At 47.2% G+C, this 125,448-nt stretch overlaps 3 protein-coding genes and 1 pseudogene across 3 annotated transcripts; all 4 read left to right on the forward strand.

Moving 5' to 3' along the window:
• Positions 1 to 5,296: 5,296 nt before the first annotated feature.
• Positions 5,297 to 6,724, forward strand: LOC136526575 (uncharacterized). Its single transcript, XM_066519203.1, has one exon. The coding sequence runs from the start codon at positions 5,297 to 5,299 to the stop codon at positions 6,722 to 6,724; it is 1,428 nt and encodes a 475-aa protein (XP_066375300.1).
• A 63,312-nt stretch (positions 6,725 to 70,036) lies between these two features.
• LOC136529302 (exocyst complex component EXO70E2-like) lies at positions 70,037 to 71,796 on the forward strand. The gene has a single exon (XM_066522387.1). The coding sequence runs from the start codon at positions 70,168 to 70,170 to the stop codon at positions 71,689 to 71,691; it is 1,524 nt and encodes a 507-aa protein (XP_066378484.1). The 5' UTR covers positions 70,037 to 70,167; the 3' UTR covers positions 71,692 to 71,796.
• A 1,904-nt stretch (positions 71,797 to 73,700) lies between these two features.
• Positions 73,701 to 114,356, forward strand: LOC136526576 (exocyst complex component EXO70E2-like; annotated as a pseudogene).
• A 3,509-nt stretch (positions 114,357 to 117,865) lies between these two features.
• Positions 117,866 to 119,209, forward strand: LOC136526577 (exocyst complex component EXO70A3-like). The gene has a single exon (XM_066519204.1). It carries the CDS (start codon positions 117,866 to 117,868, stop codon positions 119,207 to 119,209), a length of 1,344 nt encoding a protein of 447 aa, XP_066375301.1.
• The last annotated feature ends 6,239 nt before the right edge of the window (positions 119,210 to 125,448 follow it).

The following is a 125,448-nucleotide window of genomic DNA, read 5'->3' on the forward strand; positions in this document are numbered from 1 at the left end:
TTTACGAGATTATAGTAACTCCTTACTAAGTGGTTTAATATAACGTTATGGTAAATATCCCCATGTGTTATAGTAACCCAACTATCGTAAATATGTATTGACATTATAGTAAATTAGTATATAAAATTATAGTAAATAGAGGTGGCTACAGAATAACTTATTTTATAGCCGGCTACTGAATAGCCTCTCCCTATATATATATATATATATATATATATATATATATATATATATATATATATATATATATATATATATATATCAGAAATCTGATTTTTTAAGTATTCAGATTTGAATACGGTCGGATATTAAATGTTCGGATTCAGATACGGATGCCAAGAGCTCGGTTGTTGCTTGGCTATGTGTTGTGTGTGAAAATCGATCCGTCCCCTTAGCGGGGTGATGCGAGTTCTCTCTTGGATTGTAGTGGTTGTCGTATGCTTATGTCAGGATCTGCGTCCGAGGGCTGATGGCGGCGCCCACAACACTGTAAGACAAAAGTCAGTGCCTACAACACTGTTCAGGCTCTGTTATGCCTGGAAGGGCTTAAAGCGCCCGACCCGTCGTATCCTGACGGTACCTTCCTGCAGGCGTGGAGGGTATGGTCCTCGGTACTACGTTTGACTCGAATGTCCTGTCTTACCCTGTGCTCGTCATTATGAAGGAGCAGGGTGCAGTCGTCGGGCGAGGCGGAGCCAGCCCCAGAACGTCGGGCGAGGTGGAGCCTGCCCCGGGACGTCGGGCGAGGTAGAGCCAGCCCTTAGCCATCGGGCGGGGCAGAGCCAGCCCTCAGCCATCGGGCGAGGCGGAGCCTGCCCCGAGACATCGAGCGGGGCAAAGCTAGCCCTCAGCCGTTGGATGAGGCTGAGCCAGCCCTCAAACGTCGGGCGAGGCGGAGCCAGCCCTCAGACGCCGGGCGAGGCGAAGCTAGCCCTCAGCCATCGGGTGAGTTTATGTAGGTGAGGTTGGCTTCTGCTCGCTGATTACTTACATGTCCTTGATGTTGGGTGCTTGGTCACCATGCAGGTAGGAAGTTGGGATAGTATGCTGCTGCTAAGATGGATGGGTGGATTTGATTGAAGTTAAGACTTAAGTAGATTGGGCAATATGGCTGCTGTGAAGGCGCAACGAAGGTGTGGTTGATTTCCCTGGTGGGTTGTTGTGATGGAGGCTGAGGGTTTTCTCTGCTTTTTATCCTCTCCTGAGTTTCCTTCGCATCTGGGCAATCTCTGGTGATGTGTCCATTGTTTTCTCCATGAAAGAAACAATACTGCCTCTGCTGTCTTGGTTCTTGGTTTTTGTTCTAGTTCTTCCTTTGATTGTATTTCTTGCCTTCATACTGCTTATGTGATGGCTTGTTTTGTTCTGCCTCCGACATTTGCTGCCGCTGCTGGCTGCTTCCTTGCTGTCCTATGTTAAAAACTTGTTGACTAGAGGTCTGCTGAGGCTACAATTGGCCTTGGCTTCTGTTGCCCTTCTGAACATTCCTGACACTTGTTTGGTACCGCTTGTTCTGATTTTGCTCTTCCAGCCTTTTTCAGAGGACATTGTCTGACGTGCAGTACTTCTCAAACTCTGTATACAGTTCTTGTATAGTGCTTGGCTTTTCCCGAGATAGATGAGTCGCGAAGGCTTCGATGTGGAGGCCCTTGATTGCGGCCTCAATTGCCACATCCTCTGGGACATTTGGTGCCTTCGCTTTAAGCTGCACAAATCTCTGAAAATAATCCCTTAGCGCTTCACCTTGATTCTATCTGCACTGAAATAAATCCATTGATGTCAGAGATTTGATGGTGAACCCTTTGAAGTTAACGATGATCTTATCTTAGAGGTCTTCCCATGAATATACTAAGCTTGGCCTTAGCATTGAGTGTCATGCCAATGCGTCTCCTTCGGCTGCGATGACAAATGACTTGACCAAGACAGTGCCATTCCCTCCTGCAGAGGCTACGGCTGCCTCAAAACTCATGATGAACTGGTGGGGGTCTGATCTTTCGTTGAATTTGGGTAGGGTAATGAGCTTGTAAGATGGTGGCCAAGGTGAGGTTTGGATTCCCTCGGAGAGTGGGGATCTTGAATCTATAGTTCTATGAGATGGCGATGAGTTGAACGGTGTGCCGAAGGTTGGCTGGGTGGCCGTACCTGACGAAGGGTTAGGCTGGCTTTGATCTGCTAACTGGAGCTAGTTGGAAATGTTAGACTGGGGCTGGCTTGGTTGCATACTCTGAATCTCCGCCTGCAGGACGACCAACTGTTGCCTAATCTCCACTGCCTGCAATGATGTCTATGCTGCCCTCTGATTTGCGGCGAAGGTTGCTACCAGCCAATCTCTTTCTTGTTGTCTACTCTGCAGTTGGGCTTGCAATTGTTGGAGTACCTGCTCTGGGGTGGGATCTGAGCTTGTTGATCTTCGGCTGCCAGAGCCTGATCTTCGACCGCGGGTTCTTCCACAACTTGGTCTTCTGGGGCACTGGCGTAAGCGCTACGGGTATTACGCCTGGGTCACCCCCTTGTCGAAGGCTCCGCAGGTGTTCTGGTGGGGGCTGCTCTTTTTCTCGGCATCGTGGGTTTTGCTTGGCCAACACGCGGTGGGCGCCAATGTTGGAAAGTAGCGTTATCCAGCAGGTGATACGGAGAGAGCCTTCGCTCGGCCAGATGCCTCGGGAGAAGGTTAAGAGAGTGATAGGTGGGTCCTGGCACAATTAGGGTTCTATAAATGCACTCACCAACCTCTCAAACAAGCTTATGCTCTCCCTTTTTATAGGGTGCTATTCACCACTTTTCCTTTTTATATCTTTGTCCTACAACTGCTATGGTACATTCCTTGAATATCCTCTTGTTAGTGCAGGTGGCCCGGTGCAAACTAGACCTTCCCTTTTTTGCACCGCCTTGTCTCCTTGGGGCTGAATTGCCGGCACAAAGAAAAGCCCATTCCTGGCCCGAGGTCGCCACCACGCCATGAACCCTCCTGCTGTGGTGGAGCCAACTTCCACCACCGCCCATGGCACTGCGGCCTCCGCCTTTGCCAAGCGACCTTCGCTTGTGGTACCGCGGCCTCCGCCTTCACCAGGCGACCTTCGCTCGCCTTCGCCGGGCTCCTCAGGCCTTCGCCTCATGCTGTAATTAGGGTGGAGGCCTTCTCATAACTTTCTGGCACATCACACAAAAAACCGGTTCGCTTGTTAATCTCCGTTGTCTCCAGACTCTATGGCCTCCGCGGCCCGTGGTTATTCCCCAACAATATTATTTTATATATCATAGTGTGCTTAAAATTAAATTACCAAAACTAATATGACATATTGTTTCAATTAAATATATAACCTTATTTAAAATAACAACTTATCAAATTGATTATCATGTAGTACTATTTATATAATTGATGTTAGTTATTGCTATGTGGTTTGTCGATTAACATTTTTCCATGCTTCATAAGCTATTGAAATAAATATTTATTCTGATGTATATATGTTTTGGTATACAAGGTGGAACATAGCATTATGGTTATTTAATTTTATAGTTGCAGAAGTTTCTAATTTAGAAATATATATGTCTCGTACTTTTTGTATATAGATTTATTTTGAAAAAATAGCATATATTAGTATTCACATATACATTTGAGAGATATTTTTGTTTATTTTTATATTGATCGAGGTAGATACAAATATAAGGGTAATACTTTATCTTATATTTCTTAACGACATAATATGGATTATCTACGGAAGCGCACGGTTCCCTTTCCAATTCGAATCGCTTCAATTCAATTCCGTGCACAAGCTAAGGTCGTCGATCAACAGCACGGCGGCTAGCTTCACTCATTACATTTTCCTGCCACCCTCCTCCATGTTTGGTCGGTGGTGCCAATGTCAAGCGTCTGCCCCGCCACAGTCATAAAGATGCCTCCGATTGGTTCGACGACGTCCTGGTCCCGCGCCGGCCAAGCAAGCTTTTGCACTCAGAGTCAGGTAAACATGCACGAAAAGAGTGTACATACGTACGTGATTCCTAAAAAAAAGAAAGAAGAAGAAGAAGAAGAAGAAGAACCTCAAGTGGGGACGGCGCTTTTCACACCGCCCGGTCTGTGCTCAAACCGCCCACGCACCTGGACAGCTAGCTTATGCATGGACAGCCGTGCAATTTCGGTAGATGTTGCTCTTTCGGTTTCCTAGAGGCGACTCGTCCAGTAGACCACCACCAAATAAGACACAGTTGGACGTTTACGTATGGATACGTGACGTGATTCAGGGGTAGGAAGTGGACAGTCCCTGCCTAATTTTTCCAACTTCAAAACAGTGTTTTTAATAATAATTGTGGCTATAGTATTTAGTGGAGAGATCTGATCAACTGCTATAGTAGGTCTACTATTTAGTACAATGGTGTTGTAGCGGTAACCTCTGGCCTAAGGTGCTATATATAGCTCTGTAGCCCGCTATTTAAAACATTGAGTCAAAGCAAGCAAGGAATAATCCATTCCCTACGAATAAGATAATACCATAGTTTCCACGATCCTTGGTACAAACCTGGCAGTCCAACTTTATCTTGTTAGGGGGTGTTTGGTTCCATGGACTAAATTTTAGTCCATATCACATTGGACGTTCGGATGCTATTTAGGAGAACTAAATATGAGTTAATTATAAAACTAATTACATAGATGGAGACTAATTTACAAGACGAATTTATTAAGCCTAATTAATCCACCATTAGCATATATTTACTGTAGCACCACATTGTCAAATCATGGACTAATTAGGCTTAAAAAAATCCGTCTCGCAAATTAGCCACAATCTGTGCAATTAGTTATTTTTTTTATCTATATTTAATACTTCATGCATGTGTCTAAATATCCGATGTGACAGGGACTAAAATTTTCCTGTAGTAACCAAACATGGCCTTAGTGGATCGGTGTCGGTGGATCCTGTGCTGTCCTGCTGCTACTACTACGGGTTGATCAAAGTGTACGTTTTGAGTGAAGCGATTCCTTTCTTCCAAACGATGAGACAGAATACGATTCCTTTTGAATGTGATCCCTACAAATATTTCCTCCAATCCAAAGGGGGCCTGCCTGCATGCCAATAGGTGTTTCATTGCTAGCTATCTGCAGATCGCAAGTTGCTAGCTAGCTAGGTGTAGCTAACTTAGAACCATGGACGCCATGGGGAGGGATGGAGGCCGTGGGCCTTGGAGCTACCGCCGCTGGCAGACCGTTAGTAGCTCATCATCAGGTACCATAGTCTCGGCTGGCTACACTACATCTAGCGGCTCACCACAGTCGTCCTCTGTCTCTATGGAGGCAACGGCCATGCACTTTGACTGCTTGCAGCTAAAAATCCTCAGTGACCAGGAAGTGTCCTGGGGAAGAGAATTGGCCAAGGAGGATCAGATGAAGCGCATTATCAAAAGCCTGGCCCAGGAGTTCTTCCCTGCATCGTCGTCGGCGGCGGCGGCGAATTGCAGCGTCCTGGAGAGGTGGACCAGGTGGTGGTTCACCGAGCTGGGCATCGGCTGGGTCCTCCACGTCGCCGATGGTACATCTCAAGGGATACTCCAGCATGCTTTCGATGATGCACGGTGCTGGAGCAGGGCTCTCGCCGAAATCATGGAAACCGTCCGTTCCACGGACTCCGTCATCGGCCTGCCCTGTATCTGTGAGGAAGAACAACAGCCCATGGCGGCTGAGAATTCTTCTTCTTTTCCAGATCAGTTTCAGTTCGCGCGGTTTGTCCAAGAAACCCTGTTCAAAATGCTCACTTTTGTTGATGTCATAGTTGCTCTGGATCCTAATACTATCACCTGTGACATTTTTATTGCCAATGGGGTGCTGGCATTGTTCCAGAAAATCAGTGACCTGGTGCGTGTGCGTGCTGCTCTATCTTATGCCTTATCCCAGATTGATGCGTTATTCCTTTGGACGCCCTCTGTAGAAGTTAGAAGGATACGGGGTGAGATACTCAACTTCTTGCGATCAAAGGATGTCAAGGCGCTAGAGGGCATATGGAGCACATTGGAGGAGATTTGGACCCGTATCTTGGAGCTGATAGATGACTCATCGTCGGCGTCTGCTCAAACTTCACAAGGATCATCGGACATCCACAAGCTCACCTGGTCGGTAATGGACCATATCACCTTCCTGCTGGATAATTACTCCATAGTGGCTCCGATAGTATTGGAAGCAGCTAGGCTTGGTAAGTATGTGCCTCGGAATGGAGACCTACCTCCTTTTGACAGCATGATCATGGAGATGATGTCTTGCCTAGAAAAAATGCTTGTCAACATGTCGGAATCATTTCCAGATCTAAGCCGTAGGCTCCTATTCTTGCTCAACAATTCATATTTCATATTGGAGAGGCTCCAGGATGCTCCTCATCTTCACATGCAATTCCCTGTTAGAGACCTAACCAGTAAAGTCGATGGCTACATGGACAAATATCTACAAGTATCTTGGGCACCGGTGTTATCATGCTTGTTCAATACTACACCTCTTTTCTTATTCGGAAAATACTACCCGTCGCTGGCACTGCATACGTTTGAGTCTGAGTTTCAGAAGACATACACCACTCAAAAGCTGTGCAAGGTCCCAGATCCTAAGCTAAGGAAAATGCTTCGCAAAGATATCACCGAGAAAATCATTCCAAGCTATACCAAATACATAGAGGATAACAAAGTTAAGACCGTACAGTTCGGTCCCCAATACTTGGAAGAGATGCTGCAAGAGCTGTTCGAAGGATGATGAACAGAGTGCAACCAACACAAAAGACAAGTCCCCACAGGAATCCTTTTTATTGTGTGTTGGTTCCATATGAAGGCCTCGTTCGACTTACCCCGTATTCAGCTTGTTCGACTTGTTTTTCAGCCGGAACAATATTTTTCTCTCACAACAATTTAGCCAGAACAGTGTTTTTCAACTAGTTTCAGCAAGGAAGCATTATCAACTTCTCTTTGATATAGTGATATATTTTTATCTCATTTTTAGAATAAATATGGAACAACACAAAGCTGTATGTACCTTCTACCTTGTAGGCTTTGTACTAGCATCATTGATATTTATATGCTCTTCTTCAATCAAAGCCTCTTGAATTGTCATTTCTGCAGCACATGAATTCGTGTGCATTAACTGAAAACATTGTTTCTGTCATTCTGAAGCTATATTGGAACAATTGAGATATTCTACAAGTACAATATAACTAAAGTATCAGAACAACTAAAATACATTATCACAACAACCCCAAGGTAACGTTGAACCTAACTGCCCCTTTTTCTATCTGATATCCGACGGCTACCCATCCTCCGCTTCACCTCCCGGGGGTGAGTGTACGTGCGTGGTGAGCATCTGCGTCTGTGCTTGTGTAATTCAAAAAAAAAATCAAAACAAATGAGATGCACTACTATTCAGTAATAGAAAAACAATTGAGATACATTACCAAAAAAATAAGATTGTTGTCTAAACTATTGAAATACACTGTCATATTATTAAAATTGACATTTATTACTGGAACATTTAAAATATTGTTATTGGCAAAAGTCTAATAATAAACAAATATATCAGTTTACTAAGAATGAAAATATAAGAAATAAAAAGAATATGTACAATATTTGATCCAGCTAGAAGAAGAAACAAAGAAAAATGCAAAGAAAACATATAAAAAGAAAACGAAAGAAGAGGAAAGAAAAAAGAAAATCTAGGCCAACATTTTATGCTCTCTGAATGATTTCATTCACTTTTAGCTGGTGGGCAATACTTATTGTAGCAGGCCACTGAAAAAGGACGAAAAGAAAAACTAAAGAAAAGAAAATAACATGGTCCACGGATCAGTTTATATATCCATCATCCTACATGCGGTGTGTGGAGCAAAGTTTATTCTTTGCTTTGGTGAGAATCTCTATATAGGATTCCTGTACCAAAAGCGGGCAAACCGTCGTACCACGTCGCCCGCTAAGCCGAGAGCCGTTGGATCAGGCGAGAAAGCGATCTGGTCCGTCCGATTGTGGATCGGCAGGTCTCGTACCCGCTTTATCATCAACCCGAGCAAACGCGAACCATCGCGGGCCGATACTTTGCGCGCTCCCACACCTCCCTCCTCCCCGCGCGGGCGGGGTGCGGGCGCGGCGTTCCCCGCGAGGGTGGCGGCCCAAACGCCCCCGGCGACCCTGGCTTGGGCAGGGGTGCAGGCGCGGCTGCCCCAGCGACCCCGGCGCGAGCGGGGGTGCGGGCGTGGCGGCTCCGGCCACCTCAGAGCAGGCGAGGGGTGCGGGCACGACAGTTGCGGCCACCCCGGCGCGGACGTGCGGCTCAGGCGTGCCAGCCCCGCCGGGCCCCCTCCCACGGCGACCCCGGCGCAGCGTCCCTAGGCGGCGCTACAGGCAGCAAAAGGTGCGAGCGGCGGGTCGGGCGGACGTCGGAGGTAGGCTAGCAGCGCGACGCTGCGAGCTGGACGCACCACTTTGAATGCTCCTTGATGTGGATTTACGGCAGGTTTGCTCTGGCCTCGTTCGACTTACCCCATATTCGGCTTGTTCGACTTCTTTTTTCAGCTGGAACAGTGTTTTTCTCTCACAATAATTCAGCCAGAACAGTGTTTTTAGCCAGTTTCAACCAAAATTCTGCCAGCCGAACGGGCCGATTCGTCCTCTCCAGAAGTTGAACAGTACAAGATAATGAGAACTTGCACATTTGTACAAATCCATGCAGAAACTTGTGAAAATCCTAGGAAAATTATTGTAGATCCAAATAATGTGAAATTAATTTTGTTAGATTCATAACTTTATCCTCTAACCGTGGAAAATATGTTTGCATATGTTACTCTAGCCAAAAATTTCTTTATTTATTATAATGTGCAGAATTTGATAAATGCAAAAAAACAATCCCTAGGACTCTACAAATTGGAACACCAATTTTATTGGATCTGTTGTGATGTGGCCTTACCTGGAGAAATGCATATGCACAACCATCTCTGCATTATAATGATTTATATGCTTTAGTTGCCTTATGTTGCGAAAAATATTAATTTTTTGTAGACATTAAATAGTGTCTTTGCATTATGTCCTGTTGAATAGTTTGACAAAGGACCACCTGTCCTGTACCTATGACTATCATGGGTCCTCACAATTTTTGATAGACTCATACTTTATCAGAGTGGTTTGGTTTAGTAAGTATAGAACCTAGGTAACAGGATTAACTTCTAGCTTAGATCTTGGAAGCTTGCTTTTCCTGTCAGCTGACACTAGCTTGTATTTTATTGAACTATAGATTGCATCTAAAAATTGATTGCTTCTTGGTGTGATCATACGTGAATGATTATTTTTGCCTATGCGATCTTGGGCTTAAGGCATAATAAATCAGAACAAAGAACTTGTATTATGTGTCCTTTGTCAGTTCTATTCTATATGCGGTGAGTGGCTCGGGGCGTGGGAGTACGAGGACCTGGGGTTCACCGGCCTCGGCCTCTACTTCGACTACAACGCGATGAAGCTATGAAATGGATTTCTAGGATTAGTGGAGGCTTTGTGGTGAACCTATGCTGATTGGACTATAAAATTTGAGGCTTGCCCTTAGCTTACAAGTTATAGATCATGTGGTGCTGGTTATGCATTATCCTCACTGTTTTGGTCTATCGTTTTGACTAGCCTCCCTAGCTCTTAGAATTCCTGTTATCCAGATGCTGCAAGGCCTTAATCTCGTTTCTATAAAAGCCGAGTAATGTTGTTCTTGAAGACAGAGTGAAAGAGCTGAAGCTAGATAGCTGCATTAGAACAGATTGGAAATATCATTCATGTCACATATTTCTCCCATTTTAATCTGTTTTTTTATCTGTGCTTTACACTTACATATTTATGTGTTTTGCTAATTGATATATGTGCATGATTCATTTTGAAAAAAATCCATAGGACCTGTCTACCCTCTTCCAAGTTTATGGTGTCTTCTTTTTTCAACATAGAGTTTGGATATAGTTACTAACATGTGACATCTGGTTCCTTCAAGCACTAATGCTTTCTTAGTGGTTCAACAAAAAAAGTACCTTCTTCTTTAACTTGGTTATCATGGATCATAAACATTGAATTAAGTAGTCCTATTATTTTTAAAGTTAAATTTTACTCCAATCTAAAAAGAAAGGTTCTGTTAATTTACCATTCACCTCATAAAAGTTTAAGCTTCTTAATTCCAAGACTAGATGGCTTGTGTTTACATACCAAAATCAGAGAACTAATTTTTCACATTTTTACCACTACTCTTGAACAATATGCTGAATAAACGCAAACTCATGATGTGATATGGAATCATGGTAGCGACTGTTTTAATTGTGTCAAATGTTGTATGGTTTACTGCTTGGGACTGCATTTCAACCATGCCTTTTGTGACTAGACTAGATAAAAAAATGCTCTTCCTTAACCTTTCGTTGCTAACAGGCAACACAATCAGTTGTGGGTCGCAACAACCACATCAACTGGCTATTAGATTTGTTTAATGACATTTCTATTCTTTCTATGGTACTTATCCAGATCATGCTCAGGGTGTCTTCCTCCACGGAACAACGCCACCTCAGATTGCATGGATCCTCAAGAGTGGGGAAAGAAATCATTTCCATTTTTCTCTGAATTCCAATAGGGGGTCACAAACCTCCTGTAAAAAACTCTGAAGCTTCCTTGCTTCGATCTTTCTTGTGTGCGTGCATGAGAGGTTCTTTCTTTCTTTTGTGCCATGGTCGTTGGCTAATTGATTTCCATTCTACGTAGGTTAGCTGGAACAGGACATGAGCAAAATGTGTTGACTATTGATGTTTTGTGGATTTCAGCTCTGATTCTATTTTAGTTTTTTTTGCACGTGAATTTCATCCCCATATCCTAATTTAGGCATTTGATATTTCTTTTGTTTGATGGATTTTCCATGCCCTACTTGCTTGTAGCAGGCAACTGCTGATGATTGGTTTGATTATGATAAATCGGTTTTGTGCTTCATGCCGCCATGACTCCATCCAGGAGCAGCGTTGGAGTCCACAAAGGGGGGGCTAATGATGCAGAGCATAGGCAAGCAACTCACCTTCAGCTCACTACCTATGCCAAAGAGATTGTAACAAGTGTTAAGTGGTGTCCGTGATTTCTAAAGGTTGACATCTGATCTCTTTACTAAAATTGAATTTTTGTCCAATCCGTATCAGCATCTCTAGAGGAGTACTGTCAAGTATCCACAGCATATGTTGTAAAGTCTCTTTGCTACCTTTCCTGCTTTTTATATTTCTCAAAGACCATAAACTCACTTTGGAGTTCAGAAAAAGATACAATATATTTAAGTACAGCCACATTTTATACGTCGATCCTACTTATTTTTCTTCATGTAGTAATTTTTAAAGATTCATCCGACCATGATTTAATGTGATTTTAATTATCTGCAGGAATGTCCATCTCTTTATCTCCTTTGAAATGCCTCTATTTTTTTAATATCATTATGATTGGAATATCCTACATTAATGCGTATGCAGTCCTTTCTACTCCACGTTGACATTGCGAGGTAGCCTAATACTGGCAGCGGCGTTGCCAGTTTCTAGTGAAGATTAGCATCATGCAAGGGCCGTCGCTGGACCTTATTAGAAAGGACGAGGACAGATCACAGAAGCCCGTTTGTTTTGGCCCTAAGATGGCTGCTTAGGCCCAGCCTTAAACTTATCTAGGCTTCAACGTCGGGTTGTGGATGGGTTAACACTACTATACTACAGAAACCATTTTTAGAGGCAATATCACTTTTTAATAAAAAAAACATAGAGACATATCCCTTTTTTGACATTTTTGTACAAACACCTCTATCAAAACCTTCCACTTAAAATAATTTCTGAGCCAACCGCCTCTAGATAAGCTTTTCATCTGCCTCTAGAAACAGAGGCATTTTTAGAGGCGGTTGAAATTCCATATGTCTCTAGAAATGTATTTCTAGGGATGGATTGCCAATAGGTCTATAGTAAAATTTATAATTTTTCAAAATCAAATTTGGATGAGGGACAAACTTTATATATAAAACTTGTAACATTCGAAGAGATTTACAACTTTATAGTTGGCGAATTTTCTGTTCAAAAACATTTAATTAAGGCTTGAAAAAAATGTTTTAAGTTTTCATATTTGAATTCAATATTTTATAATTTTTCAAATACAGTCAGATGGAGAAATGACCTAAACCAAAGTTGAAGTACTCGAAAGGATTTGTAACTTTGTAGTTGATTGTTTTTCATTTAAAACTAATTTAGTACCAAGGATTTTCTTTAAGTTTTCAGATTTTGAAATTCCTTTTTTTATTTTTTTAAAGTACCTCAGACGGAGAAACGACTTAAACCAGAGTTGTAGTACTCGAAAAGGTATGTAACTCTTATAGTTTAAGACCTTTTTATTTAAAATCATTTAAGGCCCAAAAATTTTGTTTTGAAATTACTGCATTTGAATATATTGTTACATATATACACATTATATGTGTATTTAGTTTGAATAATTGAAAACACACTCGTGTGCAAACAGGCCCTAAACTTCCTCGAATTACTTGATAACTATGTTGTCTCTACCACTAAACTGACATCCTCCACCAGACGCAGCAATGGTCGCTGTCTGGTAGCCCCACCCGCCCAACGCCGCTGCCACTAGGCCGACGAGCTCCCTGACGATCTTAGAGCCTGATGGCACCAAGTAAGCCCTCAAACCCCCGAAACCTAACCCCGTATCTCGATTCCCAATTCAATTTCTAGTTTACCAATGGATAAGTCAAGCCACTTGTCACCTAAAGAGGAGTAAAACTCACAAGTATTTGTTTTAATGTCACATCTATTTGACAGTCTCTTATAGAGACTTGCCCTCATTCAAAGTTGTAGTGTTTGACGAGATCTAAACTTTATATTGTATAGTTTGACAAAAAAAATCTTATTTAAGATCGTTTAGAGTGTCAAATAGACAATATAAAGCTTATAGAGTTGAATACAAAAGAATAGCATCCCTCTTGTAGGCAACAAGTGATGTGACGAAGGGTAAATTTTATGGACCACCTCTAGAGATGATTTCTAAGCCGGTTTCTTGGCTGTCTCTAGAAACCACTGATTTCTAGAGACATTTGGTTTGAGGCGGTTAATTGGTCCATGCATCTCCAAAAATCTATATTTACTTGTCTCTAGAAAACCTTGTTAGTAGTGATCGTACGCCATTTTTTTGCAAATAGCTTCTATATATACGTGTGTGAAAATCACTTGTAGTTGTATTTTGTTTTAATAGCACGCGTACTCTTCTTATCGTAAATAACACTATTTGACGACCAGGAGGTGCATGCATGTGATTTGCACTAGTAGACGAGGAAAGATGTGGCAAAACCACCCAAATTATGCTGGCCCACATGTACCCGTCATTGTCCTAAAGACCTCTGACTGTTGTACACGAAAGCCAGATAATCCGGTAGTCTATGGGGTGTCCTCGGGAAACCCCGAATCATCCACATTTGACAACTCATACAGGATCAATAGAGTTACCACAACATTACAACATTTGGTACAAAAATATCATACATCGAAGTAGAGTGCGAAAGATTTACAACATTAGGTTACAAACATGTTCAAGTACTTTTTAAGTAAAAACTTAATTCTAAGAGATGAGTAGAACTACAAAAGCAACTTAGGTAAAGCACCTAAGGTAGAAGAGACATCCAGATCATGTCGAGCCCACCGACATGAACTCGATTAGCAACACAAGTCAGAACCTGCAACAGGGGTTAACAAACCCTGAGTACTTGAGGGTACTCAACAAGTCTTATCCGACTAAAATAAAGACTCCAAGGGCATGTAGGTTTAAGGTAGTTTAGCAAGAATCAAAATATTTTGCGGAAACACTTATTACACATGGATCCTTACTTTCAACTTTTAGGTTCAAACCTAAGTCATTATTAGGATCCAAATTTGCACCTGATCTAAATCATTCACTTCATTAAGCATCGCATCCCATTTTCATAAGTACAATCCTTCGATTGATTAGCTACGATGTATGGTAAGAGAGTCGAGTCTCCATAACCGAGGAGCAACGATGATTCGAAACGATTAAAACCTAGCTGGGGATTCCCAACCACACGACATATGCAGGTCTCGGACCAACATATATCAACCTTCACTCGGATCCTCCAAAACGTGAACCGGTCCACACTACCCGAGAGCATAATACTTCGCCGCCCTGCTCCGTCCCGGACGATATTCTTGCAGGGTGGGTACACGCTACTCCTGCCATCTCCCACACCTAGTGTGCGGTTGTCTTTTCACATAATGGAATAGCCGAGGTATCTGGTTTGCCGGAGTATGTGGTCGATAATGCAAAGTCTCGACCACACGATGACCTACAATGAACAGTCCTTAATTGACACAGACGGGACAAGCACGACCAGGCAACCATGTCGGCTTAACCACCAAAGGCATAACCCATGTCCCTTCCAATCTCCAATTTAATCCATATTCATGTTGAATCCTAAGGACGTCTCCTAAGTAAAGAACCATTGTGAATAATGAACTCATCACTGGACTCTTATCAACTAAGCATGGCTAAGCATTACTAGCCTATTACTACAAAAGGGTGACAAGGAAAGTGTTGAAATATCAAGGTAATCATGCAGCAACGGGTTTCAATTCAACCCCTATAACTTAATGCACATATTATAGGACTCAAATGATAAAAGCATTTGTAAACGACAAGGAAGGGCTGTATGCTCCGGGCTTGCCTGTGTTAGCAGAGGAGTTAGGTTCTTCTGATGAACCACAAATGTCGAACCCAACTTCCACTGATGGTTGTTCTTCCACTGGGATTTGATCAACGACCACTTCCTCTCCTTATGTCACTACACGTAGATAATGATGCATGCTCAATATAAAAGCAGTGCTTGAGATGATGCATGACAATGCATTGGTGACAACATAACAAGCTTAATTAACTTGAGTACAACTTTCCTTCATGATACTATTCAAATTGATTAGCAAAAAGTAGTTTTAGTTATTATTATCATTATCACTAAGTTGATTATGATCATAACAAGAAAGTGATTAAGTTGCCAAGGAACATCAAAGGGGTTAGTGTTCCAAGGTCCACAATCAATCCCAAAATCACATCAAAGTTAATTAAGGGTTTATATAAATCATTTTGATATTTATTAATTAAGAAAGGCATTTTATCACATTTAAATTTAGTAATAATTTATTTTCATCAAAATAGTACCAAACTTTTTGTGAATGTTGGTCTAAGCATAATTAACATACCCAAAAAAGTTTCATGATTAAAAGATTATTATTTTAGCCTATTAAAATCATACAAGGTGCATTTCTTAATTAAAAGATGTATTTTTAAGCATAGCAAAAATATAGATTTTACACAATTAATTTCACATTTTTATCACCTCTAATTAATTAATTATGAATTAAATAAGAAACTGCACATTTTAATTATTTCAGGAAATTACCAAAACAAGAAAAAAGAAAAAAGGGGCCTCGGGCCCAAAGCGGCCCGACTCGGCCCAGTGGCCGGAGCAGCGCCCAGGCACGGCCAGGTAGTTTTGAAAAAAGGACCCTTCAGTTTTGATAAAATAACCCTCAGTACATATTTACTATTCATTTGAGTCACAGATTTACATTGGGAGCCCTAGAGAAACTTCTATTCTTCTTTCTCCTCTTCCCCTGATGAACACGGAGCAGAGCAGACGGGGACTTCACCGGCCGGCGACCGATTCGGCCCGGCGGTTGACCGGCGACGGCGGCTTCAGTACGCGGGGAAGGGGCGGCCCCAGCCGCATGCATAGGCGGCGGCTTGGCCAGGCATGAGCCGGCTAGAGGCCCGGCCACGCGCGGTCGCGGCAAGGCGGCCGGTAGCGGCGCGGCTATGGTGGCACGACGGCGGAGCGGTCACTATAGCACGGTAGAGATTCAACCAAGAGCTCAGGAAGCACCAGGGGCTCACCACGACGTCGAGACGTTAACTGGTTGAAGCGGAACTCGAGCGGAGGGGGCTGCCTACGTTGAGGTCGATGGCGACGGCGCTGACGAGCTGCCCCGGCGAAACCCCGGAGCGTGAGCAGCTCCGGCGACGAGAGACAGCGTGAGAGGGCTCAGAAGATGCACAAGGATGAGGCGACGCTGCGAGAACGAGGAATTGGATGAAGGGCGAGAGAGCGTGACGAATTTTGCCGTTGAAGGGAAACGGCCGGCGATGGAGCAGAGGAAGAAAAGGGAGAGACAGCGCCGGCGCTGGGGCTTTTAAACGGCGAGAGTGAGGATGGAGAGGTGACTAGCGCCTTCGCGGGCTCGGGCACGCGGCCAGCTACGCGCTCCTGCACGCGCGCGAAGCACCGAGAACGGCTTCGGTGGCCGCCGATGAACAGAGAAAGAGGGAGGGGAAAAGGAGACGGCACTGGTTACTGTAGCGCTGAGAGCCTCTCTTCCTCTCTCTATTTCTCACAATTTTATACATAAACATGTTGATCTCCCATAAGCAAAGTCGCTCAACTAACTGTGATCTCCATCTTTATTTAAAGGACCAACAGCAAAAGATCAAAAGTTGAGAGATTTTTAATTTCAAAAACACATAACCTAAACTGAAATTTCTGTTTCAGTGCTTTTGAAAAACAGTTTCAATTAAGCTTCTTTAGGTAATTAATTAATGTTTAAGCACAGATGAAGCACTTCAACCAATAACACAGTTTCAAAGTACAAACTTCATGCTTTGAAATGGTACCAAGGTTGTACAAATTTTATATGTGAAAATTGTTTATATAAATTTCCAAACATTGAACTTGTTTACTGTTTCCAAAGAGTAAAAAATGTAAGTGCTAAAAACATTGCTGAATTCAAATTTGGAACTCAAGTTTGAACATAATTAACTTAATTTCATAACCAAACTTTGATACTATGTGAAAGAGCACACTTTGTACTTGAAAGTTTATATTAGCAAAATTTTAATTGTTTAAGGAATTCTCATTCCATAAAATCACAAAGAACCCTAATCAAAGTTATTGTTATCAATTCATGCAAAACATTTGTAACACATATTCAACATATAAGGGCTATAAATGACACATGGAATGCATTTATGCCATGATGCTTGATGATTATGCATGATGATGATTATAATTAGGATTTTATGAAATTTGCCCTCTGCAGATCGCTAGAGTAGTTGCTGCGGAGGCCGGGAGAAACAGGGGTTGCCCAATCCCAATCCCCTTTCTTGTCTGCGCACATGAGCATGGCGGTGGCAGGCAGGAATGGCGGCCGCGGTTCTTATTGGAGCTACCACCAGGAGACTGGATCCATCATTAGCAGCTCGTCAGGTACCTTAGTCTCTACTGCCTACACATCCAACGTCTCAATGGAGCCGACCATGCACTTTCTCTCCTTGGGGATCCACGGGGACATCAACGGCAACAGTTTCGGGGACTGGGAAGAAGCAGAGGAGGAAGAAGTAGATCAGGAGGAAGAAACGGAGGAGGATAGCATTAGAAGCCTGGTGCAGGAATTCTACCATGCGCCGTCAGCGAATCACAGCATCAAAGTCGGCGACATGAGTGATGAGTGTAGTGGAGAGATGGCTCAAGGAGCTGGGCGTCGGCTGGGTTCTCAGCCTCGATGACGGTGCATCTGCTGCAGTGGAGGAAGAGGAACTCGATCGCGATGCACGGAGCTGGATCCGGGCTCTCGACGAGATCGCGAAAACCATCTGTTCCACGAGGCCGCTCTTTCGGGATGGTGCCTTTGTGAGGGAGAAGGAGAGCATGTGGGTGGGCGGATCGATACCATTTGGCACTGTTTATGCAGGAAACCATGTTGAAGATCCTCGCTTTTGTTGACTTCATAGTTGCTCTGGACCCTAATGCTGCTGCTGTAACTTGTGGGATGCGAGCACCATACCTCAAGATCAGTATCCTTGTGCCTGTACGCGATGCCCTGTCCGAGGCCTCAACAAAGATCTCTTTGGCATCGCTTCCGCCGCCATCCGCACAAGTTGGAAGGAAAGAGGACGAGATGGCCAGCTTCTTATCAGCGGAGCAGAACAAGGCAACTGAGGCCATACAGGGCACACTGGAGGATACTTGGGCTCGTATCATGGAATCGGTAGAGGACTCCGCGTGCAGTGCAGACTCTAAATGGATCACTCGACATCCATGATGTCACTCGGTCTGTGACATTTCACATTAGGTGCTTCTGGCTTAATTACCGCTCACTGTACCCAATTGTACTAGAAGCAACAAGATCTGGCAGCCTTGGTAGTATGTCATCACCAAGATAGGAGACACTATTGATCCTATTGACAGGCTGGTAATTCAGATGATCTCCTGTGTGGAAGAAACAATGTTTTCCTAAACGTTAAACGGTAAACAGTCGGTCACCTACCGTTTAGCCATTATTCGAACTAAACAGTCCATTAAACGGGTTAAACAGACAATTAAACTGAGTAAACGGATGATTAAACGAAAATGGAGCACCACATTGTAGCATTTTACATAGTGTTTAAACGGACTAAACAGCCATCTAGACGAACAGTGGGAAGAAAAGGTTGCCAAAAGATCGCAGTCTTTCCCTGACAAGGGCCTCAGGGAACTATCCTTATCAACAACTTATGCTACGTATCGGAACGAGTCCATGGTGCATATGTCAGCGCAGTCCTCACTTGCAAAATTGAGGACTACATACAGACTTAAGGCCTGTTTAGTTCCCAAAATTTTTCACCCTAAAGTGTCACATCGAATCTTACGACACATGCATGGAGTACTAAATGTAGACGAAAAAAAAAACTAATTACACAGTTGGGTGAGAAATCGTGAGACGAAACTTTCGAACCTAATTAGTCAATAATTATGACACTAACTGACAAATACAAATGAATATGCTACAGTAGCCAAAACCAAAAAATTTCGTCATCTAAACGCGGCGTTATCTACAAGAATCTTGGGCACCCGTGTTGTCATGCTTCACTCAACCTCGTTGCTTTGGGAAAAACTACACTCCGCTGCCTAAGTTCGAGTCTGCATTTTAGAGAAACTACAATACCCAAAAGCTCTGGAAGGTCCCAGATCCTAAGATGAGACGGACACTGCGCAAAGCTATCACCGAGAAAATCATTGCGGCCTTAGACGACAACAATGTTTCCACACCAAAATTCACTCCCGAGCACCTGAAAGAGATGTTGAAAGAGCTATTCGAAGGGTGAACGCCACACAATACAAGTTGTCAATGCAGATACATTTAGTCATGTTTCCTTCTTTGTTGTTTTTTGTGTGAAATGTTAACATTGTTGCTTCAAATCACATGGCTTGTGAAGCTGTGAGTGTCTGAGTAAAGCAGAACAAAAGTAGAAGATTGTAAAACTTCATTTCGCTATTTGTATTTTATTTATCGTTTTTCTAATAAAATATATGGTATGGCAAAGAGCTGCATGTACATTTTGGCGTGTAGGTTTATACTAGCACCAGTGATATTTTTATTGACTTTTTTCTCTCTTAGGTTATCATTATTTCTCCAAATGAATCCATGCGCGGTAACTAAAAAGAAAAAATCACTGCTGAAGTGATGAGTCCTGTCATTTGACACTATGCTAGATCAGTTGCGTTACATGTTGTCCGCGAGAGAAGTAAATCAACTATGCTACAGGTTGAGGGGTCAAATAGAATTAATAAAAAAGTAGAGATTACTTTTGTAAAAAAAAACATTTCAGAGTCTTGTCGCAAGGTAAATCCATTTTTGACCGCATTCGATCATTGTTTTCCCACTTGAACCAGAGCCATTGTAGAATCAGTGCCCTTGCAAATCTCTCCAAATCAACAATCCCAATACCCCCTTTATCTTTCGACGAGCGGTGGTAGTCCATCTCACCAAGCAACGTCCTCTAGAAATCTTCTCAGGGACCTCACCTTCCCAACATAGCTCCTCAGCTATTTGGTCATGGTCGGTACAACACGACCTAATAGATGCTCATATTAGAAGAGACACAAATACAACTTGAAACCTAGTTGTGAGGATTACTCTTCGCAACCTACACATATGCGCCTCACTAAAACTTTGGTCCCAAAAACTCTATGGAAAAAAGGCATGGAGAAAAGAGCATGTGTACGGCTCTAGCCTATAGATGTGCTAACTCCCGAAGCTTCTAGCTCCAAGTGCCTTGATGTTTATTTTCCTGGTGGCGTCTTCATCTTTGGGCTTCGGCTCCTTCTTAGGAACAAAAACTTGCTTCATTCGTGCCTTTCCCTTCTCTTGGTTGTTAGAGCAAGAGACTGCCATAGCCGGTCTGCTTTGCTCTATCCTATTGGAGATCGATTAGCCATCGTTCAATTGGCTAAACATTGTGTCAGAGCTATGGGCCAGGGGTACGTGCACCGCCCGTATATATGACTACTACCAAGGTATTGGCCCACCAGCCGTCAAGGAGGAGGCCCGCAAGGGCTGACGCGAAACTAAAGAAGGCGTATCTGGACGATAACAAGGATCAATATGTTGTAACAAACTAGGAAACAATCTATTAGCCCGATTGTCCTCTTTGTAACCCTACCTCTCCTGCCTATATAAAGGTGGGTAGGGACCTCGGGCTCGGGATCCAATCTTCCACCTATTCCATCTACCTCGTAGCTAGGAGCAACAGCCCCTGTAACTGAGCATACGAATATAAGAGCAGCCGCACCACTGGAGTAGTGATCAGCGCGGACCGCGCCTTGAACTAGTATAAATCCTTGTGTCTCGTGTGCTACCATCTAATTCCGTCTACACGATCACATTGCTGGATATTCCGAAGCAAAACAATCCGACAGTTGGTGCGCCAGGTAGGGGCCTTTCACGTTCAGATTTGTTTTTGTGTTTCAGATGAGAATTATCTTTTACTTCGTCGACGAACCGGAGAGGATGCGGCCAGGCACGAGGATCGTCTTCGGCAAGCTCGACTTCATCGCCGACTGGTTTGGGGACCTACGCCTGCGGGAGCCCAAGCCAACCAAACGGGAGTAGGAGCAGTTGCTCCAGATCCGAGCTTTCACCGTCTGGAGGAGGCTGTCGACGGAGGACCGCTCGCCATCGCTTGTCAACTAACCCGCCAAGGTCAGCTTCTCGCCGAACTCGGCTAAGAGCCTAGGCCCGACGCCACCCTCTTCCTTGCAAGATCGGGGATCCAGTCCTGACAACGGATACGGCACCCGATCTAGTTCATTCCCGACACTCGGGGGCATCTACGCATGCGGCGATGACTCACCCCACCCAACTTCTTCAGGCTATCACGCCGCCTCTCGGATCTCCTACGGAAGACCCGAAAAACCCGTGCCACACTGACCAGGAGCACAACGACGATGACTTCGACTTGAACCTAGTCGGAGTCACCATCCGTAATATCAGCCAGGGCAGTACCATCCTGGAGCAATCAGACCACTCTGATGAGAACGATCGGCCTCATGACATTGTAACTGACGAACTCATTAACATGGCAACTTCACGCCTCTCTCTCTATGACCGCTACTGGCCACGTGGAGTTAACCATATGGATGTCGATGATGATGGCATCATCTCACATACACATAGTTGCTACCTCAGCGCAAATGGTCACGAGGGGAACGGGTACATTACCCTTGAGCGTTCTCCTCGTGATTATTTTGAGTTTGATTATGAAGTGCCTTACGAGACCAGCCAGTAGGCCCGGGATCGTCTGCTTAATCACAACGACATGTCAGCAGATGAAAATTGAAAACCCCGACATCAGCTTCAACAGCAGAATGCAGCTCGGGGCCATCAGGCCCACAATGACATTCTGTAAGCAGCTCCGGTGTTTTCTAATGCTGAGCAAAACTTGGTTGAGGCCATGAGGGAAGCAGTGATGATGCTGCAACCATCCACAGAAGAAGGCCGATAGGCTTTCCAAAGGATTCAAGAGCTGATAGCGGCCTTTGCCGACCGCATACTAGCACCTAGTGATGCGTCTGCTACCCGCAGCCGCGCACCCCAAAACTCGGGGGCTCGACCACCGTGCTGATCTAACAGATCCCCACGTCACAACCCCGGACGTCACCAAGGTCCCACCCTACAACCGAGAGGCAATGGTGGTGGATAGGGAGGTGATGGGCGAGGAGGTGGCAGCAGAGGGCACTCCGTCAGTGGAGTGAGTCACGAAGACGATGGGGCAAACGATGATTTAGGAAGCAACTATTGCTCCGACGGCGCGGGCGATACCCACCACGATGGGAGAAACCCCAGGAATCGACCTGAGCCGGTGCCACACGTCGTGGAAGGTGATCCCTGTGATTTGGTAGAACCCCTTGCATTTGGATACCGAATCCAGTTGGCCCCAACGCCCTGCAGGTTTCGTGCTCCAAACATCAAAAAATACGACAGCGAGATAGACCCAAAGATTTGGCTAGTAAACTACCAACTCACCATGAAAGCGGCATCTGCACCGAACATGTTTTTCATGATTCAATATCTTCCGATCTACCTCACCGATTCCGCCTAAAACTGGCTAAACAACCTTCGGGAAGGCACGATCAAGCGATGGGCAGACCTCGAGAAGGCATTCTATAATCACTTTGAGGGGGCTTACACTAAGCTAGGAACCTTGTGGGACCTCCTGGGATGCAAACACAAGACCGGCGAGAGCCTCTGTGATTACATAAAGCGCTTCACTCAACGCAAGAATAAACTCGAGGACATCCCCGATGCAACCATCGTCACTGCCTTCACTGCTGGGGTCGACAGCGAACCCCATATTCAGGACATTGGGCAAAGGAAGAACATCAGTCTCTAAGACATGTTCGCCTTAGCCCATGAGCACGCGAACGGCTATGATTGCTTTAATGCCAGTAATGACAAATATAAATCGTGACTCACCCACAACGCGGATCGATCCTCACCGACAAAGAAGGATCATAAGCGTAGAGGCTAGCTCGTGGCCAATGCCGAGAAAATAGGAAGGCAGCAAATCCAAATAGAGTCATGGGAGCTGTGCAAAATTCGATGAGATCATGAATCAGATGTTCCAAAACCATGGCTTCTCGATGAACCACCTGGCCAGGGACTGCCACACTTACAAACATGAGATCATTGATGCTGGCAAGGACAAGACGAAGGCGGCCACCCAAAGAAGGGAAAAGACGGTGCCAATGAGGATGACAAAGATAGCTACCCCGACATCAAGGGCATCATGATCATCTTCGGAGGCCCACAGGTCTATGAGGACCGCCATCGTGAAAAGGTAACCTGACGCCTCATCTTTGCCATCGCACCTACAGTCTATTTATCTAAGATGGTCGGAGCGCCCGATCACCTTCAATAGGGATGAGCACCCTGATCATGTCATTGAGGCCGGTCGATTCCCTCTAGTGGTCAGTGCAGTCGTTGGAGGTGTAAAAATGACCAAAGTCCTTATGGACGGAGGGAGTGTCATAAACATCCTTTACAAGGGTGCGTTCGAAAATCTAAACATCGAGACGGGCAAACTATGTCGATCACATTCTCCGTTCCATGGGATCGTCCCTGGACGATGGGTCATGCCCCTCAGCACGATCACTCTGTTAGTCATGTTTGGTGACTAGGTACACTACTGCAAGGAGACACTCTCCTTTGAAGTTGTAGACTTCAAGGGTCCTTACCATGCCATCCTTGGGAGACCCTGCTACGCAAAATTCATGGCAATCCCTAGTTACGCCTACCTCAAGCTCAAAATGCCAGGCCCCCATGGTGTTATCACCATCGCGAGCAGTTTTCAAGATGCATACGAGTGCGAGAAGCTGGCTGTAGAATAGGCCCAACGTGATCTGATCCTGGATGAGCCAAAACATGTTGACAAGGACAAACAGGAAACTAGCTCGGGAATGCCCCAATAGTCGCCTCGATCCCTAGAGCATTGGCTCATGTCAGAAACCCCGATTAGCGTCTTGTCGCCCGTTTCTGTGGTTTTCGCTTCGCCGGCTACATCGATGCCTCCAGAGTGTTAGAGATATGGGCTAGGGGTACTTGCACCGCACGTATATCTAAGCATCACCAAGCTATCGGCCCAGCAACCATCATGGGGAAGGCCTGCAAGGGCTGATGCGGTCGACCAACATGGAGATCAAGGCAAACGGAGATGGGCGTATATGAATGATAGCTAGGATCAATCTGTTGTAACAAACTAGGAAACAATCTGTTAGCCCGATCGCCCTCTTTATAACCATACCTCTCCTGCCTATATAAAGGAGGGTAGGGACCTCAGGCTCGGGATCCAATCTTTCACCTGTTCCATCTACCCGTAGCTAGGAGCAACAACCCATGTAATTGAGCATACGAATACAAGAGCCGCCGCACCATTGGAGTAGGGATTAGTATGCACCACGCCCCAAACCAGTATAAATCTCCGTGTCTCGTGTGCTACCATCCAATTCTATCTATGCGATCACGTTGCTGGATATTGCTAGAGAAAACAATCTAACAGTTGGCGTGCCATGCAGGTAGGGGCCTTTCGCGTTCAGATTCCTCTTTGTGTTTTGGATGTCTATTCTGTACAGTTGAGTAAGGGTGTGATCAAGTGGCGACCGAAGAAGGATGGCCACGACGCTGCCACCTCTGCGCCATTGAGAGCTCCACGGCGTGGTAACCCCAAGACTCATGCGCCTACCTAGACATCATCATTGCCCGATTAGCTCTGCCTCATCGGACTCGGGAACGCGATCGCTACAAGACCGCTCCAGTTAGCATGTCACGTAAGTTGCTACGCCAGGTCTATTTTTTCTCAATTCTATCAGGAGTACCTCCTCGACAGCACACGCATGATCTAGTGGGAATCACACCTCCCGGATGACGCACTACCATCATCTTCGCTGGACGCTGCCTTGCCTAGATTCTTTGACAGGCTCAAGAGCGCCGCAATGGCACGCGCCTGGGAACTCTTCTCGATGCCCGTGATCAACCCTAACAGGGTCGAGACACCCCGGATAACAAAGAGAAATCATGGAACCAACTAGTTGAGTGTCAAGCTGTAACACCCTAAAATTTGCATGTTTTTAAAATAGCTTAAAATGATTTAATTATGCATTTTGTGAGCATGCACATTTAGAAAAATTAATAACTTTGTTAAAATTAAAAACAACTATAAGGTCTAGCTACATGTTTGTGCATACATGCTGCTGCATATTATTTTGTATTCAGTGGGTTGATTAAAAACTCAAAAGTGAATTCAAAACTCATTTGAAAATTTGCTTTGGAAATTTAGAAAAGAAAAAGAAAAAAATGAAAAGCTCTCTCATGTCCCTCTCTCTTTCGGCCTGGTAGCAAAGCCAGCCCGGCCTGCTCCTCTCTCCTTTCCCGCCAGCCTACACGCACCGTAGCTCAGCCGGCCCATCTCCCTCACCTCTCTCTCCCTCTTCCCTTAGGCATGTTGGCCCAGCCCGCTGCTCCTCCCCATCCCTCTCTCTTTCCCTGTGGCCCAGCAAATAGGCCCGCCCGCTCCCATTTTTCCCTCTCTCCTTCCCCACTTGGGCCTAGAACACCACCGGCCCAGCAGCGTCGCTCGTGTCGCTCCTCTCTCTTCCTTGCTCTGTCTCTCTGTCGAGTCAGTCCCGTGCCTTGAGTCACTGATAGGTGGGTCCTGCTTGTCAGCGTCCTCGCCGTCTTCTTCCTCCCGTGGCCGAGCGGGACTCTGCCCAGGATGGAGTCCGCTGTCGCGCCCTGTTCCTCGCTTGTTTGGCATGACCCGGACGCCTTCGCCCCCTTAAATAGTGGCCTCGCACCGTGCCGCCTCCCTATCCCGCCCTAGCGTTAGCCGCCGCCTCCAATCGAACTCACAACCGCCGCAACCCTAAGTGTTGCCATCGTAACTGAGTTTGTTCCACCGTCCCGAGCCGCGCATCGCCTCTGTCCGCTCCATGCCGCTACAAACTACCTTGGTGAGTTCGCCTTCTCCTCCTCTTTGATACAGAGCTTTCGGTTTGCTTTCCTATGGGCCGTGGGCCTTGATTCGTGTGTGCCGGCAAGGTTCTCATCGCTGCCAATGGAGCACCGCCATGCTCGGAACTATATCCAGCTAGCAACCTCTCTCTCTCCTATTGGATCTAATCCCCACTGTCCAATCTCAATCCAACGATCCAGATCACGCGATACCCGCAATCTCCTGTTGGCTTATTTGCTAAAGAGACCCTCTATTTTCTACAAATCAACCCACAGTCCATGGTGTACTCCCAGAATATGTTTTCCTATTCTGAAAGCGTAGCACCTTCTAGTAGATTCAAAATACGTTTTCATGTTTTAAAAACGTAATCTAGTTCGGGTTATTTACAAAATTGCCACCAACACAGTTTTCATCATATCTTCTCTGTTTTAACTCCATTTTGACCCATTCAAGTTGTGTTAGATTCATAACGACGTAATCTATGTGTTAGTAACAATATTTACCATGTCATTAGCTCTGAAATTTCATGGTTTAAATCCTAATTTGAATGATGATTATGCAACTGGATTTATAAATAAAATATGATTAATTTTACTTTTGTTCTCTAATTCAAATATAAATTTGACTTAATTCCATTTAGATATTTCTCTGAAGTATCTTATACTTGTTTTATATAATTATTAAAATAAATGAAGCCTATAGTTTTCTATTCATCTATTAAATAGTCTTTCGGTAGTTGTATCTTGTGCACCGTAGTTCTAGTTAGTGTGCTTCTCGCGTCTATATGTTCATGGCAACGTGTAGAACATCTTTAAAACCTTTTCACTCGCTATTTCATATGTCTGGTGTACTGTTCTAATTTAGTTCTATTGTTTGCTTCATGTATGATTGCATGGATGCTTGTGTGGTGCGTTATGATCTTGTCTAGTCGGTGAGCTATACGTGGTGAATCGAGAAGCAATTCATTGAGGGTTTGACTTGAAGAAGGATCTAGATTTAAGGCAAGTATAGCATGGGATCATCCTTGTTTCCTATCAACTTTAATACATTTAATTCATATTGCATGTGTCACCTTGATAGGGATTCCCTAGAATTGAACTTATACCTTGTCTGCTATGGGATATGCATTAGGTAGCTTTGCTAGTGCTCAACTGGAACCATGATCTTGTAACTTGACTAATGGTGTATGCAATAAACACTAAAAGATGCTTTTTAGCAACATGGAATCAGGGGGCTACAGCATTGGGTTCTTTTTATGGTGCTCTAGATTCCTCTTCCTAAGGACTTATCTGTAAGCGAACATCCAGGACTTACAGTACAACTGTGAGAGCTACATGGCTCTGGCTTTAGCTTAGTATGAGGATCTTTACTAGCTTGTTAGTGGTTACCTTTATAGTGCGAGAGGGGCTTCGACAGGTATGATCTCGGCCTGCCAAGAGGGTGCACTTTGGTTTCTTGGTATTTTGTTAGTCACTCCTTGGAGGCGGTTCATGCTTATTGATGGGGAAACCTTAGCGGCCCTAACTTGTTAGACGAACCTTTGAAAGGCTTCATAGTGAACCTTGCCGATCTTCCTTAGTAGTGGGTCAAGAGGTTGGCCACCTCGGGTGAAAGGGTAAATCACGACTCACAGTGAAAGTGTAGAACCTCTACATAGTGTAAAACTGGTATATCAGCCGTGCTCACGGTCACGAGCGACCTTGGACCCTTATGGAATAGATGATGGACATTGATGATACTGATGATAAAGATGCTCACTAATGATTACTATTTATGCTATTCATTATTCATGTTTACATGATCATGTGTTTATGTGGGCTTGTGAATAAACTTGTTGCCACCCAATTGCTAAAAGATGACTCATTAAAAGCTAATTGCAGTTAAACCAGTGTCAGCCTTTTGAGCCTCATGAACCCCATGTTATATTTGTTGAGTGCGACATGTACTTACGCTTGCTTTATTTTTCAAATATTTGGATAAAAATCCTGAATGGGTACCAGATTGCTAGAGTTTAGAGGAATTAGGCTTGTGACCAACCAATCAGTTGTCCCTGTGGAATTGTAGTCTTCACTCGAAGATCGGAGTTGTCTTTTTACTGTTTGTTGTCTAAGGTTATATCCCTTATACTAAGTACGTTATATATTGAGCATTGTCTTTTGATATTACCCCTTATTTGTAGCTATATGTGAGATTTGACTTCCTAGGCTCACATATGGCGCGTATCTAGTTTTGTTCTTAAAACCAGGTGCTACACAAGAGAAGCGAAAAGACGAGTTAGCGGGTAAATCATGGCTATGCCATGAACCTTCCGTGTTAGAACCACGGATACCCGGTAGCTCACCTTACCAAAGATTGTAAGATGCACGGCGCGACGGCCGCTACAGCGACTCTCTCATGGAGCACCCCTCGAGGGGACAATCGGCGACATAAGGGACACTCAATACAAACCCTCACACAGGTGATGATCATTCATGCCCATACTAGGACCTGGTCAGATTCGGGACATACACCTGCTTTTTAGGAGGCCGTTCTTGTGTTGGAGCTAAGCAGATCTTTGGGTTCAGTCCGTCAAGATCATATGGCTTGCAGTGTGTTTATCACATCACCATATTTTTTATGTCAATACACTTTTTAGCACGCCTAGTGGAACACAATCGTTTGATTAGAAGTTAGCCAAATCAATCACATCTATATTTATAGGAGCAACAACTTTTGATCTTCTTGAGCTTATCACTTGGAGTGTCAACATGTTGCCACACACCGCAACCGGCCCCATGCAGATGACACGTACAGCAGGATTGGCTTGCAAGCTTCGTGCGGTGGTAAATCCTATACTCCACCGCTCAAAGAACTATTTGGCTGAGCGCACACAGAGATATTCACTTAGCTTGGCTAGACCACCGTAATCCTATACATTGATTTGGATCGGAGAAGATGGAAAGGGATTATATTGGTCATATATATCAAATTAGATATGGAGTGCTTAGGCATGTGTTGGAGAAACTCCTAGATGGAATTTTTCATTGGGCAAGCAGTATAAAAAGTGATATTTATGGAAGCTTACCAATAGAGATAGGCTATCTAAAAGTGGAATCGTCTCGGGTCCAAAGTCTTGCTCGCTAAGCCAATGTAGCCTCAAAGAGCCGATTTCCATGTTGCAATCAGATTAGATATAAAAAAGCCGATAAATTTCTTGGCAAATGACTTCAAGTTGCTTCATCACCTTGGCCTCCTTCAACTTCAACTGTTGTTTGTTCTATGTCATTCATCCATAGCCAATTGATTTTTCTCTACTTGGAAATATCTTTATTGAATGACCTATTGGCTATTCTTTTCTAGGCATCAAGGACTTCATATTGTTACCATTCAATGTAAAGATAAGGATCCAGGAGCAAGGCCATAGATTAGATTAATGATTATTGTAATTTTGGTACATGGAATCGGCTGTTCAGGAGAAGAATCGGCTATTGGCTTAGTTTCAGAAGAAACTAGCAAGGGATTCAGATTTCAGAAGTAGTCTTGGCCCAAGCAAGCACGGTGACCACACGAGTATATCATCACCGAAACAAACCTCAAAGAACAAGCTAGAGGGTATCACTGTGCAACAGGCACTGGAAGACAAAAAGCCATCCTAGGCCACATTAAAAAGCATCGGCTGAGTAGAAATCATGTTAGTCGATACAGTGGAGTAATTAGATTTTTCTTAAAAGCCCGAAGAGGGATATCGGCTTGGAGAATATCGGCAGCAGAAGTCCACAACAGACATCTAGGCAGCCGATACTTCTACAAAGGTGGTCTAAAGAGATGCCAGCTAATATCAGCGCATCGGCTATTTACAGTTTGGCGTACGCACAACCAATGTGCACTACTACACAAACTTTAATGGAGGCGGGCGTTTTTTATTTTCCGCGGTGGGCAAAGCCGTCCGCCGCGGCCTAGAGGCCACGGTAAATCGTGGCTTAACCGCGGCGGGCGGCTTTGCCCGCCGCGGTAAATATACTTTTACCACGGCGGTCACGTTGAACCGCCCGCCGTGGTAAATTATTTTACCGTGGCGGACACGTTACACCGCCCGCCGCGGTTATGTTCGTTAGCCGTGGCGGGCATTATTATTTGCCCGCCTCGGTAAATTATTTCCTGAATTAAAAAAAATACAGCAGGCATATAATTAAATTCAAATTCAAATTCAAATCACATCCAGATTTCACAGATTAAACTTAAAAAGTATGCAGGCATTACACATGAGATAATATACATATATATACATTCACTTAGTCGTTCTTGTCATCGTTAATTCATTACATTTACATATTAAAGTAGTTATACATGCCCTAAGGAGTAATCTTGCGGACGCATCATCGTGGGCCATTTCCTCAGCCTCTCGTACTCCGGTAAAATCGCTAGCTGGCTGTTCTCATTGAAGAATGTGCTCCCTTCAAGCACGCATTTGTCTAAGACAAACTTACATATGTCCGCCTTTGTCTGCTTGAAGGAGTGTTGGGTGCTCTGCACGTCTCTCCACCAGTTCAATCCATTCTTGAGCACCCTCCAACTGCTGTTGTACTACTTGCACTCCCTCAGGTACTCACAGACGTAGAAGCCACAGGTTTGTGATCCTACCGGTTGTTTGGCACACTGCATGATCGATACACAAGCATTAGAATACAGGCATTAGAACGCTTATGAACAGAAAGCACAATTAAACCTTTCAAATACTTACCGGAAAGTTAAGTCTGATTTTGATGCGGTTCTTATGCTTAGCCTTAAAATTCTCTGTTCTTCGATCATAGCATTCAGGATCCTTCACGTACTCCTTATAAGCGCTATACAAAATGTACTAGTATTAGGCAGGGCATTAGAACGCATATGAGAAGATAGTTCAGTCACTTACACTCTGAGGCAATCTTCAAAGGCCTTGTACCCTTTTAAGTTTGGCATTCTCAACGAATCAAATACGCAGGCCCTGCCATCCTGAGGGTAGATGATAAATGCAACCCAGTGACCCTCGAGGCCTTGGCTGCGCTATTGAAACAAAATACAGGTTACGATGAGAAATAATAATACTAGCTAGCTACCCACTTATCTCTATAGGCATGTCTTCGACTTACCCAAAGTGGTAGGCAGCTACGATACACCCATTTCTCCTGATCTTCTTCATTGCTCCAAGTATGTACCTTGAAATGTTCAACTTCTCATTGTCCATCAGTTTCTTCCTGTGCGCCTCTCTCTGTCGCTTGGTCAAGTCTTTCATGGTTGGATGATTGTCATCTAGGTGGTAACCAATGATGACTCTTTGAGCAATATGCATTGGAGATAGATAGATAACATCAAGTTTTAGTTCCTTGGATATATAGGCCATCAACCTGCAAGGACAAGCCATCGTGGCATATATAAGTAGTCTTGACCGATTCAAAGGCAGGTGATATGTGAAACTCGCAATTCATCACTTACATAGAGAACAAGGTGACTTGGGCGATGTCAAGGTCTTGTTCCCGTAGTAGTCTGTACATGTCGTGGAAGTCCATGGGGAGTTCTACATCGTTGCCGGGCAAGTGGAAGTACTCCGCCACAACCTTGACTAGAAAAACATGTAGGCCAGCTTTTGCCGCTTCCATGTACCAGAGATGAAACCTCCTTGTCTCCCACCTTTCCTCGTCGACGAGCTGGGCCTTGGTTATCATGAACTTCCCATGCTCGTAATGGCCGGGGCAGTCATCCGATTCAGGAAATAGATGGAAAGGTGATCTCGGCCTGGGATAGAAATGTTAGTACCATATTATGGCAAAGAAAAGTTATTAGCAAATTATGCTCGCCGCTACCATACCTTTCGAACTCAAGTGAGTATGTGAGATGCCCTTGGTCGCCTTTAGTCTTCGCCGGCGGTGGAGGACAGTGGCTTGTGCTCGCAATGGTAGCAGGCGGTGTCTTTGCCCCCGGTTCCTCCGTGCCTCCCGGTCCTTTGCTTGTGCCCTTAGACGGACTATCGGGAGGTGGAGGTGGACTTGTTGTTGGAGGAGGAGAACGAGGGTGAGGGCTTGTGCCTCGGGGTGACTTCCTTCCCTTGTCATCCCCGCCATTGCCTTCTTTATCGCCGTCGCCGTGATCCGGATCATCGGGGGGAACAAGATCTGGCAACGGATGGTTGTGATGCTGGTGTCGCCATCGGCGTAGAAGTCGGCGTCGAGAGAATGATCTCTATGTCGTCCTTGTTCCACAGGACTTCAGAACCAATGGCAGCTCCAAGGATCGTTACCCCTTGTGCAGTTGGATATTCCATTTCAAATTCTTCGTATTGGGTCGCATACCATGTAAGTATCACGGCAACATAGTTGACAGGGATCTAGTCTTGGTTGAAATCTTTGATATCTTCTTTGGGGTGCATGTAACCCTCACCCATGGTCAGCTTTTTTGCCCTGCCAAACGGGATGTTGAGGTGGACGCGCATGGGTTGCCGGATGTCGTCGACGGAGTGCCTTGGGTGATCCTCGATCATCGGCAGTGGCTGCCCTTGTGTCTGCCCTTGTGGAACTTGAGGCATGGCCGCGCCAGCCTAGCGAAGTATCTATGACCTCATCGACACCATATCTGGGTCATTGCTCGTGAAGGCTTCTTTTATGGACCGACTGATCATTTCGGCCACGCCTTGATCATAGCCCTTCTGAAAGATGCCCTCCTTGTACCTCTACCTTGACCGGTATGTGGCAGCATCGGATTGCCATGACTCCATTGAGTTCCAGCTCATCTTCGACGACATGCCACGGACGCGGCCACGGTGCTCAGGGGTTCCCAGCGCTAGGGTCAGCAAGTCCTGGCCCCTGCGAACCTCAAAGCTGTCCTTGGATTTAGTGGCCTTGATGAGAGCCCTCTCGACGTCCTCGAACTTGGGCTCATTGAACTTGCTCGCGCCCTCCTTGAGCTTCTTCAGCTTGCAGGCATAAATGAAGTCCTTAGCCCTCAAGTCTACACCGTCATATGGATCGGGAAGCCCGGCGGCAGCTCTAGCCCTTTCTTCCTCCCGCCACTAGGGCCTCTTACCAGCAAACCCAGTCATGCCCAAGTGGTGGGGGTGCAGGTTCTTCTTCGCGAGTGCGCTGAACTTGGCACTCTTTGCCTTTGCTTCTTCTGTTGTTCTTTGTTTGCAGAACTCTTCCTAGTGATGTTCCTTCACCATAGTGTATTTGACATAGGGTGACTTGCCTAGCTTCAGGTAGTACCTGGTCAGCATGGACTTGAAGTTTCTAAAGGCTCTTCCTGCCACATGCATGACCCACTCCCTGCACTTGTCCAGATCGGCGTCCTCGGGATAATGGAAGCTCCTCGTCACCTCACCCCAGATATGTGTCTTGTAGTCGACCGGGACATTGTTCCACTCCTCCCAAGTGATCTCCACCTTGTCCTTGACTATACATGCCACCTGGTTACTGAACTTGGCAAGGACTGTGGGTGGCAACAACGGGTTTCCCTCTGGTCCCACCTCATGGATCACATGGACTTCGCCGTGGATTTCCCTCTAGTGCCTCCCGTGTTCCTCCCTTCTCAGCTTTGTCCTCTGACCACTAGACTTGCCTGAAGTGGTTGGAGATGGAGCGGGGGGTTCTTTGTCACTGACTTGTTCCTCCTCGAAATTCAATTCTCGAGGCACCACCGGCATCTGTTCAGGGTTTGGAGACCGCGCACTTTCAACTTCGTCGTCCCTCGGTTGGTAGGTCGGATCATCTTCGTCCTCTATACGACGTTTCTTTGTTGGCCTCGGGGTCACGGACACTTGGCTCTCGAGGCTAGTTGATGATGATGCACTAGGGGTAGGGTCGCGCCATTCGCTTATCGGTTCCTCCGCCATTGGAAAGCTATAATGAATACATATTTCAGTTGTATAGACACAGTTATAGAGTAGTAAAGTAGAGTAGTACTAGAGTAGTAAAGTAGTAGTAGTTGGCTCAGATTTGCCCCATTGTCATCACATCGCTTTTAAACTGGTTGCTTGTATCTGGTATACAAGCCATCCTAGTTTAGCGGGGGCACTCGATCATCATCGCCGCTGCCTCAGCATAAAAGGGTTCACATCATTGCATATGCCACTGCCTCAGCAATAAGTTTAAAAGTTCATCATTGCATATGCCAAAAAAGGAACCAGCCCCATTAAACAAAAACCAGTCACAAATCAAAAACAGGAGCAGCAGTAGTAGAATAGTAGTATAGGAGGGAGTAGAGGAGTAGAGGAGGAGGGAGTAGTAGTAGGCAGTAGTAGTAGTAGTAGTATACTAGTAGTAGTATACTACTAGAAAGTAGTAGGCAGTAGTAGTAGTATACTAGTAGTAGTACAGGAGGGAGTAGAGGTAGGCAGTAGTAGTAGTATACTAGTAGTAAAGGAGGGAGTGACCAATTCATCTCAAAATTCTCACAAATTATATCAAATTTGGCAAAATTGCAGCAGAGTGACCAATTCATCTCAAAATTCTCACAAATTTAGCTCAGAATTAGTTTAAAGGCAAGGTGCATCATAGGTAGTGGCATATGCTCAGAATTTTGTCATAAATTTCTTTGGCATCATAGGCAGCAAAAAGAATTGAATTCAAATGCTACGGTTCACCAAAAGCATCATAGATCAGTAGTATAGCAGTTCAAAATTCACCAAGTGTAGTATAGCAGTTCAGTTGAATTCAGAGTAGCAGCAACAGTAGTAAGACAACAGTGGTAGAGAGAAATAGGTAATACAAGTACCATTTTGCATCAATTAGTAGAGTAGCAGTAAGGGGATAAGTAGTAGCTAGCCATCTCAAAAAACTTTCACAAATCAAAAAATTTGCATCAAGCTATAGAGTGTAGGCAGTAGACAGTAGAGTGTAGGTAGTAGAGTGTAGGCAGTGGATTAATGGGCATCATGGCAATTGGCAATGCCAAACTACCAATGACAAGCAAGAGAGGCAAATGCCAAAAAAGTTCATCATTGCATATGCCAAAAAAGGAACCAGCCCCATTAAACAAAAACCTTTCACAAATCAAAAACAGGAGCAGCAGTAGTAGAATAGTAGTATAGGAGGGAGTAGAGGAGTAGAGGAGGAGGGAGTAGTAGTAGGCAGTAGTAGTAGTATACTAGTAGTATAGGAGGGAGTAGAGGAGTAGAGGAGGAGGGAGTAGTAGTAGGCAGTACTAGTAGTATACTAGTAGTAGTATACTAGTAGTATTATAGGAGGGAGTAGAGGTAGGCAGTAGTAGTAGTATACTAGTAGTATAGGAGGGAGTAGAGGAGTAGAGGAGGAGGGAGTAGTAGTAGGCAGTATACTAGTAGTGTTCACAGGCAAAAGCTATAGCTGTGCGTGTCCTGTCAGATTCAAGTGAAATACGATGAAGGTCATTCAGTAGTTCATACAACCGCAAAATAACCTCACAGTATCTATGCCCCCAATTGGAGGTCTGATTACTGAAAATATATAACTAATAGCAGATTGAATAAGTATTCACATGAAAGGAAAAAAATATGCCATTTAACTGTACTAGAATATAGTAAAAATATCTTAGATACATGAGACATGCAAACCAAGCAGCAGGATTATACAGATATGTTTTATTTCATTATTTGTAGACATTCCATATGCACATTACTAATCGAAGTTGTCAAACTATTTTCATGAACAGTTATTTCATAATTTTGTCTGTAGTAGTCGAGCACGCAAACCATGCAGCAGGGTAATACAGAAATGTTGCTTAATGTGTAGACATTCCATATGCAAATATAATAATCAAACTACTAAAATTGTTTTCATAGTTTCAGTTCATAAATAAAAAAATGAAATCCCAAATGCTATGTTTACTCATTATACAAAATCCAACCTTGTACACAAGAATGCAAGTCCACATCACAGAAGTTTACTTAGACATCAGTCCTGATGCGGCACAGCATAGTTTTGACTCTATCCGAAAAGAGCCAAGTATAAATTGGCACTTCTAGTTAAAATCATGTATTTGTATGCATTACTAATGCCAATTGTGTGTAGCTTATTGTACAACTGTTTATTTCACTACGGAAACCATGGACATACAAGTCAAAGAGGCTAGGCCCTAGGGTCTATGGCCCACTGGATATGGACAGATCTAAAGACCATCCAAATACCATGTTCTAGATGGGGAGGTAGGTTGTACATGGTGAGCACGACGGGCCAAGTGCTGTGCGAGCTGCTAAGCTCACCGAACGGGTTCATCCCGTCGGTACTTAGTGCGAACCTAACATGCCTGGGCTCCTTGCCAAACTCCGGGTAGGCCTCGTCAAAATCCTTCCACTACTTGCCATCGGATGGGTGCCGTAGCTTGCCATCGTCGTTCAGGCGGTCAACTGATGCATGCCAGGACATGAGCTTGGCATCGTCCGGGTTCCCGAATATTGCACGCAGGCGATCGGTCACGGGCAGGTACCACACCGACAGTGCTAGACTTTTCCTGTGCGTGTAACCCTCTTCTTCATCGTCCTGCTAAGCCGAGATCTGTTTGGCCACACTACTCTTCTTTGCCCCCTTCTTGTTCTTCTTTCGACCACCCCGCAAGCCTCCCTCGTCTTCTGCATCCACGCGACAACCAGCATTTTTCTTGTACCGACTAAAGCCGCAGTGCGAACAACTCGTCAAATTCTCATACTCATTGCCTCGATACAGGATGCAGTGGTTAGGGCATGCATCAAACTTTCTAAGCTTCATCACCACTGGCCGGATCAGCTTCTTGGCCCGATAAGTATTGGCGGGCACCTTGTTAGCCGTTGGGTACAAGGTGGCAAGGTAGCTTAACAACTCATTGAAGCTAGTGTCAGACCAACCATGACGAGCCTTCAACATCAACATATGGAGGTTAAAACGGAGCGCCGTGCACTCCTTTGGACAATCGCCGCCGTCCTTATAGAGAGGATCAACTGCCGCCTATTTCAACTCTCTAAAATTCTCCAACCACTTTGGGCAACCCAACACAACGTCATCTTCATCGAAGTGTTTGACTAGATCTTCAACAAGCTGCACATCCTCGGGTTGGCTCACAGTATCCTGACCATCACCACCGTCGCCGGCTTCGTCGGCCATGTCTTGCATTAGATCATCCACCATGATGTAATCACGACAACTGTTGTCACTGTCGGCTGGCGCAGCTGCTGCGGAAGGATCTTTATTCACCGGTGGTGCTGTCGTCGTCGGCGTCGAAGAGCTCACTCCAGATGCACCGCCACTCGCACCAACTCTTTCGCCGTGAAATGTTCAGACTATGTAGCCCTCGATGAAACCATACATGATCAAATGAGTTTGCACCTCATTGTCTCGGTGGGCTTTTAGGTTCTTGCAACAAGAACATGGACATATGGTTGTCATCCGCTTCAGTCTCTCACGGTGAGCTTTACCAGCCGCAATAAACTTCCTTAATTCAAAGAGGTACCGTGGATCATTCACTCTATCGATCCGGTATATCCATTCCGATCTATCCATCATATCTGCGAACATTATCCATCACAATCAACATTAAATAAAGAAGAATTAGGAGAAATTGATGATTTTTACGTCCAAAATCATGAAAAAGAGAGGAAATGACGATGTGAAAGATGAAGCATGCATCTATGATGAATCTAAAGTTAAAGAAATACATGACATCATTTTTTCCATTAAAATTGATCTAGATCTAGATCTAGATCTAAAGAGAACTCTAGGTGATGTAAATAGAGAGAGAGGATGGAAGGAGAGAGGGAGAGCCTTTATGAACCTCTTATGATGTCCTCCTCCCTCAAATCCAAGCCCTTCAACTCAAATCAAAAGTTTCCTCAAATTTTAGGGCAAAGCCTCCCCCCATGAGTTTTGAGAGAGGAAGACCCGTGGAGAAGATGGAGGGTCTGTGCTCTGTATTTGTACAGGCTTTACCGCGGCGGGCAACATAAAACGCCCACCTCGGTAAATCAACTCTTTACCACGACGGGCAGTTTAAAGAGCCCGCCATGGTAAACCGTATTAACCGCGGCGGGCGATTCATACCGCCCGCCGCGGTAAATAACTATTTCCTACGGCGGGCAGGTAAGGTTGCCCGCCGCGGTAAACCAATTTCCCGCAGCGGGCGCCCCGGTGGCCGGCCTCGCTGGCCGGCCACCGGTTAACCGTGGCGGGCAAAAAAGGTGCCCGCCACGGAGCGTATTTTGGCCACGCTGCGCAAATTGATTCCTGTAGTAGTGGTGATCAATCATGCAAGAATATTAACCTGTGTATTCTAGAAATATATTGCCAGGGTTGCTGTTAATAGAATTCCTAGCAGTAGAAGTTGCAATATTCTATTTTTGGAAAATTGGTAGTAGTACTTTGAGAAGCCAATAAGTATCGACTCCATGTTATTCAATTGGATCCGATGCCAAGTTAATTACAGAAGCATTAAATATAATGTTAAGTTAATGGTGGGTATATTGCCATTATTTTGTCAGGCCTGAGATGATCTTATTGGCTATGAGCATTTATAATTTAAAGCCGGTAGCCCTCAATGAATATCAATGCAGCTTCTGGTTATATCTTGAATTATTTGATCGACTATTATTTCTTGATACAATAAATAGCCGATGGAGGTAATAACAAAGGATAGTCGATGGATGGATTTTTGCTCTGGTTAAGCATATTCTATCGACTTATTACCTAAGCTTGTTCACGGTGGAATCACAATCGTTTGAGAAGTCAGGGATATCAGCTCCAATATTGAAAAAGTATTCGGCACTATTCTGAGGCAAGCTGGAATTCACGTATGAAGGAAGTTGAAGAAGACTGGACTTTGTCTACCAGTTACGTAGTTGCATGTGAGATTATTTAAAAAGTACAAGAGATAAAGCCCGAATGCCACACATGTGCACATGGCCATGTTGATGCTTGGAGTCTGAAGCTCGGTGCTTGACAGTAGTATCCGATTGAAACACAGAGCAGAGGCAGGACCTACTTATATTCAAAGGCGTAACGTATCGGCTATTTGATCAAGCATATTTTTTCTTGACTATTTTAGAGTTAAAATATTTGGAGAAGAGGATGTTGTCATTAGCAGGCTAGCCAGAATATTTTATTATATCATGTATGTTATCAAGGCTGCAGATGTTGTCATCAGCTTAGGAAATAGTTATTTAACCAAAAATTAAGTATTCGGGCCGATGACGTCAATAGAAGATGATCAGCAAGGATTGTTCAAAGCCGATGGAATCTAGACAAGCATCATTGGAAGTTGGTATATACGATGCTATCTTATGCGTGTGGAAGACGGCTTGCAAGCGTCTTGGAATCCAGTTGGAGACGTATGAAATACGCAAAAACATGTTTTCATCCATCATAAAATGTTCTGCTCCTACACTGGGAGAAGGCAAAAATATGTTTGTTAGGTTTTATCAAAATAAATGCTTTAGGTTCTTGATAATATTTCTCTCAAAAGTTTGTTGTAAAAAGAGACATGGGTTATGCAAAAGTATAAAAAAAAGATGGACACAAAGAAGTCCAGAGTAAAAAAAAGGGTAGAAAAAAGAGATGAGAATAAAGATAGCCCATGATATCACAAAAATATTCCACAAGAGAGAAATATGTTTCGGAGAGCACAGTAGAATTAGGTTAGCCACCAAATATTTCACACACATGCACATCTTGATCTAAGAGTATGACACTTCTCTCCTTGGATACGGAATTTGACTTTACAATATATACAAAGTGAGTACGCTACATATTTTATCCCTACCTGAACTCCTCATAAGCTTTTTAGAACTAGGATAAAGAGAGATGAAACAATGCTTTGATAAGGAACTATTCACGTTGAGCGATCTGAGAGAATCATTCGAGGAGCAAGGCTATATTTTAATTTGAAAATCTTTCAAAAACTCAAGTTTTCTGAGCTAGAGAAGCGAGGATGACTGGATTCTAATCCGTTCCATTCCTTAACCACCCAAGATGGTGTGATAGACACTTCAAAGTTCACATGTGTAGGTGAGGCTTGGAATAAGGTAATATTGCTGCCAATAAATTCCTCGGCTCCTTAAAAGAAGACTATCGGCTAGAATACCTGAGCATATTTCTATACTGCCAGTTAACTTATGTTGCTATGATCGAGTTTGCTGCTGGCTGATAGTTCATATTTGTACAATCGATTTGGCATGGTATTCTTCGGCTAGTCACATATACGGATACTTAATGGTCAATAGCAGAGAAAGATTGCGATCAGATATCATCAATTTAGGAAAGAAGACCATTAGATTGAAATAGTTCGAAGCATGAAAATTCATACTCCGAACTAGGGGGCGTGTGTTGACACCAAAATTTGATAATTTTATTACCAATGAAAGTATATAGAAGGAAGCCGATGATTTGAACAATATTGAGTTGAAGATGAAAAAAATCATATACATCATCGTTGCCAAGTGTGAAAGCTTATTTAATATTTGGCAAAGAGCGACGCACAAAATGCATCACGTAAGACTTGCTGGCTGGAGATGCTCGTGCATGTGAATTAAAAGAAGCCAGCCGGACTCCATATGTGCAACGTTACTTGCCTTAGTTCTGATGGTATACGTGCTCTCTCCAATATGGATCGGTCCAGAAGTAGCTTGTTGATATTCAAAAGGGAAGCATACCGCTTTTATTATCATTGGAAAGTGGCATACTTATAGCCGGGCTACTCAAGAAAATAAGAGAAATCTTTTGGCGGAGCTCATGCGTGAAGGGAAAGTGCGATATATATATATATATATATATATATATATATATATATATATATATATATATATATATATATATATATATATATATATATATATATATATATATAGAACTACTATCATGTAGCTGGCTGCAGAATAACTTATTCTGTAGCCACTTTGAGTTACGATAATTACTATGTTAATTTACGAGATTATAGTAACTCCTTACTAAGTGATTTAATTTAACGTTATGGTAAATATCCCCATGTGTTATAGTAAGCCAACTATCGTAAACATGTATTGGCATTATCGTAAATTAGTATATAAAATTATAGTAAATAGAGGTGGCTACAGAATAACTTATTTTGTAGCCGACTACTGAATAGCCTCTCCCTATATATATATATATATATATATATATATATATATATTTTTTGAAGGCTACGACAGTTTCTCAGAATAGAAGTCCAAGGGAGGCACGATTGGTTGATGGACTAGGAAAGTGCTGGCCAGACATGATGAAGATACGAAGCAAATTAACTTGACGTGGTTGCCAGGCGAAAAGAAATCAATGTGCATTGTATCTTAATATTTTCCTTTATTTTAGACATATCTTGTTAGGAAAGTCCCTTCAGGACTTTTATCAGCTCAGGGTATAAATATTGGACCCCGGCTATTTAATATATACACACATCAATTAAAATCAGTCTTTACTTTTTTGGCTTCACGCCAACCCTTAGGAGTAGGGGTAATGTAGCTTTTTGGCGAGTTCTTCAGGAAACAGGGCTGCATCGACTGATCGACCTTCAGCTTGCTTGTGAGTGCCGTCACAACTTGTATTGTGCTTGTAAAGCTGCATCAGCTGATTGATCTTTTATGAGCCATAATATAAGTTAGTTATCGATCTGTATCGTAGTTTGTAAGGCTGCATCAGCTGATTGATCTCTTACAAATCATAATATAGATTAAAGTTATCGATCTTATGTTAAATAACTTGTTTAATACAATATCACCGGTTATCGAATCTGCCAAGATTGATAAGATTTTCCTTACTATTTTTGGTTGATTCACCAGTTATCGATCTTGTTATAATTAATGTTTTATTAATTATAACAAATCACCTGATTGAGATAGAGATAGATCGACATCATATCATATTAATTGGTCGTTCTTTGATCTGGTCACGCTTTAAATCTCATAATTGATGACTTAATTCCGCTAGATCTGCTGTTTTATCTCTATTCTAATCAAACATAGTATGCATCCAAAGATATGTTTCAATCTTGAATAAACTCACTAGTTAATGAGATCTAATCTAATGACACTACCATAGCTGCATCGATCCGGTCGAACCTCACTGGTAAGACTTTAGATTAGAAATCATCGACTATTATTGGTTTTGTTCATGATCGAGATGTGTACTATGTTTGTTTGTTATGCCTGCATCGGCTATTTTAGCCGATTGCCTATGCTCTCACACATATGGCATGTTTTCATGAATCTATTGACATATAGATCGTTTTATATATTCTTTGGCTTTAGTTTGTTATCATTATCATAATTGCATCGATCAGGTTAAACCTCACTGTTGATGATAATAGATTAGATTCAGATTGTTTATGGATTCATTTATGGTAAACAGTCGATTGTTCGCGTGTTATACTTTTTTCATCAAACATATCGGCTCAACGTTTTATACTGATCATGTTCTATTTAGCCGATGATATTTTCTTATATTGCTTTATTGCTGGATGTCGACTCTGTAGTCGATGGCCATATCAATCGGCTATTTGGCCACATATTGGAAATGTCTGGTGCAACACCGACATGTTTCACCTTAAACTACTGATTATTCTCTCCTTGTCAATTGCAGGGTTAAATTGATTGGCACGCCTTTGGTCCCAAAACCGACCATTCTTGTGTTGAAGCTAAGCAGATCTTTGGGTTCACTCCGTCAAGATCATTCGGCTTGCAGTGTGTTGATCACATCACCATATTTTTGTGTCAACACCGTGGCAACGACCCGGCTACCCTGGTCGGAGCACCCGATCACTTTCGATGAAAGTGACCAACCCGAACACTTGGTCGATGTCGGCAGGTTCCCACTGGTTGTTAGCGCAGTGCTTAAAACTGTCCATGCCACAAAGGTCTTCATGCATGGAGGAAGTGATTCCAATCTAATATAGTGGGACACTTTCGAAAAACTAAAGATCGGCACAGATAAACTACACCCACCGAGGGGCCCGATCACCGGGATAGTACTAGGGAGATAGGTGATGCCTCTTGGCATCATAGATCTATGGGTTACGTTCGGTGAGACAGCGAACTTTCACCAGGAGATACTCTACTTTGAGGTTGTGGATTTTCAGGACACATATCACGTCGTCCTCGGCATACCGTGTTTTGTTAAATTCATGGTTGTGCCTCACTATGCGTTCCTAAAGATGAAGATGTTGGGGCCTAACGGTATCATCGCGATCTCTGGAGATCTTCAAAACACCTATCAGTGCGACCTACTCGTCGTCGAGAACATAGTCCGAAACTTGGATTCGGTGCAGCGTGAGCTCGACTATGTCCTCATGCAAGCACAGGGCTCGGGGGCTCCAATGACACATATCTCGATTTCTAGTCTCTACTTCCCGAAGAAAAGAGGCTACCACCAGCCCAGTTCATGGCCTTGGAGCCAACCATGGCCCCATCATTCATGCCCGGGGAAGATTCGAGGAAGGTCCGCTTGGAGAGAACTGACCCGAGTGAGACCATGAACATCAGGAGGAGCCTAAACCAGGCACAACAAGATGAACTTATCAAATTCCTGATTGACAATCGGGACATATTCACCTAGAAACCCTCAGACATGCCAAGAATCCCAAGGGAGATCACCGAGCATTCCTTGAGAACGGTTTGATGATGGTTTGATGATGAAAGGCACAAGGCAATAGAAAAAGAAATAGCGAAGCTCCTAGACGCGGGCTTCATCAAGGTGGTCCTGCATCCAGACTATCTTGCTAACCATGTCCTAGTGCCCAAAAAGAACAAGTGGAGAATGTGTGTCGACTATACGAGCCTTAACAAGGCATGCCTGAAGGATCCTTACCCTTTACCCCATATAGATTAGATCATCGTCTCCACTGCAGGATCAAAATTACTCTGTTTCCTCGACGCTTACTCCGGTTATCACTAGATCTGGATGAAAGAGTCTGACCAACTAGGTACTTCATTCATCACCCTGATCGGAGTATACTGCTATGTTACCTTGTCATTTGGGCTGAATAATGCAGGGGCTACCTACCAGCGTTGTATGAAGCGCTACCTCCATGAGCAGATCAGTAGAAACGTCGAAGCTTATGTCGATGACATCGTCGTAAAATCATCAAAAGCTAGGAATCTTATTCAAGATCTCTTAGAGACCTTTGAAAATCTTTGAAAGTTCAAGATCAAGCTCAACCCAGAAAAGTGTACCTTCGGGGTACCATCCGGCAAACTACTCGGTTACATCGTATCGGCTCACGGGATTGAGACCAATCCAATGAAGGTCAAAGCCATCCTCGATATGGGACCTCCTCGAGCATTGAGAGACGCCTAGAAGCTCATGGGATGTCTAGCTTCCTTAAGTCGGTTTATCTCTAGACTAGGCGAGAAGGGACTCCCCCTCTACAAACTCTTACGCAAGACGCTAGATTGGTGATGGACCCCAGAGGCTCAAAAAGCTTTTGATGATATCAAGGACTTCCTCACCCAACCCCCCGTTCTGGTGGCTCCTCATGAAGAAGAGCCCCTACTTCTATACATCATAGCTACCACCCAGGTGGTTAGCATGGCTATAGTTGTAGAGAGGAAGGAAGAAGGCCATATTCAAACCATCTATTGACTGGTATACTTCCTTAGTTAAATACTAGCCGAGAGCAAAACTCGCTACTTGCACATCCAAAAGATACTCTATGGGGTGTACTTGGCAAAGAAGAAGCTAGTTCACTACTTTGATGCGCACCCAATTACCGTGTTCACCTCCTTTCCGCTAGGAGAGATCATCAACAATCGGGACATGACCAGATGGATCGCCAAATGGGCCCTAGAACTTGTGGTGTGTGGTATCACGTATGTGCCACGCACGTCCACAAAATCCCAAGCTCTGGCAGACTTCGTTGCCGAATGGACAAAAACAAACATTGAGCCCGCTGCAGCCGACTTGGAGTACTGAAGCATGTACTTCGACGGCTCTTTGATGCTACAAGGAGCAGGAGCAGGAGCAAGAGTTGTCTTGGTCTCCCCTAGCAGGAACCGAATGAGGTATGTACTCCATTTAATTTTTTAGGGTGCTACCAATAACATAGCAGAGTATGAGGACCTACTCCATGGGTTGTGAACCGCAGTCACCCTTGGGGTCAAGACACTTGTCACCTAGGGGTACTCTGAGCTTGTCATTGGGCAAGTAATGAAAGCCTCATCGTGCCGCGACCACAAGATGGAAGCCTATTATGCCAAGGTCAGAAAACTTGAGGCAAAGTTCGACGTACTCGAGCTACGCCACATCCCTCGAAGGGACAACAAGGAGGCTGACAGCCTCACCAGAATCAGCTTGACCTAAGACATGCCCCCTGGTGGTATGTTCCTCGATGAGCTCACCAAATCCTCACCACGCTGGGAAGTTGAAACTCAACCTCTCCCTGAGTTGAGCGTACTCACCATCACCAAGGCCGTAGGCTCTAACCCAGACTAGGTGTAGGAGCTCATCAACTATTTGCGATATGGCATCCTCCCTATCAATAGGGATGAGGCCGATCGAGTATGTTGAAGAGCTAAATCCTACGTTATGAGGGATGACGAGATCCATGATAAAAGCATGAGTGGAATCTTGCAACGGTGCATACCGACGGAAGACAGGAAAAGACGCTTGCAGGATATACACTCAGGGGCTTGTGGCCACCATGCTGTGCCAAAACCCTTGGTGGGTAAGGCCTTTTGACAAGGGTTTTATTAGCCTACCGCAGTTAAGGACGCGCAACACATCATGAGGACTTGTGAGGGATGTCAGTACTTTGCCAAGCAAAAACACGTCCCCTCTCAAGAACTCTAGACGATCCCAATCACATGGCCCTTCACCATTTGGGGACTCAACCATGTCAGGAAACTCTCGCCTCCCCCAAGGGCTTCGACCACTTATTTGCCATGATCGACAAGTTCACAAAGTGGATCGAGGCCAAGCTCGTAGCTACAGTTAGTTCGGAGGCGACAGTCGAGTTCATCAAGGAAGTCATAAACCGGTATGGGTTTATGAACATGATCATTACTAACAATAGCACCTAGTTCACAGGGAACGTGTTTGTCAACTTTTGTGATGAACAACATATCAATGTAAGATGGGCTGTAGTGGCCCACCCCCAGACTAACGGTCAGGTAGAAAAGGCGAATGGTTGCATACTCCGAGGCCTTAAACCCCGAATCTTCAGGAAACTAAAAATGTTCAAGGGTAGATGGGTCAAGGAGCTTCAGCTAGTCCTATGGGGCCTATGGACCACTCCTACCAGGCCGACGGGGCTCACTCCCTTTTTCCTTATCTACGGCGCAGACGCGGTACTACCCAAGGAGATTGGCTATGCCTCTCCTAGTGTCCGTGCCTATGATGAGGAAACAGCAAAGGAAGCCATATAGGATTCCCTCGATAGGCTCGACGAGCATTGCAGAACGACACTCGTCCGCTCCGCAAGATATCAGCAACAGCTGTGCAAGTACCATAGCAAGCATGTTCGGCCACTAAACTTCATGAAAGGCGATCTGGTTCTATGTCGAGTGCAGACAACCAAGGGGAAAAACAAATTCACACTTCCTTGGGAAGGACCGTCTATCATGGTTGAAGTGCTAAAGTCGGGAATGTATAAGCTGGCAAACATGAATGGTCAAGTCTACACGAACACCTGGAACGACGACTTATTGCAACGGTTCTACACGTAAAAAAGCAGCCCTATACTAGGGTCCAAATCATGGGCGGTATGACCACCAACCTGTAATAAAGGTAGTAGGCTCTGATCAAAACGACAATCATTATGTCACTGGGCTTAAACTAAGCACCCCAATAGATCACACTGATCTGCCAAGGCACTCAAGGGCTACCCGATCAAAAAAATTTCAAGAGTATACGACATTCGGGTGGGTCGTGTTTGGGTCTCCAGTCAATCACCATGAGACACTATGCTAACCTATTGCGGTGATCTGGGCGCTACAACTAACATTACATGAGTCACCGAGCCATTACTCAAGAAAACACAAACCATAAAGTGCAAAAGTCTTTATTCCAAGGTCAATGCATTTTACACATCATGAGGAGCAGACCAGATTACATCCTCTACTCCCTCATATTCGGCAATGGTGCTCGCCACGCCCCTAAACCCCATGGCTAGCGCAATGACATAGTCGGGTCTTTCCACTGGTGGAAACCCGATTGCCATGTCGTGAAGGTCCACGCCGCTCTGGAGTGTAGCGGCAGCCAATGCCAACATGGCTCCACGATGAACCATGTGATGAACCACTTCTCTGAACCGCTTTAGGACATTGCCGAGGCGCTCCTCTACTCTCACCACTACCGGTGAGAGCATGTCAATAACACCGCCACATGCCTCCAACAACGCGGCATGACGATCCCGAAATTGACCGGCTCTAACCGCCGCGGCGGAAGAATCAGCCGCAGCAACGTCACGATCACGCTCCGCCTTCGTCACATGCTTGTCCAGAACAACATTGGCATCACAAAGCCTCGCCACCTTGCCTTGGGCAGCGGCCAGTTGCTCTTGGATGACTAGGAAGCATGATCAAAGCAACCGCTCATCAAAGCAAGACATTTCTAGAAGGATGAATAGGGAAATCTCACTAGAAACTCACCGAGAAGTTGTGCCTGGGCCTTAGCGCAGGACGCCACGGCACAGGTTGCCTCCCGCTTTGACCTAGCCATCGCTTCTTGTACGGCCTCTAACTACACTTGGAGGCGGCTCGCTTCATCCTCGGCCATCGCGACTACCGGTGGAGTTGTGGCTTCTACCACCGCAGCATCGCTCGGTGATTCGAGAGGACTCACGTCGTCAAGCACAGGAAGCCTAGAGGAACACCTAGTGAGAAGAAGCACAAAGCCCCCAAGTTTACCCAATTCAGGTCGATCCAAGGCCTTACCCGACGAAAGTAGATGGATGGGCGGATAGCGCTCACGTGCCGTCTGTCTGGGACCTTCGTTCTCGAGCTCCCCACGCTCTCCATCAGATTGAATCTAAGAAGATAGAGGTAGAGGAAGATGAAGAATTAAAGAAAGGGAGGTAAGCTCAACAGTGCGCAGAGAAAATTATGCCCATTTATGCCTCCCCCTTCTTTATATAAGCAGGAACCGGTGCACGGATGGCATCCCAACCGCACACGCTAATGCGTGGGAAAATGAGCTGCAAACACCGATGAGTCGACTTTTGGTAAGCATACTCATCCATAGATCCCGACGGTCTACTTTTAATACACTTCCACCTGAGCCGGTGTAGGCGAGTGGTCTGACACTCAGATTGAGTACTCGGCCCGGTTCACCCCCTCGGCAGGTGTAAGTGGTTGCAATTCATTCGCTATCCACCCTGCCCCTCTAGAGTTAGTGGGGTATTCGGGAGGGCCACCAGTCCGGCTCTAAAACCTCTAACACTCAGTGTCATGTAAATCTCCCAATACCCGGACGAGCTCAAAGTACCTTATTTCAGCGAATGTGTTCCCCTTTGGGGAACCAGAAAATTGGTTGGCCCATGGCTATAGCCAAAGTATGAGCTCCTAGAATCTAGAAAAAGAGTTTTATAACATGCCCCTGCTGGTCTAGCTTTGTCCTGCTGCTTCCTTTCAATGAAGTGGACGTTCACTCGTTCTACCCGTTATTAGCTCGAAGAGACTACCGATAGCTGCTCACGCGTTCATTACTTGCCCTCAATGGTTCCCGCACTGGGACACTATCACATTGAACTTAGGGCTCTAGGACAACGTCCTCCTCGTTCACTAATGAAACTCATGACAACTCATACCACATTGCATAATGGGTCTCGAGGGAAAATGTGACTTCCTTGGTGCTCGAAACAAATGACCTGCAACAGGTTGCCCTAAAAATCAGCTGGCTTAGTGACGCGTGGGCGATGGAGGTGCACCTACCCCATCCTCATTATTGTTTTACAATTAGGACTTAATGATGCGCAACCACTATTTATACGCTGAAATACATCAGGAACCAACTTCTCGATACAACGTATTTTTAACCCTAAACCTAGCATCTATGATATCCTAGAATCGACGGTTCAGATTATTCGGGTGCCTCACCCGAACGCAGCGTTGACAACATCCTAAGGGCTACGCCTAGGAAACTATGTTTCCTGATATAGGGTGTACCAACCGAGTCAGGCACTTACAGCTACCAGGGAACAACGTTCCTTGATGTACGTGTACCACCGCCACACTCGATGCTTGAAGAAGATTCTCGCTACCTGAGAAATGCTCTTGGTACTCGAATGACAACATACTAGCTCCCCAAAACTTGGGAATATCTAATTGCGCTGCTCAATACTTTGGCACCCGAAGATGCTCACTATGTACTTACAGTACGTAGAACTTACAGGGGAGACTACGACGTCCCGAGGGCTTGAAGCTACTTGCTATCTTATCATTAAGTCCTATGGGGCTACTATTAGAGATATGAGCCTGGGGTACCTACACCGCCCATATATCTGAGCGCCACCAAGCTATTGGCCTAGAAACCATCAAGGGGAAGGCCCGCAAGGGCTAACACGGTCGACCAACGTGGAGATCAAGGCAAACTGAGACGGGCGTATCTAGATGATAGCTAGGATCAATCTGTTATAACAAACTAGGAAATAATCTGTTAGCCCGATCTCCCTCTCTATAACCCTACCTCTCTTGCCTATATAAAGGAGGGTAGGGACCTTGGGCTCAGGATCCAATCTTCCACCTGTTCTATCTACCTCATAGCTAGCAACAACAGCCCCTATAATTGACCATACGAATACAAGAGCCGCCGCACCACTAGAGTAGGGATTAGCGTGCACCATGCCCCGAAACTAGTATAAATCTCTATGTCTCGTGTGCTACCATCCGATTCCATCTACGCGATCATATTGCTGGATATTGCTAGAGCAAAACAATCCAACACAGAGGCACCTTGTTGGCCCGAGGAAGCAAAGCCAGAAGAGTAGACAAATGACTCAGCCGACAGGAAGGACCCCGCAACTAGGGCCTAGAGCACCAACGGTGCACTAACCCTTGGGTCAACCCCGAGTAGGAGAGGGAAGAAGACAACAGGGCAAAACTTGCTAGTGCTATTAACACGCAATAACCGTCATTCCCCCCTTTTTTCTTTTCTAACAACAAAAAACATGGTTGCTATGCACGAAAGGATTTTATGCCTTAAACAGCCAAGGAAACACTTTCCTAAAGAATGGCTTGGGGGCTACATCCTACGTGTTATGCAACGTCACCTAACTAATAAAGCCATACTGGCCAGACAACACTCGATCCGATACACTTGGGAACATTGCACCGACATGGCAACGCCAAAGTAGTCGTGGTGATATATGCAGGCTCAACACTCAGGCACATTATACTAACCTGCCCAAGTACTCAGGGGCTACTACTACAATATCATACAACTACTAGTCTGCAAAGTGAAATTTTATTCAAGATAATATTTTACACAACAGCAAACCAACAGGACCCGACCTCAACGAGGAGTGTCCTTGATGACTTGCTCTACATCTACAACCGCCGCAATGACATTGGCAGCGACACCATACTCAGTTATCAGCTGCTTAACATTGATGTCCTCGGGCACTTCCGACCACGGTGGGAACCCAAGTTCTATCGCATGTAGGTCCACCTCCGGCTGAAGACGAAGGTGAGCGACGGCAAGGGCCGCCATGGCCCCATGGCAAACGTCATGCACCGTTACATCCCTGATCCAAGCCGGGAGGTCGAGGGCCTACTCGTGAAGACCTGACCCTACTGGCCGCACTAGCTCGACAGTGGCCTCCACTGTCTTCTTCAATGCCACGCAGCAGTTACTATCGATTCGTGCCATGGCAGCACCACCACGCGCCCAATCCACCGACTCGTCACACAAACGAGTCACCTTCACTAGCTTGCCAACAAGCTCCTCATTGGCCCGACAAAGATCCGCCACCTTAGCCAGGACAAGCGTCCAACTGCTCCTACGCCGCTAGGAAACGCGGAGGCCAAGATCAAGACAAAAGCAATTCTACAAAGAAAGCAAAGAAGTTCAACTCACCGACGAGCTCGTGTGGGTCACCGCGTGGTGGCCCTCGCATCAGCCGCCACCACCCCTCCGTTTGGGCAAGCGCGGTCTTCTCGGCCACCGCAAGGCACTCCTTCAGCCGTTCCAACCTTCTGCACCCATCCCGGATGGATTGCCTGCCACGGCCAGCTCCGCTCGCACGGTATGGATGTTGTGCTCATTTCATTCGACCATCCTCCTCCAAAGGAAGCGAGCCGGTGGGCAGCAACAGCTGATTTGGCCTTGGACGACATAGCAACGACGGGCCACGAGCAGCTCGCGGCCTCTCGTACGGCGCGCCCACCTCCCGAGCGTGCTGATGAGAAACCACTGCCTCAAGAAATGCATTAGAGTCATCCTTATGAAGTCGACAGCAGATCCATCCATACCCAAACCCCATCAAGACCAAACAGAAGGCCCGGGCAGAGGAAGGTACGCCTCTCTCAGGTGTGTCCCTCCTCGAACTCCTCCCGTCAGTGCTTCCTTCTGGCCATGGATGGAAGGCAAGATATGGTGACTATAGAAGATGCGATGAGCAAGGGAAGGTGAGCATGCAAAGGCTACTATGCAGGTGTGTACTAACTCCCCTTCCCAATTCCTCTATTTTATAGGCAGGAGACGCGCACGGTCGATGGAATCCCAGTAGTCTGATGAGCGAAAACGGAGAGTTAAGGCCCGACTATGCCCCCATGATCTCTGAGAGGCACAGCCTTCGAGATAGACGTGTGGAGAGACGAACCGCAGAAATCGACGCCTCAGCTTCGTGGAGAAGGAACCCATCCGTGTAACCATGGAGGCCGTGGGACCAAATGGTCAGAAATCTGATGCACCGTCACCCGAGCCGGTGCAGGCGAGCGATCTGACACTCAGATTGGGTACTCGGCCATGGCTCACCCCCTCAGCAGGTGTAAGTGGTCGCGATTCATTCGCTATCGACCCAACCCCTCTAGAGTCAGGGGGTATTCAGGAGGGCCACCAGTCTGGCACTAAAACCTCTGACACTCAATGTCACGTAAATCTTCCAATACCCGGACGAGCTCGAAGTACCTTATTTCAGTGGATGTGTTCCCCTTTGGGGGAAATCGGAAAATTGGTTGGCCCTTGGATATAACCAAAGTACGAGCTCCTGGAATCTGGAAAAAGAGTTTTATGACGTGCCCCCCTGGTTTGGCTTTGTCTTGCTGCTTTCTTTCAGTGAAGTGGACGTTCACTCGTTCTACCCGTTATCAACTCGAAGAGTAACACACGCAACTGTCGACAGCTGCTCACGCGTTCGTTACTCGCCCACAGTAGTGCCCGCACCGGGACACTATTACATTGGCCTCAGGACTCTGGGACAATGTCCTTATTCTTTCACTAAGCGAGGCTCACGACAATTCGTACCACGTTGTTTAACAGGTCTCGAAGAAAAACGTGACATCCTTAGTGCTGGATAACTAAACAACCTACAACGGGTCACCCCAAAAATCAACTGGCTTAGTGACGCGTGGGCGATGGAGGTGCACCTACCCCATCCTCATTATTGTTTTATAACTAGGACTTAATGATGCGCAACCACTATTTACACGTCGGAATACGTCGGGAAACAACTTCTCGAGTACAACGATATTTCTATCCTAAACCTGGTATCCAGGATGTCCTAGAAGCTACACTTTGGGTTATCGGGTACACCACCCTAACGCAGCATTGACAACGTCTCGAGGGCTACGTCTAGGAAGCTACGTGTCCCGATATGGGGTGAACCACCCGAGCCAGGCATTTACAACTGCCAGGGAACAACGTTCCTTGATGTACGGTTTACCACCGCCGCACTCAATGCTTGAAGAAGATTCTCGCTACCCCGAGAAATGCTCTTGGTACTCGAACGGCAACATACTGGCTCCCCAATACTTAGGAATATCTGATTGTGCTGCTCAATACTTCGGCACCCGAAGATGCTCACTATGTACTTATAGTACGCAGAACTTACAAGGGAGACTGTGACGTCCCGAGGGCTTGAAGCTACTTGCTAGCTTATCATTAAGTCCTACGGGGGCTACTGTCAAAGATATGGGCCAGTGGTACCTACACCGCCCGTGTATATGACTACTACCAAGCTATCGGCTCAGCAGCAGTCAAGGAGGAGGCCCGTAAGGGCTGACGCGATCAACCAACGTGGAGATCAAGGCAAACCAAGGAGGACGTATCTGAACGATAGCAAGGATCAATCTGTTGTAACAAACTAGAAAATAATCTGTTAGCCTGATCGTCCTCTCTATAACCCTACCTCTCCTGCCTATATAAAGGAGAGTAGAGACCTTGGGCTCATGATCCAATCTTCCACCTATTCCATCTACCTCGTAGCTATCTGTCTTGTGCCGCTCCAGCTTCAACAGCCCCTGTAATTGAGCATACAAATATAAGAGCAGACGCACCACTGGAGTAGGGATTAGCGCGCACCGTGCTCTGAACTAGTATAAATCCTCGTGTCTCGTATGCTACCATCAGATTCCGTCTACGCGATCACATTACTGGATATTGCCGGAGTAAAAAAATCCGACATATTGACCAACATGAGTCATGATCAGCAAGTTCTACCCATTCTTGATGATGCACGGGCGACGCCGGAGGATACAGGGCCCATAAACCATATGGTTCCCAAATTGGGTCTGTTGGGAGCTGCATTTTGGGAGTAGGGGGAAGGAGGGCAACGGGATGCACTTGGACCAACTTTTTGCTGAACGGGAGCCACAACTTGTGATAACACAGTCTGTTGATGGCTCTACTTGCTTCGGAGGTGAACACTCTCTTTTTTTCAGTGGCTGATTTGTCGAGTAGGCCTTTTTCCTTCTTATATTTGCTCCTAAGCTTGTTGAAAGTGGATTGAAACTTCACTTCCCTTCTTGCGTTCTTAACCTCATTAGATTTTCAAGTGTCAATCTCCTGACGACATGGCTTAAAGGTGCGCACAAACTGCCCCAGGTCTGCTGGCGCTGCCAAAACTTTTTTATTTTTTAATCCATCTGTAGAGACGAGCTAAATTTCAACCGGCTCTAGAAATCGATTTCTAGCTAGGCTTGGCTGTATAGCCGCGCGCATCTGCAGATCCTGATTAGTGATGCATAGAGGCGGTTGAGACGCCCCTAGAAACCTTATTCGACTGTTATGTGGCAGTGGTTGTAGATCACTTGGTTTAGGGACGTCCTATATAAAGGTCACAACCAGGGCTCTTATGTTCACCAATTAACACGCAACACGCCTAACGGTGGAACTAGGGGGCTAGCAGGGCTGTGTCCACCTCCCCCTAACGCAGCGAGATGTTTTAAACATCCTTTAAATATTGTAATGTACAGTATAGCAAGTCATCAATTCACTGTCATTTTCGATCACAATATTGTGATTTCTCCTTATGAATACTAACTGCATGTGTATAGACACTGAAAATGCTATCGATATTTATCGCACTTATAAGGTGCCATCATATTTACATTTAGCATCTCCTCCCTAGCGCGCCTCAGATCTTTTACATTTAGCACCTGCCGCCATCAAAGGGATGCCTCATTATATTGATCATGACCGAAGACGCGTGATGCATGCATGAAAAATGTCCGTAATATATTGATTATGAGAGCGTTCTCGAAAAATATTGATCATGAGAGGTTGCTGCCTGCCACAACCACAATGTTTTCCGTCGCCTCTCTCGACCCTTGAGTTCTTCCCCAAACCCACAAGTCAACGGGCATTGGCTCAACCTCGATCCCCTTGAGTTCTTCCCCAAACCCGTAAGTCAACGGGCATTGGCCCAACCTCGATCGGGAGATCGATATTGCTCTTTGCTCATCATCTCGATCGCCAGTTACATACATATATACAAGGGGTAGCCAGCAGCAGCTTAGCATGGAGGCTACGGGCAGGGATGGAAAGAGCTACCACTACCACGAGGAGGAGGAGATCCACGACAACTCTCGCGAGCAGAGCACCGGATCCAGTTCCTACACCACTAGCAGCTCCAGATCAGGTACTATAGTCTCCACTGCCTCCACATCTAGCGGCTCTCGCCTCTCGTCTGTCTCTATGTCTATGTCTACGGAGACGGCCATGCACTTTGACTTTGATTTAGACGGTGAGAACAAGGAGCAGATAGAGCAGATCACAAGCCTGGTCCAAGAATTCAGCATCCCTGCAGGCGCCGGCAACATGAGCGTCCTGGAGAGATGGTTCGCGGAGCTGGGCGTCACGTGGGTTCTCCACCTCGGCGATGGTGCATCTGCAGCTGCAATGCTGGCCCACGATTTTCACAATGCATCAAGCTGGATCCGGGCTCTCGCTAAAATCACGGAGACCATCAGTCTCATGGTCAAACCTAGTACCATCAGTCTCATGGGGTCATTGCTCTGTTCCGATTCCGATCGTGGCTCCGTGGCCCTGCCCAGTATTGGCGAGGAAGCAGAACCTGAGACTGCGAATGGGAAAGAAGAAGCTACTGCTGTGCCCGATCGATTCCACCTTGCACAATTTATCCATAGAACAGTGATGAAGATGGTCGGTCTTGTACTCGTCGACAAAAAAAGAGTGACGACTGAGAACAGTGATAACAAAGCTAGTATTCAGTTTCGATACCAGTCTGCACAATTCATTCGAGAAACCATGCTGAAAATGCTTGCTTTTGTTGACGTATTTGCTCTGGCTGAGATCACTAGAGAAGATCTTGTTGGCGATGGTTCCGCCTGGGTATACTACAAGTATAGGCTCAATGCCCTGCTGGGTGTGCGAGATGCTCTGTCCAGCGCCTTAACAAAGATCCAACTCTCGTTCCTTTCTTCACAGCCTTCTGCAGATGCACAAGTTAAAAAGATACAGGGCGAGATAGTCGGCCTCTTGTCAGCAGCAGAAAGCAAGGCGGATGAGGCCATATTGACAGGGTTGGAACAGGCTAGGACTGGTTTCCTGAAGTTGTTGAGAGAGGATGAGGATGGCGACAACTCCAACTCGTCGGGTACTCCAACTTGGCAAGGATCATCGGACATTCATAAGGTCAGTCGGCATGTAATGGGGTATGTCACCTTCATTCAGGATCATTACAGGGCACTCCATACAGTTGTATCCAAAGCAGCTTTGGACAGCCTGCAAATGGAGATGGTATCTTGCCTGCAAGAAAATCTTGCCAGCAACTCAGAATTATTCCTAGATCAAAGCCTTAGGTTTTTATTCTTGATCAACAACTTATACTTCATACTGGGCCACCTCACCTCTGTTGAGTAATCCTGTGCAATGCTTGTCAAGCTATTTTCGGTTTCCTTGTTCACGGTTGAAATAAGCTCACCAGTTTGTTTGGCTGAGCGAGTCTGTAGGGAGCCTGACATGCGCGTCGTTCGCATGGGGCGCGTCTGTAGGGAGTGCTGGGCGTGTTCACTGGACGTGGGATGGCGCGTTCGGATGGTGGGCATGCCGAGCTTGTAGGAGGACCGTGGTGTCGTGGGTGTGTGGGATGGCGCATGCCGTGATCGATTCACCGGTTGTGTAGGAGTTGATATTCTATATATGCATTCAATAGAGTCCGGAAAAGCGACCAGTTCGTCGCACCAAAAATACTCTTGCGTGTTCATCGTTCCACTGTGTTCGCGTGTGTGCATTGTGCTGCCGGAGAAGGTGATAGACGGACGTTGGTGTACGCCGGGATTGCTGACAATTGGTATCAGAGCCGAGGTTCGGTAGGGGCTGGACTCGATGGCCGGCGACGACGACTCGCCACCCTCTCCGAAGAAGGGCGCCCGTGGCAAGGGCGGCGCTGCGGGCGGCAGCGGCAAGGAGGAGAAGGTGCGCATCGTCAAGGAGTACGCCGGGCCGGCGAACTGGCCAATGCTCACCAAGACGAACTACACGACGTGGGCGGCGCTGATGAAGCTCAAGATGGAGGCGCGCGACATGTGGGAGGCGATCGAGCCGGGTGACGTCTCGTTCCAGGAGGATCGAGCGGCGCTCGACGCCATCACGAGCGGGGTACCACCGGAGATGGTGCCGTCGCTGGTGGCCAAGGGGTCCGCGCTGGAAGCGTGGAAGGCCATCAAGGAGCGCCGGATCGGGAACGACTCGGTGCAGAAGGTGAAGGCGCAACGTCTTCGGAAGGAGCTGGAGACGATGAAGTTCAAGCCCGGTGAGTCTGTCGATGATTTCACCGAGCGCTTGGAGAATCTTGTGGCGGCGTTGGAGACCCTCGGCGAAGTGGTGACGACGCGCAGGACCGTCGAGAAGCTGCTGCGTGCTGCGCCCAAGGCATTGAAGCAGACGGCCGTCGCAATCGAGATCACCTCTAATCTCGACACGCTGTCACTGGAGGACGCGTGCGGACGGCTGCGTGCGGCGGAGGATTGCGAAGCCGAGGACGACACGCCGGCGGCGACAAGTGCCGACGGTAAGCTGCTTCTAACGCAGGAGCAGTGGACGGCACGGATGAAGAAGGCGGACCACGGCTCCGGCAGTGGCGGCGGCGGCGGCCGCGGCCGTGGCCGCGGGCGCGGACGGCACAGCTCAAGCTCTGGAAGAAAGGAGCCTAGGCCGAGGCCACCGTGGGATGGTGGATCGAAGACGGCGTCGGCTTCCGGCGATGTTGGGCCGGATCAATGCCGCCGCTGCAAGAAGACCGGGCATTGGGCCCGGGAGTGCCCGACCAAGCCCAAGAACCAGGCGGCCCACGTTGCTGAGGCTGAGGAGGAGGAGGGTCCGGCCCTCTTCTTTGCCTCGGCGGCGGTCAACGATGGTGGAGACGCGGCGCCGGCCGTAGTTCACCTCGTGGAGGAGAAGGTGATGGCGCAGCTCGATGGAGATGCCAACCGCGACGCCGGGCTCTGGTATCTGGATACCGGGGCTACCAATCACATGACGGGCGCGCGCGAGGTCTTCACCGAGCTGAACACCGGCGTTCAGGGCACGGTGAAATTTGGGGATGGATCCGTGGTGGACATCGCTGGCCGCGGGAACATCCTCTTCCAGGCGAAGAATGGGGAGCACCAGAGGCTGAAGGACGTCTACTACATTCCGCGGCTCACGGCGAACATCGTGAGCCTCGGCCAGCTGGACGAGGGAGGCTGCCCCGTCCACATCGACGACGGAGTGCTCCGGATCTGGGACCGGCAGCGGCGTCTGGTGGTCAAGGTGAAGCGCACGGCGGCGAGGTTGTATCTGCTACGGCTGACGGCGGTGAAGCCAGTGTGCCTGGTGGCGCAGCGCGGCGAGGAGGCGTGGCGCTGGCACGAGAGGTACGGCCATCTGCATTTCGATGCACTGCGCCTGCTGTCGCGCAAGGAGATGGTGTGCGGGCTGCCCTGCATCGAGCATGTCGAGCAGCTCTGCGATTGCTGTGTGGCGACAAAGCAGAGGAGGACACCGTTCCCGGTGGCGGCGAAGTACCGAGCGGAGGAGAAGCTGGACCTGGTTCACGGTGATTTGTGCGGTCCAATCACACCTGCGACGCCAGGAGGGCGACGCTATTTCCTATTGCTCGTGGACGATGCGTCGAGGTACATGTGGATCTCTCTGCTAAGCAGCAAGGACGAGGCGTCGGAGGCCATCAAGAGGTGGCAAGCCATGGTGGAGACGGAGACCGGGAAGAAGCTGAAGATCTTGCGCACTGACAATGGGGGTGAGTTCACCTCTGTTGAATTCGGTGAATGGTGTGCAGGTCGTGGCGTGCGGCGTCATCTGGCGGCGCCGTATTCACCACAACAGAACGGCGTGGTCGAACGCCGCAATCAAACCGTAGTGGCGATGGCGAGGAGCTTGCTGAAGGGGAGATCGGTGCCGGCGGTGTTCTGGGGCGAGGCCGTGGTGACGGCCGTGTACCTGCTGAACCGGGCGCCGACGAAGAGCCTGGCCGGCCGTACCCCGTACGAGGCCTGGCATGGCAAGAAGCCCACGGTGGAGCACCTGCGCACTTTCGGGTGCGTCGTTCATGTGAAGAACGTGAAGCCACATCTAAAGAAGCTTGAAGATTGTAGCACGAGGATGGTGATGTTCGGCTACGAACCGGGCGCCAAGGCGTATCGGGTGTTCGACCCGGTGGCGCGGCGCGTGCACGTGGCGCGCGACGTCATCTTCGACGAAGAGGCGAAATGGGACTGGAGCGCAGGACGTGAGGACGATGGAGGCGGAGAGTACCACGACGGCGGCTCCAGGGAGTTCACGGTGACAGGCGAGTACGTGGCTGGTGACGGGGAACCTGTGGAGGGGAGCTCCGCACCCGCTACACCGAGCACGCCGGCTACCACGACACCAAGCACGGCGACCACGGTGCAGCCTTTGACGCCGGGTGCATCAGATTCACGTATGACGCCAGCGGCAGCCGCGACACCGATGTCACCCGAGCAGGTGGAGTTTGCTTGTCCACCAACAAACGTGCAAGACTTCGTGGATGCAGACCACGATGAGGAGGCGCCGGTACGTTTCAGGTTGCTGGATAATGTGCTGGGGCCAAGTTCTGTGCAGGGACTGGCAGAACGAGATTTGGAGCAGGCAGAGCTCATGTTTGCAAGTGCGGAGGAGCCGGCAACATTCAAGGAAGCTGAGCAGGATCCTCGCTGGAAGCAAGCTATGAGGGAGGAAATGAAATCGATTGAAGAAAACAAGACATGGAGCCTTGTTGATCTGCCTGCAGGACATTCACCAATTGGGTTGAAATGGGTATTCAAAGTCAAGCGTGATGAGCATGGAGCAGTGGTGAAGCACAAAGCACGGCTGGTTGCTAAAGGATATGTGCAGAGACAGGGAATTGACTTTGATGAAGTTTTTGCTCCAGTTGCAAGGTTGGAGTCTGTCAGAGTGCTGCTGGCCATAGCTGCTCATAAAGGATGGGAAGTGCATCACATGGATGTAAAAAGCGCTTTCCTGAATGGTATACTGAGTGAAGAGGTGTATGTGGTACAGCCACAGGGATTTGTTAAGGCAGGTCAAGAGCACAAGGTGTTGAAACTGGAGAAAGCCTTGTATGGCCTGAGGCAGGCGCCAAGAGCGTGGAACATGAAGCTGGATAGCAGCCTTCTATCACTTGGGTTCAGAAAAAACATAGCTGAGCATGGTGTTTACACCAGGGGCACTGGAGGAGCAGCACTCATTGTGGGAGTATATGTGGATGATCTGATCATCACAGGAAGCACAGGCATCAAGGAATTCAAGTCAGAAATGATGAAGATTTACAAGATGAGTGATCTAGGTCTGTTGTCTTATTATCTGGGGTTGGAGGTGAGGCAGACCAAGGAGGGGATCAGCATTGGACAAGCTGCTTATGCAACAAAACTTGTAGAGAAGGCTGGCTTGACAGGATGTAATGCTTGTGCAGCACCAATGGAGTCCAGGCTCAAACTGAGTAAAATCAGTGAGGCACCTTTGGCGGATGCAACTGAATATCGAAGTGCAGTTGGGGGACTTCGGTATCTGGTGAACACACGCCCTGATATTGCCTTTGCAGTGGGGTTTGTAGGTCGGTTTTTAGAACAACCACATGAAGATCACTTGGCAGTAGTGAAACACATCATCAGGTATGTGAGTGGTACATTGGAGTATGGTTTGTTCTATAAAGTAGGAGAGCAGGGAAGTACTGGTGTTCAATTAACAGGGTTCAGTGATAGTGATTATGCTGGGGATATTGATGATAGGAAAAGCACCAGTGGGATGTTATTTTGTCTAGGAGACAGCCCTGTTACTTGGCACTCCAATAAGCAGAAGGTGGTGGCACTTTCTACATGTGAAGCAGAGTATATTGCTGCATCTGGTGCAGCTTGCCAGGGAGTGTGGCTTGCACGGCTACTAAGGAGTCTGCTTGGTTTGGAGGTTGGGGTGCCGGTTCTGAAGATTGACAACAAATCAGCAATTGATCTCTGTAAGAATCCAGTCCATCATGATAGAAGTAAGCACATTGAAACTAAATTTCATTATATCAGAGATTGTGTTGAGAAGGGCAAAGTTGTGGTGGACCAGATCTCTACAAAAGATCAGTTAGCAGATGTTCTGACGAAGTCTTTGGGTCGTGTTCTATTCCAAGAGCAGCGTGATCGCATTGGCGTCGTCAAGCTTGAAGCACAGCGCAAGAATTAGGAGGAGAAATGTTGAGTAATCCTGTGCAATGCTTGTCAAGCTATTTTCGGTTTCCTTGTTCACGGTTGAAATAAGCTCACCAGTTTGTTTGGCTGAGCGAGTCTGTAGGGAGCCTGACATGCGCGTCGTTCGCATGGGGCGCGTCTGTAGGGAGTGCTGGGCGTGTTCACTGGACGTGGGATGGCGCGTTCGGATGGTGGGCATGCCGAGCTTGTAGGAGGACCGTGGTGTCGTGGGTGTGTGGGATGGCGCATGCCGTGATCGATTCACCGGTTGTGTAGGAGTTGATATTCTATATATGCATTCAATAGAGTCCGGAAAAGCGACCAGTTCGTCGCACCAAAAATACTCTTGCGTGTTCATCGTTCCACTGTGTTCGCGTGTGTGCATTGTGCTGCCGGAGAAGGTGATAGACGGACGTTGGTGTACGCCGGGATTGCTGACAACCTCAGACCCATGCTTCCTCACATATCCTTTCAATTCTATCGATGTGGCAACCATTCGCAAACCCGATTGTATCGAGCTGGTAGCAACCCTCAGACTCCTCTCGGGCTATTTGGAGAGCTATATACAGGTCTCGTGGGCACCACTATTGGCATGCCGCTCCCAGTTGTCCAAGTTTGGGCCCGAATTTCAGAAAATCTACGCTACCCAAAAGCAGTGGAAGGTCCCAGATCCTATGATGAGGGTAATGTTGCGTGAAGAAATCACCCGGAGAATCATCCCAGGACCTCTAAAATACGTCATGGATAACAAAGCCACCCCCCCCCCCCCCCCCCCCCCCCCCCCCCCCCCCCCCCCCCCCCCAAAAAAATCAATCCATGGTGGGTTATCGAACAGATGATAAAACAACTGTTCGAAGGATAATGAACAGATTGTGCGAAACACACAGGACAAGGCACCATAGGTTTCCAATTATGTTGGTTCAATGGATGAAATGTGTTGTTTTTGAATGAACTGATGAAATGTGTTGTTTTTGTTTTTGAATGAACTGATGAAATGTGTTGTTTTTATAATGAACTGATGAAATGTGTTGTTGCTTCAAATGACTAGTCTTCGTTCTGAAGCTGTATGTGAAGCAGACGAAATTCTGAAGCACTATAAAACTTCATTTGGCAACCTGTATTTCTCTGTCATTTTCATAAATAAATATTGAACAGCCAAGAGCTGTATGTACCCTCTTCGTTCCAGGCTTGTGCTAGCATCAGTGATATTTTATATTATATATAATTGCCCTTCTCTCTCTCTCTCCAAAGGAAGCCTCCGGATTGTAAATTTATCCAAATTCGTGTTCAACTCCAAACGTCGCTCAAGCAAACATTTTCATTTTAATGCCATGCTGTGCTGGATTAGTTGGAATCTACGTGGCACTAGAGATGAAACGCTTGGGAGTTGGGCACAACATTTATTGACTCCTCAATCGACACAGGCAACCCCCTCCCAGTAGTAGTACCCTGTTAGGGTTTAGGAGGCTCGTAATGAGCCGGGCCAGCTTTAAGCCAGTCCTAAGGTCGAGAACTCGGTGGTCACCACCGGTTCCAACATATCTTGCAAATCCTCTATAAGAGTAGGCCTAGACAAAAAAAACTCGTAACTTGCTAGCTCGCTCGGCTCGCTCGTTAGTGGCTCGGCTCGAGCTTGGCTCGTTTGAATTTTTAAACAAGCTAAGCCAGCACTTCAGCTCGGTTAATTAACAAGCCAGCTCGATCCAGCTCACGAGCCAAAACGAGCCAAGGTAAATTAGATGACAGCAACTTAAACCAGCCCATATATGCCATGGCCCATCGGCCTAATATGATAAAACCCTAGCCTCCAATTTCCACGCTCTCACTCCTAGCCCCTAGACTTCCCCCATCCGTCGTTCAGCGTAGGCCTAGCCGCAAACGCATGCACGCTCGGCTGTTCTCCTCCTGAGCTGCCGCACGCGGCACACACGTAAGTCGCTCGGCGCCTATTACTCGCTAGGGCCTTGTAATCGCAGCTTTGCATACTCCCTTGCAAGCGAACGCTAAGTAACAAGCATTAGCTTTTGTTTTTTTTCTTGATTTTCCCAAACAGCATCAAATCATCCGCCTTATTTATTTTGTTTTTCCCTACTTGTCTCTGTGTTTTGCTGTGTGAATAACCTTAATAGGAAGAAAAAAACTTAAGTTAGCTCGCAAGCCAAATAAGCCAGCTCGAACTACCAAGCGAGCCGAGCCGAGCTTAGCCTCTAGCTAGCTCATTAGTATAGCAAGCCGAGCCGAGCCGAGCTGGCTCGGGAGCACAGAGGCAATGGTTTCCTGACCATCACACCATCTTTCTGCATAGCAGATGACGTAGAGTAATGCGTCTCTCTACAACATACACACGAGAGCCTGTAATTTTTCCACATGCAATATATATGAGAACTATCAGATTTATTTTCATATCGGACATTTCCATGGTTAGTAAGAAGGTGTGAGACACTTCCATGGTTCCATGTTAGCCAGGGAATTCATGAGTGTTGTTAGTGTGTCTGGATATTTTTTTCTTAAAAAAATCATGAAGCTATGTGTATCCTGGTAATGTATACAACCACAGGGAAAAAAAAGAATCAGGGTGTTGCTACTGTTAGGAATTTAAGCAATTTCATTATCAGTTTAATCCAGAAAAATAACATCAGCAGGTTTGTGACGACATATATGTGCATGTGTATATTTCTTATGAACACTACAACATGCATAGATGACATATTGATGAATACAGTAAAAACACAGTACAGAAATCACAGAGATTAGACTGTACCCAGCGGAGGGTCCCATGCTGAGGGCATCGGAGGCTCCATTCGCACTAGTCGACATAGTGCGTTGCTCGAAGTCGCGGACCACAGTCGATGCAGGAAGATGTTCGCAGTGCAGTCCCACGAACGGATCACCAGGAAGAAGACACCTTGATGTTCCACAGGCAATCACCGAGAAGAAGATGTACGTGGACGAGCAGTCGCGGATCCCTCCCCAAAAACCTAATCGCCGCGCACCCCGTGCAAGGTTCTCTGGCGGATGAGGGTTTCAGAGGCACCTGCTCTTCCGCTACTCCGTGCGCGCAGAGGTACGGGACGAGGAAACCAGAAGGCTGCGGAAGTGTGGTTCTCTCGGGAGTGGTTGCGGAAGGACTTGATCTGGACTGATGGAGGACTCGGATATATGGACGGGGAGAAGAGAGGCAGTGGAGAATCCCAGGAGACGGAGACGGAGAGACGGAAGCGGAAGAGACAGTAACGGTCGTAATCAGTTCGCCTCCACCATCAAGAGGAGTAACTCCCGTTGCTATGTGGATTAAGTGGCAAAAGACTGGCCACGCCCGCCTGACACGCCACACCACGCCCACGGCCTTGGCCCAGCCCGGCCGGCGGTGTGCGCGCGCGTGTGGCACGCCTTTATCATTTTCTCAGCTTCTCAATTTAGTTGAATAATTTCCAACCATATAAGCTGAGTCAGCGTTCAGTCAAAATCCCATATGATATTAAATCATACAACGCTTAATGTTACGCACCATAAAGTTTTATTTGATTTATTAAATATTATATGGGCCAAGCCCATATTATATCCAACAATCCCCACCAAACTCTAGGGTTTGTAACAAAGTAATCTTAGAACCACATTTCTTTTATATACCAGTGTTTCAATGGAGACTGTTAAGTTGAACATCCATCTAGAACAATAGTTTCACTCAGTCACAACTGAACAATGGACTAAGCCTTGAATTGACAGTTTTGTGTGAGGTGAATGTCACTAAAGTCCTTGGTTGATACTGGGCAGCAAAAGGCATTCCCTCTATTTGAAGCATATAAGTCATACTTCAGTGCCTTTCATGAGTATTTAGAGATCACCCAAATCTCATAGACTGTGACTAGCAGTCTGACTCATATAGGTGTGTTCCTCAAAAGATGTTCTGTAGGACAACATCTTTGCTTTGATAAGCCACTTGGAACACGTTAAGGCAAAAGCCATCATGCCTTACAGAAAGGAAAGATATGCATCAGAAATGAGTCTTACTAAGGATATTTCCTCACAATTTACTACTAGCTTGTTTCACCGTCCTACTTCACGGGATCTCCAATCACATAGAACAGGTTACCACTATAGTAAATTTCAAGTGGGTCTCAAACCCATCTCTCTTAATGCACTTTCTATCACATTGCGTGACAGATCCTTAGTGAACTGATCTGCTAGATTGTTAGACGTGTGGACATAGTCCAACGCTATTACTCCGAAGTTTCTCAATTTTCTGATAGATTTTAGTCATCTCTTAACATGCCTTGTGGACTTCATGTTATCCTTGGAACTGTTAACCTTTGTAATCACAGTTTGGTTATCGCAGTTCATAGAAATAGCCGGTATGGGTTTCTCAACAACCGATAAATCCATAAGGAGATCACGAAGCCACTCAGCCTCAGATCCAGCAGTGTCTAATGCTATGAGTTCTGTTTCCATTGTAGACTTCATTAAGATAGTCTGCTTACAAGACTTCTAGAAAACAGCACCACCTCCAAGCGAAAACACATATCCACTTGTGGCATAAAGCTCATCAGCATCAGAAATCCAGTTGGCATCAGAATAGCCTTCCAACACTTTCGGATGTCCGGTATAACGAATACCGTAGCTCATGGTGCCTTTCAGATAGCGCATCACTCTCTCAAGAGCACATCAGTGATCATCTCCCGGGTTTGACACAAACCGACTCAGCTTGCACATAGCAAATGAGATGTCAGGCCTTGTTGCACTAGCAAGATACATGAGCGAACCAATGATTTGGGAATATCTCAACTAATCCCTTGCTATTCTTTGATTTTTTTCTCAATAGCATACTAGGGTCATAAGGTGTAGGAGCAGGTGCGCAGTCACTGAACCCAAAGCGACGCATCATCTTTTCCACATAGTGGGTTTATAACAGAGTTACCCCACCATCACCTTCTCTTAGAAGCTTGATATTAAGAATAACATCAGCCTCTCCCAAATCTTTCATCTCAAAATTTTCAGATAGAAATTTCTTCACCTCCTCGATCACTTTGAGGCTAGATCCAAAGATCAGTATGTCATCAACATATAAGCACAAAATGACTCATTCACCCCCACCATACCGATAGTACACACATTTGTCAGCTTCATTCACAACAAAGCCAGCAGATGTTAAAGTTCTGTCGAACTTCTCATGCCATTGCTTAGGAGCTTGTTTTAGGCCGTATAATGACTTTAATAATTTACACACCTTGCCTTCTTGACCATTTGCTATAAACCCATCAGGCTGATCCATATAGATCTCCTCCTCCAACTCTCCGTTTAGGAAAGCTATCTTAACGTCCATTTGATGAACGATAAGACCATAAGAGGCTGCTAGGGAAAGCAAAACTCGAATTGTGGTCAATCGGGCAACCGGTGAATAAGTATCAAAGAAATCCTCACCTTCCTTTTAAGTATAACCCTTGGCTACAAGCCTGGCCTTATACCTCTCAATAGTACCATCAGGCCTAAGCTTTTTCTTGAACACCCATTTGCAACCTATAGGCTTGCACCCATAGTGACGATCAACTATTTCCCAAGTTTCATTAGACATAACAGAATCCATCTCACTCCGTACTGCTTCCTCCCATAAGTTAGCATCAGGAGAGGAATACGCCTCTTCAATGGTCGTTGGTGTGTCATCCACAAGGTACACAATATAGTCATCACCAAAAGACTTTATAGTCCTCTGTACCTTGCTTTTCCTGGTGACTATAGTGTCATCCTCCTCAGGATTTTGCACATAGGGTTCCTCAATTTGTTCTATCAGAATAAAATTTTTATGCTCATGGGAAATTATAAATTCATGACCAGTTGTGCTAGGTGCATTTTTCATGGGAAACTCATTCTCAAAAAATATAGCATCTCTAGATTTCATGATTGTATCAACAACCATCTCAGGAACACTAGAGTTTATAATTAAAAATCTATAACCCACGTTGTGAATAGCATAACCAAGAAAGACACCATCAACAGTCTTTGATCTAAGCTTTCGCTTTTTGTTTATTGGCACATTCACCTTTGCCAAACAACCCCAAGTTCACAGGTAAGAGAGATTTAATCTCTTCTTCTCCCATTCCTCGAATGGTGTGATTTCTTTGTTCTTTGTGGGTACTCTATTCAGGACATGACACGCTGTGAATATAGCATCACCCCACCATTCCTTAGATAGTCCCGCAGTCTCCAACATGGCATTAACCAAATCAGTTAGAGTGCGGTTCTTTCTCTCTGCAATCCCATTGGACTGTGGTGAGTATGGTGGCGTCCTCTCATGAATAATTCCATGCACCGCGCAAAACTCAGAAAATTCATTTGAGAAATATTCTCCCCCGCGATCGGATCACAAACGCTTGATTTTCTTCTCAAGTTGATTTTCTACCTCAGCTTTATAGACCTTAAAATAATACAACGCTTCATCTTTTGTTTTCAGCAAATACACGTAGCAGAATCTAGTGCAATCGTCTATAAATGTCATGAAGTATCGTCTACCGCCTTTAGTCAATTCGCTATTCATTTCGCATAAATCAGAATGAACGAGTTCTAATGGTGCCAAGTTCCTCGCCTCAGCAGCCTTGTGAGGCTTGCACGGTTGCTTCGATTGCACACACACCTGGCACTTAGAATCTTTAACTAAGTTAAATTTTGGGATTAAATTCAGATTTGCAAGCCGCGTGAGACAGCCAAAATTAATGTGACAAAGTCACGAATGCCATATATTCGACTCATCCAAAACATTAACATTGTTCACCACTTTATTACACACATCATCAAGCAAAGATAAGCGGAACAAGCATCGGCAATCATAACATTTTCCAACAAATGTTCCATGTCTCGACACAACACATTTATTGGACTCAAGCACAATTTTAAAGCCATCGCGACACATCTGAGAAGCGCTAAGAAGATTCGTCTTGATGGAGGGGACATGCTGCACGTTCTTTAATAGCACCGTCTTTCCCGAAGTAAACTTCAGAACGACCATACCAGCACCAAGAACACGCGCATGCGAACCGTTTTCCATCAGCAAGGCTTCACTTCTGCCAGCCTGATAGGAAATAAACAAATAAACATTAGCACACACATGAATATTAGCACCACTGTCCATCCATCACTCAGGTGAAAGACAAACTGAAAGAGCAAAAGGTAAAGAATTACCATACCCAGATGTTCCTCCTCCAGTCTCACTAATTACCATGTTTGCTGATTTCTTTTCTTGCTTATATTTGCGGTCTGCTTAGGCTTTGCATTGTTGTTCTCTTGAATGTTCTTCTTCTTTTTATTACGAGATGCAAATGAGTTTTTCTTCTGCACCATATTAACTGCGGAAGACTCAACTCATTTTCCACGATTGTCTTTTGCTCTCGCCCTCTCCTCAATATCAAGAGATCCAATAAGCTCAGCCACGCTAAACTTTTGTCTCTTGTGTTTTAGAGAAGTAGCAAAATCCCTCCAAGAAGGTGGCAGCTTAGCGATTATACCGCCGACCACAAACTTGTCGGGCAACAAACATGGAAAATATTCTAGTTTCTTTGCTAGCGCCTGTATCTCATGAGTCTGTTCGACCACAGAACGGTTTTCAACCATTTTATAGTCATACAACTGCTCTATAAGGTATAGCTCACTGCCATCATCAGAAACCCCAAACTTTGCCTCAAGAGTATCCCATAACTCTTTGCCTGATGTGCAAGATATGTAGTTTATCTCATACTTTGGATAAAGTGCACTAATCACGGCGTCTAGAAATAAGTTATCGGTAGCCAAGAACTTTCGCTCCTCCTCAGGAGTAAACTGTTCAGGCTTCCCCTGTGCGGCGTGATAGCATTTCATCGCAGTCAACCACAATACCATCTTGGCACTCCATATCATGAAATTCTTGCCATCAAAATTATTTGGCTTCAAAGCAGCAGCAAAACCAGTGACAGAAAAATTGCCTAATATTAGGTTTTTGGATTGTTAGGAATTTAAGCAATTTCATTATTAGTTTAATCCAGAAAAATAACATCAGTAGGTTTGCGACGACATATATGTGCATGTGTATATTTCTTATGAACACTACAGCATGCAGAGATGACATACTAATGAATACAGTAAAAACACAAAGTACAGAAATCACAGAGATTAGACTGTACCCAGCGGAGGGTCCCATGCCGAGGGCATCGGAGGCTCCATTCGCACTAGTCGACATAGTGCGTTGCTCGAAGTCGCGGACCACAGTCGATGTAGGAAGATGTTCGCAGTGCAGTCACACGAATGGATCACCAGGAAGAAGACACCTTGATGTTCCACAGGCAATCACCGAGAAGAAGATGTACGTGGACGAGCAGTCGCGGATCGCTCCCCAAAAACCTAATCGCCGCGCACCCTGTGCAAGGTTCTCTGGCGGACGATGGTTCCGGAGGCACCTGCTCTCCCGCTACTCCGTGCGCGCAGAGGTACGGGACGGGAAAACCAGAAGGCTGCGGAAGTGTGGTTCTCTCGGGAGTGGTTGTAGAAGGACTGAGACTGACGGAGGACTCGGATATTTGGACGGGGAGAAGAGAGGCAGCGGAGAATCCCAGGAGACGGCCACGGCCCGACCGGCGGCGGCGGCGCGCGCGTGTGGCACGCCTTTATCCTTTTCTCATCTTCTCAATTTAGATGAATAATTTCCAACCATATAAACTAAGTAAGCGTTCAGTCAAAATCTCATATAGTATTAAACCATACAACACTTAATATTACGCACCATAAAATTTTATTTAATTTATTAAATATTATATGAACCAAGCCCATATTATATGAACAACTTTAATTTATTAAATATTATATCGACCAAGCCCATATTATATAACAACTACTCGCTACTCGCTACTCGCTACTCGCTACATCCTACAGCCATTGACGCGATTGTTCTGAAATTGCACAAGTAGTGCGGAACGCCCACCGTCTTCCACGTGCCCACGAAATGAGCCCTCCTATTCTCTGTCTAGCAGGCTGGGCTCAGCGGCAGGTTACTGCCACACCTGTCCCCGCCCGGCCCGGCCCGTTGGGAAGTCAAGGTCAACAACACCCTACACCTACACTACGACGCGCTGTGAGATGAGATGGGAGAGCACGGCTCCTTTTTGGGGGTGGCCGGACTCGATGAACCTTTCATCATTTCCTTTGCGGTCTCTCTGCAGATTATTGATCGATTCTGACCGGGTGCCGGGTGCCGGGTGCGTGCGCAGCAGCGTCAACAAATCCACGCACAGAGATTTCGAGCAGCGAGGATGGCGGCGATCTGGCGAAGAGCATGGAGCTCCAAGAAGGTTTCATCCGCCGTGCGCGGCTACGGCGCTCGGCAGCCGATTTTTGGCAGCATCAGCACCACCACCACTTCAGGTTCAGGTACCCGTACCACCACGATCCTCTCGACCTCCGCGAACACCATCAGAGATGAGGAGGAAGAGAGTGCCATGGAGCTCAGGCAGGAGGAGGTTGTGAAGACGCGCCGGCACATGAGGGGCCTGGTGGAGGAATTCCGTGCCGGTGCCGACGGCAACGCCACTGCGCCGGACAGGTGGCTCTCGGACCTGCACGTCGCCTGGCTTCTCCGTCTTGCCGAGCTCGACGCATCCGGGCAGAGGACCTTCATCTCACGGTCACGGCAGCTACAGAGTCATGCGCAGACCTGGATCCCGGCTCTGCGGGTCATCAGCACGTCCGTATGGAAATGCTTAAATGGACTTCACAGCGACGGTGAAGCAACCGTTGGGCCACCGGCTACAGAATTTGCACAGTTTCTCAAGGCAACGTTGCTGAAGATGTTCACCTTTGTTGACGCGATTGTCGCTCTTGATCCTCTGAATGTTGATGGTGCCAGTGCCACCAGCCAACAGCATGTTCCTTCTAGCAGTGTGATGGGGGCTTCTGAGAAGGTCCGGGCACTGCTAGATGTGCGCCATGCTCTCTCTGCAGCCTCAGAACAGATAATGGTGGCTTTATGTTCCTCACCCTATGTGCTTGTCACAAGGGTAGTTGATATCGAAGGCCTCTTGTCAGCACAACTGGGTAAGCTGGATCAGGCCGTACGGGACACATTTGATCACATCAGGACTGCTGTCGTCACTCCATCCTTGGACGACGACAAAGACTCCTCTGCTACTCAGACGACCCTGCTGCAATCATCACCCGCTATCCACAAGGTCACTCGGTCCGTCACAAACTATATCAATATTGTGTTGTCCACTGAAGCGTTGCTCACCGTGAATTATGCACGTCATCAGGGAGATACGTCTTCTTTGACTACCCTGACAATGGAGGTAGTCGGTTCCCTAGAGGAAGAGCTTGCCAGAGTGTCGCAGTCGTTCCCAGACCAGAGCCTCAGGTTTATCTTCTTGATCAACAACTCCTACCTCATACGGCAGCTGCTCGACACAAGTTGGCCTCCCCATCTCCATGACCTCACGTACCTAAGGTTTTTGAACAGCCTCACAAACAGAATCGACAGATACATACAGAGTTATCTGCAGGTCTCTTGGGCACCGGTGTTGGAATGCCTGCACAATCCCACGTTTCGTTGCTTCACGAGAGACTCACCGCTGCCAAAGTTCAAGTCCAAGTTTCAGTCGACCTACGCTGCGCAAAAGCTCTGGAAAGTCCCGGATCCTGAGCTGAGGAAAAGGCTGCGTGAAGCTATCATCGAGAAAGTCGTTTCAGGCTTTACGGAATACTTGGAGGATAACAATAGGATCATCCCAGGAGTCTCTCCTCAGGAGGTGGAGGAGATGCTGCAGGAACTATTTGAAGGATGAACATAACAAGTGCACCATGGAAAAGACAAGTTGCTAGCTACTTCTGTTTTCATGCACCTTTGATTTTGTGTTTTGAGTTTGGAATAAAACATTGTTGCTTGGAAATTTTTTATCATGTTTGTACCCTCAGCAGGTATCAGTATATATGCATCAGAGATTGAATTTGTAGCCTCCACAACACAGGAGTCATTCTGATTATAATGAGATCAGTAGTCATTTATGTATGCAAATAAGTCATTGAACCATGATCTCCCTAAATCATGCACTATAAGCACAAGGAATCAACTAGTACTGTTGATACTAAATTTCTATCCAAACACATTCAGACATGTATATTTTGCCTTAAGCCAAACGGCAGGGTTGAAACAAAGTAGTACTGAACAGACTTGTTCCAGAAGAAAACAAGACCAAGAATGTGCGTAAGGCCCAAAGTGCTAGGATCAAGTTCTGAACGGTAAGATAAGATTAGGATGTTGTAATCAGTAATCAACTTTAGCACCATGTTGCATTATTAGTAGAACCAGCAAGAAATGAGGCTACTGGTTCAAGGCAAAATTTGGAACTAACTTAACATCACATGACCACAAGCACAAAAAATAATCTGAGGAATTCGCTGAGGATACTCACGTTCACGTTAGGAGCAAACAAGGGAGACTGAAAGTTGTTGAGAAGGCAGAGCAATCAGTTGCAGATGTTACTGCCGTGGTCTCGTCCAACAAGGAAGGGGTAGCCATAGCCAACGCATGTCGAGAGCTTCTTTGATGTGACTGAGGCACTGAGCCGTGCTCCCAACTCACACCGCGTTGTGGATGGTGCGTTGATGTCGACCTCCACCAGGCCGGAACCGGAATTGCTGTGGCAGTGCTTAGTGAGCAGGCTAAACCATTTGCAATGTGGGCACGCGGAACGTAGTGGGCGTTCGTGCTTGTTCAAGTTCAGACTGTACTGTACGTATGATCTCAGTCGTCGTTTGCACACATACGGGTGACAACAGACAAGAGAAACGACACACGACAGCACAGAGCAGCTTCCAGCAATTCACATAGATGTCTACGATTTTAGAAACGATAATGCTACAAACATGACGTTCGACGTCACCGATTCCCTCCGGACAAACACGTGGCGTGACGTGCACCACAACTTTGACTCCCTCCGTCTCTTATTCTCATTTGGACACCGCTCGCTCATTCCTCTCGGCCTTCTCCCACCGTGCCCTGACCCTATGCTGCTCGCTCGCTCCCCGCTCCTCGCTCCTCACCCCCGCCCATCGTGCACCCCACCCGCACCTCACTCCTCGCTTTGGCCGTGCGCCGCACTGCCCGCTCCCTCTGGTAGCACGCGCCGCCCACCAGGCTGAGCTAAGGCCGGTGTTGGTGGCGCTGGCTGGTGGTGGTGCTCGCGCGTGCCACTGGTGTTGGGTGCTAGTGATGCTCATGTGCCGCCGCTCGCCGCCGGCTCCAACCTCGATGGCTGAAATCGACCGGCCCAGGCTTTCCCTCCCCTATATTGCAAATGTATATCAGGTGTTTCAGTTGTTTCAAATGTATGTTGCAGCAATTTTTTAGGGAAAATTTGCTACAGGACACTGAAAGTGACCCATCTTTGCTAACGGACATGCAAAATGAAGTATTTTGCTGGTGGACACTCTTGTTGTTGTCAAATTTGCTCCTGCACACCGCGGCCAATAAAATATTCATTTCTTGCTTCTGAGGATAGAAAACAACGGGGAAATGTCCTTTTTGCCCCTGCCTCCTTCTTCCTCTCTCCCTTGGCTGGTCCCCATCTGTCCAGGTTCCCCCGCACGCCTATGGACGGGCCCAGCCATCGTCGTCGCCGACGCTGGGGTCGGAGAGGAGGAGGGACTGTGCCCAGTTGCCGATCTCGCAGACACGGTACTGCCTGTCGAGCGCGCCCAGGCACATGGCGCGGCGCAGGGAGCAGAGGCGCCGGGAGCCAGCCGGGTGAGGGAGAAGGGGGTATATAGGAAGTAGGCATAGGGCTTGGAGTCGATGCAGATGCGGAACGGGATGGGGAGCAGCTCTAGGCCACGTGCGGCGTCGGCGGCGCAGCGCGTGGTGACAACAGTCACGGTCGCGCGGAGGTCGCGGCAGGCGAATGCCACGGCTGTGAGGTCCTGCGGTGGTACCCAGTGCGTGTGCGCCTCATGTGGGAACCCGCGGTCCCCGGCGTGCTCGCGACGGACCTTGGCAGGCCCCCTTGGCGGGCACTCGGGGGGCGCACGGCAGCGCGCGGGAGGCCTGTGACCGGAACCCCATGGCCGGCCGGGCGACGTGTGTGCATGCAGCTGCCTCTGCCTAGCTACGGAGGTGGAGATGGGGAAGAAGAAGGAGTCAGGGGCAAAAAGGACATTTTTCCATTGTTCTCTCTCCTCATAAGCAAGAAATGAATATTTTATTGGCCGCAATGTCCGAAAGCAAATTTGACAACAACAAGAGTGTCCACTAGCAAACTGCTCCATTTTGCATGTCCGGTAGCAAAGACGGGTCATTTTTAGTGTCCTATAGCAAATTTCCCTATTTTTTATGGATGTTGCAAAATAGATCGGGGTTGTTGCACATGTTGCAAGTATTTTAGAGGCATGTTGCAAGCGTTTATTCAAAATATTTTATCTGTTCCAAACCTATGTTACAAGCATTTTGATTCGGATGTTTGCATATGTTTCACACATATGTTGCAATAACATGTTCCATATGTTTTATCTGTTTCAGACGTATGTTATAAGTGTTCTATCTAGATGTTGTAGATGTTAAAATGACTACGTTGCAAGTGTATATTTCAAAATTTTCATCTGTTTCAGTCATATATTATAATTGTTTTATCTAAGTGTTGCAAAAATAAATATCAATATTAGGCTGTTTAGCGAGGAAGAGAGAGCTAAGGTTCCAACCCTGAAACCAAACTGCCTGAGCGAGGGGGTGCCTGCATGCTGTTTGGTTTAAGCGCTGGGATCCCGCCAGCTCCAGGTAAGCTCTTGAGATCCAGGCGTCCGAAAGTGGTCGCCTGGCTGGGGGCAACGCTGCCTGAAGTATTCAACTATGATAAATACAGTTCATTTTTTTCCTAGGGTCCTACGGAAGAACAACTATGATAATACAATCCTGGATGTTTGCTTTTCTATCCTTTTTTGGTGGCACGTGGTGCTACTGTAATAGCAATCGTAGAAGTTATTTTTTTACACACTAGATTAAATGATTTTCCTTTTTTATTTTTAGTGTAAATATATTTAATATTTTTGAATTGGCGAAAACATATAGTATTAACTTTTATGAAATAGATTTTAAAATTCTTTATAATTGTAAACATACTATAAATTAAGAAAATACATTGATCTTTGTTCATTAGCTTTCTCAGGCCAGGCTTCCAACCAAACAGATAACTCCCAACTTGTCTGGCCAGGTAGATTTCTTCAAATTCCCAGGCAATTCTCAGGTAACACTTTTCACCAGGGAAGTCATCCAGGCTTCCAACCAAACAGGCCCCTGGTGCGGGAACCATGGTGGCGTTGGATGTAAGTTGACGGCAGCGCTCCACCGGATGACACGCAGGCGTCCGCGTTGGCGCACGCGGCCCGTCCCCATATGACATGCTGCCTCCGTTGGCCCCGCCGGAGGTCCTAGAGCAGAAGCTTGTGGCATCTCCCCACGCGACAGAGATGCAGACCTAGGCTATGGAGGTGACGTAGGCGCGACGAGGTTGAGTCCCCCTGTGGGCGGGCTCCCCTATTACGCGGGCACGGCGGACGCTCTATTACACAAGGGACGGGACAGGGTGTGGTGGAGCTGTGTCCGAACACGGGCCTGGGGCCGGACATTCTAGCACTAGTTGTTCCGTTTTAGTTTTTTTGCATATATAATGGCATAGTTCCTTCTTTGTAAAAAGCATATACCAACATTAATTAGGGCAGCTATAATGCCAGTACTGCTTACTGTTATTATTATATTTAGAGTAAAGTATATGGCCGGTCCTCAAACTTGTGCGGGTGTGTCATGCTAGTCCTCGTACTTAAACTCTTAAAGTGCATCATTTTAGTCGTTAAACTTGTCAAGGTGTGTCATGCCGATCCTCGTACTCCAAGTGCGTCATTTTAGTCTCAAAGTGTGTTATTTTGGTCTATAAACTTGTCAAATTGTGTCATGCCGGGTCTCGTACCCTCAAAGTGCATCATTTTGGCCTCAAAGTGTGTCATTTTATACATTAAACTTGTCAAGTTGTGTCATGCCGGTCCGCTAGCTCTTCATCTTTGTTCGGCTCTTAGTGGTCATGTGGCTACCATGGCGACTACTGCCAGTGCTCTCAGTCTCATCATCATGGCAAATATAATTGCAAGCTAACTAGCTACTTATAGCTGGGTGGATCGATCAGTAGAGTACTAACTGCTGGTGATCTGATGAGTGTGTGAGGGTTCTTAATTTTGGTATTGCAAAAATTTCAGCCACCACCAAAATTCCGCTCGGCCTTCTCCCACTGCGCCCTGACCCTACGCTGCTCGCTCACTCCCTGTCGATGTTTGACCACCGATAGCCTGCCACGGGGGTACCCGGGGCAGTATGATCGGGCTTCAGCGTATGCGGAACTCGACGGTTAACGCAAGAGACAGTCGATTTATCCTGGTTCGGGTCCTCGATCGTTGATCGAGTAATAGCCCTACGTCCAGTCGGCGTTAGCCTTTGCATTGGATTGATCGTAAAGTGTTGTGTTGTCGTCTCTAAGTCCCGTCTCTAGGAACCCTGCCCTCCTTTATATAGTCAGGAGGTCGGAATCCTAGTCAGTTTACAATGAGAGTTCCTAGTAGGATTATAGAATAATACTACTACTAAGATTACATGGGAAGAATCCTAATTAGACTAGATCTTCTCCCTTCCTTGCGGGGTATCCCGTGGGTCCCGCACCGATAAGCCCCCGAGCACTTCATGGTTGAGCTCTGGAAGCCTCGTCTTGTTCCTTCAGGTCTTGTCGAGCAGGAACAAGCGTCGTCCGAGTGCTTTCTTGAGCGAAACCGTGTAGCGCTTCGTGAGATCTTCGCGTGGTGTGTACCTTTTTGAAGAAAAAAGTACTCCCATTTGGGTGTAGCCCCCGAGCCTCTTGCTGTTTGGCACAAGGAGCTGGAGGGGCTTCTCTTGAAATCGCTCTAATTCTTCATCGAAGGGCTCCTGAGCATATACCCGGGTTCTTTGTCAAAAAGAGCTCGGATATAGCCATGTCCGGGTTCTTTTTGTCGTGTGGTCTTGAAGTGGTTTGTCTTGAAGAAGTCTTCTAAGTGATGTGCGCTTTTTTGAAGGAAAAAGTGCACTCACTGAGTGTAGCCCCCGAGCCTCTTGCTATTTAGAACAGAAAGTCGGAGGGTCTTGAATCTTATGTTGTTTGAAAAACTGTTGTCTTGATGAAGTCTTCTGAGTGATGTGCGCTTTTTTGAAGGAAAAAGAGCACTCACTGAGTGTAGCCTCCGAGCCTCTTGCTGGGTTCTTTTATCCAAAAAGAACTTGGATACAGGTTCTTAGCATGTTCTCTAGTAGTCTGCTGTTGTCAGATGTAGTTGTATGGTGGTGGTTGATAGTAAATGCTATTTGTTCACGAGTTGTACAGTGTTGGTATATTCTTCCGAATATGCTTGTTCTTGAGTACTGCTCCTTCACGCCTGAGTCCTCTTTCATTGAATTCTGTCTTTTCACTTTCCTTTGTTAGGTTTGGTCCGTTGGTGCTCCCGGTCCATGTGCACCGCTTCTTTTGGCCTATAAATATCCTCCTTGTGTGCTGTGTTGATTCATCGAGCATTCTATTGTGTGGTGTGAAATCTTCGTAGTCATGAATATGGTGGTTTGTGAAGTAGAGCAGCCCCCGGGCGTATTTTGTAGTTCTTGTGTATCTTGCCATAGCTAGAGGGAGTCTTGTGATAGGGATTATAGGTAGGCTAATCCTGTAGCAGCATTGTACTTAGAAGTACATGGTGGTAGTTGGAGGGAGTCTTGTGATGTGGGATACGTTCCTTCATCTGGCAGTTCTGGGTTGATCCTCGTCGTCTGCCCTGAGACTGTCCGGTGCAGATCAACACCATATCCAGCATCACATCGGACTTGGGTAGACAGATGCCTGCCGGCCTTCTCTGCTCCATGTTGTCCCGCCGTGCTGCTGATTTCCGCCTTGGATGCACTGCATCCGTCCTTTGAAGAAAACAGTGTAGCCGAGGGCGGTTTGTTCTACCGAGTAGCAATTTGGAACACGTAGTCGTTCTAGAGCCTAGCCGTGTCTGGGTTCCTCTTTGCTACCTTGGTTGTCGTAGTACCGAGTTCGTTGGGTCTTGTAAGATGTGTAATCTTCTATTTTTTGAAACCATTTATAATGGAAAGAATCTTGTCTTCTGAGTTGTCATTCTTTATTCTCCTGATGTCCTAGTTGTTCATGAGATTCCTGAGTTCTTTTTGTAAGGACCGGGTTGTTGCGTTCCTTGTGAGGTAGCCCTTCTTTGCTTCATGGTTGATGAGTTCTTTTTGTAGTAATATGATGACTCCGCTGTAGTGCTTGATGGATAAGTCTGAAATCTGCCCGTTGAACTGTACCGTTGTGTAGATTTGTGCCGTCCGTCATTTTAGCTGTGTTAGTAAATGGACCGTTGCGTCCTCATGCCGTGTTAAAACGGGCCTGGTGGGCTGCGTTTTTACTGGTGTAAAATCTATTTAAGGGCCTTTCCTCTTCTTCCTTACTACCCTAATTTTCCTTTGAAACCCTAGTCTTCAAACTTCCACCGCCGCCATTGTTGTCGTCATCTGAGCGCTACCGTCTGAGCCTTCTCGATTCTTAGTGAGTATATGGGTAGGAAGAAATCGGCGAGTAAGTCCCAGGCGACCTTTGTCGACGAGGAAGCATCACTCTCCGTTATTGAAAACCAAGAATTCATGGCGATGAGGGCTGCTAAGAAGATCTGGCCGGCTCCAACAACAACTGAAGATCAGCTTCGCGAGCTCGTTAGCGATGGTCTGATTCAGAGCAAGGATATTGCTGATTGGAGAGCTCTAGGCGAGCATCGGGTCCCTGCTCTAGGTCCTGGTGAGATTATTCCTTTCGTCTCCTTTATCCGTGCCGGTCTTTGCCTTCCTGCTTCTGCTTTTCTTCACTGATTTCTCAACTATTTTGGGATTAGCCTGAACCATCTTGCTCCCAATGCTATCCTTCATCTTTCTTTTTTCGTTCATCTTTGTGAAACTTTCCTTGGAATTCCTCCTTCTCTTTCTCTCTTTCGTTACTTCTTTCGCCTGAAGCCACAACCCCTCCGCGATGACACCAATGTTCTTGGTGGCTGCGGGATTCAGTTTCGCCAGGGTCTTAAGAGCAAATTCTTTGACTATGACCTGGTTGATTCTGTGAGGGATTGGCATGCTGATTAGTTTTATGCCACCAACTTGATTCCTCCTCTTTCTGTTCATTCTTGATCTAGTCCCTTGGTTAATGACCGATGGGAAAAGAACCCTGTGACGATGGCTGAGGTCCAGGCGATCAAGCCATTTCTTGAGAGGATTTGTACTCTGAAATAGCAAGGCTTGACCGGCTTTGGGATTATTTCTAGTTTTCTTCGCCACCGAGTTCAACCTCTGAAGGAGCGAGAAAACTATGGTTTTGAGTACTCTAGGGCGGAGGACCCTTCTCGTATGGTCCCTACCCTTGAGTTGACTGGTGAGGAGGTGCTCGAGCGTCTTCAGAAGATGCGGAAAGGAGTAAGCGTCGTCCCGCTTGCTGTCCTTGAGTACAGTGCTAACAACTCGCCCCCTGCTGTGAGTTGTTCTTTTCTTATTCGGGTACTTTTGAATGTCTTTTGTTGTATCCACTTTTTGCTTAATCTTTCTTATCTTGTTGTTTTACTCTTTTATAGGAATTGGGGCATAATTTCGCTGATCCAATTCCCCTTGATGATTTCCCTGCAAATGTGGAGGCTGGGGGTAGTCTTGTTGGGGCGTCCTTGACTAGTAAGTTTCAGACCACCACAATATTTCCTGGCATTTCTTCCGCAAACCTTGATGTATATGTAGAGTATGTTCCTCGTCCAGTTCCTCAAGCTCCTCGTACTTTCGGAAAGAGGGGGCGAGCGGATAGTTCTTCTTCTGCTCCATCTGCTGCCAAGAAGTCTTGTCAGTCGAGTACTCGTCCAGGTACTCCAGTTGTAGCTACCATGCTCTTAGGTGAGCATATTAATACACTCTGTCCTTTTGTTGTTTGTTTTTATCTTTGACCGAGTACTTTTATCCTTTTTCAGCTGGTGCTATGGTGGCCTTGGTCGAGAGAGAGGAAGAAGAGGAGGATGATGTCACCCTTGTTACTCATCGGTGAGTTCTTTTCTTGCTTTCCTGTTGTTGAACCCCTCTTTTTGTTTTGACTTTGGTCTTATTCTCTTGTAGTAAGCGGTCATCGGGTTTGAGTTCTTCTGGGGCTCCAGTACCGGCCACGCTGCTCCCGTCGTAGGGTGGTGGTGATGTTTTTGCTGCTATAGGTCCCCCTCTTAGGTCCTCTGTTGGTTTTCTAAAGAAGAGGGTAGCTGAGTGAGTGATTCCTTGTCATGCTTCTTTGCTTCAGTTTTCTTTTTCCTGACTCATATTCTTATTGTTGAGTTTTCTTATCATCTTGCAGACCCTCACCTTCTCTTATTCCTCAGTCACCCTCTTGTCAGCCCTCTGGTGCGCCCTCGCGTACTGAGTCAAAGGACTCGGAAAGTACGGTCGGTGAGGTGGTCATGAGGGAGATGGGGCCCCCTGGTGGTCATGCTGCTTCGGATCTGCTAACTCCGGGGGTGACCGTGGCCGTGGGAGTGGATCCGTCTGAGGAGGTAGCCGGGGCTTCCTAGGATATGGCCTTGGTTATTCCTTCTTTGCCTGCGCCGGCTTCTCCTTCTGCCTCTCTTGGTACCGGTGCTCCACGTTTGGACGATGATGTCTTGCATCAATTTGATGCTACTCATCGGTTGTCAGAGCTAACCGCCGCCTAGGGAAGCTTGTCGACCCTTGTGACTTCTTTTGGGGAAAAGCTCCAGGTAAGTTTTTCTGAAGTTCTTTCTTTGGATGTTCTTTTTTCTTCTGTCCTTATGTCTTGTTTTTCTCTCTCTTTTTGCTCAGTCTTTTTCTCATGATCATACCGGCTTCTTTTTCTTGTCTGAAACCGAGAAAAAGTTGTCTTCTGAGGTGAGTACCCTAAAGGCAGAGCTCGACCTCTGTCGGGCCAAGTTGGAGATCGAGCGTCAGATGCATCAGAAGGAGGAGAAGGCTCTCCATGCCCGAGTAATTGAGGCAGAAAAGCAGAGGGATGCAGCTGCCCAGGAGGCCTTGAAAAATGTGGAGGCCATGAAGAAAGAGTGCACTGGTATTGCGAGTTCTTTTTTGTTTCCTTTTGTATTCAAACTTGCCTTTCTGCTGACTTGTTTTTTTGTTGCCTGGCCTAGCTCTCCGAGTTGAAAAGCAAAAGCTCTCAGAGGGTATCGAGGAGATGAAGACACTTGTTCGTACTAACCACAACAAGGCTGAGGAGGTAATTACTCGAGCTGAAGAAGAACTCATGCTTGCTAAGTTGATTAGGCGTGGAGCTGACAGGGATCTTGTGTAGGCCCAAAAAACTGTCAAAGCCTTGACTGGCAAGTTGGCGACGACTACTGAGAACTAGAATGCTTTGTGGAAATCCTTTCGGTCAGTAGCCGGTCTTCTCCAGACTTCAGCGGATGATGGTCAATCTTGGGCTCAGTTTATTCCCCAAGTGCTGACCTATTTCCAGGAGTTTGTGAAGAGGTGCGCCCAACTGTGTACCAGGAATGTTCTTGCCTAGGTCCGGATTCTTTCTCTAGAGTTTCCTTTGTCTAAGGTTGCTGATGAAGCCGAGAGTCAAGAATACCTGGATGCTATTGAGAAGGTGGAGCCCGAGGTCGAAGACTTAGCCTGGAGGATTGTTGATAATCTTAACATTGATATCTCTTCTCCTGATGACAATGCTTGATGTAATTGACCTTTGTGCTCCAGCTTCTATAATAGAACACTAAACTTCTTTTTGAATGAAGATTCTTTTATTTTTTGTTGATGTCTTCTTGATCTGTCGAGTGCTTTTATGGCTTTCGTTTGTGCCGTGTAAACAACTCGGTATATGTAGGTCGTTGTTTTGACAAACTTTCTTGATCTGTCGAGTGCTTTTCTAGCTTTTGTTTGTGCCGTGTAAACAACTCGGTATAGATCTTTGTGTTCTTGTTAGTGCTGAAAAGACTTAGGACCGACGATCTCAAGTATCTTCAACTTCTTCTTTTCGGCTTAACTCGGGATGTGGTCATTATTTGGTCCTTTTCCTGGTTGCAAAAACATCCTAGGATCGACAATCAGCCCCCGAGCACTTCATGGTTGAGTTCTGGAAGCCTCGTCTTGTTCCTTAAACAACTCGGTATATGTAGGTCGTTGTTTTGACAAACTTTCTCGATCTATCGAGTGCTTTTCTGGCTTTCGTTTGTGCCGTGTAAACAACTCGGTATAGATCTTTTTGTTCTTGTTAGTGCTGAAAAGACTTAGGACCGGTGATCTCAAGTATCTTTAGCTTCTTCTTTTCGGCTTAACTCTGGGATGTGGTCATTATTTGGTCCTTTCCCTGGTTGCAAAAACATCCTAGGATTGACAATCAGCCCCCAAGCACTTCATGGTTGAGTTCTGGAAGCCTCATCTTGTTCCTTCAGGTTCTGCCGAGTAGGTACGAACATCGTCTGAGTGCTTTCCTGAGCGAAACCATATAGCGCTTCTTCGGATCTTATGAGTGTGACCCTCGAGCCTCTTGCTATTTGGAACAAGGAGCTGGAGGGTCTTGCTCAGGCTTAATTTTAGTCGTTTTGCTTTTTGGTTCGGGTGTCAGCTTATTAGCTACCCTCATCGGCGGGCTCAAGCATCTTTTCAGCTCTTTTGCACTCGGTCGGTATGCTCAGGCGTATTTTCAGCCATTTTGCTTTTTGGTTTGGGTGTTAGCTTATTAGCTACCCTCATCGGTGGGCTCAAGCATCTTTTTAGCTCTTTTGCTCTCGACCGGTATGCTCAGGCGTATTTTCAGCCATTTTGCTTTTTGGTTCGGGTGTTAGCTTATTAGCTACCCTCATCGGTGGGCTCAAGCATCTTTTCAGCTCTTTTGCTCTCGGCCGGTATGCTCAGGCGTATTTTCAGCCATTTTGCTTTTTGGTTCGGGTGTTAGCTTATTAGCTACCCTCATCGGTGGGCTCAAGCATCTTTTTAGCTCTTTTGCTCTCGGCTGGTTGCTCATTGGAAACAACTCGGGGAAAGCCATAATAAGACATATGTTGTCGAGAAAGAACCATCTTTATTGATCAAGAACATTGATAAGTCATAATAGTACATATGTTGTCGAGGAGCACCATCTTTATTGATCACGAACATTGATCTCTTGTGGCTTGTATATATATTCTTCCTTGAGTTGTTTTCATGCGTAGAATCTTCTTAGCTGGCTGATGTGCCATGTATTGTTGACTTCTTTTCCGTCTTTAGTTATCAACTTGTATGTGCCTGGTCCGGTGACTTTTGTGACGATAAAAGGACCTTCCCATGGACTGAGTAGTTTATGGCGTCCGTCAGTTTTTTGTATTTTTCTTAGTACTAGGTCTCCGACTTGTAATGACCGAGGCTGGGTATTTTTGTTGTAGTGGCGTCTTAATCCTTGGAGGTATCTTGCTGATTGAAGGGTAGCGTTTACTCTGACTTCTTCTGTACTGTCGAGCTCTAATCTTCGGGTGTGTTCTGCTTCTCCTTCGTCATATTGTTCTATCCTTGGTGATGTCCAGATCAAGTCGGCAGGTAGTATGACTTCTGATCCGTAAACTAGAAAGAAAGGTGAGTATCTGGTGGCTCTGCTTATTTGAGTCCGTAGCCCCCATACGACCTTGGGTAATTCTTCAATCCATTTTGATCCGTAGTCCACTAGTTCTTCATACAATCTTGGTTTTAATCCGGCTAGTATGAGTCCATTAGCCCTTTCTACCTATCCGTTGGCCTCTGGATGTGCGACTAATGCGTAATCTATTCTAAAGCCACAGTCCTGTGCCCAACTTTGGAATTCTGTGGCTGTGAAGGAGAACCCAAATCTATGATGATTTGATTGGGCATGCCGAAGCGGTGCATAATGTCTTGGATAAACTCGACTGCTTTGGCTGCGCTATATTTTGCAAGTGGTTTGTATTCAATCCACTTGGTGAACTTGTCAATTGCTACGAAGATGTACTCGAAACCGCCTTTTGCTTTCTTGAGAGGTCCTACTTGATCCAGCCCCCAGCAGGAGAAAGGCCAAGCGGGTGGGATGTAGATGAGATTGTGAGCTGGTACATGAGCTTGTCTTGCGAACATTTGACAACCTTTGCATCTTCTGACAAGTTCTTCTGCATCTTTCAAAGCGGTTGACTAGTAGAATCCGGTGCGGAATGCTTTGCCAACTAGTGTTCTTGAAGCGGCGTGATTTCCGCAGCAACCTGAGTGTATCTCGTCTAGGATCTTTTTGCCCTCTTAAAATGAGACACATTTTAGGAGTACTCCTGATGATGCGGCTCTTCTATAGAGTTTGTTTCCCACTAGGACGTAGTTCTTGCTTCTGCGAACAACTCGGGTAGCTTCCTCTTTTTCTGCTAGCAACTTATTCTCTTTGATGTAATCAATAAAAACCTAGGTCCATGAAGTGGTGATTACCAAAATCTGGGTACCTTTAGCTAAGATTTCAGGGGTTATCTCATCGGGTTGTTTGATAGAGGGAGCTGATAACTCCTCTATGAATACACCGGGTGGGACCTTCGCCCTGTCTGATCCAAGCTTGGCGAGGATGTCTGCCGCAATATTAGAATCACACAGGACGTGTAGAATTTCTAATCCTTGAAAATGTTTTTTGAGCTTTCGTATTTCAGTACAGTAAGCGCTCATGTTTTCTTTGGTGCAGTCCCAATCTTTGTTGACTTGATTGATAACTACTGCTGAATCACCGTAAACGAGTAAACGCTTGATTCCGAGGGTAATTGCCACTCATAGCCCGTGGATGAGGGCTTCATATTCTGCTTCATTGTTTGTAGCTTGCCATAATATCTGAAGGACATACTTGAGTTTTTTTTCCGTCTGGAGAAATGAGGAGAACACCTGCACTGGCTTCGCCTAGCTTGAGTGATCCATCAAAGTACATCTTCCAATGATCAAGGATGGTATTTGACATAGGTTGTTGAATTTCTGTCCACTCGGCAACAAAATCAGCCATGGCATGAGATTTAATTGCCTTCTGTGGGTTGAAATGGATATTGAGAGCACCAAGTTCAACTACCCACTTAGATATGCGCCCTGTTGCGTCTCTAGTTGTGTAGGATGTCTCCGAGTGGGAAATCTGTCTCCATGGTAATCTTGTGGCTTTCAAAATAGTGGCGAAGCTTGCGTGAAGTGATCAGGAGGGCGTAGAGTAGTTTTTTCATATGCGGATACCGGATTTTTGATTCTGACAGTACTTCGCTGATGTAGTATACGGGGCATTGTACTTTGTATATACGCCCTTCTTCTTCTCTTTCTACGACAATCGCTGTGCTGATCACAGTAGAAGTTGCCGCAATGTACAACATCATGTCTTCGTATTTCTTTGGAGGTGTGAGAATCGGCTAGGAAGTTAGGTATGCCTTGAGCTTCTTGAAAGCTTCGTTTGCTTCTTCTGTCCACTTGAATTTGTCTGTCTTCTTTAGCAGTTTAAAGAAAGGTAACCCTTTTTCGCCGAGTCTTGATTTGAATTGATTTAGGGCCGCCATGCAGCCTGTTAGCTTCCGCACATCTTTGACACTTCGAGGAGGGCCCATCTCTGTTATGGCTCGAATTTGCTTGGCGCTTGCTTCGATTTCGCGATGATTGACCAAGAATCTGAGTAGTTTTCCTGAAGGAACTCCGAATACACACTTGTTTGGGTTCAATTTCCACCTCCATCTTTTCAGGTTTTCGAAGGTTTGCTTTAAGTCTTCAATTAGTGTATCCGGGTTCTTTGTCTTTACTACTACGTCATCCACATATGCCTCTACGTTTTCGCCGATCTGATCACCAAGGCACGTTTGGATAGCTCTTTGGTAAGTGGCACCAGCATTCTTGAGTCCAAATGACATGGTTTTGTAGCAGTAGGCACCGAATGGAGTGATGAAAAGATGTCTTGCTCTGGTCTTGTTCCTTTAATGCGATCTAGTGATATCCTGAATAGTAATCAAGGAAGGATAATAGGGCAGATCCTGCTGTTGAATCAACTATCTGATCAATGCGTGGTAGCCCGAACGGATCTTTCAGGCAGTGTTTGTTGAGATCTGTGTAGTCGACACACATGCGCCACTCGTCCGTATTCTTTTTCTGTACTAGAACTGGGTTTGCTAGTCAATCTAGATGGAGGATTTCTCTGATGAATCCGGCTGCCATTAGTTTTGTGATTTCTTTTTTAATTGTTGCCTTCTTGTCGGGTGAGAATCATCGTAGTCGTTGCTTCACAGGTTTGGAGCCTTCATTGATGTCAATTCTGTGCTCAGCCAACTCTCTTAGGACTCCTGGCATCGGTCGGCTTCCAAGCGAAGATATCTTTGTTGTCCCGAAGAAAGTTGGTGAGCGCGAGTTCCGATTTTGCCGAGAGTTGGGCGCTGATGGTTGCCGTTTTGGTGGGATCACCGGTGCCCAGGTCGATTTGCTTGACGTCGACTTCTTTTGGTGGTGCTAGGATGCTGGGTTTTTAGCCAGTATCTCTAGCTCTTCTGGGCTCATTTCTGCTGCAACAGTGGCTATTTCTTTTCTTCCATCGGCACCCTGTGCTTTTGCTGCAATTTGGATTGCCTGAACATCGCAGTCAAAAGCGCGCTTCAAATCGCTCCAAAGAGAAAGGACACCGTTAGGCCCTGGCATCTTAAGCAATAGGTACGGATAATGCGGTATCGCCATGAATTTTGCTAGTGCTGGGCGCCCGAGGATTGCGTGATATGATGAATCAAAGTCCGCAACTTCAAACTTGATGAACTCTGTACGGTAGTTCGAGGGAGTCCCAAAAGTAACCGGTAGAGTGATTTGTCCAAGTGGCATTGCTGCCTTGCCGGGTACTATGCCATAAAAAGATGTGCTTGTTGGTGTAATCATCCCGGCGAGTTGTAGTCCCATCTTCCTTAGAGTTTCTGAAAAAATGATGTTGAGTTCGGCTCCCCCCGTTGATTAGTACTTTCGTGACAGTCATACCGGCAATAGTTGGATCTAGAACCAGTGGGTAATGGCCTACGTTTCCTACGCTAGTCCATTGGTCTTCTCTTGAAAATTGGATTGGATACTGTGACCAATTGAGATATCTTGGTGTAGCCGGTTCTGCTGCCATGATGGTTCGTAACGCTAGCTTTTCTTAATGTTTGCTTCTGGAATCTGGAACCTCGACAAAGATTACTGCTACTACCCCCCCTAGATTTTTGGAATCCCTTGTCTTCGTGGTTGTCTTCTTCTTTTTTCTGATTGCCTTCTTTGGTATTCTCCTTACTATCTTTTCTTGTGTATCGATCTTTGAAGGTGTAGCAATCTTCGATGGTGTGATTTCCTTTGGGGTGTAGGATGCAACGCATGTTTTCAATGTCGTCATACCTTCTAGGCTAGGAAAACTTCCTTGATTTGTCAGTCACTGCTATGGTGTTGTCTGGTCCACGTTTTCTTTCCTGATGTCTGTTGTTTCGATGATTTTGCTTGTCCGGGTTGTCTTGGTTGTTTCTATCCGGGAATCTTTTCTCGTGTCTTTTCCTCTGCGGTAATCATCTTTTCCACTGTTCGTCTGAATTCTTCATTGTTTCTTGGTTTTTCTTTGCAGAAGTCTTGAAATTGCCACCTAGCCATGATTCCGTGAGAGAAAGCTTCGATTACTTCTCGTTGGGTGATGTCATCGATAGTAATTTCTAAGACTTTCACCTCCTTTCTGCTTGAGTCCTTTTAACTCTGCATGGGTGATTGGGTGTGTAATGATACCCACGAAATTTTCACAGAAAGCTCTTTGCAAGTCCTCCCAATTTCTGATTGATCCTGGATTCAATTTGTCAAACCATTAAAGGGACATGGTTTCTAGGGCCATGGGAAAGAACAAGGTCTTTGATGCCATCGTCTCCTCCGGCCAATTCAATCGATTACGAGTAAATCCTGAGCCACTGCTTTGGTTCGGTCTTGCCATCATACTTGGAGTGGTTGGACGGCTTGAAACTTGTGAGGCAGTCGTATTGAAGCAAGTCTGTTTGCAAATAGGGGAATCTATCGTGCGTTCTGGCTTCTGTGTATTCTGATTCAGCGCCCCCTTCATGCCAACTGTTGTCTTGGTGAGAGTAGTTTTGCGTGGCGTGTCCGATTAGGTGCTTTGCTTCTGGCCTTTCTTCGTTGTTCGACTCGGTCATTTTGACTATGGTTTCTTCTGCTTTCTCTGTTGTGACTTCCACTTGGTCCAAGTCTCTTGAAAGCGGACTTCCTTTGGTTTTGATCTTTCTGCTCATGAGATGTTGACCCTGTCAGGTAGTCTTGAGCGGGCCCCTTCCATCGTGCGTTCTTAGGACTGTTGATCGGAGGAAGTCCCGGAGTTCTTGTTTTTCACTGGGATGTGAAGTCCCTGAGTTCTTCTAGTGCTTCTCGGATCTTATCGTAGGGTTGTCGCCACTCGTCCTTCTTTGACCTCTTGCCCTGATTTTCTTCTATTGTACTCGACTAGGTCTTACTCATATCTGATCCAAGCTTCCTTGCGCTGCTTAGCACGGCATTGACGTCCTTGTTTCAATTTGTTCTTTCTCTCTCTGGCTTGCCTCTGACTCTTGGTCTCACCATCGTGCCCCTGGGTAAATGGTGATATGTTGGACTCAGAATCATTTGAAGACCTGACATCGGGCGCTTCTGGGGGGACCAATGGTGATCGAGGACGGCGAATCATGAATACTTCTCTAGCGTGAGTTGTTCTATCATCGGCGTTGGTTTCCGTACTGCCAGAGTTGTTGACAACTTCAGTAGAGGCTTTAAGGTCACAGATCGAGTCTCCTTCTTGGTAGGGTAGAACTGTTGTCGTTGTTGTGTCAACTAGCCGGGTACTGCTATCCTCAGGAACAGAACCTGGCCAGTGGATGATGCAGTCTTGAGATGTTACGGTTAGTACGAGACCTTCCTGAGCTCCTGTCAGTGGTATTCCAAGCACTGGATTAAGAGATCTTTCGAGCTGTGCCCGATAAGTCGTTGCCATGTTACCGAGACCGAACGGAAAAGGACCCGTCTTCTTTAAAGTACTCTGAGTGTACTCCGAGTTGTATTCTTGATAGGTTGATGTCGTGTTCCGGAGCCATGTCGGAAAAGAACTCGGTTTTCCAAAAGAACTCGGATAAGACTCCGTCTCGGAAGCGGAACCTGAGTTTGAATCGGATGCGTGAAGCCGCGAAATCTGAGTTGGATCGGACATCGCGAGCTGCGCGAATCTTCCAACAAGTTGATCTATCGTAGTCACCGAAATAGAATGGTCTTCATGGTGATCTGAATTTTCAAGGAGACGGCGTTGGAGCTTGCCATTGTCACCTGCCTCGTAGATCCATGAACCGAAGATGAAGGTTGATCCTGTCGAGAAGATCATGTTGTCGAGGTCCATCGAGCTCTCGGATGCAAAGTCGCCGAAAGCCCCTACCTGGCGCGCTAGCTGTCGATGTTTGACCACCGATAGCCTGCCACGGGGGTACCCGGGGCAGTATGTTCGGGCTTCAGCGTATGCGGAACTCGACGGTTAAAGCAAGAGACAGTCGATTTGTCCTGGTTCGGGCCCTCGATCGTTGATCGAGTAATAGCCCTACGTCCAGTCGGCGTTAGCCTTTGCATTGGATTGATCGTAAAGTGTTGTGTTGTCGTCTCTAAGTCCCGTCTCTAGGAACCCTGCCCTTCTTTATATAGTTAGGAGGTCGGAATCCTAATCGGTTTACAATGAGAGTTCCTAGTAGGATTACAGAATAATACTACTACTAAGATTACATGAGAAGAATCCTAGTTAGACTAATCTTCTCTCTTCCTTGTGGGGTATCCCGTGGGTCCCGCATCGACACTCCCTGCTCCTCGCTCCTCACCCCCGCCCGTCGTGCGCCCCACCCTCGCTTTGGTCGTGCGCCGCGCTGCCCACTCCCTCTGGTAGCACGCGCCGCCCACCAGACTGAGCTAAGGCCGGTGCTGGTGGCGCTGGCTGGTGGTGGTGCTCGCGCGTGCCACTGGTGCTGGGTTCTAGTGGTGCTCATGTGCCGCCGCTCGCCGCCGGCTCCAACCTCGACGGCTAGAATCGACCGGTCCAGGCTTCTCCTCCTCTATGTTATAAATGTATATGTTAGGTGTTTCAGTCGTTTCAAAGGAATATTGCAGCAATTTTTTATAGAAAATTCGCTACAGGACACTGAAAGTGACCCTCTGTGCTGGTGCCGATGGCAGCAACGCCACTGCCCCGGACAGGTGGCTCTCGGAGCTGCACGTTGGCTGGCTTCTCCGTCCTGCTGATGCTGAGCCTGAGCTTGGTGCGTCTGGGCAGAGGAACTTGGTCCCGCGGGAGATGCAGAGTTGGATCCTGGCTCTGCAGGTCATCCGCACATCCGTATGGAGATGCTTGAGTGGACTTTACAGCGGCGATGAAGCAACCGTTGGGCCACCGGCTGCAGTTTCTGAATTTGCACAATTGCTCAAGGCAACCTTGCTGAAGATGCTCACCTTTGTTGACGCGATTGTTGCTCTTGGTCCTTCGAATGTTGATGTTGTCACCATCCACAGCCAACAGCATGTTTCTTCTAGCAGTGTGGTACTGGTGGGGGCAGCTGAGAAGGTCCGGGCACTGCTAGATGTGCGCCATGCTCTCTCCACATCCTCAGAACAGATCATGATGGCTTTCTATTCCTCACCCTACGTGCAGTCCACAGAGGTAGCTGACGATCTTGGGGGCCTCTTGTCAGCACAACTGGGTAAGCTGGATCAGGCCGTACGGGACACATTTGATCACATCAGGACTGCTGTCGTCACTCCATCCTTCGACTCCTCCTCCTCCTCCTCCTCTGCAGCTGCAGGGCCAAGGGGTGCCTCTCCCACGGGCCGAACCGCGAAGTCCGAAAAACGAACTTTTCCGGCTCCGGCGATGTCCATGAGAGAGGAAAGGACGGCTCCGGCGACCCTGCTGCAATCATCACTTGACATCCACAAAGTCACTCGGTCCGTCATGAACTATATCTGTAGTATTGTGTTGTCCACTAAAGCATTGCTCCCCGCTAATTATGCAAGGCATCGTGGACATACATGTTCTTTGACTACCCTGACAGTGGAGGTAGTCGGTTACCTAGAGGAAGAGCTTGCCAGAGTGTCGCAGTCATTCCCAGACCAGAGCCTCAGGTTCATCTTCTTGATCAACAACTCACACTTCATACGACAGCAGCTCCACACACGTAACTTTTTTTCAAAACATCACTAGCAGAATCCACAGGTACATACAGAGTTATCTCCAGGTGTCTTGGGCACCAGTGTTGAAATGCTTGAACAATCCCAGATTTAATTGTTTCGCCAGAAGCTCACCACTGCCAAAGTTCGAGTCCATGTTTCAGACAACCTATGCTACCCAAAAGCTCTGGAAAGTCCCGGACCAGAAGCTGAGGAAAAGGCTGCGTATACCTATCATCGTGGAAGTCGTCTTAGGTGGGGACCCTCAGTTCTTTCCACCACGGTGGCCATAATAATCTGAAACAGACAACCCTCCCCTCCCCCGAGCTCTCCCAGGGGCGACTCTGGGGACCTCGTCGGCGCCCCAGGACCTCCCCCTCCCTGCTTCCCCTCTGGCCACTATCGCCACCCTCTGGCGTGCGGCGGCGGCGGCCAGCGGCAGCCCGAAAAAAGGTGTCAGTCGTAGCCCCTTTCTTCCCCATCCCTTCGCTCCCACCCCTCCACCACCATGCCTATTCCTTTGACTTCTCCGGCGAGCTCGACGGTTGGCGAGCCAGATCCGGCTCCTAGGGGCCAGATCTGTCATCCCCATCACCGGATCTGTGGCCTGGAGAGGTGATGCCCCGGGCGGCTGCGGTAGACCTCGCGTGGCCTCCTGGCGTGCGCTAGGCGACTGGGACCTGGGCGAACGCCGTTTGCCGGCTCAGGCCAGCCAGCGGCCAGTCGCTCGTGGTGCACCTTGGCGGCCGGGCTGTGGCCGGCTTCGCCCTACCCGCCGCGACGGCAGACGGCGCCGCTCCCCAAGGTCGCGACTCGTGGTGTTGGCGGCTTCGGAGTAGCCTCACCGTAAATCATTTACTAAAACATGTCATGAGTATCATGTTTATGGGTTAATACATGTGATAAATTGTGTAGATCAATTTCTGTAACCCAAAACGATTAACTAAAAGGCGAAACAAAAGTGATTCGATAGTCACGTTATATCACTTAGGGTTTAAAACCAATTTTTATTAAGCAAAAATGCTATAGAACAAGCATGTGGTACTTAAATAAAATTTGAAGTGTAAACTTTGTAGATGACAATGAAATACCTGCGGTCGAAAAATGATATTACTAGCTAATATTTCTACTAGCTTGGAAATTGCAAATGGAAATCTAATTCAGCTCAAAAACTTTGAAATTTTCAAGTCTGTCGACAGCTAGCACTGCTTTGTTTAGCAATTTATTGTGAGAGATTGGGTTAAGGAGCGGTGTAGTGTTATAGCTCGATTTGGTAGTCTCATGTACCATCTTAAGCATGGTGAAGACAGTTTAGGTTTAGGAGCAACCGTTTGATCGTGTTGAGCGCTTTAAAAAGTCGAGCACGTTACCGGTTTTCGGGCTGGATGGTCGCGAGGCCGCGATCACCGTGCTCGGGCGGTCGGTGTCGTCGTGTTGGTCGTGCATGCGAGTGCGCATGCGCGCGCTGTCGGCCGTGGCCGCCTCTGACCTGGCCATGGCTCGGCTGCCGCTGGCCCACCACGCGGAGCAGCAGCTGCTGCTACCTGCCCCGTCCCGCGCGGTCAGCCATGCCGCCGCGCTGGGCCGGTAGAGCCGCCTAGGCTTGGCCGAGGCCAGCCGCTGGCCCTATGCCCTGCAGCTCTACCTCACGCTACCGTCTTGGGTGCCGATGTGGCCGCGCTGCGCTGCCGTCGCTTCCACACTACCATCACTACTCGCATCGCGACGCTGCCACTGCCATCGCGTCCACACTGATCCGCTGCACCTCTACGCTGTTGTTGGTCCTATGCGTGTCGCCTCTGCCACGCGCACATGGTCGAGCCGCCGTCGCCATGCCATTTATGGCACTGCGGCACGGGGCCACACTAGTCGAACGCGCGCACACATGGTTCGTAGCACTAGCGCGTGGGCCTCCCGTTCTCACTGCTCGCGTCCCACCAAGGCAAGGACGAGCTGAGCCCACCTGCCGCGTTGTCTCTCTCTTTCCCTCTTATCCCTCTGTTTTCTACCACCGTCGCGTCGCGTCACAGTGAAGCCCGAGAGCGAGCACCTCTCATCGATTCCTCATGCTCTCGTCTCCGCCTTCACATCCCCTCTCTAGCTGACCCCACCCCGCCTTGACTCGCATCACGCTGAGCTCTAATTTTGGAGCTTTGCCCGCCGCCGTGCCGTTAAGGCCCATCGTTGCCCAAGCCGTGGCCATCCTCCACCACTTCAACCCGCGCTAATCCCTCTGCACCACTAGCTCACCTTGGCTCCCTCTCCACCATGTGCATGCCTGTGGGAGCGCTACCGCCTCCCCGCTGTAGCTGTCGTGGTCGTGTCCACCGTGGCTTGTCGTCGTGTGTCGGTGTTTCGAATAAGCACCAACTAGTAAATTTATATTTGTTGCACATTAGGCCCGGATGGTGTACTAAAGGACACAATGTTTATACTGGTTCGGGCAGAATGTCCCTACGTCTAGTTTGCCGTTGCTCGTGTTATTAGCACTGAAAAAGGTTTGTAGTAGGGGGTACAAACGGTCGAGAGAGGGACAGGCCCCAAGTCTCTGATGGAAAGGTCGAAAGGATGCCAAGAGCTCGGTTGCTGTTTGGCTATGTGTTGTGTGTGACAATCGATCCATCCCCTTAGTGGGGCGCCCTGCCCTTCCTTTTATAGACCAAGGGGGAGCAGAGATTACAGATGGGAGAAAGAGGAAAAAACCAGAGGTAGAGAGGGTCCTTCGAAGGTGCTGGGTCTTCCTTTTCCCTTGAGCCTGCCATGCTGTCATGGCAGTCCATGCCAGGGATAGCACGTTCGCTGATCCTGATAGGGCCGTGCCCTGGCTTTGGTTAGCTAGTGGTCGCGTCCCATCCTACTCCGGCAGACGATGCGGCGCGTCAGGGTACCGAGCCGTGACCCTACGGGGAGCAGACGGGGAAGTGACCATACGTTCATTACTATTGATGATGTGAGTTCCCTCCTGGGCTATAGTGGTTGTCATATGCTTGTGTTAGGATCCATGCACCAGGGGCTGATGGCAGTGTCCACAACACTATAGGACAAAAGTCGGCGCCTACTACACTATTCGGGCTCTGTCATGCCTGGGAGGGCTTAAAGTGCCCGTCCCATCATACCCTGATGGTACTTTCCCATAGGCGCATAGGGCATGGTCCTCAGTACTGCGGTTGACCTGAGTGTCATGTCTTACCCTATGCTCATCATTATGAAGGAGCAGGGTGCAAACGTCAGGTGAGGCGGAGCCAGCCCTAGGACGTCGAGCGAGGTAGAGCCAACCCTCAATCGTCGCGTGAGGCGGAGCTAGCCCTCAGCCGTTGGGCGAGGTAGAGCCAGGCCACAACCATTCGGTGAGGCAGGGCCTACCCTCAGCCATTGGGCGAGGCGGAGCCATCCCTCAGACATCGGGCGAGGCGAAGCCAGCCTTCAGCCATTGGGTGAGGCGGAGCTAGCCCTCAAACATCGAGTGAGGCAGAGCCAGTCCCCGGTCATCGGGCAAGGCGGAGTCAGCCCTCAGCCGTCGAGTGAGGCGGAGCCAGCCCTCAGACATCGAGCGAGGCAGAGCCAGTCCCCGGTCGTCGGGCGAGGCGAAGTCTACCCCCAGCCATCGGGCGAGGCAGAGTCTGCCCCCAGACGTCAAGCGAGGCGGAGTCCAGCCCTCAGGGGTCAGGCGAGGTGGAGCCAACCCTTCGGGGCTAGGCGAGGCATAGGGCAAGAAGTGTAGTTGTGTTCTTGCCTGTTCGGAAGCATCACCGTTTGATGGTATTAGTTCCACCTCTTTGGGTACCCTAGTAATCGGTCCTCGACAGTAGCCCCCGAGCCCCCGGGTGATTCGGATAGAATCACCTAGGGGGTGTTTTGACTTGCTAGAGGGTCCGTGTGAGCGCACCTGATGGGTGTAGCCCCCGAGCCCCGGGTGATTTGGATAGAATCGCCCGAGGGGTATTTCGATTCGCTAGAGGGTGCGCTCGCGCCCTCGTGTGATTCAGATAGAATCGCCCGGGAGTAATTCGTACCCTTCGCGGGTATGGCTGTGAAATTTGGTGTTTCGACAACTGGATAGCTTAAAGGGAACCCTGGTATCCTGTTCATGGGGATTCATCCAGGGTCGGCCCGGTTGAGATTCGATCGTAGATCGAGACTCCCTTGAGGCTCGTGCCCCTGAGTTTTGGCTGCTCATGGGCCCATCCCTCGTTGGGACGGTCGTCGAAACTATTCGGCCAGCCCTCAAACTCTTGGGCCCGGGCGAGTCGTAAAAATGCTTCTTGACCCATATCCCCTCTACGGGAAAAGAGTCCTAGTCTGCCCGGGAAGGCGAAACGTCCGGCGCTACTTTGGTGAGAAAGGATAGGGATTGTGGGCGCATATCCCGCGATGTGACATGGTGGTGTATCATGGTAGGCACGGAGATCTAGGAGGATGGTTGCCCTTCTCACATCCATCGCCCCTATAAAACCAAGGGGTTCGCCCCCAGGGTTTCGTACTTTGCCTCCTCGCCTTTGCCTCTACAACCTCCACCGCCAATCGCCTAAGTCCTCCCGCACCCGCATCGCAGCCATCGTCGAGCTCGTGTCCACCCCCTCCCAATCATTCAATGGAGCCGTGGTGCAGATCCGACATCACCCTTTAGCACCTAGAGGGCCTCGTTCACCGTGGCCTCCTTTGCCTACTAACCGTCATCGAGGAGTGGCGACTGCCCAACAATGAGGACGCGTCTTCGCCACCCGAAGGCTACGTGGTGTCCTTCGCTTTCACGAGCGGGGATTCGCCATCCCCACCCACAAGTTCCTTCGGGGGCTATTGCACTACTACAAGGTAGAGCTACAGCACCTCACTCCCAATGGGGTCCAGCACATTGCGGTGTCTGTCGCCCTGTGTGAGGGGTTCTTGAGAATTAGTCCCCACTTTGACCTATGGTGGTATTTCTTTGTCGTCAACCTCTTGAAGAAGCGGGAGAAGAGGCAAGAGCTGAGCGTGACGGTGGGATGTGCCGTCATTCATCTCCGCAACAACCGGGTAAATGAATACCCGTCGATGCGTCTGTCGACCTCCAACAAGGGGTGGCATTCGCATTGGTTTTACGTCAAGGACGACGCAGCCACCCCCTTGCCAGCGTTCTCCGGGCACATTATCGAAGAGGTCCCAGAGCCATGGAAGTGGGGTGTACCGGATAAAGACAAGAAGAAAATCTAGGACCATCTCGCCGACATCTGAATTCTAAAGGAGGGGGCGTGAAGGGGTCAGGGATCATCGGCGCCTACCATATGCGGAGGGTGGCGCCACTGATGAGTCGCGCACTTCCCTAATACCTGATGGAGCTCGGAGCATCACTCGATGGGATGGCGCTTGCCGATGAAGCGCTCCCCCTCTGAAGTGGTGCAGCGCATCAAGGAGGCGATGGAGCCTTCAAAGGACGACGCCAGCGTCATTCTCGATTTCATGTATCCACTACCGGGGCACCCTCCAATGTGGCCAAAACCAGGGTACATTGACTTCATAAGTTCTCTTTCCCCGTGCCTCCCTTTTTTTAATTTGAACTTCCGACCCCTTGGTGCTGACATTGGGATAGCGGGACCAGCCAAAGAGGCTTCTCTTTATGGATAGCCCGACTTCACTGCTGAAGGACCCGCTCATGGCGATGGTGAATTGTACCATGGCTAAGTGGGAGAGGAAGATGAAGGAGTTGAAGAGGAAGAAGCAACTACAGAAGCAGCAGGCACGAGAGCGAGGTGAAGAAACAGATAGTGATGACGACGATGACGACGATGAGGAAGATGACGAGGCAGTTGCAGACATCGAGTGGGGTGACCTAGGAGGCGAGGATGTGCTGACATGTGCCCACTCATCAATGCAGGGACCCTTCCCGTTCCACATAGGGGAAGATGCGGCTGTGAGGCCAGAGGAGGCGGGCCAGACCGATGGCCTGTCCTTAGCATCATCAGGGGTGGGCTAATCTGCCACTGTGCCTCAGGAACCAACAGGGATGGGCGGACCTGTCGCCGTGCCCCAAGAGCCAGTGGGAGCGGGCGAATCCGCCGCCGCACCTGAGGTACCGAGAGAGGGGGGTGGCACCACCATCGTGCCCCTAGATACGAGGGGGGCAAGCCCCTTGGCCCAGGAGCAGGGAGTGGGCTCAAAATGGTCCCGCCCCAATGAGGTGGAGCAGGGAACTGGTGGTTCCTCCCCCAAACGCCTCCACTGCCCAACAACGCTGATGTAAGTTGCCGATTCGTCTGTTTTTCTCTGTTTTTCATAGTGACTCACGCCTTTTGTTTCTTTTGTAGCATCGGGAGACTGGTCAGATGGGGTACTTCCATAGCATTGGCGCCCAAGAAATCCCTCGCCCTTTAGGCAAGGCGGGGGCCGTTGCCTGACGTCGCTCCTGTGTCGGGCGAGAGCGAAGCCGGCGTCATAGCCTCATCGGCCGATCTGGTGCTGCCCGTGCCCTCGGCGGGTCAAGCTATTGGTAAGGCTAAGGAGGTGCTCATAGAGGTTGCTGCTCAACCAGTGACGAAAATGATGCCGCTACCGACGTCGGGCCAGGCGGAGCTATCGGTCGCTCCCGTTGCGTCTACCACGGTGGGTGCGGCGTAGCCGGACGAGGCCCCACCAATGGAGGCAGAGGTCATGGTGGCTCCAATGGCTGGGTCATAGCCTGAAGCCATGGTGGTGGCGCCCGAGGTAGCGGCGAGTGCCGTGCCACCTATGGCCCCAGAGACGACGCCCGCCGTGGGCGGGATGGAGGAGGTGATGGCTAAGGGACCCTCTAACTCCGCGACAGTTGCCGAGGAGACTAGCAGGGAGTTATCCCTAGCCCTGCCGTTCGAGGGCTGCCACCCGCCCACATGGGATGAGCCCCTGTTCTAGGGGGTGAGTCTGTGGGACCCATCGTCGGATCTCTTCACCCTCGACGATGCCACCGAGGGCATGGAGCGAGAGAAGCTCTACGAGGGGTTCACGGCCATGCTGGAAGCTCTGAACCAGGCCAGCGGCGTCCTTCGAGACGTCATTGTTCCCACTGGCCAGGTATTTACTTGGTCTTGCCTCCCGATTTTTTCTTTCTTCATCTATTTTTATTTTTTGACCACTGTCTTCTTTCAGTCTCTTATTGCTTGCAGCTAGGAGAAATCCTAGTTCCTTCATTAAAACAAGGAGGATTGGGACCGCCTCATCGATGAGGCATGGCTGCATAGGGATGTGACCACCTAGCTTCGACAGAGGGTGGCCGAGTTGACTCCCCTTGCCGCGGAGGCAGACGCTCTTCGACGGTAGGAGGCCGAGGCCTGCGTGGATGCGGAGCTCGCCGAGAAGTCTTTTGATGAGCTATCAGAGAGGATGCAACGAGATTAGGAGGAGGCCGCCAGGGTGCAGAAGGAGCGGGACCAGCTCCTCCAGCGGGATGCTGAGACCTGCCAGCGAATCATCGACCTCCTGGCCAAGGCTGAGCAGGAGCGGGATCTTAGGCTGGTGGCCGAGGAGAGGTCCGTGGCCCTAGAGTAGAGGGCGAAACAAGACACTGAGACGGTCACCCAGCTATGTGGGGAGCGGGATGAGCTATGCCATACTATGGAGAGGCTCTGCTCAGAGCGCAACGTGACCTACGGGGAGCGCGACCGGGCCGTCTAAGAGTGCAACGAGGCGCAATAGAGGATTCGTTCCCTCCAGGCCGAGATAGAGACCGCAAAATCCTAGAAACTAGAGGCCGAGGGTGCCACTACCGGACTGGCCATGGATCTCGCCGAGGCGAGGAGTCTTCTTTAGGCAGAGCGACGAGCTCGATCTCTTGAAGTTTGCCCTCGGCGTAGTCTGCGACAACCTACGAGTGGTGTAGGCGGAGGGGACCAGCTCGCTCATGGCCCATACCACAGGTATCACGATGTGGGTGCACAAGCTAGAGAAGGAGGCTCTTCGCTCAGGGATCACCCAAACCTTCGCCGTCACCCACTCGCATTATGACGACAACATCGATTTTGAGGCGATGAGCCTTGGTTTCGTGCCTAGTTATGAACCCTCCGATCTGGATCCCATAGAAGCAATGCTGACTCCCTTTGTGGAAACCCTATTGAGCAGAATTGTAGACATGGTTGAATGAGTCTGGTAGACATTTATCTGTAATCTATGGACAAGTGTCGGTTCTTTTGAAAACAGATTCACAACTTCATTTTGTTAAACAAATTCGCAATTTCGTTTTGTTCGATTGAACTTGCTTTCATCCCTTTTTGCATTCAAAAAAAGGTGCTTGTGCAATCTGACCCTTCTGTTCATTAAGACCGTAGGACCCGAGGTGTATAAGGGGGAAATTTCAATTTATGATGGTGAGCAAAGTTACCATAGCCATCGGGGCGTGGGTTTTTTTGTAGTCTTACGATGCATGCTCGGTTATTTGTTGCCACAAACCTTGTCGCTAACCTTAACGCAAGGAAGAGGTCTGACGCAGCGACTATTTCAAAAAAAAGGAGGTATTTATGCCTTTATCAGCCCCCGAGTGAGATCCGACCCCTTACAGTTGCTGGGGCCAGATGTTACTAGAGACCGAAGCGAGGGTAGCGAACTTACTCTTGTATTCGGACATGCCCCTTACTTAGGATTTTAGCTATTGTTCTATGACCGTGTGTTCGGTCTCATCACAAGTCTGGCCTTCCCCGAGCCCATGCGCATGGTGGGGATTCGGTCAAGGGTCAGCTCATTTTGTGACTATCGCCCCGTCCATGGTTTTCGCAACTGGAGGGGTTGAGATGATGTCACTTGCCTCGATGGCTTGAGTGACGCACTTGATGAGCTCGCTAATGGGGATGTTCGAACGGAATCTAGTCCCGTCGCTCGTGATAGGGTCGGCAAAGCCCTCGGGTGGCATTCCGTTGTTTCGTAACCCGCCTTCCAACAGATTCCCCTTAATGGGGACTCTATGGGCTCGGCTAGAGGCTAGATTGAACTAGAAGCTTGAGATGACCCTATCCACCACTATGCGGGTTGGGTGAAGGCCAGTATGTCTCATCCTTGTTTTCTCCCCAGGCTTTTGTTCGATGCGAGGCAGCCTTGGACCCTTCGTGGGCTAGCCTTCGAACCTCAGTCTCTCGATCTAGGATCAAGCGGGTTGAGCCCCCAAGCCCTTGGGGTCTGATAGGGGTCATCCATGTTTCACGCATCACCCCATCCTCGGTTTCCACAACCAGAGGGGCTGAGCTGACGACACTTGCCTCGACAGCACGAGTGTCGCGCTCAATGAGCTCGCTAATGGGCATGTTCGTGTGGAATCCGGGTCCATCATTCGCTGACGGGGTCGGTAGAGCCCTCATGTGGAATTCCACTACTTCTTAACCCGCCTCCCGGTAGATGCCTGAGCCGTTCGATAGGCTCAGGTGGCCCGTTGGCCTCTCCTCGATGGAGATTCTGTGGGTTTGGCTCGAGGTTAGAATCGAACGAGAAAGGTCGATATGTCCCTGTCTGCTTCTGAGCGGGGTCAAGCAAGGCCGCTGGGGCTCATCTTAGTTTTTCTCCCCTGGCTCTATTTGACACGAGGCAGCCTCGAGCCCTTTATGGGCTGGCCTTCGAACCTCGGTCAGTTGCTGCTCATATCGAATGAGGCGACTACCGCTTCATGACGTGACACAAAGCGTTGAGATGCAGCAATTGCATATGCAGTGTTTGGATGTATGGGATTAATGTATGATTTAACTGAAACGAAAGTGAGGGTCGGTGATGTTACCTTGGTGGCATGAGTGATGAGAAGCTCTTACCAGACATGTTCGTGTGGGGTTCGGGTCCGATGTTTGCGACGGGGCCGGTGTAACCTGCACGAGCATCGCAATTTTTCATTTCTGTCTCTTAGCGGTGATCTGAGCTGTTCGATTGACTTAGGCTGCCTGATAGCTTCTCCTTGAAGGAGATTTCATAGGCAGACCCCCCCCAAACCCTTCTCGAGAAGGCGGATGCTAAAGCTTAGGGTGCGGGGAACTGTGAATTCGATTATGCTGGAGAATAAAAACATCATAGCCGCTGGGGCGTAGGGTCTAGTGGTTCCTCTAGTTTCACTGAAAGTTTTACACCCGCACACCGTGCCTCTAGTTTTTTAACGTAAGGAGGGGTTAGGTGAAGAGGATGTCTAAACGAGTAGACACTCTCGGCAGCCCCCAAGCGATGTCCGTGCCCCTACCGTTGCTGGGGCCAGAGGCTCGGTAGTAGAATTGACACGCAAAGCAAGTAAACAAAGGTACTTATCTTTCAGTGGTTGTTCGTTCGGCATTCACCTAGGCCATCCGATCGACCTAGGATGCCCGTTGGGCTCCTCTTGATAGAGGTTCCATGGTTGGGTCATTCTAGGTCCTGCCTCGGGAAGTAGAGAGTCGCCTATATGTAGGTGAGCCTTGTTTCTCATGCCCAATGTGCGGTAGTGGTGGGCCATGCCCAGGCCATGTCCCTTTTGACCAGATGCTGTTTTGTTGAGCAGAGCACGTCCCGTCGGTCTAGGTGCATCCCCTCGAATTCACATCAGCATCGAATTCCTATCTGCATCGAATAGGTGAAGGGAGAGGGTTTTTCGTCCCAACCTTTCACCTTTCTCCAACTGATGCGTCTCCTCCTTAAATAGGGGGAGGGAGAGGAGTTCTCGTCCCATTCCTTCACCTATTCCTGAGCTACCACTTCCCCTCCTTCCTTTTCACCGAGCACGTTCGCATGTCGCGGTGGTTCCTAAGTGAGAGAGGGTAATGTGAGGGAGAGGAGAACTCACAGATCTGTTCGTGAAACTAGAGTGTGATGTCGAGCTGGAGTTCATCCAATGTAGATGACATGGTGCTGGCCGCCTTTGCTGAGAAGGGGCCGCTTCTGTCGAAGGAGGAGGCGCACTTGAGGGTGCTGAGTGTCGTCGACTTTGTCGTCGTCCGTGAGGCCTTTGTTGGAATGGAGCCATACATGGGCCTCTTCCTATGAACCTTCTTCGGGCAAGCCTTGTTGGTGGGGATGCCACCTAGGACTGCGTCGATGGGGGGTTTCACCCTTGCAGCCTCTCAGATCGGCCAGTTTATGAAGCTTGATGAGATGTCAGAGACATCCATCAGCCATGGCGGCCTTTCTTCGGTGGGGAGCGCCCCCTGTCTAGGGGCCGTTGTCAGGGTTGCGGCTAATCACGATGGCGTAGTCCCTAGACGCCCCAACGAAGGTGCCATGGTCACCGACGTGGTGCTCGATGTTGCAGAAGATGGCACCCTCACGGATCCTGTGGAGCAGTAGGACGTTGCCAATGGAGAGCACGACACGTCGACCGTAGTAGTACTTAGAGTAGAATCTAGTTAGAAAGTGTAATCATTTAAGTTGTGGGGGAGCCCCCATGGGAACAGTCTTTTGTATTCATGAATACATCAGTCCTTTTTCATGATGAAATCACTTTGTAAGCGATGAATTTGTGCAAAAAATGAACAAGTTCTTAAATTTCATTACGACAAACAGCTTTTCGGCGCTTGTCCCTCTCTTTGTAAAAGAGGTTCAGTGCCTTCCGACCCTTCCCATAGTTAAGGTTGCAAAAAACTCAGAGTGTGGGTGAGCCAATTCTGATCACACTGGTGAGCAAGGAGACCGTAGCCGCTAGGGCATGGGTTTCCCGTAGTCCTACCAGGAATACTCAGATTTTGTTCCCGAAATCCTAGCCCTTAGGACTTACCATGGGAAAAGAGGGAAACACAGAGAATGTTTGCAAGATAACACAAAGAGTGTTTGCAAGATAAACGTACTTATATCAGCCCCCAAGTGAGGTCCGACCCCTCACACTTGTAGGGGTCGGATATCACAAAAGATCGGGGATTTTGATGATAAAACTGATAAGAGAAAGTATGTGTTTATTTAGGGGTAAAAATGATGTAGCTGCTCAATGTTCTAGGCATTGGTGAAGACCTCACCGTCGATGGTTTTCAACTTTTAGGTGCCTGGCCGGAGTACTTCCACGACGACGTACGGCCCCTCCCAAGGTAGGGAGAGCTTGTGGCGGTCCTTGTTGCTCTGCACAAGGCGGAGAACCAGGTCCCCAACATTGAGGGCTTGGTCCCGCACCCATCGGCTGTGGTACCATCGCAACACCTGCTGGAACTTGGCCAAAGGGAGGAGGGCGATGTCGCAAGCTTCGTCTAGCTGGTCCATGGCATCTTCGTGGGATGCCTCGGCTCCCTATTCGTCCTATGCTCTGATTCTTGGTGCTCCATAGTTGAGGTCGGTTGGGAGGACGGCCTCAGAACCATAGACCATGAAAAAAGGTGTGTAGCCAGTGTCTTGACTGGGAGTTGTCCTTAGGCTCTAGAGTACCACGGAGAGCTCAGTGACCCACCGCACGCTGAACTTGTTCAACTGGTTGAAGATCCTAGGCTTGAGGCCCTATAGGAGCATGTCATTTGCGCGCTCGACCTACCCTTTCATTCGGGGGTGCGCGACAGCTGCCCAATCGACCCGGATGTGATGTTCATCATAGAATTGAAGGAATTTCCTATCGGTGAACTGTGTGCCGTTGTCTGTGATGATGGAGTTCGGTACTCCAAAGTGATGGATGATGTTGAGGAAGAACAACATGGCTTGCTCAGATTTGATCACGGAGATCAGTCGAGCTTCGATCCATTTTGTGAACTTGTCTATGGTGACAAGAAAGTGGGTGTATCCTCCAGGCGACTTTTTGAGAGGCCCAACCAGATCAAGCCCCCAAACCATGAAAGGCCACGTGATGGGGATCATCTAGAGTGCCTAGGTCAGGAGGTGAGTTTGCCAAGCATAGTACTAATACCCTTCGCAGGTGCGTACGATCTGCTCGGCGTCGGCTACTACAGTGGGCCAGTAGAAGCCCTATCGGAATGTGTTCCCAACCAAGGTTCTAGGTGTGGCGTGGTGACCGTAGACCCCACCATAGATATCGCTCAGCAAAAGCTTCCCCTGTTTGACAGGGATACAGAGCTGCAGGATCCCGGTGTGGCTTCGTTTGTAGAGTTCGCCCTCTACAAGAACGAAGGACTTGGCACGACGTGCGAGCCATCGAGCTTCCATCTTGTCCATCGACAGCGTGTCACAGAGGATGTAGTCGAGGTAGAGTGTTCTCTAGTCGACCAAAGGGTCGGGCTCTATCGCTAGATCCTCTTCAAGCTCCATGACCTGGGGGCCGGACAGAGCCATCGGTTGGTTAGCCCCCAAGGCTGGATTGGATGGACCATTGTTGGCCCGTTCCAACACATCATAGTGTACCGAGGGCTTGTGTTGGTCGCAGGCGAAGACACCCATTGGCACCGGTTCTCTGCCAGATGCCACTTTCGCAAGTGCGTCGGCCGCCTCATTGAGGCGCCTCAGGATGTGATTGAGTTTGAGGTCGTTAAATTTGTCCTCTAGTTGTCGAACTTCTTGGCAGTACGTAGCCATCCTAGCATCGTGACAGCTCAACTCCTTCATGACTTGGTTGATGACCGGCTAGGAGTCACCCTGGATGTCGAGGCGTCAGATTCCCAACTCGATGGCCATGCGTAGGCCATTGATGAGTGCTTTATACTCAGCCACATTATAGGATGAGGGGAAATGGAGACGAACCATGTACCTCATGTGAACCCCGAGGGGTGATACGAAGACCAGCCCCACGCTAGTGCCCTTCTTCATCAGTGATCCATCGAAGTACATCGTCCGGTACTCTTGATCGGTGATCACCGATGGTGTTTGGACCTAGGTCCATTCCACGATTAAGTCAGCCAACACCTGGGACTTGATTGCCGTTCAGGAGGCATATGTGATGCCTTGATCCATCAACTCGAGCACCCACTTTGCGGTTCTTCCCATGGCGTCCTAGCTCTGGATGTCCTCACCGAGGGGAACGACGTCACAACCATCACGGTGTGTGATTCAAAGTAGTGGCGTAGCTTCCTTTTGGTGATGAGGACGGCATACAGGAGCTTCTGGATTTGGGAGTAGTGGGTTTTAGAGTCAGATAGTACCTCGCTGATGAAGTACATAGGGCGCTGCACCTTGAGGGCGTGCCCCTCTTCTTCCCGCTCCACTACCAGGGCGGTGCTGACCACTTGCATGGTCGCTGCTATGTATAGCAGAAGGAACCAAGATCGGGGCCCTTGTCAGAAGCAATTTGACCATGTCAAGTGCCTCCTGGGCCTCGGATGTCCATTCAAAGTGATCAGCTTTCTTCAAGAGTCAATAAAGGGGGTACCTCGTTCGCCAAGGCGCGAGATGAATCGGTTGAGTGCGGCGAGGCACCCTATGATTCATTGAACCCCCTTTATGTTCTAAATCAGGCCCATCCTTGTGATGGCTGAGATTTTCTCTGGGTTGGCTTTGATGCCACGCTCGGAGATGATGAAGCCAAGCAGCATGCCCCTCGGGACCCTAAAAACACATTTCTTGGGATTGAGTTTCATGCCATTTGCTCAGAGTTTTGTAAAGGTTTGCTTAAGATCGGCAACAAGGTGGTCAACATGTTTGGACTTAACCACGATGTCGTCAACGTAGGCCTCAACGGACCGCCCAATGAGGTCCCCAAAGCATTTGAGCATATAGCTCTAGTACGTAGCCCCAGCGTTCTTTAGACCGAACGGCATTGAGACATAGCAAAATGATCTGAAGGGGGTGATGAAAGATGTTGCGAACTGGTCAGACTCTTTCATCATGATTTGATGGTAGCCGGAGTACGCATCAAGGAAGCAGAGGGTTTCGCACCCTGAGGTAGAGTCGACTATTTGGTCTATGTGAGGTAAAGGAAACGGATCCTTTGGGCACACCTTGTTGAGACCCATATAGTCCACACACATCCTCCATTTCCCACTCTTCTTTCGTACAAGAACGGGATTAGCTAACCACTCTAGGTGGTATACTTCCTTGATGAATCCGGTAGCTGATAGTTTTGCTATCTCTTCACCGATGGCCCTACATTTCTCCTCATCGAAGCGACGTAGGTGTTGCTTCACTGGCTTGGAGCCTTGGTGGATCTTCAAGGTATGCTCGGTGACCTCCCTCAGAATGCCTGGCATATCCGAGGGTTTCCACGCAAAGATGCCTTTGTTGCCGTAGAGGAAGTCGACGAGCATGTTTTCCTATTCGGAGGAAAGCGTGGTACCAATACGCACCGTTTTACCCTTGGTGCTCCCGGGGTCTACGAGGACTTCTTTAGAGCCCTTGGCCGACTCGAATGACCCGATCGACTTCTTAGCATCGAGTGCCTCTTTGGTGACCTCCTCCCTGAGGGCGGCGAGTTCCCCAGAGGCGATGATTGTTGCAGCATGGCCGCAGCACTCGACCTTGCACTCATAGGCCCGCTGGAAGGAGGTGCCGACGGTGATGACCCCATGGGGGCCTGGCATCTTCAGCTTGAGATATGTATAGTTGGGGACGGCCATGAACTTTCCGTAGCATGGACGTCCCAAGATGGCGTTGAAATTTCCGGGGAACCCAACCACCTCGAAGGTGAGGGTTTCAGTCCTATAATTGAACTGATCCCCGAAGGTAACGGGTGGATTGATCTACCCAAGTGGCATGGCCTGCTTCCTAGGCATGATGCCATGGAAAGGTGCTCAGGTTGGGCGAAGGCGTGTCCGGTCGATGCCCATCTTGTCGAGTGTCTTGGCGAACATGATGTTGAGGCCGCTGCCCCCATCCATTAGTACTTTGGTGAGTCGCTTCAGGCCAACGATCAGGTCGTCTATGAGTGGATATCTCCCTAGGTGCGGGACGCTATCCGGATGGTCAGTTCAATCATAGGTTATGGCAGACTCTGACCACCGAAGGAAGGCAGGAGTGGCCGGTTCGGTCGTATAGACCTCGCGACGCATGACCTTCTGGTGGCATTTGGAGTCGTAGGCCGCTAATCCTCCAAAGATCATAAGGTAGTTGTCCGGTGTCGAAAAGCCATCATCCTTCTCCTCGGCATCGTCTGCAGTGGGGGTAGGGTCCTTTCCCTGCTCCCCTTTGTTGGAGCCTCCGAACAAGAACCGCCGCATCAAGCTGCAGTCCTTGAGCAGATGCTTAACTAGGAAGGCGTGGTTCGAGCATGGCCCCTTGAGTAATTTTTCGAAGTGGTTTGGAGTGCCCTCCATGGGCTTCCGGCCACCCTTGCGGTCAGCAGCGTCCACGAGCGAATCCTCACACTGTTGCTTCTTGTTCTTCCTTTTGGTAGAACGATTGGAGGTGCCTTCGCCGTCACCCTCGTCCTACCTTGCCTTGCCCTCGAGGCGATCATAGATCTCTCCAACCACCTCTTCTCCTGAGGCGTGGCCAGTGGCGATGCCCAAGAGTTCCTTGGTGGTTCGTGGGCCCTTGCGTCCCAGGTTATGAACCAAAGACTCGTAGGTCATCCTAGGCAGGAAGGCTCCTATTATGTCGGCATCGGTGACATTAGGGAGCTCATTGCACTACCGGGAGAAGCACTGGATGTACCCGTGAAGGGTCTCACTAGCCTTCTGACGGTAGTTCTTGAGGTCCCATGGGTTCCCAGGGCGCTTGTATGTGATCTAGAAGTTCCCCACAAAGATCTCCTTCAGATCCGCCATACTCTGGATCACATTGGACGACAGGTGTTCCAACCACACTCGTGTCGAATTGGCTAAGAACAGTGGAAGGTTGGGGATAATGAAGTCATCATTATCCGCACCACCGGCTTGGCAGGCAAGCCAATAGTCTTCGATCCAAAGTCCGAGGTTTGTCTCCCTAGAGTACTTCGGGATATTGGTAGGTGGTCGGTACCTTCACAGGAAAGCAGCATTGAGGATGTGGTGGCCAAAGGCCTAAGGGCCCGGCAGGCCGAGGCTCAGGCTCCGGTCCTCGCCACTATCGTAGCACCCACCGCGACGAGGATGATAGCCGTGGTGGGCTCCTTCTCTTGGGTCATTGTAGGTGTGTCTACGGGCGTCGAGAGTGATGCGTGCATCGCGGTTGCGGCCATGATGCTGATGTATCAGGACTGCAGTGTGCTGCTTGCCACCTTGTGGTGCCTAGTGGACTGATGCGTCCCTAGCGAGGCACGCTGAGGTTGTGCGCTGGCTGGCGTTGAGCTCACATCATCAAGACAGCGAGCTCTCAGCCTGCTGTGCCGCCGCACGCTCAAGTAGCGTGTGAATCTCACGGTGGGCCTGATGATCCTCGGGCGTCGTGGCCTCTGGAACACCATGGAGCAAGGCCATCACGGCGGTGATGTTCTGGCTTGCTCGGGCGAAGCAAGGAAGGGCTTCATCGTCGGCGATGATCCTCTAGTTTACATCGCGGGCCATGGCACGTGCGCTCCCACCATCTCCGTGATGTTCGATCTCTCGATCAAGCTCTGCACACTCCTACACAAGCTGGATTCTAGCTTCCTCGATGTCTTGCTTTCGGGCTTTCAGCTGCTCCACCCCCATGCGAGGTGGAGCCGTTGTCTCCCCTTCAGTTTCGTTGGTGAGGTTGCCCGCCGGGGTAGCCTCCTCCGTGTAGATGCTTTTGACGTGCCCTAAGGGGGTACCCGTCATGAAGCATTCCCGGGAGTGGTGATGGCTCCCCCAGTAGGAGTCAGAGCCAGAGGATGTCCATGGCTCCTCTGTGAGGAGGTTGTGGAGAGACTCTATGATGTGTTCGATCACCCCCACAAACTCATTGTTCACGGGTGGCTAAACCATGCGTCGTGCCACAAGGTGGCTAACGGTCGCCACAGCGTTGCGGAGACCGAACGGAAACGCTATCGGGGCACTCCATATGTGGCATTCCGGAGAGAGGGATCCTCCTCTGGAAGACCATGCCATGTCATTGGTGTCGGAATGGGTGAGACGGCGCTGGTCCTCCCTGAACTGCTGGGGTCTAAGGGAGACACCAAGCCAGCGCCCAAACTTCTCGTGGTTGAGGCCGATGGAGGGGAAAGATTGGATTGCGGCTTGAGCCAAAGCCAACTCTCCTCCCACCATGATGATGAAGACCAGGCTCCCGAAGCGCACGTGTGCGCCTAGGACCCAGCTGATGTCGTGGCTAGCCATCTGCGGCCTGATGTTTATCGTTGGAACACTCAAAGGTCTCCTACCTGGCATACCAACTGTCGGTGTTTTGAATAAGCACCAACTAGTAAATTTGTATTTGTTGCATGTTAGGCCCGGATGGTGTACTAAAGGACACAAGGTTTATACTGGTTTGGGTAGAATGTCCCTATGTCTAGTTTACCGCTGCTCATGTTATTAGCACTGAAAAAGGTTCGTAGTAGGGAGTACAAATGGTCGAGAGAGGGATAGGTCCCAAGTCTTTGATGGAAAGGTTGAAACGATGCCAAGAGCTTGGTTGCTGCTTGGCTATGTGTTGTGTGTGAAAATCGATCCGTCCCCTTAGTAGGGTGCCCTGCCCTTCCTTTTATAGACCAAGGGGGGGGCAGGGATTACAGATGGGAGAAAGAGGAAAAAACCAGAGGTAGAGAGGGTCCTTCGAAGGTGCCAGGTCTTTCTTTTTCCTTGAGCCTGCCCTACTGTCATGGCAGACCATGCCAGGGATAGCACATTCGCTGATCCTGATAGGACCATGCCCTAGCTTCGGTTAGATAGTGGTCACGTCCCATCCTACTCCAGCGGATGATGCGGCTCGTTAGGGTACCGAGCCGTGACCCTACGGGGAGCAGACAGGGAAGTGACCATACGTTCGTTACTATTGATGATGTCAGTTCCCTCCAGACTATAGTGGTTGTCGTCAGGCACAAGGCAAGAAGTGTAGTTACATTCTTGCCTATTTGGAAGCATTAGCGCTTGATGGTTATTAGTTCCACCTATTTGGGTACCCCAGTAATCGGTCCCCGACACCGTGCTCGCCGCGTGCACGTGGCCAGCACTGCTCAGGTAGTCGCCGGTCAAACCATAACTCTGGCCTAGTTCGCGGTGTGCCCCTGGTGCTTATCTGCTATCTCTACTATCCTATTAGCGTTGTGGCTCACCAGAATGTGGTTGCCGCCGTTGCAGGTCATCCGCCGCCGGGGAGAGCCCGCTTTGCTTCACCCCCGTTCATGCCACCACCGCCCATCGCTTCGCGTCGAATCCTAGGTGAGCATCGGCCTCATAGATAGGTCAGAGGGGGTCCCGTGTGGCCGGCGCAAGCGCCAGTGCCACCGCTCGCTACGCTGGAGCACGCGGGGAGGCCGAGGGCCTTGCCGTTGTAAAGAGGAGAAAGATCCGAGGGTTTCGTTGCAAAGTCGATGTCTATAGAAATAGTAACATGGACTACGGGTTATCTTGCTAATAGTCCAAGGGCATTTTTGCAAGAGTGCCGGCGCGCGTGGGATTCCTCGCCGCGGGTCGCCTCCGCGCGTTGGCCGCGCCTTGCCTGTGGGCCGCCACGCGTTCGCATGCATGTAGAGGCGACAAATCAGTTTAGCTTTTTCGTGGAGAATAGAAATAGCTTTTCATTTTAATTCTGAGCTAAACTTTAGTAATTAATATAAAATCATGTAGATGTCCAAAAATTGTGAAACAAATTTTGTTAAGTTCCTAAAATTGTGCTTTATCTGTTAGTGTATTTAGTTCATATATATACTTGTTGATACCAGGAGCTAGTAAATCATTTGAGAGTGCTTAATATTATTAGGTTAAATATTGTAGGAGTTTTTGTGGCAAAATGGTGATAGCTGTAGCTTTGAAAATTATACAGTAGCTTCATGGTATTATTATATGATCACTGTAATTTTTGTAGCTTTAGCATAGACTTAACATAAGGGTAGTTAAATGCTCTTTGTTTCACATATACATTAAATTATTAGTAAAAATAAAGATATATCATTCATTTGTAAATCTAGGTGTTTGTTAGTTGAACCCAACACTTTACTTGATGAAGATGATAGTTAGCTTAGTATCTTAGTCATTAGAGTTAGTTTAGTAGTTTACCATGTGTATTCTTATTTTAAGAGTTGTTGTGGCCAAAATGCTAAGTGTTGCATCATCATCACATGCATGTAGAGAACGAGTTGGCGGAGATCGTGACCATCGAAGATCACGAGTTCGAGGAGGTGATCGAGGAGTACGAGGAGGAGATCCTCGTGCAGGAGGAGGTCCTGGAGCCGCCACTGACTGAGCTGAGCTAACACCGCGCCTGCCCAAGGCAAGCCTCGGTGCATAACCCTTATTTTGAATAATCACTGGATATATATATATGATGTGCATTTATGTTACAGGCTTATTGTTGAAACTACATGCATAGATATACCAACCTATGAGTCCTACTAGCTTAGGCCACATAGCTGCTATGCTTAGGTTTTTCGGTAGCGTGAGTAACCTGCCGTTACTCGCAATAGGTGATTATTAAATATTACTCTCATGATAAAATGGTGAAAAGAAATGGAGACCGGGCAGGGATATGGTACGGGTATTGGTGGGTGTAAGAGGTTGTGTCCTGCGGCCAACGGAGCAAAGCTTGGTTACACTGTTTTCCCTATCCATGTTGGTTAAGGACCGGCCGTTGCATTGGATTCTAGTCAGGTCACAGACTTATTATCCTGAGCACATACTTGTTTATAGGAGTAGGAAGGCTCGTTGCTCTCTTATCCTGGGTTCCGGCTCTTTCCAGACCGACTAATTGGAGGCGGGGATGGTGGAGGTCTAAGCACCACACTGAGTTCGAGACTCAGGTATGGGGGGCTTAGAGTCCAAGTTTGGAAGGGGGCTTGGACCCCTTGATAGGAGAGTGGTGGGTTGGTCCTACTTGTGCCTAGGGTATAAGCAGGGCGTGTGTTTCGGGGTACCCAGCTGGGCTACATTGATTCACGAATCGCCGTGTAATACGGTATGACTTGTCTACGATCTAGCATCGTAGTAATAACTAGAAGATGAAAGATGCTGAAAGGGATCTGATTGCTCAACTCTTGCTTGAAAGTAGAACAGGTGCTTACATAGAATGATTAGCTAATGAACTAATCATGACTTCTAATAAAACACATACATAAGGATTCACTACTAGTAATGTTTTTTTTATAAAAAGGGAACCCAGCAAACCATAAAGCTTATCATGTCCTTTGGAGTCAAAAATTTATTCCCACTAGTCGGGTAAGTCTTGCGAGTACATTGTGTACTCAGGGTTTATTTACCCCTGTTGCAAGTGCAGCTTGAGGAATGGCTGTTGTTTGGAGGATTCTTCTGGTGGGCACAGACAGATTCTTGTATCTTACCGTTAGATGTTTATTGTAATTCCGCTGTTTAAATTCCGCACTCTGAACTTGGTACTGTAATAATGTATTTCTAAGAACTTTTGTTGTATGAAATGGACTAAGTATTATAAACTCGTTCTCATTATTGGATCCTGGAGGAAAAACGTGGATTATTCGATTTCTCCCTTGGGGTGTGCTCGACGAAACCGTCCGATGTAGCTTACTTTCGGAGTACTTAGTGTCTGGTGGAAGACGAGCGCCTCCGGAAGCATGCTATTTCGGACGATTCTACCACACCGGCGAGGTAGGGCCCACTCATTTCCCTCCGGTGGTGGGTGGCATGCGGGGGCCGGGCCTTGCGCCTGCTTAAAGATGGCAACGGGCATGGTGCCCGCGGATACTATCTTCTTACACCCGCGCCCGTCAGCTAAATCTCTCGCCCGCGACCCGCCACGGGCAACAAACCACGCCCGCGCCCTCCATCCGTGGGCATGAAATGCCCGCGGGCATGCCCGTGTGCCCGCCAGTTTGAACATATACATAAATCATAGTGCATTACAAGAGATACGAAGATACATATTCACAACAAATCGTGTATATATACATATATTTACTTGTAGGTCCCACATGTCAGACCTGTGGAGCGGGTCTGACGGATAAGTGGGCGAGGATATCAAATTTCTTTGCCCGCGAAGAACTATCCTTTGGGTTCAGGATGGTGCCCGCGCTCGTGCCCGCGGGCAAGAAGTGGTGCCCGTATCCTTGCCCATCGGGTTCCATGCCCGCGGGCATGCGGGCATTTTGTGCCCGTTGCCATCTTTACGCCTGCTGGGGTGCGGTTGGTGGTTGGCGGTTGGCGGTTGGCCTAGTCGTGACGGCTCCACCTTGGCCGTCGGGCTGGTGCCGGTCGTGCTGTTGCGCTGCAAGCGTGGGGCGCTCCCTTGGGCGGTCGATCTGGGTATCTGCTTCCGCACGGCGTCGGCGTGGTGCAGATCGAGCGGGACGACTTTGGCGCACTGGCCAGCGGCCGGAGTTCGCTGCTCGCTGGCCTGGAAGCAACTTGGAACGGTGGCGCCTCCCATCCTCGACCCACGGGTGTCGACTACTGTTCTTGGGTGTCTACCCTATCCGACTTCTTACTCTAGGCTGGCGGCAATGGCGCAGTCTATGTGATTTTCCTTCGTAAAGGCATCGTCGAAGCCTGTCCTCACCGTTCGGTCGCCGGGGCAGGCTTTGGGATGAAAATCCCCGTGTGCTTCTGTCAACGATGTTGGTGTCTGCGAATGGCAGCTCCCTTCTTAAAGGCGTCATTGGAGCGCGCCTACTGCTGTGCTTCTGCTCCTCCCGCTCCCCTGCCTGGAGTTGCTCCTTGCTGTGCTGTGCCTGATTATGCTTCATGCTACTCTTCGCATTGGCTGTCCAATAGTTGGTTAGTGTCGCCGCAGTTGATTGCTTCTCTGAAACAGATGCTTTGCCGCTATCGCTATTCTTATACGGATGCTTTGCCGTCATGTTGCTCGGGCAGTTGCCTTGCCGCCGATGTCGCTTCGGTCTCCCCTCTCAATCAGATACTTTGCTGCTGTTAGCATGATGGCCCCCCATCCGCGGACGCTTTGCCGCGTTGATGGTCATCGTCTTTTGGCGGATGCTTTGCCGCCGCGGTCTCTTCTATAGCGGATGCTTTGCCGCTGTTGTCGTACTAGCGCCCTTGGCGGATGCTTTGCCGCCGAGGTTGATTGATCCTCCCCGAGCGGATACTTTGTTGCCTCTGCTGTTGGGAGATGGCTTCGTCGCCTCTGTGGTTTCACTACACTACTGGCTACCAATGTGTTGTCTTCATGTATTAGGCTCAGTCGATTGGGGTTATGAGGTGGAGGGTCTCCCCCTCATGTTTTCTTGCTATTCATTTGCGCCTGTGGGATTTCGTTGGTAATCCAAGAATTACTTGCAAGTCCTATGTATCGTCTTTGTAATATTTGGTTACCTTTCCTCTTAATGAAAATCGGGCTGAACACCCGATCGAGAGAAAAAAAGTTGTTTTAGCCTTTTATTGGTACTTGGATGATAACAACAGGATCCCCTCAGGAATCACTCCTGAGGAGGTGAAGGAGATGCTGCTGGAGCTATTCGAAGGATGAACAAGTGCACCATAGAAGACAAGGTTCCAGCTACTTCTGTTTTTCATGCATGTTTCATGTTCTGTTTTTTTGGGTTTGTACTAAAATGGACGTTGTTGCTTGGAAATTTTAATCATTTCTGTGCCCTCTTCAAATATCAGTATATACCAGAGTTTGAATTTGTAGCATCCACAACACAGGAGTCAATCTCATAATGAGATAAAGTAAGCATTTATGTATGCAAAAATAAGTCCTTGACCCAGGATCTCCCCAGATCATGCGCTGTTAGCATAAGGAATTAACTAGTACTGCTCATATTAAATTTCTGTCCAAACACATTCAGCCATGTATATATTTTGCATTCAGCAGCCAAACAACAGGGTTTAAAACAGAGTAGTACTGTACCGAACAGACCAATTCCAGAAGAAAACATGACCAAAAATGTGCCAAAATGCTAGAATCAAGCTCTGAACGGTAAAGATAAGTCCTTGTTTGTGCCGTGGTCTCGCTGGAGATACAGTGCCCCTTGGGCCCGCACGGGCAGCACACTCCACACCATGATGTGGAGTTGAGCTTCTCATTCAGTCAAGCAGCAGCTGGTCAATACTACACCTCCAGGACTTGATGAAGCAGCCTTCCTTTCTCCCCTAGAGACGAGACGTGCAGAGAGACCTCGCTGGAGGCCGGCAATCTCGTCGCTGGATTCAAGGGACAAGAGAAACGGAGCCAGTGGGAGGTGCACGACCACGGAGAAATGGTCTCGCTTCCTGTAATCCTGTTCCTGCGCGCGACCGACGAGAGGCGCCGGCGCGCCGCTCCCACCGATACGATACGAACGAGAGGCTTGAGTTAGCAAAACTTCCATTTACCTATCTTGGCTTGCCTTTAAGCCTGACCAAACCTAGAGTCATTGATTTTTCCCCACTAGTAAACAGATGTGAAAGGAGGTTGGCACTCACTTCTACTTTTCTCAATCAAGCAGGAAGGCTTGAGTTAGCAAACTTTGTTTTCTCAGCTTTCCCAACTTTCTCCATGGGCACTTTTGCTCTGCATAAGACAGTTATCAGCCAAATAGACAAATTCAGGAAGCATTGTCTTTGGAGGGGAGCAGACATAAATGCACAGCAGAGACCAAAGGCTGCTTGGACAGGAGTATGCAGATCAAAAGAAGAAGGGGGTTTGGGAGTGCTAAATCTAAAGACACAGAATGAAGCCTTGCTTCTCAAGCATCTTTACAAGTTCTTCAATAAGGAAGACATTCTATGGGGTTCTCTGATTTGGGAAAGCTACTATGAGATAGGAAATCTACCCTCACAAGCAAAAAAGGGATCTTTTTGGTGTAGAGACATCCTGAAATTGCTGGACAAATTCAAAGGATTGGCTATGCCCAACATCAAAAATTGAGGATCCTGCTATCTTTGGTCAGACCTGTGGAACAATAAGGTGCCAATGCAAGCTTACGCTGAGTTGTTTTCCTTTGCAAAATCAAAAACAACCACCTTAGCAGCTGGGAAAGCTTGCCCTGATTTGCTATCACTCTTCCATCTTCCTTTGTCAAACCAAGCCTACACTGAACTGGTTCAGCTCAACCAACAATTGTCCCTGACTGAAGAACCGGTCACTTGGAGCTGTATCTGACAATCAAGAGGTTTCTCAGTTTCGAAAGCTTACTGGCATCTAAGTGGCCATGCCTCAGTTCACCCTGCTTTCAAAAGGATTTGGAGGAGTTTCTGTCAAAACAAGCACAAAGTTTTCAATTGGCTAATGCTAAAGGACAGATTGAGCACTAGAGAGCTATTAAGAAGAAAAAACATGGAGCTTCAAGATTATAATTGTGTCCTCTGCAACGACCTAGTAGAGGAGTCACTGAGCCACCTATTCATTCACTGCCCCTTTGCTGTCTCCTGCTGGAACCGGTTGCAAGTACAGGTGAATCACCAATTGGATTTCTTTCAAAACTTAGAGATGTTCAGAAGACAGCTTCATGTGCCATTCTTCACAGAGATTATAATAATTATGTGTTGGACGATTTGGAAAGCGAGAAATGGCCTAATCTTCAGTCAAGTTCCACCTTCGATACAAGCCTCAAAGAGGGAGTTCAGGGCAGAGTTCGTGCTGCTACTTTTGCGCACCAAAAAAAAAATCCCCCTTCATTGAGTCATGGTTAAACAATCTAGTTTAATCTCTTTAATTAGCTTGGTTTATTTTCTTTATTTCTTTCTTTGTTTCTTGAGCTCCCTTTTCTTCCCCTCCCTTTTTCTGTGGTTTGTACTTTACCTTTATTAATAAAATTTCAGTAGGGGTGCACCCCTCCTGTTCTCCTCAAAAAAAGATGATATACATGATACGCTGTATTGATATTTGTTTTTAAAAACCTGATTAGCAATTGAAATTCAAACCCAAGGAAAAAAAAGGTATTAGATGGATTTTTAACAACAAAAATCTTACCGATGCCTTGGGATTATATCGGTAATGGTGCAAATCCAAATCCAAAATAAAGAAATCCAAGGAAAATATACAATTATGGAAATCCACATCCAGTCCAATCAGTTTTAAAACAAAGAAAATCCAGATCCTATCCAGTTCACCCACGGAACATCCAAATCTCATCCATAAATCCAATTTAGGTCTTGTTCGGATGTTGTCGGATTCGTCTCAATTCACATGTGTTGGGCTTGTTTGGATGTTATCGAATTCGCCTCAATTTACATGTATTAGCCCAACACATATGGATTGAAACAAATCCGACGATATCTAAACAAGGACTTAGTACTAATCATCTTCGTTGGGGCTGAGCTGCCACGCGACACCACTACTGCAGGGAAACCTGCTCTGGCACAGCACGCCGAAGGTGCCGGCCCGCAGCAGCACTGCCGTATATAAAAATCCGTTTCTAAAAATCAGTTTTGTAACTGTATATAAAAATCATTTCTGTGACAGCGACCGTGTGAGTATTAAAGCCTTTCTAATGATATACTTCCTCTGTCTCTAAATATCTGTCACCACGGTTTACGTGCCGATAAATTTAACTAGATTTATAGAAAATATTAACAATATTTTTATCTCCAAATAGGTTTATTATGAAAATAGATTCAACAATCCATCTAATGATATTAATTATGTATCATAAATATTAATATTTTTTATATATACTTAGTTAAAGTTGTTTCTTAAAAAACGAAAACTACAGTTAAAAAGAGGCGGAGAGTGTATGCGGTTCTTATATACGCGACCTCACTTCTTCACCGAACCTGGGGTCGAGTCAGTCAACCGGACATCGGCACAACATCGATCGCCATTATTGCTAGGGGTTGGGTTTGGGTAGGTAGCTAGCTTAGCTTAGCATGGCGGCAACTGGCTGGGACTGGGATGGCAGCCACGGGCCTTCTTGGAGCTGGAGCTACCACCACGAGCAGACCGGATCCCTAGTCCCAACCTGTAGCAGCTGGAGCTCGTCATCAGGTACCATAGTCTCAAGACTCTCAACTGCCTCTCCCCTGTCCTCCCCTGTCTCTATGGAGGCAACGGCCATGCAATTCGTCTTCTTCGGTATCCATGAAGAAAACGTTGAGGAGAGCACTAAAAGCCTAGCCCATGAATTCTTCGATGCGCCGTGTCCTGAAGGCGGGGACACGAGTGTCTTAGAGGGGTGGTTCACGGAGCAGGGCGTCAGCTGGAGCTGGGTTCGTCACGTCGCTGACGGTGCATCTTCTGGGAAGCTGGAGCATACTTCTGATGCAAGGAGCTGGATCCTGGCTCTGGCCGAAATCACGGAGACCATCCGCTCCACGGCATCACTCTTGCCGGGTCGTGGTTCCGTGGGCCTGCCCAGTATTTACGAGGACGAAGAATCCGAAGCTGAGGGTTCTATTCCGGAAATACTTCAGTTTGCACGGTTTATCCAAGAAACCATGCTGAAAATGCTTGCTTTTGTTGACTTCCTAGTTGCTCTAGATCCTATTGGGGTGCCGGCACTACACCAGAAGATCCATGTTTTGCTGTGTGTACGCGGTGCAATGTCCAATGCCTTATCCGAGATTGAGGTGTTATTCATTTCGACGCCCTCTGTAGAAGTTGAAAGGATACGAGTTGGGATGGTAAACCTCTTGTATGCAAAGAATGCCAAGGCGCGAGAGAGCATAAGGAGCACATTGGAGGAGATAAGGACTAGTATCATGGAATCGACGGTGGACTCACTGGGTACTCAAATTCCTCAGGGATCATCGGACATTCACAAGCTCACCTTGTCAGTAATGGCCCATATCACCTTCTTGCTGGATAATTACTTGCCGCTGGATCCAATTGTAACTGAAGCTGTTATCCTTGGTAAGTATGTGCCTCGGAATCGGATTATGTACATACCACCTTTGGATAGCATGGTCATGGAGATGACGTCTTATTTAGAAGACAGACTTCTTGACATGTCAGAATCATTTCTAGATCAAGGCCTTAGGTTCTTATTCTTGATCAACAATTCAAACTTCATATGTCATAGTCTCCATAACAGCACCACTGGGTTTGCTTTCCTCCAATTCCATGTTTCTTCCCTCCTTGAGAAAGTCGACGGCTACAAGGAGAGCTATCTACATGTATCTTGGGCACCAGTGTTGTCATGCTTGCTTAATCCTACACCTCGTTGCTTCGGGAAAACCTACTCCCTGCTACCCAAGTTTGAGTCTGAGTTTCAAAAGACGTACACCACTCAAAAGCTGTGGAAGGTCCCAGATCCTGAGATGAGAAAAAGACTGCGCAAAGCTGTAACCGAGAAAATCATCTCAGGATATACAAAATATATAGAGAATAACAATGTTACCACTGCAAACTCCACTCCCCAGAACCTGGAAGAGATGTTGCAAGAGCTGTTTGAAGGATGATGAACAGAGTGCATGCACCACCAAACACCAATCCAAGGAATTCAGCGTAGTAGGTTCCATCTGTGTTTGTTTTCAATGAAATGACTTGGCTTCTGAAGCTATATGTGAAGCAAACCAAAAGCTGAAGGATTATCAAACTTTCTTTCACTTTATATATATATAGGGAGAGGCTATTCAATAGCCGGCTACAAAATAAGTTATTCTATAGCTACCTCCATTTACTATAATTTTATATACTAATTTACCATAATGTCAATACATATTTACGATAGTTGGGTTACTATAACACATGGGGATATTTACCGTAACATTATATTAAACCACTTAGTAAGGAGTTACTATAATCTCATAAATTAACATAGTAATTATCATAACTCAAAGTGGCTACAGAATAAGTTATTCTGTAGCCAGCTACAGGATAGTAGTTCTATATATATATATATATATATATATATATATATATATATATATATATATATATATATATATATATATATATATATATATATATATATAAGTGGTTTAATATAATGTTACGGTAAATATCCCCATGTGTTATAGTAACCCAACTATCGTAAATATGTATTGACATTATGGTAAATTAGTATATAAAATTATAGTAAATGGAGGTGGCTACAGAATAACTTATTTTGTAGCCGGCTACTGAATAGCCTCTCCCTATATATATATATATATATATATATTCTCACATTTTTTAAATAACCATGGAACGGCAGAGAGCTTACCTCTACCTTGTGCCTTGTAGGGTAGTACCAGCATCAGTGGTATATATATTTATATGCTCTTTTTCAAATCACAGCCTCTTGAATTGTTCACTCTCAACTGTCATTTCTCCAAATGAACTCGTGTGCATTAACTGAGAAAGTTTTGTCTTGGGATTTTTGAAGCTATATTAGATCTATGGCACTAGATATGAACGCATCGGCTATTGCATTGGTTCCACAATAGACGCCGATAGCCCAGAAGCAGAACCCCTGCAGCAGCAGAGAGGCACATGTTTGGCACTGTCCAAATCTGAATAACAGATGGCACAAAGTATGGCGTCGTCTCTCTGCAATAGCAACATACTCGTGCAGTTACACATCACGTTATATGTTGTACTTAAGTAGCTTTAGTATAATTTGATTGGTTTTCATACGAGGCAGATCAGTAAGTTGTGCTAACAGTAAGCAGTAGCATGTTACTTGCACTACTACATAAATGACCTTCACTGCCAGTTTCTTAAAAACCTTGCAGTGATAGTGCCTGCCGGCCCATCGCTCCCTGTTTGTGGCTAAAACCAGAAGTGATAGGACCAACCGACAGTGATATTGGAGTTATCACTGCGGTTCATATCACTGCCGGTTTTAGCCATGAACCGCCAGTGATATTAAGTCATCACTGTCGGTTTTGGCTAAAACCGACATTGGATACTATCACTGTGGTTCGTGGCTTGAACCGGCAGTGATATGTTGTACGAAAAACTTCATAACTTTCTCATATGATGTTTGATAAGACAAACTTTATACCAATGTTGTAGCAATCGACGATCTCCAACTTTGTAGTTAAAACTTTTTTTATTTGAGATCGTTTGGATGTCCAAATATACATCACAAGATTTTATAGAGCTAATACCAAAGGAGTCCCTATGCTCTATAGTCACAAGTGAGTGTGTAGAGGTAGTTAAGGATCTCGAATGGAGAAGTGATCAAAACAAAAGTTGTAGATCTCAAAAAGTTATGCAACTTAGTAATTCACAACTTTTTTATTTGAAGTCATTTTGATGTCTCTCTATTTGACTTGCAAGATTTTATAGAAAATTAAAACCCAAGAAATCCATATGCTCTATAGTCATAAGTGAGTGTGTAGTGATAGTTAAGGATCTTGGATGGTGAAGCGACCTGAACAAAAGATATAGATCTCGAAAAGTTATGCAATTTTATAGTTGACAACTTTTTCATTTGAAATCATTTATCTAATAAAAATTACGTTTGATTTCTCAAATTTAAAATTCAAATTTTTAAAACGACGTCTGATGGAAAAATGCCTAAAACAAAAGTTTTAGATAACTTTTTCATTTGAAGTCATCCATCCAAGAAAAATTATGATTGAATTTCCTCAATCTGAAATTTAAATTCTTCAAATGACCTTGGATGGAGAAATGACCAAAACCAAAGTTGTAGGCCTCGAAAAGTTATAAAACTTTGTAGTTCACAACTTTTCATTTGAATTCATCTAGGACCCCAAATACTCATTTGAAAATCAGAGTGACATAAAATGGGGAGGACGAATATCCCAAATGGACACAAACGTCTTACAGGTGGAGTGGTTACGGGATAAACATGCAAAGCTAGAGGTAGGGGGTTCAAGCGCAGGCAGCACAAAGCGCGTGTTTTTTCGCCTAAAAAATCGTGGGACTTGTGGCTAATGAGCAAGGTCTCTCCTAGTATTAAAAAAATCCCTACTTTTTCAACCCTTTTTTGTGGTTTTTTGGAAACCACGCTTTGGTTGTGTCGGTTCAAAAAACCGGCAGTGATGGGGATTTTGAACCGGCACTGATGTTCCATTCTGTAGCAGCGTTGTTCAAATGTCAGTTGATGCCTTTTACAGTGACAAACTAGACAAGCATGTAACAACATATTTGGTTACATCAATGGTTCCTACATGCTGAGCTCCTCACTTCTGTATTTGTTTACCTGTACAAGATGCTGAGATCATACAAAATGCTCCATAGAAGTCAGAACCAGAGATGTAAAAAAGAAACGAGGTGTTAAAAATTTGATGCCGGGTGTGCTTAAAAGGCGACGATCTAGAAAATTAAAAATCATGTGACTTGTGGCTAACGATCAGGTTCTCTCCTAGTATTAAAACAAAATCCTACTCTTTCAACTCATTTTTTGGGTTTTCTGAAAACCACATCGCTGTCGGTCCACTTTGGTTGTGCCGGTTCAAAAAACCGACAGTGACGGGGATTTTGAACTGGTTCTGATGTTCCGTTCTGTAGCAGTGTGTCCGGCCCTTAGTTTGGGGTCCACTGTGCATCACATATCAGTCTCTGGATCAATAGCTGATACACACAGATTGAACAAGATTGATATCAAAACCATATTTTTATTGATAACGGGAAAACACATTTACAAAGTTTATATTTACAAGGCTTAGGCCATTGGCCTTACAACAAACATCGGAGTTCTAACACAGCGGTCCTACAACGTTGTGGTTCCATTCCTACAAGCAACTTGGAGTGCGGACGTAAACCCCGTCCTTAAGCGCATCCTTATATCTTAATCCTTGTAGTCCTTGCGTAGCTCCCTTGCGTAGTCGCACGGCTTCGTCCTCGTGCGTACTCGTATAGTCCCGCCCTTGCATAGATTGTGATAGCTCCATCGTTGTGCGTGCTCCTATAGCCTCACTCCTAAAAACATCGAATAGAGTGGATTGAGTACATAAAGTACTCAACAAGCGTGGATGGCGGAGGGTGTATGTAGAGGTGGGTTATGGTGGCAGTGGTGTATATGGAAGGGTTGAAGTTATATGTAAAAATGGAGTTTGGGTCCTCGGAGAGTATTAACACTTCTTGCCAGTTCCCGAGGTTTATTGGTTATAACTTACCATATTAGCACAGTTTCATTACACATAAAAGCGTCTAATCATCTATGACCTCATCCCAGCGGTTGCCCATTCCAAGGACGTGGCTATTCAAATAGATTCAATACACTTTGCAGAGGTTGTACACATTTTCCCGCATGATAGGCACAGTCCGACACCATCGTCATGGCTTAGACAGGCCTAACGAGATCTCGTATCCGGATGGAATGACCTTAGGTATCCATACAACACTACCACGGTCTACTCAGGTGTGGCAGAACCTCCTAAGTTATAGGGCCCACATGCACCTGTCACTGTCCGACGACCTTTGATATTTATGCATATGTTTCCAATAACTTAAAAAGACTGTCGGGTGTCCTCGGGGAACCCCGAATCATCCACGATTTCCGAGCAGGATCACGTTACAGAGTCATTGTAGTATTACAACATTTATTCAAATATCAAAACCAGAGTAAAAATAGCGGAAGTCTTACGATAACATAGTTTACAAACCAGTTATTTCAAACCTTACAAACTAAGTTCTTTAATTATTACAAACCATAGTAGTAGTGGAGTGGCATAATTAATATATACATAACACACAAAATAAACATCCTGCCCAAGGATCACACATTTACTTCTCATCGTCAGAACGAACAATAGTCATGCAGCACGATCCAAAACAGATCTGCTCATGAGGCTCACCTGCAACAAGGGGTCAACGAACCCTGAGTACAAAAGTACTCAACAAGACTCATCCGAAATATTAACTAATAAACTCAGTAATGCAGGCTCAGGGATTCAAGGTATAGCTTTAACAATGATCAAAGTTCTTTTGCGTAAAAGCTCTTTTAACAACATTCTTTATATAGAAAACTTCTCAAGAATTATATACAAAGCTGACACGATCCGCACTGAGATCATGAAACTTCATATTCAGCACCTTCACAAGCCTTATTCAAGTTCCGGTTATTAATTCTACGATGATGAACAGTGAGTTGAGTCTCCTTAACCGAGGAGCAACAACGATTCGAATCGATTATAAACCCAGCTGGGAATTCCAGACCACACGACATATGCAGGTCCCTGACCTCCATATACCAACCTACCCTCGGATCCTCTAAAACAAGAATGGGTCCACGCCACCCGAGAACACAGTACTCTACCATTCCAGCCCATGGCCATGTGGGTACACGCTATTCCCGCCATCTCTCCACTCCTAGTGCGCGAGTAGCCATTCTTGTAATAGAATTGCCAAGTTCAGGCTTACCAGAGTATGTGGTTAGTACTACAAATTCTCACCTCATACAATTCAACAACGGACGTGCCTTAATCGACACAGGCGGAAAGAACCCGCTCACAAGACCTCCATGTCTAGTGGCTCACACACACCGAGTCCGCCCGGTCTAGATTTATTACTCCACATTCCCATATCACATGCTAACATAATTAACCAATGTTCCATTTATAACTAGCAGGTGGCAGGTAGTCACCCGACTTTCATCGTTCTACGCATAGCTAAGCAAAACTAGGCTATACGAGTTTAAAACAGGTAATATGGTAAATATGGAATAACAAGGGTGGTAATGCACCAATTAGGCTTTTACTTAACTCTTAATCACTTAATGTAGTAACAGAAAGCAAAAGCGAAATTAATTTATAAAATACAAGGTAGGGTTGTATGCATCCGGGGCTTGCCTTCGTTGACGGAAAAGTCCGATTCCTGCGACGTTACACAAGTATTCGATCCGACCTCAACAGACGGATAAACTTCTTCCACGACTTGATTAACTACCACGTGTTCACCTTCGTTCACTACACGTAATAACAATGCTATGTTTAACATGATGCGGAATACGAAATATGATGCTTGATGATGGATGCAAAGTTAATAATTTGAATATAACTTTCCTTCGCGGTACAGTTGCAAGTCAAACAAACTAAATCTTTTTCGTAACACATATATCAACTACCAAGGATCATTAACAACAAATGACCCGAGGTCATCACTCAATCCAAAAGTCCAAACAAAAACCTAAATTATTAAAGGTTACTATTTGCTTTTATGAATTAATTATTTAATTCAAAATTATGAAATAAATCAACTTATTCTATTTGAGCTCAAAATTTTAGTACATGTTCATTACATGTCAACTAAGTGGCAAAACAAATTTCATAATTTTTTTGATAAATAAATAAGCCTAGAAAAATCATGGAAATCCATTTATGAATAAATTGAGCAATTTTTATCACATTTAAAAATTACTGAAAAACACTATTTCATATTTTTCTTAAATACTATACCTCACAGAGAAGTCACTCAAAAATTTTCATAATTTTTGGAGTTCTAAATAAATCTACACAAAAATAACAAAAATAGACACTATTCATTCAAATCTGAAAATAGAAAAATTCATTTTGAACGTTGAGTCACTGACATGGTGATCCCACCTGTCATCTTCTACCTCCTGCGTGTTGACTACGACGACGACGGCGCTGACCGGCGCAAACTCACCGACGGTGAGATCAACGGCGACGACCAACGTACCAAAATGACCACATCATCCCGGCGCATCGACTGAAGGTGCTAGCTAGATGAATTACTACGAGTTACGAGCTTGGCGTCGGCCATGGCGGACGCGGTGGCTCGG

The sequence above is a fragment of the Miscanthus floridulus genome, chromosome 19 (genome assembly GCF_019320115.1).
Source record: "Miscanthus floridulus cultivar M001 chromosome 19, ASM1932011v1, whole genome shotgun sequence".
Classification (NCBI taxonomy): Eukaryota; Viridiplantae; Streptophyta; class Magnoliopsida; order Poales; family Poaceae; genus Miscanthus; species Miscanthus floridulus.

Excerpts from the sequence above, each read along its gene's own strand:
- LOC136529302 (XM_066522387.1), top strand. The coding sequence starts at position 70,168 with ATGGCGGCGATCTGGCGAAGAGCATGGAGCTCCAAGAAGGTTTCATCC.
- LOC136526577 (XM_066519204.1), top strand. The coding sequence starts at position 117,866 with ATGCAATTCGTCTTCTTCGGTATCCATGAAGAAAACGTTGAGGAGAGC.
- LOC136526575 (XM_066519203.1), top strand. The coding sequence starts at position 5,297 with ATGCACTTTGACTGCTTGCAGCTAAAAATCCTCAGTGACCAGGAAGTG.